Below are 144,179 nucleotides of genomic sequence, written 5' to 3'. Positions count from 1 at the left end.
ATCAGTCTTTGTGTGTTTGATCAAGTGTTATGAAAAAAAAATCTTGATATTTTTTCATTTTCAAGGATTGAAAGGTAGGGTTTCTCAAGAATTCGTGTTTTGATGAGATGTGCTTCTTGTACTGCATTGAAAACAGGAGCCATTTTTATTCCAGTACTTAAGTTTAATCAGAATTACACTTTAAGTGTTGATTTCAAAACATTCATTCAAGCATTTTCATTTTAAGGATTTCATTGGGTGTTTTGAATTTGATTTCCTTTGATCATTTCTCAAAGATTTGCCTCAATTTCTTAACAATTTTTAAATGTTTTTCTTTCATTTTTGCAACAACAACAAAAACCCCCCTCAGTTGTCGGGGGGGCTAAATTGTGTCTGAGTGTTAATCGCCTTTGAGTGTCATTCATTTTTTATCTTTGGAATTTTCACGTGATTTCTTTTAATTACACTTGATTGGTTCTTTAGTTGTATTAGTGAAAAGAAATAGTCTTGTTGTTATTTCGCTGATTTGGAATCATATTGTGTTTGTTTTGAAGAGTTCTCTTGCATATATTACATTTGCATAGTTAGAATTCTCATTTCGTGAATGAAATTGTGCATAGTTTTCAAGCAAATTGTGCATAGATTACATTGTGTGGTTTGCAACTTAGAGCTTTGAATTGCATTGAAAAATTGGAAGTGGTACATTATGGAGTTAATATTTTAAAAAAGAACCTCTTTACTTACTCTAGCTAGAATTCATTGAAATTAAGAGATTACAATTTCATATTTGATCCATCAGAGTTTGAGTCAAGTCATAATACCATCAGTTTCACGTCCATTTACCCTTTGAGTAAATAACAGCGTAATAACATAGCGTTAATAAAATTCATCTAGATTTTTTATTATTTTTAGGGCTCTTTCCACCTACAGTAGATTAGGTTGTAAGGCTTTGTGTTAGGTTGTGTCATATTCTTTCCACGACTAACCTACATTGAAAGGAATATAATGAAAAATCAATATGGTAGTCTCGGTTTTGGGATCGAGGGGAAAATCTTTGTGTATATGTGTTTTATGTGTTATGCTCTCGCATTGTTTATTTTCTGTGTTTTAGAATTCGTATGCAGGTAATTTCTGTAAGGGGCTAAAACCTACAATTTGGAATAGGAAAGTGAGTAAACTTTCCAAAGCGATAGGCAAACAATAGAATCTTGAATTAGGGAGAGATATCCAATTATTTCAATTTTCCTGTAGGAAGTTCTTCTTATACATGAGTTAATCACGAGATCATGTTGGATCTGGTGAAGTGATCGTACCCACTTCATTGGCTATGATAGAGAAATTTGCACGTATTAAAAATGTGACGAAATTTACTTAGGTTCATTTGAAAGTAAACCTAAAATTGACCACATTGAGGAGATTTCAAGTGGATTGAGCTTTGTTACTCTGCCCTTGCGTGTACGTTCGATTTACGACTGTCCCCCCAGGTAATATTGTTGTAGTTGATAAACTTAGTTACCATAATCCTAGGGCTCTACCTAAGGTGACAGCAGAGGGAAGGTCCTGCTGTACTGGAACTGATGTTGGCTAGACTCACTTGGACTTTTTGGAGGGTAATATTTGCTCGAGATGGCATAAGCGAAGTTACTTGCCCCATATCGTTTCATTAAGTAGGTTGTCAGTGTAACGGGTTCCAAATGCTCATATCTATAAATATTTTCACTTTGATCTCTGCGGCGTTGGATTTCATCACCAACTAGTAAGTATTGATCTCTATGAAAGGTGAGTTTGTATGGTTTGAATTCCTAGATTTTTTTGCGTGTGTTACCTTGTTTGTTTTTACTTTTTACAAGACCTTAGTTGTGGATTGTGAATATTATTTAATTTTAATAATAAAAACTTATTTGGATTGAATCTAATGACAACCATGTTGGAAGTTACCGATAGAGACATCCCTTTTAATGGGAACCATAATCCTCTCCCTGATTTTGAAAATGTCGGTCTTCCTTATATGGCTACATTATCACTTCCCAGATTCACGATAGGTTTACCTGTATGGTTGTTGGCAACTTCTTTGATTCCAAATACTCCAATTGTACCATCTCAACTGAGTTTTTCACCTCAACCGAGTTCATCGTCTCAACATCACCAACCTATTGTTGACCCTTTACCTTCTTCATCCAACATGTCCTCCTCCCTTTTTATTCTTCTTCCCTAGGTGAAAGCCTTGATGCTAGTAACCAAGTGACTAAGAAGAAGAACAAAGGGAAGAAGAAGAAGAAATATAAGAAAGTATTCAATCAACCAACCATGGTTGTAAGTATTGGTAATGTTGAGGAAACTTCTAAAATTCATCGTAAGGCCAAATACCCTTGGAAGCTTTGTAAGGGTGACCATTTCCTTATTAATTGTCCTGGTATTCCTAAGGTTTTTGAAGTATGGTCAAATAATTCTTATCAACTTATTGTTGATCCATCAACCAGTGATTCTTATATTCCAGGGAAAAAGATTAAAGTTAGGTTTCCTTGTAGGTTAAGCAAAGGGACTCATCAAAGTCACCTTTGTCCTCACATGGATGAAGCCTAAAATTTGTTGGAAAAACTTATTGTTTCACAGCAACAACTTCCAACTAATTACCGCAAACTTTCTGCCCCCCTATCGTTAGTTGACGAAGTGATTGATCTAAATCCAAGTACAGTCAATCCCACTCTTCCATTGGAGAGTGAAACATGTATCACTCAGGTTGATGGACTATTTTTTGATCAAGTGGTCGAATTGATTCCATTTTCGGTCGATCCCACTCTCCCTTTAGAGAGTGAACTTCATACCGCTCAGATTCTTCATTTTACCTCATATTCTTCTACACGTGGTGGCATTTCTTCTGTTGCTTTTGAACCCCATCCAAGTAATGAAGTTATTTCTTTTGATTGGAGTAGACTAACAGAACCTCATCTTCCTTATTCCACCCCTTTCCAAATCATTGTGAAGGCTTATGGTAAGAATGTGCATCGCACAAATGTAGATGAAATTGCTTCTGTCAGTTTTTTATCCTCAACTACTTGGCAAGATTTGGTTTCTCCTCAGCTTGTTCCCATTACATAGAATCTGTTAGCTTTTAATAGAACTGTTAGTGAACCTTTAGGAATCCTTCCTAAGTTACCTATTACTCTGGAAGGTAAGATTGTTTGTATCGATCTTATGGTAGTCCAAGGTCCCTTAGATTTTAATTTTCTCCTTGGGCGAGATTATGTATATGCCATGAAAGTTGTCGTATTGACACTCTTTCACATGATGTCTTTCCCTCACAATGGAAACATTGTGACGGTTGATCAGCTTTCATACGTTGATCTTGCTTTGACTACCAGTTATACGACACCCCTGAATGTTCCCTATATGGAAGTGGTACCTACCCCACCACAGGTTAATTATGTGGCAACCTGTCCCATGTTTTTAGTTACCGATGCAAGCAAGTCTCTCACATTCTGTTCAACTTCTTTTGCCTTAGATCCGGTAACTGACATGGAAAAAACATCAATGGGAGCATTTGAATATGATTTTCTTATCCCTATTGATCCCCTTGACATGTGTTCGTTCCAGGGAACTGTTCTTCCATCTGATGAAGACCTTTTGGAAGCCATGATCAACGGGTGTCCCTTGACATGTGTTTCTTCCATTTGGAATCCATGAAACAAGGTACCTGAGGATAGTTCTTTGACTGTGTCAACCTCGTTAAAAAATGAAATAAATACTTAGGAGGATAGTTTTGTCACTGTGTCAACCTTGTTAAAAAATTAAACAAATCTTTATGAGGATGGTTCTTTTACTATGTCAACCTCGTTAAAAAATGAAACAGCTCTTTTCAAGGATGACTCTTTTACTGTGTCAACTTCGTTAAAAAATGAAACAAATCTTATGAGGATGGTTCTTTTATTTTGTCAACCTCAGTAAAAAATGAAACAGCTCCTTTTGAGGATGATTCTTTTACTATGTCAACCTTGTTCAAAAATAAAACTCTTTATGAGGATGGTTCTTTTAATGTGTCAACCTTGTTAAAAAATGAAACAAATCCTTATGAGGATGGTTCTTTTATTGTGTCAACCTCGTTAAAAAATGAAACAAATCCTCCCCTAATTGAGTCGAGTTTTTCATCTGATCTCATAAATGAACCTTCATTTCATCCGCCTATTAGTAACCAGTAGTTTACTCAGGTGAATGAAACAAAGTTTGGGGGGCATATTCCCTTGCATTCATTATGTTGGGGGCATGAAAACTTATCTCAAGCACAATTTTCTTTGTTTCAAGATTGTGTAAAAATGAAACCAGTGTCAAGCAAAATTTTCCTATGTTTCAAGCTTGTGTAAAAATGAAACCTATCTCGAGTCCATTTCGATTATTATTTTCAAGACTCCTTAAACTCAAGAAAATCCCGAGTTTCTTTTGCTATCTTTTCATGCTCGTAAATCGTACATGAAAATGTCAAGTTATTTTCGTCTTTCACTGCTCGTTAATTAAATTGAAAGTCGGTAAAATAAGTGTATTTTTATCGCTTTTTATAACTCGTTAAAACTTACGAAAAAAGTGAAACCATAGAGTCATCTTTTAAAGCCCTTTTCAGACTCTCAAAATATGAAAAAATTGTCAAGCACTTGATTGTTCGAACTTGTAAAAGTAAATGAACAACCGTTCACTCAGTACAAGTTTACCCATTTTACGAACTCAACTGGACTATTTATGAAAAAGGTTAAGTTGACTATTTATGGTCAATAAAGTTCTCTCCTACATTATTTTATCCTTTTTTGGGCATGAGGGATTAAATTTACGAAAAAGAACATAACGGAGTTTACTTATGTTTTTCTTCTAACTCACTAAAAGTGAAAAACACCGAGCTTTTCTTTCTTCGGCCTCGTTAAAATTTTATGGTAAAAGAACTGAATGAGTTTCCTTCTTGTGTATTTTTCGAGCTCTTAAAAGAAAACGACATCGATTTACCCCTTTACTAGACTCATAAAAATTAAACAATATAGGACTCATTAAGCATGACGAAACCGAACCACTCCTTCGTAGGGTTTGTTAAAAATACTAAGATAGACTCATCGAAAGGATAAGCTTACAAGACAAGCATATGTTATCCTCCTCAAGCTTGTAAAAAATAAAGAGGTACTTGCCAGTGATGGTGGGGGAAATTGAGAAGAAAAGTTCGTTTCTTATATTTTAGGCAGTATGTCACTCTTCAACATGACACTTCATCACATATCTGTTCGGGTTGGGGAATCCATTTGTTTCATAGTTAATCAAACCTTATTAAAAGTCTTCAGTTGGTTTTGGGTATTATCATTGAGTCAAATGCTTCCAAGACATTTTGTCGTGTTGCCAATATGTTCAAGAGAAGTCTAAACCTTAGTTCAAATTACCTTGCAATTTGTAGCCTTCAGTCGCATCGACCATCCCTACATCAATCCTTGCAACTATTTTCCAAAACTTGACACTGAGTTTTGTGTCGTAGGCCCTCTTGCGACGGATAGCTTCCTATCGACTTCATCTCATTATCTAGGAAGTTGATCTAGAAACCTTCAGTACCTTGAAGCATGCATGCCTTTATGGCAGGTTTCTCGCCTTCGATGATGGGTTCTCATCACTGGTCTTCAATAGAACAATTCTATGAGTTTTCAGCTTCAGATCATCTTTCCACAGTCTACATATTGTACTGGGAGTATCTTGAGAGTCATTGTCATTATTGGTGGTTTCTCTCGCACTTGTTAACGGTTCACATCATTGACTGGTAATCAAGTGGTTTCTGCCATGTTCGACTTCAATATATTTACTCGCATGGTTAGACTCGTACTATGGATTGAGAGATGGAGATCAAGACCCTCGATCTAATTTCATCCATCCAAGTTAAGAGGAGTTTTGTATTCGTAATTATACAGACATTTTTATGTTTGATGGTTGTGTCCATCCTATATCTACTTTGACATGATGTATTTTTGTACTATGTTTTAAGACTTTTATGTTATGAGTATGGGAATGCCTACCTTAGTGATGATTATTATATTGCATTGTAATCCTTGACTGATTGTTGCAGGTTTCCAACCATGATCTCTGATCCAATCCTTGATATGATAAAGTATTGCAGTCATCAAACCTTTCTGACTTTTCACTTTAGGGGGCAATCTGTTACACATCATTTTGTCACATTAGTACAATGATCATCAAAATTGGATCTCTCGCCATCCATCCAAGTGTCATGAAGCACTCCCTTTCAAGTCAAAAACAAAAAATACCTTGAAGAAGGTGAGAAATTTGGGGAAAATGGCTTGTATACTTTGTCAAGTAAGCCCTGTGCTCTTTTACCTAGAAGTTTTTGTGCATTCTCTAAACTTATCCCTGAGAACCGCGTAGAACTGCACTTTGTCCACCACTATGGACCACACAGGTGAATCAAAGAAAGTAAAAATAAAAAGTGAGATCTAGAAGCATTGTTGGATGAATCATTCCCAACAGAAAGCCTCGAACTCGTGTTTATTTAAGCCTAACCTCATTTTTTATGGAACTAATTCCCATTCTTCAAGAAGTCCTCATCCCTCTTTTAGTGGATCTCATCCTTGGACTAAGGATTTCAAACTACTTCCTTTTGGCCCATTAATCAAGCCATAGGTGGGAGAATTTTGGGAGGCTATTGAGAGTAAGTTTATGTCGGGGGAAACATGTTGGAAATCTTATCATTCTTGGAGAGGATTGAGATCAATGAGAGGAGTTTCACAACATCAAGGCACATGTTTTATAGCTCCTTTATGTTTCTGAAATTAATACAAACAAGCATTTCTTCTCACTGCATTGTTTAATGGGTTAATTGATGAATTTAATAGATGGTTTATGTTATTTATATTTGTCCATTGGAATGATGTTTGTTACTAGTCTCTTTGATCACTAGTTTGAATTATTGAATCATTTATGTTGCATATGTCTTTAACCCTTTGTTGTTTTCATGTGTGCAAGTCTAGATTCAAGCATGAAGGAGTTGCATTGAAGCACAAAGGGGGATCTTAATCAAGCATGTCGTAATAAGGTATGAATTTTCATTTCTCACCTTATTAGCTTATGATTCAAGATAAGATAGGTTCAGGGAAGGAATTAGCTTGATTGTTTCTTTGTTTCTAGTTTCCTTTAGGATCTAGGGAGATCGCTCTTGTTAGCAAGAAGGATTTATCCTCCTAAAAGCTCTGCGCAATCTCAGTGATCAAGCTCTCTTCCTACCAACTGGAACTGTGCAATGTGCAGTCATTGAGCCCTGTCTCCCAGCCTGTGACTTGTCCCAAGCTCATTCCATGCATGATAATGCACCATCTTAGAGTAGGGAGTTTTCATATTGATATCGCCCCGTCATACTTGAATTGCAGGAACAGGTACACTATTAGATCATGGCGAGGCGATGAAGAAGGAGAAGGAGTGAACATGCTAACAAACTCACTTACAACTGGACAGAAAAAGAATATTATCAAGTACAAGCAAAGGGAACACACGCATGAAACCACCTCTCAAGACCGAAGATCATTGAAGACCCTGCATCCTCAAGCTATGCGGAGGAGAAGAGAAAGTGCATCCAAGAACATGTCCATCACTCAGCAGCAACACATCTTGGCATTTCCACCTCAGCAAACTAGTATTTGTCAGCAGTGTCATGTCAAGTCATTTCATGAGTTTTCGAAGGCTACATCACCATTATGGGCCATGTCTGTTGTAAATCGAATGTAATGTAAAGTGGAAGTCCAATGGACACACATGAATATAAAGATTCATGTCAGTTAAAAAGTCATAGGAAGTTGAACCGTCATGAGGGTAGTCGAAGAGTCACAAGGGTCAAGCATCACCCCTTGGTTATGTATATACCCCTCATTGTATGAGCAAAGGACTTTTCACCTTAGCTCCTCCCACAAATCATAGAGAGTTTTAGTCAATTTCTTTGAGGAGCAACGAGTGGCTCCAATTTCCCACTATTGGGGCTAGTGATGTATGATGTGAATATGTGTCATGGGACTTTATCTTAATACAGAAGCATGTTCAGGGTAGCACATTTCCATGCATGACTTGTGGCTGTTTGTAAGACTATTCTTTTAGCATTTGTAATTCATGTTTGTTTCACATGTACTAAGATAGTTGAACTATTTCGGTTGTTTTATTGCTTACCTTGTCGAGAATGTGATGTATTGCCTATCATTGTTGTCTCATCCTTGTGGACAACTTTGTGGGATACTAGACAAACCTTCCTCGCTTATTGGTTATAATGACCGTCACATCCATTGTGGACTATCCCACTGGATGGTGGATGGATCTTTCCCAGTACTTTGGTTTTAACGACTACCACATCTGTTGTGGACTATTCCATTGGATGCTGGACATACCTTCCTGGTTCACATGTCTCTTCCTAGGTGGTACTATTACCTCTCACTTAGAGGCTCACTTTTCTCCCCCCTTTTGCAGTAAGAGAACCTTGACACAGTTGCGTTGCACACTCACTAGGCACACTTACCTTGTTGTTTGAAGATACCATTGCATCATTGTCCCGTGCTGACAGCTAGAGCCAAGGCATATCTCTAAGTATATAGAAATCGGGCATTTATAACGAATGGGACTCCTACACCAAATGATGTGAAGTCTAGTTGGGACTTCATATCGGGCAGATCCCCTTAGTTGACATAGTTCCAGCACCGTCAACAAAATGGCGCTAGAAGGAAGGCTAGACGACATCCTGCACCCATAGAGTCTAGTTTGAAACTCTTATTTAAAATGGCTCTTCCCCAAATCATAATCCCAGGATTTTTTTCAAAAGAGCATAATTGTACCATCCCTACGGAAGTTATTCATGACCTGTCCGAGTTGAATTTCGATGGTGAGGGTGAATCAAATTGTCGTGTACATCTGCTTCAAGTTATTTGTTTTTGTTGTTGTACCCAAATAGATTCTGAAGATGTCATGGCTATATTACTCTCTCAAATTCGAAGGTTGTGTTAAACAATGGTGTCATACATTACACATTGCATATATATGTTCATTCAGTTAGCTTTCCAAGATGATGAATAAATCTTTCAATAAGTATAGCACCAAGATGTCTGTGAAAGAATCTGTCGTTTAAGAATGGAGTCTGATGAATCAGTTGAGGACTTTGTTGATCGGTTCCTTCACCTCTGTTGCGAAATTCCTGACAAAAAATTGAACTCGCATTTCTTGAGACAAGAGTTTAAACTCTCGGTTCATGTCTCCCAATACGGTGAGCCTCTTGTTTTCCCTTCCTCCCCAACTCTTGCAGATCATGAGGCACCTCAGATTGTAGAGGAGGAACCTACTACCCCATTTGTTCCTGGTCCTCCTCCTTTTCCGGTCCCGATGTGGGTGCCTCCTGTGGTGATTGTAAAACTGCAAAATTAGTGAATCAAATCTCGAGTCCATCTTCTCACTCTTCTTTCACTTCAATGTAGGAAATTCCATAATGGCTCATGAATCCCACAATGAAGACTTACTCCTCCATTCCACAAGAAGATGTCACTGTTCACAGCTCTAATCTCAAGGTTGATCCAGATTTTTGTTATCTTCTATGTTCTTCATATCATGACTCTTTGTGACCTGCTTGATCAATTTGTTTCACCAACTAGTTCTTCACATTCTCTTGATTCTCAAGATGTTGACTTAAATTGCGATTAGGTACAAGACAGCCACATTACGCAAGTAAAGGAGAAGAAAGGTGAGGACACTTTCAATTTTTCCTCTCTGTTTCGAAATCTTCCGCATCAAAACAATGAGTTTCCATTCTTGAATGATTCTCAATCTTCTAATCTCGGTGGAAAATCCAGTACAATAAATTCTTTCAATCAACGCCCAACCTTGAGCAGTAATCATTCAAATGCTTCCATATGCCATGATGGATGTCCAAGCACATCAAATTAGCTTTCGGTTCCTCGTGAATATTTAATTTGAATCTAGAATATGCTTTGGTCAAAGAAGATGTTCCAATCGAAACTTCCCCTTCACCTCATTTTCCCTTGTGTTCTACCATTCGCAAAACATCCACTTGTGACGGAGATACTCAATGTTCTCTTGCTTCTTAATCCTATGATTTATCTCCTCGATTGACACAAGGCAGGGAGGTTTTCCATGATGAAATTGAAAACAGTCAAATCGTAGAGAACTCTTCCCACCCCTCATCATCTCTTCTTTTGCATGAAGACAACTCTTCAAATCAACTTTCTCATGAGATATCACCAATTCATTTATCTTTGAATGCATTATCAGAAGAGCCTCTTCAATCGAGTAATCTAATTATTGTTGAAGCTAAAACATCTCGTGAAACCTCTGACAAAGATGGCTGCCATCCGGAGAGCAGTTTTGAAATTAGCAACAACATCCACCTTCAAACCATGCATGATCTAGTTCAAGCTTCAAAATGTTATTCTACAATTCTAGAAAGTTCCGAGACCCACCACGGAGTTGAGGCATTTCAACTTCTCTTGATGGTTATGTCAAGATATCGCGACTCTGGTAAGCCCCCTAAACTAAATCAGATATGGTTTCTCTTGCGCAATCCGTCTATCTGCATGGTTTCACTCGATGTGAATTCTAGTATAAAAAAATTAATAAAGAATGAGATTAACTCAAACACATTACAGAAAAACACATATAAAAACCACAAACACAATATTGGCGGAAAAAGGTTGAAGCCTCATGCTTCTCTCTCATTACACATTACCATTACAAAATTGAATATAGTGTTACAAATAAATAGATGAGAGACAGTGTTCTCAAGATAGTGCGTGCTATCTTAGACACATTTGGTTGAGATAATTTCTCCTTTGGTTGAGATAATCTCTCACCAGACACACCAATATAGGAGTTACCTAAACTAACTCCTATCTTAGAGGAACAACCCAAGAGTTAGGCACAAATTCCTAACTTGGAATATTTAATTAATTTATTTATTTTTGGATTTATTATTGTTTTATGAGAGAGTCTAACATTCCCCCCCTCAATGATAAATCCAAAAACGAGAACCATCTTCCAAGTTCTCATGTTGATCCTCAAAAACATTGCCTGAAAAAACCGCCAAAAACTGGATGCTGGAAAAAACTCAAATCTGAAGAGAACATGAATCAGCTGCATGCTTGATTCATCTCTGAAGAACGCTTGACAACTCCATCATGTGCCAAGCCGCAAAAAGATCCAACTGTCCTTTGCTTGAAAACAGCATCCGGTGTCCACTGACACAATTTGATGATGATTGCCCACAGGCTGAAGATGTCGAAAAACAACTCAATGTTGCTTTTGCTATGATGAAAGCTGCTCACTGCTGCTTTGGCTGTCGATCGCCCACTGGCGAATTTTCTGATGCTCACTGCTGATGACAAATGCCCACTGGCTGATGAAGATGCCCACTGGCTGATGTTGTCGAGACTTTCAGTCTGACAACCACTTGTCAATTTCATTAACATTTTCCCCCCTTTGTCAGCTGAAAGGAGAGACAATCGGCTCCAAAATATATTTGAACTCCCCCCTTCAGGTGTAGGAGAGTTTCATTGTTGTACTCCCGCATTCAACTGCATGAGAGTACCATCATCTATTCACTGCTGGCTGCACTATGTAAGATTGTAGTCGGTTGTAGAACTGAGACAACCGTTTGACTGTGGATGACCATTCCCAAGGATCAATCCAGTCATAATGTATCTTCAATCTGTCTTATTTTTGGTGGTTGCGACATTTTGCGGAGGAATGATTGGGCTTGCCACAATGGCAACACGGATGGAGATCAAAACACTGATCTTCCAAATGACCGGCTCTTTGACAATGAGAGCATTTCGGTTGAACATGAACTTCAGGTTGCATGCAATTTCGTTTGTCTACAACTTTCTCAGAACCTGCTGAGGTGAGTGGTTCAAGAAATCCTGCACTCACAAACTTAATTGTCTTGGAATAATCTGGGATTTGTAAGTTGGTGTCATCAGGGACATATCCTAAGCCACGTCTATTCTTGTTATTTTGAATTTCTTCCTAGGACTTGATAATGGGTTTGGAAGAAATTTGAATTTGATCATGAACAACTTCGACACTTGAAGTTGTTGGGATGAATGACTTATCATCTGGATGGTTCAAAGACTTGAAAGTATCACTCTTTTCTTGCAATTCATTCCTTTGAAGTTGGGACTCAAGCTGAAGAAATTCTATGGTTTCATGTGTTTGTTTTAGATGCCGGGAAATATCAGCAAGAGTTTCTTTGCTGATGTGCACCATGTCTTCATCACTGGAGATGATCAAACTGTGAAGAATGTTTAACAACTGAATATGTTGTGCCATCTAAACTTGCTCACTTGAAGTCAAGCTCTCTTGTCGTAGATGTCGTGCTTTGAACTGTGTCACTTTACTTGAATGACAGGCTCGCTTGCTATGGGACTTGACTGTCACACTCGCCTGATTTGTTGATCTCAACTTGCTTGATTTGTTGCTTATTATACTTGCTGAGAACTCTTGTTAGAACTTTCTGGAATTCACGCTCGCTTGATGACGAACTCAACTTGTTAGAGTTGAACTTGTTTTGGTTGTTGTGATGGTTATTTCAAGGAGTTAAAACTCATGGACTCACTTGATTGTGCTTTAAAGGAAGGGTGTCGAACACTGTCGAAAATGCACCCAAAAAAGCTTACAATGGTTTTAATGACTCACATAAAACAAGGAATTCACTTGTCTTAATTTGACTAAGTGCTTGACTTCTGATCAAATCAAAACGTGGGTGTCGGTTTCAACCGAGAATGCACCCGTACAATGCAATGTAATTGGAATTTGATTCACAAGTTCTTAAATTTGTTTGCAAGAATGTCGATGTAGACTTTTGCTTTGAAATGCTTTAACTTGATTAAGTGAATTTGCTTGTTGATGTAGAATGCTGATGTTGACAATCTATGATTATGAATTGTATTTGCACAGATGCAAGTGTTGAGTTCAATTGTCCTTCCTTGACGCTATTCTGTTACAAGTGTTGTGCTTACTTGCATTGAACTTTATGTGTGTGGTAAATGCGATCATTTATGTGTCAAAACTAGACACAAATCAGAAAAGCAAAGGCATGAAGCCATAAAAAATAACTCGCCATCACAAATACACATGGTGTACCTAAGATCCCCTTACTCAATTTCGGGCGGATCTAGGACACAATCACCACAAATAATATGTCTTTATTAAATTTTGAAGTACATAAGCGTTCAGCTTCACAACATCTTCATGGAATCAGAGATTAGAATTTTTGAAAGAAGAAAATGTCTTCAAAAATCTACCTGCACTCACTCACTCTCAAAGTAAAACAATACTTTGAATTACAACAACTTTCCCTTATCACTCCAAATACAAAATCACTTCTTACTTAAAAAATACAAAATATACTCCTTATCTCTCCAAAATTACAAAACACTTATCACTCCAAAATATTACAGAACATAATTCACCTTATCTCTCCATAAAATCACTTCAAACCTCTCCAAATTCAACTTATCACTCCAAAAAACAACAAATTTAAAGTCACACCTTATCACTCCAAAACCATCACTTTAGAAAGTGAATTGTTTTCTAAAACTCAAATTTTGTTTACATTAAAAACACACTTTATCTCTCAATAAAAATCTCATTCTATAAATAACAATCATTGCTTTAATGACTTAAAAGCAATAAAGTATTACCTTATACTTTTCCAAGTCTTTGAAGGTCAACTCAGTGTGAAGGTTTGTGATGGCACAATCTGAGGTAGAGAATGTTGTTACCAACAACACACAGCCAGTGCTTGTCATGCTAGATGCTAAACACGATCATCCTGTTTCTTCCTCATCCAATAAAACCCACTAAAGATGGCAACACCACCAAAAGGAACTGTTGTTTTCTGTCAGGTGGCATGTCGAAGTGGTTGTGCTCTCGACATCGTTCGACTGGTTCTTTGGGTCCGTAGAACATTGGAGGGTGAACTGAGTGTTGATAGTGGGGGACGCATAGGCATTGAAGGCCCTTCAAGGTCTGGTGAGGCACTTTTACTTTTGCAACTTCTTTCTCAACACCATGTGGCTCGACTAGCTCAGAGCTTGGATAGTAACGTGTGACAAAAGCTGGCTCAATTGACGTTTCATCAGTTTGTCTGTTCAGATGAGGGTGACCAGATTGCCACCAAGTTGGTTACTACATTGATGGAGTACTATATAGGGCCGGATGGTAGAGGCACTATGGATGACATCAATGTCAAATTGTAGGAAGGATGCCCAAGTTACTACAACGAATCGGATTACAGATTTTTTCAAGCCTTGGAGTGCCTAGAAAGAGCTGTTGTTACTATGGAAGAAAAATTGGCAAAAGACATTGTCGACCTCTTGGTTAAAGTTCCTGAAACTGCTGACCTGTTGACTGTATGCCAGCGATTTTAAGACTTAAGATTCCAAGAAGCAATTGTGGAGCTTCCCCTCCAAAAGGCCCGCAACCTAATCTGCGCAACGATTCTAGTAATGATGTTGTGATGAACGATATGGCTCTGGCAATCGATATGGCTCTGAAACTTTTCATTTGGCACGGCTCTGCCTAATGTCACCGTTAAACTCCCTCGTTTTCGCTTCTGAATGGATGTTTTATGAATCTTTTGACGAGTTGTTCCAAGGACTTACGTTGGATCATCGTGGACCAATTTATGCTGGCTCTGCTGGCTTCACGTTGGTCTTCATTGATAAATTGGACTCCATCCTTTTTGTTGGATTGACATATCCAGATGAAGCAGCAGATGTTACAGATGAAGCCACAGTTCACGTTTGTGCTTCCTCTGATCAACGCTGATCAATGTCGTGCCTCTCAATGTTGCCACTGCAACGCAGTCAATTCGCACGCCTTTAATCCAATGGTACAGCTGCTGCAAAAACCATTTTTAGTTAACAAATCCTCGCTCCAGGTTCAAAGCCCCGCTCCAAGTGATGTAGCTTTCCTGAATGTTCCAAACCAAACCATGGATTCGATTATCAACAAAACTTTATTGGAGTCATCACCCACAATTCCACACTTTTGCTACTTGAAGCTTTGCGGTGGCGCAGCATTCAACAATAGTTGAACAACGTCTCACATCTCTAATAAATATATATTTGTCACTTCTCTACAGGACGCAACCCATATGGCTCTGATACCACATAATAAAGAATGAGATTAACTCAAACACATTACAGAAAAACACATATAAAAACCAGAAACACAATATTGGCGGAAAAAGGCTGAAGCCTCATGCTTCTCTCTCATTACACATTACCATTACAAAATTGAATATAGTGTTACAAATAAACAGATGAGAGACAGTGTTCTCAAGATAGTGCGTGCTATCTTAGACACCTTTGGTTGAGATAATTTCTCCTTTGGTTGAGATAATCTCTCACCAGACACACCAATATAGGAGTTACCTAAACTAACTCCTATCTTAGAGGAACAACCCAAGAGTTAGGCACAAATTCCTAACTTGGAATATTTAATTAATTTATTTATTTTTGGATTTATTATTGTTTTATGAGAGAGTCTAACATTCCCCCCCTCAATGATAAATCCAAAAACGAGAACCATCTTCCAAGTTCTCATGTTGATCCTCAAAAACATTGCCTGAAAAAACCGCCAAAAACTGGATGCTGGAAAAAACTCAAATCTGAAGAGAACATGAATCAGCTGCATGCTTGATTCATCTCTGAAGAACGCTTGACAACTCCATCATGTGCCAAGCCGCAAAAAGATCCAACTGTCCTTTGCTTGAAAACAGCATCCGGTGTCCACTGACACAATTTGATGATGATTGCCCACAGGCTGAAGATGTCGAAAAACAACTCAATGTTGCTTTTGCTATGATGAAAGCTGCTCACTGCTGCTTTGGCTGTCGATCGCCCACTGGCGAATTTTCTGATGCTCACTGCTGATGACAAATGCCCACTGGCTGATGAAGATGCCCACTGGCTGATGTTGTCGAGACTTTCAGTCTGACAACCACTTGTCAATTTCATTAACATTTTCCCCCCTTTGTCAGCTGAAAGGAGAGACAATCGGCTCCAAAATATATTTGAACTCCCCCCCTTCAGGTGTAGGAGAGTTTCATTGTTGTACTCCCGCATTCAACTGCATGAGAGTACCATCATCTATTCACTGCTGGCTGCACTATGTAAGATTGTAGTCGGTTGTAGAACTGAGACAACCGTTTGACTGTGGATGACCATTCCCAAGGATCAATCCAGTCATAATGTATCTTCAATCTGTCTTATTTTTGGTGGTTGCGACATTTTGCGGAGGAATGATTGGGCTTGCCACAATGGCAACACGGATGGAGATCAAAACACTGATCTTCCAAATGACCGGCTCTTTGACAATGAGAGCATTTCGGTTGAACATGAACTTCAGGTTGCATGCAATTTCGTTTGTCTACAACTTTCTCAGAACCTGCTGAGGTGAGTGGTTCAAGAAATCCTGCACTCACAAACTTAATTGTCTTGGAATAATCTGGGATTTGTAAGTTGGTGTCATCAGGGACATATCCTAAGCCACGTCTATTCTTGTTATTTTGAATTTCTTCCTAGGACTTGATAATGGGTTTGGAAGAAATTTGAATTTGATCATGAACAACTTCGACACTTGAAGTTGTTGGGATGAATGACTTATCATCTGGATGGTTCAAAGACTTGAAAGTATCACTCTTTTCTTGCAATTCATTCCTTTGAAGTTGGGACTCAAGCTGAAGAAATTCTATGGTTTCATGTGTTTGTTTTAGATGCCGGGAAATATCAGCAAGAGTTTCTTTGCTGATGTGCACCATGTCTTCATCACTGGAGATGATCAAACTGTGAAGAATGTTTAACAACTGAATATGTTGTGCCATCTAAACTTGCTCACTTGAAGTCAAGCTCTCTTGTCGTAGATGTCGTGCTTTGAACTGTGTCACTTTACTTGAATGACAGGCTCGCTTGCTATGGGACTTGACTGTCACACTCGCCTGATTTGTTGATCTCAACTTGCTTGATTTGTTGCTTATTATACTTGCTGAGAACTCTTGTTAGAACTTTCTGGAATTCACGCTCGCTTGATGACGAACTCAACTTGTTAGAGTTGAACTTGTTTTGGTTGTTGTGATGGTTATTTCAAGGAGTTAAAACTCATGGACTCACTTGATTGTGCTTTAAAGGAAGGGTGTCGAACACTGTCGAAAATGCACCCAAAAAAGCTTACAATGGTTTTAATGACTCACATAAAACAAGGAATTCACTTGTCTTAATTTGACTAAGTGCTTGACTTCTGATCAAATCAAAACGTGGGTGTCGGTTTCAACCGAGAATGCACCTGTACAATGCAATGTAATTGGAATTTGATTCACAAGTTCTTAAATTTGTTTGCAAGAATGTCGATGTAGACTTTTGCTTTGAAATGCTTTAACTTGATTAAGTGAATTTGCTTGTTGATGTAGAATGCTGATGTTGACAATCTATGATTATGAATTGTATTTGCACAGATGCAAGTGTTGAGTTCAATTGTCCTTCCTTGACGCTATTCTGTTACAAGTGTTGTGCTTACTTGCATTGAACTTTATGTGTGTGGTAAATGCGATCATTTATGTGTCAAAACTAGACACAAATCAGAAAAGCAAAGGCATGAAGCCATAAAAAATAACTCGCCATCACAAATACACATGGTGTACCTAAGATCCCCTTACTCAATTTCGGGCGGATCTAGGACACAATCACCACAAATAATATGTCTTTATTAAATTTTGAAGTACATAAGCGTTCAGCTTCACAACATCTTCATGGAATCAGAGATTAGAATTTTTGAAAGAAGAAAATGTCTTCAAAAATCTACCTGCACTCACTCACTCTCAAAGTAAAACAATACTTTGAATTACAACAACTTTCCCTTATCACTCCAAATACAAAATCACTTCTTACTTAAAAAATACAAAATATACTCCTTATCTCTCCAAAATTACAAAACACTTATCACTCCAAAATATTACAGAACATAATTCACCTTATCTCTCCATAAAATCACTTCAAACCTCTCCAAATTCAACTTATCACTCCAAAAAACAACAAATTTAAAGTCACACCTTATCACTCCAAAACCATCACTTTAGAAAGTGAATTGTTTTCTAAAACTCAAATTTTGTTTACATTAAAAACACACTTTATCTCTCAATAAAAATCTCATTCTATAAATAACAATCATTGCTTTAATGACTTAAAAGCAATAAAGTATTACCTTATACTTTTCCAAGTCTTTGAAGGTCAACTCAGTGTGAAGGTTTGTGATGGCACAATCTGAGGTAGAGAATGTTGTTACCAACAACACACAGCCAGTGCTTGTCATGCTAGATGCTAAACACGATCATCCTGTTTCTTCCTCATCCAATAAAACCCACTAAAGATGGCAACACCACCAAAAGGAACTGTTGTTTTCTGTCAGGTGGCATGTCGAAGTGGTTGTGCTCTCGACATCGTTCGACTGGTTCTTTGGGTCCGTAGAACATTGGAGGGTGAACTGAGCGTTGATAGTGGGGGACGCATAGGCATTGAAGGCCCTTCAAGGTCTGGTGAGGCACTTTTACTTTTGCAACTTCTTTCTCAACACCATGTGGCTCGACTAGCTCAGAGCTTGGATAGTAACGTGTGACAAAAGCTGGCTCAATTGACGTTTCATCAGTTTGTCTGTTCAGATGAGGGTGACCAGATTGCCACCAAGTTGGTTACTACATTGATGGAGTACTATATAGGGCCGGATGGTAGAGGCACTATGGATGACATCAATGTCAAATTGTAGGAAGGATGCCCAAGTTACTACAACGAATCGGATTACAGATTTTTTCAAGCCTTGGAGTGCCTAGAAAGAGCTGTTGTTACTATGGAAGAAAAATTGGCAAAAGACATTGTCGACCTCTTGGTTAAAGTTCCTGAAACTGCTGACCTGTTGACTGTATGCCAGCGATTTTAAGACTTAAGATTCCAAGAAGCAATTGTGGAGCTTCCCCTCCAAAAGGCCCGCAACCTAATCTGCGCAACGATTCTAGTAATGATGTTGTGATGAACGATATGGCTCTGGCAATCGATATGGCTCTGAAACTTTTCATTTGGCACGGCTCTGCCTAATGTCACCGTTAAACTCCCTCGTTTTCGCTTCTGAATGGATGTTTTATGAATCTTTTGACGAGTTGTTCCAAGGACTTACGTTGGATCATCGTGGACCAATTTATGCTGGCTCTGCTGGCTTCACGTTGGTCTTCATTGATAAATTGGACTCCATCCTTTTTGTTGGATTGACATATCCAGATGAAGCAGCAGATGTTACAGATGAAGCCACAGTTCACGTTTGTGCTTCCTCTGATCAACGCTGATCAATGTCGTGCCTCTCAATGTTGCCACTGCAACGCAGTCAATTCGCACGCCTTTAATCCAATGGTACAGCTGCTGCAAAAACCATTTTTAGTTAACAAATCCTCGCTCCAGGTTCAAAGCCCCGCTCCAAGTGATGTAGCTTTCCTGAATGTTCCAAACCAAACCATGGATTCGATTATCAACAAAACTTTATTGGAGTCATCACCCACAATTCCACACTTTTGCTACTTGAAGCTTTGCGGTGGCGCAGCATTCAACAATAGTTGAACAACGTCTCACATCTCTAATAAATATATATTTGTCACTTCTCTACAGGACGCAACCCATATGGCTCTGATACCACATAATAAAGAATGAGATTAACTCAAACACATTACAGAAAAACACATATAAAAACCAGAAACACAATATTGGCGGAAAAAGGCTGAAGCCTCATGCTTCTCTCTCATTACACATTACCATTACAAAATTGAATATAGTGTTACAAATAAACAGATGAGAGACAGTGTTCTCAAGATAGTGCGTGCTATCTTAGACACCTTTGGTTGAGATAATTTCTCCTTTGGTTGAGATAATCTCTCACCAGACACACCAATATAGGAGTTACCTAAACTAACTCCTATCTTAGAGGAACAACCCAAGAGTTAGGCACAAATTCCTAACTTGGAATATTTAATTTATTTATTTATTTTTGGATTTATTATTGTTTTATGAGAGAGTCTAACAAAAATGTTTGGTATTCCGAGTGTGACCTATCAAACTTTCAAGATTTTATTTATGGCCAAATTCACGAATCTGTTACAATACATTCGTATTTATTCAAATCTCTCACATCAAACTCGAGTTGGGAATGTCTATCTCTCATAAAGCCATGGAATTGTGAAGTTGATCATCTCAAGGACTATATTTTCCCGCAAGAATCATACTTATCGAATTTCTCCCTTAATGGTCAGCTCCTCGGTCTTCTTGTGAATCTTGTATTGCAAATTTGTCCTATGGACGCACAAGTTGTCATACGAATCAAGTTCTTCTCCATTCACCATGTCTCAACTGGTTTCATGTATTCACGGTGCTAGCATCCTCTTTAAACTCTTTTGATGACTATGATGCTTGTACAATTTGTCACTAGTTGCAGGAATGTGATCTGTCATATATGGCTCGCAAGGAACTTGGTTCAGTTGTCCAGAGCATTCGTAGGATTGTTCAAATTGACTTTTCTTTGTTCATTGCAGACTCGGAATCTGATGTTTCTGTGAATTTATCTAACCAATTCTTTGTCTTTGGTGACTGTCATTTGGGTTATCATTTAACCATCAGCACATCCAATGACAATTGTTTCACACTCTTTGATCTTCATTGTTTAACATCTCCCTATTCATATTGTTGTCAAGTAGGCAAGGCACTTCAGCCTTCACCAATAATTACGGCAAGTCCTCATTGTCTTGGCATGACTGTCGAGAATGATCATATTTATTTTCCCTTACAAGATTCCCATCATGATCTTGCTTCTTAAATCAAAAATTCATCTTTTCTAAGATCGCGAGGTTTTCAAGAGGGTCGTCATGAATTTTATGATCCAATCGTTGAATGGCTGGACCAATCTTATTTGGAAAGCTTTATTACAGACAACAAGTTTCAATATGTCCTCGCGCTTTCCAGAGAGCTCGGTGTAGATGAAGACATCTCTGCAAGAGGCTTCCAAGGTTTGTTGAAAATGGTATTCATCAAAAAGGTAATCATGTGGATTGGGTGAAAGTAGTGGGTGCGACACATCTATCTTCCCACGGGAAAGACCTTCATTTTCTTGTGCAAGTTTTTCAAGTTTTTATATCTTATGTTGCACACCACTTTTTATATGTTTTAATTGTTCCTATCTTTATGGATGCAGGTCAGGAACAATCACGTTGGCTTCACTGGAAATTTCATTTTACGTGACCTTGACCTTCTAGCTGTTAGGATAAGTTAGGATTAGATGCATCTTAGTTTTCATTCCTTGCACTCATCTTGCACTCATTCCCTGTTGATTGTCCTAATTTTATTATTCTGGTTCTGCATCATGTTTGCTTTAGTCATTTTATTTTCTTGTCTTTTGATTTTGTTTCCTAGTTCTGTGTTTTCTTTCTTTTTGCTTTGTTTTCTTCCTTACTGAGTTTTCCTTTTAGTTTTCAACATGCAAATAAGTGTTGTGTCTTGTTGCTTTGTGGCTTCCGACTATGTATGTGGATGAAGTTCAAAGAGTCTTGTAACACTTCAACATTTGGCCAGTCTTGTCTCTGGCTTCCTTGTAATTGGTTGTATCTTTTGGCCCGTGAAGTTCAGATGGAAAATATGATCCATCCATAAGGAGAACTTTGGTCCAACCATGAACCTGTGTGCCTACACTCAATTTTCTACTTGGGGGTTTTCAAGCTTATCCAACTAGTATAAATACAGAAGGGGAAAATCTAAATGAGAAAACCTAAATCAGAGGTATTTATATGCTTCTCTTAAGGAACAACCTCTCATGCTCTCAATAAGTCGAGATCCCTCTTCCACCCCAAAATAAATAAGTGACGATGCACAGTTCTCTTTCAAAAATAAATAAAGGAAAAAAAAAGAAAGGCTTCCTACGCAGAGAGGTGACGCAAGAAACTCCACCGGGTCACTGTCCAGGCTCGCTAGCAGTGGCGCAGTGCTTATGTTCCTATGTGACTTCGTCAGGGTATTGTCCAAACGTGCTGGCAGTGAAGCAACACTAGAGATGAAAAACTATACTTTGAAAATCTTAAGCTCAGGAGCTAAAATAGTGTTCCCAATTCGAAACATTGTGATTTGATTGAATCTTATGTTGTGTTCAACTGAGAAGGTACAAAGGGGACCATGTCTGCCCATGGGGTAAGTGGAAAAGCCAAACTAATCTACATGATGAATAAATACTCCCTAAAGGACCAAGGCCCTACACTAAAATGAACCAAGACAGAGAAGTTGGTATTCAACCAATGTGTCGCCAAGTGTTGTAGTCGCTACAACACCCTCCAAAATTTTGGCCTACACTTAAATTTCAGAGCCTACTGTGGATCTTGTGATCGATCATTCCTTAGCCACTTATTGGTTATTTGATGATCTCAAGCACCCCTCTTAAATCATAAGAGTCGTTCACGCTTTTATCTTTATATAGTATGTGTCTTCTTTTGGCATGGATATTATCGCTTGTCCTGCAAAGGGAAGTTTGTTTTGCTTCAAGGAAAAATCTTTGTGAGAATGGATTGTTCTCATCACATAGACATGTTTCACACTCATTTCACGCACTCTTGCACAAGTGTTGTCTTTATTCTCGCAAAGTCTATAATCGAAGCCGCACTTGTCGTAAGTTGCCACAAAGGTTGTTGCATTAAACACAGTATGTTTGTATATGTTCTGGATGGTCTATGGTGTATCACTAGGTATTCAAGTGTGTAATTGTGGTCAATTTCTATCATTTTTCACATCGGTTCCACCGATCCCACACTTAACCAAATTGTGGAGTTCCCCGAGCAACCTAGCCTCATCCAACTTTCTTGAACTACGTGCTTCGCATCTGCAACCCTCAAGCTTTTTTCCTTGCCTGTTGCAACTATTCAATGCGCAGAAAGCCCAGCCTCCCTTGGTATCCAAAACTGCGCAGTGGCTTCCTCCAGTGCCCTTCCCTCAACCGGAACCCACTGTCTCCAAAAACTGTGTAGTTTTTTCCCTCGGGCATCTCAGCGACGCAATCCACCTTACCTCTTAAAACTGCACAAATGTGTCCTCCCAAGACCTTATCCCACAATAGTCACTATCCGCTTAAACTTCGCAATCTTGTCTCTCGATGGCCACTAAGAAGGATGACATGCTAAGTGACTCCCAAGGAGCTGAGGAAAAAAGATAAGGAGACCAAGGAACTCGGGGTACAATGGAATATTGGTACCACATGAAGACTTTCTCTAATGCATAACCCTTTGGAAGGTAGGTATGGAAAAAAAAGCACATCTTTTGAAATACATCTCTTAGTGTAGCATGAAGGATTACTTATCGTTGTCGTATCATTATGTCTTCAATGACATGCATGGTTGCAAGCACTAAAAGTCATTCCATGTGTTTCCTATAAGTGTCATTCTCCCTTTCGCTTGTTGGATCAATGGTTGTCTTCTGGCATGTTTAGTTATGTCATTTTTGTGAACCTTTCTGGTGACCTCGAAGGTTGGTATTCATGTATACGAGTTGTCCTATCCATGTAAACACTTGTCGCACTCATACACAAAGTCTTAAGCATTGTCGCACAAGGCTCTATCTCAAGTGTCGCACTTGTCATTTCCTGTTGTGGGATAGTCACTTAGGTAATGCTTTACTTATTGTTCTGATGGTTTTTTGTTGTTACATCGTCGAAGTGTGCTAAGTGTGTGTTCACAGTTCAATTTCATCACAAGCTCCCACACTTAGCCATTTTCAGAAAACAAAAACAAAAAAATCTCGCCCTGGCAATTCAGCTTCACCGAACCGCAACTGAGCTTTGCATTGCATAGTCTCAACCCTCAATGAGGTGACCTTGCCCACCGGAACTGCGCGGTGCGCAGATACTGTCCTCCAGAGCAATTGCACTGCGTAATTCCAGAGTTTAGTGACCTTCATTGACTCCCAGAATTGTGCAGCAATTCCTTCAAGTCTGGCTTGAACTGCGCATTTCGCACTTTCAGTCCTCAAGCTTTTCCCTTGCCTGTTGGAATCTTGCAGTGCACAGAGAGCCCAGTCTCCCTTGGCCTCCAAAACTGCGCAGAGATGTCCCTATTGTCCTCCCTCAGCGAAATCTCATTGTCCTCAAGAACTACGCAGTTCTGTCCTCCATGCCTCTTTGCTGACCAGTACTCCTTGCCTCTGAAAACTACGCAGAACTGACCTCCCTGGACCTCACCTTGCACCAGCCACTGCTGATTTGAACTGCGCAATCCTGCCTCCCTGTGGCCGCTGGGAAATTTTTCTCCTCAGCGAGGATTGTGCTCAAAAGCTCATCAGTCCAGTCTAAGTTGCGCTCTGCGCAATATCAGTGATCAAGTTCTCTCTCTGCCAACTGGAACTGCGCAATGCGCAGTCACTGAGCCCTGTCTCCCAGCCTATGACTTGTCCCAAGCTTAGTCCATGGATGATAATGCACCATCTTAGAGTAGGGAGTTTTCAGATTGATTTCATCCCGTCATGAGTGAATTGCAAGAACAGTTACACTGTTAGATCATGGCGAGACGATGAAGAAGGAGAAGAAGGAGCGAACATGCTAGAAAACTAACTTACAGTTGGACAAACGAAGAATTTTATCAAGTAAAAGCAAAGGGAACACATGCATGAAACCACCTCTCAAGATCGAAGATCATTGAAGACCCTGCATCATCAAGCTATGCGGAGGAGAAGAGAAAGCGCATCCAGGAACATGTCCATCACTCAGCAGCAACACATCTTGGCATTTCCACCTCAACAAGCTATTATTTGTCAACAGTGTCATGTCAAGTTGTGTCATGAGTTTTCAAAGGCCACATCACTATTATGGACCATGTCTATTGTAAATCGAATGTAATGTAAAGTGGAAGTCCAATGGACACACATGAATATGAAGATTCATGTCAGTTGAAAAGTCATAGGAAGTTGAACAGTCATGAGGGTAGTCGAAGAGTCACAAGGGTCAAGCATCACCCCTTGGTTATGTATACCCCCCTCATTGTATGAGCAAAGGACTTTTCACCTTGGCTCCTCCCACAAATCATAGAGAGTTTTAGTCAGTTTCTTTGAGGAGCAAGGAGTGGCTCCAATGTCCCACTACTATCACTACATCATGTGAATATGTGTCATGGGACTTTTTCTTAATAAAAAAGCATGTTCAGGCCAACACGTTTCCTTGCATGACTTGTGGATATTTGTAAGACTATTCTTTCAGCGTTTGTAATTCATGTTTGTTTCACATGTACTAAGATAATTGAACTATTTCGGTTGTTTTAGTGCTTACCTCATTAGGAATGTGTTGTATTGGCTATCACTACTATCTCATCGTGGACTACTCTGTAGGATACTAGACAGACCTTCCTCGCTTATTGGTTATAACGACTGTCATGTCTATTGTGGACTATTTCACTAGATGGTGGACGGATCTTTCCCTGTACTTTGGTTTTAATGATTGTCACATCTGTTGTGGACTATTTTGTTGGATGCTGGACAGACCTTCCTGGTTCGTGTGTGTCTCTTCCTAAGTGGTACTATTACCTCTCACTTAGAGGCTCATTTTTCTCCCTCCTTTTGCAGTAAGAGAACCTTGACACAGTTGCATTGCACACTCACCAGGCACACTTACCTTGATGTTCGAAGATACCATTGCATCACTCTTCCGTGCTGACCACTAGAGCCAAGGCAGATATCTGAGTATATGGCAACTGGGTCTTTATACTGGATGGGACTCCTATACCAAATGGTGTGAGGTCTAGTTGAGACTTCATATCGGGGAGATCCCCTTGGTTGATGGATTTCCAACATCGTTAACAAGTGCACAGGTAAAGTTACATCCAAACCATAAACTAATTCAAAAGGACTTTTACCAATAGCTTTCTTTTTCGTAATCTCATCTGCCCATAAAGCATACTTGATTTTACCGTCTGCTTATTATCTCTTATTATCTTCTTGATAATGGTTAAAAAATTATTATTACTTGATTCAGCAAGTCCATTATCCTCAGGACAGTAATTAGATGAATGAGATAAGACAATGTGATACTTGAAGCAAAAAGATGAAAACTTTGAAGAACTAAAAGCCTTGGCATTATCAGTAGTGATCTTAGCTAGGACACAAAATCTAGTGATGGTATGACTTTCAATCAAGTCCATAAAGATTTTTTCAATGGCATTCTAAGCAGGAATGGCTTCTGCCCATTAGTGAAATAGTTAGTAGTAGTCAAAATCCATGAGTAGCCATTGATATAATTTTCATGAAACTTCCCAATGAAGCCCAAACCACAATGTTGAAAAGGTGTTTCGACAACCATAGGGTGTAAGGGCAAGACAGCTAGCTTTTGTTTCCCAATGAACAGTTGATAGTCTTGACAACTTCTAACAAACTTATGCACATAAAAAAAAATTGAATGCCAATAATAATCATCTCTCAAAATTTTTTGGGCAGTAGTTCTAGCAACATAATGACTACCACAATATCTTGAATGAAACTCAGAAATTAACTTCATGACTCAATTTCACCAACACACCTAAGTATAATACCCTCAAGATTTCTCCATCCAAGGCCATCCTTTATGAGGCAATACTTAGTTTTTTTTAATCTAAGAGCCCTTATTCTATGAGCAACTAAATGGTTAGGACATGTAAGATTTAACAAGTAATAAATAATATCATTGTACCACTCATACTCTCTTAATCTTTGCAGCTCAGACGAAGATGAATCGTTAAGACAAATCAAACCAAGAGCTTTCTCATTACCTCTGGTCATCATTTCAGCCAAGCCTTTACCTTTGACTAACTTGGTGGGTCTAATCTCTATGTCATATTCTTGGATTTTAGTAACCCACCTAGCACAAATCCCTGAGAAAACAGTTTGAGTTAATATATCTTTAACCACAGAATGTGGGACAAAAGCAATGAGTTTTGAGTAACCCACATAAGTCTTGAAATGCTTAAGAGACTTAACCAAGGCATAGGCTCGCTTTTCCATGGTAGTGTAATTTAATTCAAATTTTTGAAGCGCTCTACTCATGAAAGCAATAGGTTGTTTGTGACCTTCCTTATTTTTCTACAATAAGACACCAACAATGGTATCTTCAGAAGCAAAAGAGAAAATCGTGAAATCCTTTGAATAATTGGGACTAACTAAAACAGGTGCTTTGGCAATAACACCCTTGATTTCCTTAAAAGCCCTTTTGCCATCTTTCCAAAAAAACAAATGCAACCTTCTTCAAAAGACTTTGAATAGGTTTAGCTACTTCTGCGTAATTTGGAATAAATCTTCTAAGAAAAATTGTTTTTCCAAAAAAAAATCGAAGGGATTTAAGATTATGAGGGAGAGGAATCTTTTGGATTGCCTCAACTCTTTCAGTTTCAATCTTGATCCCATCTTTGGAAATGATGTGACCAAGTATTTTCCCTTCAATTACACCAAAAACAGAGTTAACCGGATTCAAGGAGATTCCAAACTCTCTACATTTGTCAAAAACTTGTCTAAGATGACCTATATGACTAATACCATCCTTGGAAAAAATTGTAGCATCATCCTGATAAATTTCGATAATTTTCTCGATTAAACTCTTAAAGGTATCATCCATAGCCCTTTGAAAAGTAGCCCTAGCATTGGTTAATCCAAACGGAATTTTAATATATTCGAAAGTACCCCATGGTATAATGAATACAGTTTTGTGACGATTCTCTTTCTTAACCCATACCTTATTATATCGAGAAAAACCATCTAGCAATGACATCATTCCAGAACCAATTACTCTTTGCAACATAATCTTCATGTTTGGCAAAGGGTAATTATCTTTTTTATATGCTAGATTGAGGTTTCGAAAATCGACACAGTCTAGTTGTACCATTCTTTTTCCTGACAATCACGAGGTTGGAACACCATGTTGAATCCCTAGTTTGAGCAATAATTCCTGCTACAAGCATCTTTGAAATCTCTTTTTGAACAAAAGGGGCTAACTTAGGATTTATTTGCCTAAGCTTTTGACGAAAGGGTTTAGCATTTTCATCTTCCAAAGGGATAATGTGCTCCATGACATCTTCCCTATAACATTTTAATTCATCATAAGAAAATGCTAAAACATCATGATATTCACGAAGTAAATTTGTTAACTTTTTCATTTCTTCGTCATTAGTACCCTTAATTTTAACAATTTGGGATCACTAGAAGTACCAATGTTTACTTCGATGAATTCAACTAGATCCATTTTATTTTCCTTTTTCATCCTTGTGGCATCATGTTGATCAAAGTGTTGCTCTAAAAGAACAACATTCCTGGGAGTAGAATTTATAATATCTTCATGATCATTAGATCCATCCTCCCTATAATTTATCCGAAAATTTTCAAACTCATCCAAATTATCAAGAAAACGAATCACTTGTTTTTCATCATCAAAAACTTGTCAATGCTCTAAATTATCTTGAACAGAAGGCCTAAAAACAACTTCCATTTTTATCTTATCTATGGTCAACCCATTAGACAACTACAAAGTAGAAACAACTACGGCAAGCTCATCCGCCAAACTATTATGCTCTCTTGGGATAGCTTCAAGGTCAAGGGCATTGAAGTATTCCATAGTATCCCATACAGCATTTCGATAATTCCTTAACCTTTGATTTTTAAATGTAAAGCTGCATGATAACTAAGTCAGAATCTCCCTTGATACTAAGCAACTTAACTCTTATAGCCTTTGCCAACTCAAGGCCCAACAACAAAGCTTCATATTCGAAAACATTGTTGGTCGCTTCAAATTCCAATCTATAGGCAAATTTGCAAAAATGACCAAGGGGATACTTTAATACTATCCCATCACCTTTACCATGCCTAGATATGCACCATCAAAATACATGTACCATATTTTATGCTTCAAATCCCCAAACTTTTCATCAACCTTATCATTGAAAAGAACTATGGAGTTAGAAAGAATAGCATAATTCCCAATTTCGTATTGTTCTTTAGTTATCTCATTATGGGGTCTCTTAAGATCTTCAACATGGAATCCTCTTTCGGGCTCTATGTTAAGTCTTACAAACCCATTGCCTCTAGGAGAAGGAATTGTAGCATATGACCAATTCATCTGAATACTTCCTCCTGGATAAGAGGCCCATTTTCTAGATAATAGCATACCCCAAACATCAGGGACATCAACAACAACAATGTCCATAACAAACATAATGTCAGGGTAAACATATAAATGAACTTGTAAATCCTTAATTAACCCATGAACTTCAATCTTCTCAGAATCAGGCCTAGAAACTCTTCAATTGAGTTGTTCCATGACCCTCTTGGTCATCACACAGGCTGAGGCACCAGAATCCAACATACAATTATTCAATTTATATCCATTAACCATCAAAGTAATAAAGAATGGTTGATTATCCTTGTTATCTGAATCCAAACTTTGCAAATATATAAAGGCATCCGGATAGACACTCTCAGGCACTTTCTACTGAGAAACATTCGCATGAGAAGCTTCAATAGCTTTTAATAACTTATATTTTTGGGAATGAATCTTCAATATCTCAGTGACAGGAACCCAAATTTTTGCATTATTAAACCAACTTCCCAAGTCAACATCCAATCCAAAGTTTGAACTAGGGTTAAAACTTCGGGGAAATTTGATTTCCACTTTGATCCTTATCGCTTCTTTAATAAGTCAAACCCTTATCTTTCGCAATTTCCAAGACTTGCTCTAAAGAAGGTTTTTCACCAAATAATTCAACCATCACGTCATTTTCATGATCAAAATTATTTATACTAAAGGACGACGTGGAAGGTCTAACATCTTGACTATTTTTTTTAACTTCCATCCAATCTTCCATAAACAAAGAAAATTCTTTACCAACAGCATTTATTTGATCACTCGCCCCAAACATTTCAATATCCCTAATTCTTTAAACATTGGGGCAAGTAGCCTCCTCATGAACAACGTCACAAGCCCTACAATAAGGTAGAGCTTCATCAACCAGATTAGTAGATTCAAGCGGATAAGGCAATCTTTGCGCACTAGATTGGCCTTTTTTCTGCCAAGTATTCCTAGGCTGGAAATTTTGCGCTTGAGCTCTTTCCATTTGGAACAACCTAGACTGCAAAGTACTTATTTCCTTATAGCATGGTTAGAGATTAATTTCGTGTGGTTAAGCTCCATGCTTTCAACTTTTTGCAGTGATTTTTGCATAGGGGCGGACATGGGAAAAAGAATGGAATACGCAGTGAAAACGAGAAGAAAAATGAGGGCATAAAAGAGGATGAGGAGCAGAAAAGACGCAGCAAGAGAGCACTGCAATTTGGCAGCAACAAAGGGAGAAAATGCAGCAAGTAAAAAAAAATGATTTCGAGAAGAGAAAGAAACAACACAAAAACAAAAACAAAAAACACAGAGAGCTTAGCAGCAAAATTTGAAGGGTTTCAAAGCAATGAATGGTAGCCCATGAGCCTTAAAAAAATTCCCATAAATTTATATTTTAACCTGATATACTTCTACTTCAAATTTGTTCTCCAAAAACCTTATGAAATCCTCATAACTAAATTTGAAACCCTTAAAAAAAATTATCTCTACATAATCTTCCTGGATAATTTTTGTTGAGGCCAGATTTTGCCCTCCAGGGTCTAGATATAGCTTCAAATTAACTTTTTCCTTCAGATCCGCACCTGCAAAATAGAAAACAAAAATACCCAAATCACGATATATACAATAAATAAATAAACCCCAAGACCCATATTTAAAAAAAATAATAATAATAAAAATAAAAATAAAACAAAAATAAAAATCTCAGATCTATACGAGATAATTACATATCTATACAAATAAGTTATAGATCTATCAGATATAAAGAGTATGAGTCCAACTCCGCTCCCAGATCTGTAGATTTAAGGCTCTTCCTAACCAGATCTATCAATTTTGCACAAGTTATAAAAGATATTTAAAATTTTTAATGAGATATTAACCCAAAAACACCCTGTAAAAAAATAGATCATTAGATAGTCTCGGAGTTTCAATCCAAAAAACTCTCTAGATCTCAAGTTTCGGGAGTCGGCTGGTCAAACTGAGGACTTCCCTAAACGCCCAAAATCCCTGAATAAAGATGACTTCTGCATACTTAAAATATAAGTCGTCAAATTAATAGAGGTATAAAATAACGATTAAATCTTCAAAGGTTGGAGATATCTGCCAATCGAATAAAAATCTTAATGTTATCTTAAAACCCAACAGTTTAAACAAGATACATGTGCAATAAATTGATCTACAAGCACTATTAATCGACAACTTATAAATAAGATCAACAAAAATTTAAACACATTACGACAAGATACCAGAGAGAAACAATGTCATCAAGTAAGACCCCAAAGACTTTGTATTGTATTATTCCATAAAAGTTCACAAGATCTTCAAAAGCTAGTACATGATTCAATGATCGGATAGAATACACTAACATAAACCTCTAATTTATAGATAAATTCTCCAATGGCTAGTTCGTTTGATCCATATCAAATTAATCTCAACCGTTCATAAAAATTTAATTAACCTGTAATCATCACCAGTGAAATTATTTATTTTTTGAGGAAAACTCGAATTTTTCATTTAAATGATTTGTCAAACCAGGAGTAACTCCAGACTAGGCAAAAAAACTGATGCGTTTATTTCATTAGGTAGCTATTGTTATATACATGAATGTGACTGATCAGTTCATCTTCTTGATGACTGTTCACATTCCACATTCACCCAATCGCAGAGGATTAGGTGTCAACATTCCCCCCCTTAATATGAAGGGATGTTGGTGAGTCCAAGCATCGTTCTGAATCTTTCAAGCTTTTCTCTTCCAAGCGCTTTGGTGAAGATGTTTGCAATTTGCTCATTTGTGGAACAATGACGAAGATGGATTGTTTTGGCCTCAACATGATGTCGGATCAGATGATATTTAGTATTGATGTGCTTTGTACGATCATGGAACTTTGGGTTCTTGGCCAACTTTATTGCAGAGGTGTTGTCAATCATGAGTGGAATTGATTGTACTTGTTTTACCTGCAAATCTTCAAGAATTTTCCTGAGCCACACAATTTCTTTCGTTGCTTCAACTGCTGCCACTTATTCTGCTTCTGTTGTGGAATCTGCTGGAACTGATTGTTTGCGTGATCTCCAAGAGACAGCTCCTGATCCAAGACTCATAGCATATCCTGAAGTAGATACTCCAGTTTCTTTGTCTCCATCGAAGTCTGAATCAGAGTATCCAATCAAGCTGAAGTCGTCCACCTGTGTATACTTGATTCCAAGGTCTTGAGTTCCCTTCAAGTACCTTAGAACTCTTTTTGCAGCAGACCAATGTCCCTCACAAGGCTTTTGCATAAACCTGGAGAGGATTCCAACAGCAAATGAAATGTCTGGTCTGGTAGTAGTGAGGTAGATGAGACTTCCTATAAGTTGTCTATACTTTGTTGCATCCTCAAATTCCTTTCCTTCAATATATGTGAGCTTTAAGTTTTGTTCCATTGGAGTAGAAAGAGGATTGCACTCTGTCATGCCAAATCTGTTTAACAAATCTCCAATGTATTTCTTTTGAGAAAGAAATATGGATTTTGGATGTTGGGTTACTTCAATGCCAAGATAGTAATGAACATAGCCCAAATCAGTCATTTCAAAACTTTTTCCTAATTCTTTCTTTATGGATGCAATATAGCTTTCATTGTTCCCTGTCATTAAAAGATCATCTACATATACCACAAGATATACAACTGTTTTGCCAACTTTCTTGACAAATAAAGTTGCATCATCAAGATCAAAATGATTGAAGTTGAGTTTCAGAAGATGCTCAGTTAGTTTTTCATACCAGACTCGCGGTGTTTGTTTGAGGCCATACAAGGACTTCACAAGTTTGCATACTTTTTGTTCATGTCCTTTCACAACAAATCCTTCAGGCTGGGACATAAAAACATTCTCTTTTAGATCTCCATTCAATAATGCAGTCTTTACATCCATTTGATGGACTTTCCAACCGTTCTGAGCTGCTAATGCAAAGAGTGTCCGGATGGTGGCCCATTTTGCTGTGGGGGCAAAAGTTTCCTCATAATCGACCCCTTCCTTCTGTGCAAAACCTTTTGCCACAAGCCTAGCTTTGTGCTTGTCAAGTGAGCCATCAGCTTTGTACTTGTTCTTGTAGACCCACTTGCAGCGAATTGGTTTGGTTCCAAATGGAGGGTCAACCAGCTTCCAAGTGCCATTCTTTATGAGAGCATCATACTCATTTTGCATCGCTTCTTTCCATTCATCATGAGAAGCAGCTTCTTTGAAGGAAGTTGGTTCAAAATCTGTAGACAAGTTCAATTCACAATCATAAGTAACATCTATATCAACGGGTGAATAATAGTCATCTACATCACCTCCATTTTGTCGGTTTGAATTTCTGGTTCCTGTTTTTCCAATTTCATCAGGATGAACACTTTCAAGTGTCTTTGTCAGCCACTTTGGGGGACCTTTCTGAGATGGCCCAGGGTGCTCTGTTGATTGAGTTGGGACTGAATCAAGATTGAGTCTCCCAATTCTATCAATTACATCACTTAAAGCATCATCTGTTGTTGGAGTTTCATGCAGGGGAGATTGTGCTTCAGAAGAAGATTCCACATGCTGATCTAGTATAGGAATCCCCCCTTCAAGATGTGGAATCTGATTATCAAATTCTTGAAATGATTTCGTTTTTCCGAATCTATCCAAGCGATCAAGTTGCCGCTCAACAACATTGTCAGATTTGGATGATTCAAGAAAAATGACATCTCTAGATACAACAAACTTTTTATTTACTTCATCATAGAGGCGGTATGCTTTAGAGGTGTTTGAATACCCCAGGAAGATACACTTACGACTTCTAGCACCAAGTTTGTTTCTATGTACCTTTGGTATCAAAGCATAACAGGTGGAACCAAAGATCCTGAGATGTTTTACCGAAGGAACATGTCCATACCACAATTCATAAGGAGTCTTGTTTCTTATAGCATTAGATGGACATCTATTCTTTATATATGCAGTACATAGAACAGCATCAGCGCAAAACATTATCTTTACATTTTTTAAGAAAAGCATGGATCATACCATATTCAAGATTGTTCTGTTGGGGATTATAAGGCACAGTTGTTTGATGTTTGATCTCATGTTGGTGAAGATAGTTTTCAAATTCATTTGATGTATATTATTTTCCATTATCAGTACGAATAAACCCAATATGAGATTGTGCATCATTTTCAATCCATTTATGAAAATTCTTGAATGTTTGAAAAGCATCAGATTTGTTCTTCAATAAATAAACCCAACACATTATGGTGTAATCATCAATAAATGTCATGATATATTTATTTCCATTTGCAGAAGGAGCAGGCATTGGACCACATAAATCTGAATGTATAAGTTCAAGCTTCCTATGTGCTCTTGAATGTGAATCATGAAAACAGTGTTTGCTATGCTTTCCTAGAATGCAAGCATCACATTGCTTATGTTTCCTAGGAATTGTAGGCAAACCAGCAACACTATTTTTCTTCAATAAGCGAAGACTGTCATAGTTTAAATGTACAAATCTAGCATGCCATAATAAACTTGATGGAAGTGTACCTTCTTCATGATGAGAAATATATGAGAAGTGTTGTGCATGAGCAAAGGTTCCTTGCAATTTGAGAAGCCTTTCTTCTTCTATTCCCCTCATGACAAGTGAGTGGTCAGATGATTTTCTTACCTCAAGCTTGCCATCAAACATATGAATGGAGTGACCTTGCTGACTGATGTGGACCAAGGACAGCAAGTTTCTCTTGAGCTGTGGGATATATAGAACATAATCCAGAAGAAAGTCTGGAAGACCAGGCAGTTTAAGCCTGATTGTGTCAAGCCCTGATGGCTTGATTTTTGATTGATCTGCAAAGTATACTACTCCATCAACATTGTCAGTGAAATCTTCAAAAAAATATTTCCTATGAGTCATATGACAGGTTGCTCCTGAATCAAGCAACCAATCATTTTTCGAAGAAGCAAGTGAAGCATTAAACAAATTTTCATTTACTCCAATGTTACATTGTGCCTCAATATAGTGAGCAGATTCAGGTGCTTTACCTTTGTCTGTATCATCAGTTTTACCTTTCTGCTGGTTTTTTTTCTGCTCAATTTTGTCCCATGGTAGCTTGCATGTAGAAGCATCATGTGATCCATTTCGTTTGCAACGAATGCAATGCAGATCTGCTTTTTCTCCTTGAGAATGTCTGCCCCCCCTGCCTCTGAAGTATCTTCCTCTTCCTCTTCGTCCACCTCTTCCTCTTGTAGAATCTTGAGCAGGATGTTTTTCTTTATGAGCAAGGCAAACAGTCTCTTCAGAAGATTCAGGGACTGTCTTCTTTCCAAAGGCTTTCTCTCTTTCAGCAAACTTTTTCACAAGAGAGTCAAAGGTTATATCTTTAAGATTTCCATTTGCTTGTAAAGACTCAAGATAATTGGAGTAAGTAGGATAGAGTGCCTTGAGAAAAGCAATAAGAGGGATATCCAGCTCAACCTTAGTGGATTTGATATCATGCATTATGGATTTAACTTCAGATGCAAGAGCAAGAGGATCATTATTTTTCAGTTCAAGAGTGAAGAGTTTAATCATGAGCTGAACAACTTCAAGTGCAGAATGTGAGTCATAGAGTTCTTTGAGCTTTTGTAAAGCTTCAAAGGCAGTTGAATATGATGAAATATGGCGACTTACTTCTTCATTTACAGATGTTGCGATTAATGCATATGATTTGCTATTCTTGTTATCCCAAATGACGAGCTCTTTGTCTGATGTAGGCTGTACTGGGTCATTGTCTCCTTCTCCGACACACGCTCCCTTCCACAACTCATTGAAGATGAGGGTGTGTTTTATCATCCGGGACCATTCAAGATAGTTCTCCTTGCCAGTGAGAACTATCCCTACCATAGAGATGATTGAATGCATTCTGTAAAAATTCTTCTGCTGGAAAAAAATCCTTATGTCACAGCCTTATGCACTTTATTTTCCTTTAACGTTTGATAGAAGCATCAGCATTTCTTTGTACATATCACTTCAATATATCATGCAATACTACTATGTTTTGAAAAAACGCACAAGGGATCACTTCAATATATCACTTCGATATATATCAATATATCAAGCAATACCACTTTGAAAGCAGCGCAATATATCACTATATCACTTCAATGTATCAATATATCACTTCAATATATCATGCAATACTATTTTGAAAGCAGCGCAGTATATGACTATATCATTTCAATGTATTAATATATCACTTCAATATATCATCCAATACTATTTTGAAAGCAGCACAATATATAAACGCTTTAAAAGTTTTGAATGATACTGCACAATACTCAAACGTTGTAAACTCTCAGTCTTCACTGTTTCAGCAGATTGAGTCTCTTCCAAGCGCGGTTATTCGAACTCGATTACCAATCACCAACGAAGTAAAACGTCTGATGCAATATACTTAACAATACTGCGATCGAAATACCAATCACCAACGGATTCTGCAATGGTCTTCGAATTCAATTTTGGAGAATTCGCTGAGTGCCACAGAGCTTGTACGTTTGTTTGACATATTTATCGATTCATGTTATTCACACTGGTCAGATTGAGTCTCCCATGCGCAGAGACATACCATGTCAGATTGGAGTGATATACAGAAAGTTCAAACAGTGGAAATGCACCTCTCCAAGTGTGCAGAAGCTCGGAAGATTGGAGACTGGAAAACCGTATTGAAAGAAAGCAATGCAGCGATTATGGCGGGTGCTGATTCTGGACGGCAGTTCTTCGCATCCAAGGCAGAGGCACTACTGAAGCTCCGAAGATTAGATGAGGCAGCTACAGTTCTGATGACTGCACCGAAGATAGAAATTAATACATCCACCAGATATTTTGGGATCGCAGGAAATTCTTATCTGCTCCTTGTCCAAACACAGGTGGACATGGCATTAGGAAGGGGTCTTCAAAGGCATTTCAGTATCTGTTCTACGCTATGGATGGATAGATCCAACCGAATGATTTACAGAAATTGAGTGGAGAGGCAGCGAATTTGGGTTGCGATGGAATCTAGTCAAGGTATTCATGCGCAGAGAATCAATGAGACGCAGGACAGAGGCAGCGCTCAGGTATTCATGCGCAGAGAATCAATGAGACGCAGGACAGAGGCAGCGCTCAGGTATTCATGCGCAGAGAATCAATGAGACGCAGGACAGAGGCAGCGCTCAGGTATTCATGCGCAGAGAATCAATGAGATGCAGGACAGAGACAGCGCTAAGGTATAGGGAGTTACGACTATTCTCAGGACTGGCTCTGATACCATGTCAGGCCAGGAGTAACTCCAGACTAGGCAGAAAAACTGATGCGTTTATTTCATTGGGTAGTTATTATTATATACATGAATGTGACTGATCAGTTCATCTTCTTGATGACTGTTCACATTCCACATTCAACCAATCGCAGAGGATTAGGTGTCAACATGATTTTTAATTAAGTCAAAATTAATTATTGAGTTAATTTCCTCAAAAAAATGACTTTTACTTAACCACCAAGGCGGGAGGGTCCAAAATTTTGATTTCTTCAATATTCCCTTAGTCGAGGACCTTCAAAAATTAATTTCTTTAAAACCCACTAATTTTACCTTTAGAGAATTTAATTTTACCTAGGACACAAAATTAATTAAATTTATCCCTTAAGATTTTAATCTAATTTTGCCAAAAAAATAATTAATTGATTTGCGAAGGGATTAATAATTTTTCCAACCCTCTAATATTTAGCCATAGTGTCTAATTATGAGGAACCATGCACTTAATATTTTTTACATGAAAATTTTACATTTCAATACATGAAATGAGGGAAACTCGTTCGTTATAAACTCTCAACAGTAACAGATTTTTGAAACTCAAAAAATATAATCTAATAAACCAAGTGACTTGTAATAAAATAATTTAGCCAATTAGCGAAAATTATTTCAGTGACTTTTATAAAGACTCGATCTAAAACACTATGCTCGCCTAAAATCTTGACGACAAAATCCACCCTAGCTTTGGAGTGAGAGTGGAGGGAAAAACTCTGTTGATTATTTTTCTAGAGACAAATGAATCAATGACCTCCTAAAATGGAAATCATCACAAAAACAATAGTTTTACCTAGTGTTTTACATACAAACATGATCATACTAGAATTATTTACATTACACATGCAAAATGGATTGAAATATTTACAACATTGTCGACTAATGATGAAATACGAAAAGCGCGAACACTCGAATACGATAGACCACTTTTACGAAAAAAGGGGTGTAATCCTATGGGTTCGTTGACACAAAGTGATTAGCACTCATAAAATAATTGGAGTAAAATTTTTTATTTTTTGCAAGGAATTTTTCAACTTTTCAAAAAAAAAAATCTGAGATTTGAAGCCCCCTTTGCAAACTCTCTATACCCTCACACTTCCTTAACTCGCTTCTCTGCCTTCTCATCCTATATCCCTTATTTTTCCTTATTAAACACTGCTTTCCTCTATGTTTCCTACTCTTCCTGCAACCTCTTCTTTCTCGGGCTGTGTCCTTTCATCCTTTCTGTGAGCCGCCTTCAAGATCTCGCAGTCTCCAACCTTCTGCGTCCCTGGCATCCCTGCAAGTTTTCTCTACGTCTCCCCTTACCCGCAGCCCTCTTCCTCGGCGCCTCGTTGCTCCCTACGCGTCCCTCCTTCCTCTTCGCAACTCTTCCCTCTGCCTCGCATCCTCCTCCCTCATTATCCCTTATTCCCTTGCATCTCCTCGTGTGTCCTTTCTCCCAGCTCACTCAAACTATGTTCGTCTGAGCCTCCATCTCCCTCGTCTCTCTATCTCCCTCGCTCCTGGTAGCTCCTCGTAAGTCTTTCCCTCTACCTAACTACATTGCTCATCTCCAATTAAATTTCGATTTAATTTTTGTGCGTGGCCTTTCACCCATTAAAAATAAAACATTTTTCTATAAACAATACCCAAGTTAAAATTACGTTTTTCTATAAACAATACCTAAGTTTAAATTTATTTTCAGTTTGGCCCTTTCAAAAATTAAAATTGATTTCCTTTGTAAACTTTATCACATTCAATTTGCAATTTTTTTAAATCTAAGTTCTTTTTGAGTTTTTGTGATAGAGGTTTTGGGGCCTTAAAACTTTAAAATTTGTGGGGAAAAAGTTAAAAATTTTATATATTCAAAGTAATTTTATATATTTCTGAATTAGAGCTATTTAAAAAACTCGTTTAATTCCAGAATTTCTTGAAGAAGTATTTATTTGATTAGCATTTAAATTTCATGGTTTTTCTTGAGTGCTTAAGCATTTTGCATGCTTTAAGTTTTCTTCATTGGATTTTAAATATTTTAGCGTTCGATATATATTGAGATCATGATCATTGGCATTGGATTTTAAGCATTTTGCATGCTTCAGCTAAGTTTCAAGATCTTAGGCATTGGATTTTAAATATTTTAGCGTTCGATATATATTGAGATCATGATCATTGGCATTGGATTTTAAATATTTTTGTGTTCGATATATATCGAGATCTATATTGAGATCTCTCATTATTTAATTAACAGTAAGTGCGAGTTTATTTACTTGAATTATTGGAATTTTTTTGCATAATCAGTATAGAACTTTTCAAGTAATTGTGATCAGCGTTTTTGTTGAATACTCTATCATGGACTTGTGGAAAATTGTGTATCTTTTGGTTCTTAAAATTTGAGTATTTTGAGCATTTGCATATTTGGGATTTTCATTGAAATTTTCGTTTAAGTACTTGGTGTTTAACTCAGAGTAAATCGTTACCTAAGTGCTTAAGTCTTTAACATCTCATCTTGCATTTCATACAAGTTAGTCGATCATCCATCTAAAGTAGCATTTGTCATCTTGTTAATTGGTGAATCATTTATCTTGCAAGTCTTTTCTTTATGAGCATTGTATTTAAAGGCATAGGTCTCATAACTTTAAATATTGAATATCTTAAACATTGCTCAATTAATCTTGCTCGCTTGTAATTTAAGTCAAATTAATAAAATAGCTCTCAATGCATCTCCTAGAACTTGTTGGTTCCCAACAAGTTTTCCTTCATCATCCATCTTTCACCTCTTAGGGACTACCCCCTTAGCTTGCCTAGGAGATTGCTAGAACAGAGTGGACAAAGCTTACAGTGATAGCCTTTGTCCTGAGCGTTGTAGCTGCAAAGTGTTGGTTGATGTGCAGATAGAACTGAATATCCCTATCAGTCGTTTAGGCAATTAAATAAAAAATTGAGTGCAGTAAACATAAAATAAAGTACAACAGCCAAGAAAATGAATAACCAAGAAAACTGCGTCAAAAATTAAGGTAAATGATTGCTTACTTTGTTGTTCTTTACGAGCATTCATTGCAACCAAATGACCATTTTCAGTTCACTGGTCGAAAATGCAGGGCTGTCTAGAACCAGATATTAGTCCCACTAGGACTTCATCAAATTGATGTAGAATAGATGGTGCTTGGAACAAAACACTGGTTAAACAAAAACACTTGCTATAATTTGTATTCCTTTGTTACACAATCTTCATTAAACCCTAACTACTCAACAGGATATTAAAACGTCGTATATTGAAAAAAGAAATCTTAAAATTTGTTAGGGTGGCCACCATAATGTCGTTTTTTTCACGAGTAATAACAACATTCAAGGATAGATCTCCCCACATGCCAGCCAGTATCCAACTAAAAACAAAGAATATAAGTTCTAGAGATGCTGCATCTTGTATGGTTACAAGTTGAACTACCATTTGTACCACACAAATGAGTTGTTGAAAACCAAGGACATGAGTGTTTATGCAAATGCTAAAAAAAAGGCAAAAGAGCTTGTTTTGCAGTGAGGGAGTTACAGATTAAACATGAAAACACAGAAGCCATCGTTGCATATTAGTCTTTGCAGAAACGAACTACATTTGGCAGAGAGAATATTTATGTTTCTTAATCAGCCTTTCGAGCACAACCAAGCTATAATATAGAAAAAGGGTAAATATTTAAAAGGAAAACTAGAGTTTATCCATACAGATGCCTAAGGGACTGGCACCCATTAACACAAGCCCTAAAATTGAAACTGCCACCCCTCGTCAAAAAAGACTGAATGATTTAATTTCCAAAAACATACTTTTCTCAAGTACGAGTTAAAGCCTCATACTTTCAAGTATAAGTGTGATATCGGTGTGCCAAAAATCACAGTAGTTCCACACATCTGCTGAAGAGCTAATAGCAAGATAACAATAAAGCAGCATAAGCAATATCTTTAGACTCTAAACAATAAAACGATTAAAAAAAATAAACCCTGTAAAGGCTGCAATAACATCTTAGTAAAAGAAACTACCCACCCAATAATTATGCATTTCAATTCGCGGATAATGCTATAGATACCCATGCAATCAAGAGTACGACTCCAACTTTGTGTACTTCTGGTTCATGTATAAATAAAAATAAAAGTTTTGATGAAAATAAAGTCGACCTGCCAGTACATCAAAGGATTAATCCCCTGGGTATTTAAAGCAAACCAATCTCAGATACAGGCAGGTGTGAAACTAAAATTACGCACAATACCATCCTCTTAGAACTAAAAGCCTGCCCAAGGATGCTATAAAGAATGACACCAATTTGCATTTGCCTCTTAGAACTAAAAGCCTGCCCAAAGGATGCTATAAAGAATGACACCAATTTGCATTTGCAGTTTTGATCATGCTTAAAAAATTTGAGAAAAAAGAATGCTTCTTTCCTCAAAGAGTAGAAGTCAGGATGCAACTGCTTCCTGAAATATAACAATCAAAAATTAAATTGACCTTTTTCACTGCAGTTAAGGCTTGTGTTCATTTCCATTCTAGTCAATACTCTGACTCCCCATCAACGAGGAGCATTGAAGATTGCACGGCTAATAATCTGAGTTGCCTCAATATATCGCTCCACACACCTAGAAATGCAACTGCTTTCACTTCCGCTCAAACTTGTACCGGGCTTTGTAACACACCTGGCAAAGCATTTAGTACGCACCGTCTGCAGATTTAACATAACAAGAAAATAAATACTCGATGCAGGTTATGATCTGGGAAAAAAAAATGCAAGTTACTTCCCAACAAAATGCTGCATCGGAAGCATGTAACATGGGAAAAATAAAGCATGCTTTCCAATACATGTCAAGGAGAAGGCTAATAGTATATCTAAGGTGCAATGCAGTACCTAATCACATATATGACCTCAATCCATGTCAATGATGAATCCAAACAACCATTATGAATAAAAAAATCATTGTAAAGTGGGATGTCAAATATAACAGAAAATTATACGTTTATAAAGATGAGACTCTAAACAATATAATCAAAACCTTATCTTGCCCACTATTTTTTGGAGGACCAATACATCCCAATTCCTAAGAATACATCTTACACTTTGGTTTACTAAACCAGACACCTCCATCATGCAACAGCACACAGCTTTTCAGTTTAGTGGTTTTTTAGCACAAATACGTTTAATGATAGGGTGCATTGCAATTATGGTGTAGACTGCCAACCATGTGACACGGAAGAAGGGATTTCAATTGCCCCAATGCTATTCTTCGAAAAAAAAAAATTATGTATATCTACATGCAGGGTATGAAATGCTGGTAATGTTAAGGTCATTCCCATTAATTAACTAGCAAAAGGCCCATCCAAGTTAAGCCATGATGTGTTTTAAACTCCACACAGTGTTTGACCACTCTAAAACTACGAGATTTAACCTGCAACAGCGTTTGTTACATGTCTATTAGCTTCTTTCATGCATACAACGCTAAATCTATGACCTATAGGAGCTATATTCACACTACTGATGGTTCTTGATTCATTTTAATGATACTCTTTCCAAATTCACATATACACATAATCAGGCCCACTATTCTAACACGCAATAATTACACCCACAATATACAAGGAAATCATTCCTATCGATTAAAGATTTCTATTCACATCCCTCCTAACCCCAGATTTAATAAACTCTAAGGAATCTAAAAAAGCTCACATGCAAACCTCTCGCTGCTCAAGAAGTTCAGGGTTAGGATGGCACTACGCTAGTTTATTTTATAGTTTTAGCTTTTTATGCTGGCCCTTTAATTTCCTTTTTTCGTTTTTCATGACATTAGACATCACATTTTTTCTTCTTTTAGTTTATCAGCATTATTAACGTAGGCGTCAGAGGGCACTCCTACGCAAATTCTGAAATCTTCAAATGATCTTGAATAACAAAACACTTCTAAAGAAACCCAAGGTCCATACCTTGAATGATTGCATCCAAGTTTGTCAATAATGGTGATGAAAAAGATGCAGACTCCATTGCCACTGATCTCCAATGAATGTAGCTTTTCTTAATCTCAATAAGGCTTACAAGCCCCTATAGAAATCAATGGTTCAAAGGATGGGAACTTCGATTCTTGGATTAGATATTTTGTGTTTACAGTAAGTTAAAAATTATGTTTTTTCTTAAAACAACCCTAAACGTTATTCAGCAAACATTTATTTTGACACCTCTGTTATTATGAAATGTGGAACAAACAAGACACAAACTCAGATCATAGATCATAATTTCAAACTCGGAATGGGTTGACATGGCCTTGATCAAGTCAATTGAGTCAACGCTTGTCTGTATCAACTTGACCTCTGAATCAGCTCGACTGACCAGTTTGGTACCAAACAGGCCGAGTCAAGACTTGACTCGGCTGGTTCAGTACCAAACTAATACAACTTGACCAAGCCCATCATTACTAGGCCGAGTCAATCCCTGGACCCCATTGTCACAACCTATCGGTGATTAAAATAATTTTTTTTAACCACCTAAAACCAATGTTGCACTAATTGTTATAAGGATTAAATCGGCGCAGGGAAATAATCGGAAAAAAATCAGTAAAAACCGGGAAAAAATCATAACATACAAAAATACTCATTTTTTTCAATTTTTTTAATATCTAAAGCATCTACAACATAAAATAAATGGGGAAATAATCGGAAAAAAAAATTGGTAAACACCAGGAAAAAATCATCAACATACAAAAAATTTCAACTTTTTTCAATTTTTTTAATATCTAAAGCATCTACAACATAAAACAAATACATTAACACATAAATATGATAAAAGAACTAATATATAAGATGTTTAATATCATTTGTAGTGCCACATCACACATAACAGTGAATCATGTCCTGAATAGTAAGTCCTGACTCATGACTCCCAACTCAGCCTCAAAATATCAACAAAAAATATAATAATGTATCTCATATCATGAGTCATAATGTCATATACAATGAAATGAACCAAATAACTAAAGTCTAATACCACTGATTTCCTTTGCCCCTCTAGATGTAAGATGTCGGTGGAGTTGGCAGTAGACTCTCTTGTGCTCTAGACGCTGAAGAACTAGGAGCTACAGGAGGTAGACCACGTCCTCCACTGGTGACAGGGGTAGCTTGGGTCACCTCCTCCTCCTCATAATAACCAAACAAAAACAAAACAAAAAACAAAAAAATTCCCAAAAAATCGCGATTTTTTCATAAAAATCAGAGAAAAAAATAAAAATCATTTTTATCGCGCGATTTTATTGTTTTTTTTTAATCGTGATAAAATGATTTTATCACGATATTTTCGCGATTAGTGATTAGTGCAACACTGCCTAAAACTTGCTTTCAAACATCCTAAACCCTAGAAAAAACCTATAAGAGAACGCCCCCCCTCCCCCCCCCCCCCCCCCAATCCTATTTGCCTTACACCTCTCTCATTGGGCATTTGGAGTTTTGGAGTGCCAGCCAGGTATATTGAATGTTAGATGATAAATATGTCCTTATGTTTTCCTCATTAAAATGCAGATCTGAAATCAATCTTTAAAGCGTTGTTTCATCATTCAACTAGTTTAAACTGAGGCTTGAAGTATGAACTCTCCAAATATAAGAATTTAATATGGGGTTTGCTTCTTGCAGTGTTTCATAGTTGAATTTGCTGTTTGGAATTTTACCATGGTTGCCACCCCAAGAGTGTCAGATCCGCATGGATCCATGCTGATATGGTTGACAAGGAGATTTATTTCATATAATGCACAAGGGCCAGAGAAGAATTCGAAGGTTGTATGGCCCCATTAGAGGATATTAGACAGATTAGATTGGGGTTGCAAAATTTGAAACAAGACAAGGCTAGCCAAAAGGAGATGGCTGTAATATATTTCCAGGCTCTAAAGCCTAGAGGCCACTTTACTTTTCTACTACAGTCTCAAATACTTTCAACATTTAAAGCATCATTGATTATATAATTCGTTGCAAATATGCATTGCTCTCAGTGCCATTTTAAAACTTTTTTATATATTCGCCTTTACATCGTATATGTGTGTGCAGAGTTTGCATATTTTGTCTCTAATGCTATGGATACATGGTTTGGAATCTTTAGAATATATTTTTCAAATTTAAATTGAACATTTTATGTATTTTTAGTAAAACAAGCCATTGAAATCAGATCAGTCTAAGTCGATCCAAGTCCAAGTCTGAGTCTGCGTTGACCCTCAACCGATTTCAAATCCGAGTCCGAGTTCTAACTTGTTTTGGCATGATGAACATGGATGGTCCAATCCTAGGTCTTGCCAAGCTCTATACAATGATGCAAACGAAATGCCCTTTTGGAACTAGTTAGCCAATGCAATTTCAACCAATTGATTGATTAGTGGTAACTTCAATAAGGCACAAGATGATGAGTAGTACACGTTGTTTGTCAAAATTCCACAGGGGCACGAGATTGCCTAGAAAACCCTCAAGACCAAGATTGGCCTCTACAACCCCAATAAAGTCAAGAGGGAGAATACTTGGAACATTTGTTAACATGTTCAAAGTTCAAAAAAAGGCAATGAAAGCGTTAGAGAAAGATTGGATAAATCCATGCTATTTGAACAAAATACCTTCTAAACTGAATGTAGCAAAGGAAAGCTTGTTCAAGCCCTGATCCTAAAAAGGTTGGCATTTTCGAACTTCCAAAAGGGCAATGAAAGAACCCTAAAAGGTTGGATAAATATATGTTATTTGAATTAAATACTTTCTAAATTGATTGCAGCAAAAGAAATTTAGTTCAGAAGCTAGGAGAATTAATACTCTCAGACCACTAACATATCTACTTTTAAATACTGGTGAGGGGGCAAACAAATGCGAATTTATAGGACTTTCTTTGTGCTTAATGTTGTTTTATAGGAACCCTAACTACCTTATCTCTATCAAGAGAATTTAGAACACCCTCGCTGGCCTAAGAAGTGAGAATGTTTACATAGCCTAAAGGTGGTTATTGCTAAGATCACTCTATTCCTAACATGATATGGGAGGCAACTTGTGCCTTTAACACTTGAGCATCATAAAAGTATTGAAGAATAATTTAGAGCAACTTTACCAAAGAAATGAAATGCAACACGTTTTACGAGGACTTGAAAGCAGCTTGAGTTGCTAGGCTCCAACATTTCTTCAACATTGACCACTTACAAAGAGTTCTACAGATTAAACTAACAAACATGCTCCACTAAATCAAGCCCAATGAATGGTCGCCAAATGCTTTTTTATGGCCCTTGCCAACAAAGATGCAATTGGGAAGATTCTTGTGCTCAAAATGACAAATAAAACTATAACCAAGTTAGAGAATATTGAGAAAGAATTTTGAGCCATTATTGGCTAGTATTCCAATCTCAAGGTATTACAAGTGAACATAAAATCGTGATGCAAACGTGTTTGGGAGTGGTCCCCAATCATTTTTATGTTGAGAAAACAACGTGCAAGCAATGGCCAACATTGGATGAGTTGACATCCAACCTGATGGAGATGGAGAATGACAAGTCATTAGTACTAGAATGCTTCCCATGCAAATTTTACAAAGCCAAATGAGATTTTATCAAGCCAGTCCTTTTGGAGGTGTACAAGCCATTGTGAAACAATCATTGGGTGAATAAATCAAGGCATTGGATGAGCTGGCATGCAACCTGATGGAGACGGGGAATGACAAGTTACTAGTACTAGAATGCTTCCCATGCAAATTTTGCAAAGCCAAATGAGATTTTATCAAGCCAAACCTTTCAAAGGTGTACAAGCCATCGTGAAACAATCATTGGGTGACTAAACCAATAAAGACTTGACCAAATTCATTCCCATACATAATGACCGTATGTTCATAAGAAGTTAGATGCCTATCCCACTACTTAATGTTTATCATAAAGTTGTAGCCAAGGTTTTACTTATAAAATCTGTCCAAGGTGTTATGTTTCTTATAAAATCTTAACCAAGGTATTAATATTGTGTATTATACATATATTTCCCAAAATCATTTAGTTGATGCATATGAGTAGCCATTTATCTTGGCCATACTTAAGGCCTTTGGCTTTGTCCAACATTGATGTTGCTTGTTTATCCATCAACAAAAGTATAATTCAAGCAAATTGGCCTTTTCAAGTCTATTCACTAACAGTGTCTTCTCACCCTATCTCTTTATGGCATGGCCATTAAAGACACTTAACTACATTGTTCACAACAAAATATCATAATACCTTCAAACGCATCTCCCTCCCTAACCTAAAAACATAAGGTCAAATAGTTGATGGGTGATATGTTGCTGACTCCTTTATCACAGGCCTTAAAGCCTAAAACTCAAAGAGCAAGATTTGATGGGCTAAAACTCATTCTGATTGGTAAAACCAAAGTGTTATTCCATTCTAGTTGGCCAACCAAAGGTGGCCTTGGATGCAACCCAGTGCCATCATTTAGAAGTTTTGGGGTTGAATTCTCTTATGGATTATCTAGCCTACAAAGGCCTTCAAAGGCACCTTGAGCCATCCGCTCTTTGACCTAGCTACTTCATTTCACCTAGAGCCAGAAAACTATTCTAGGGTGTAAAATTTGAAAGCTCCTTAAAGAGCCATTTGGCTAAGATCCATTGGTCATCATCTAACCTAAGTCTTGTTGAAGAATTCTACCTTAATGGAATATGATCCACCCACAAAACAACAAGGAGATTTCGCTACTAAGGTGACAATGGCAGTGGATCTCGGCGTTGTCAGGGCTCTAGTGTGGCTTAGCATGCACTAGGGTGCTAGATTTTGCAGTAATATATACCAAAACTCAAAATAGAAACAAGTAACATTATGCGAGTAGTCAAGGTAAAACCCAAATAATTCCACTCTTTGGAATAAAGAGCACCATTATGACTAAAGATCATTTTAACCAAAAACTACCTCATTTCTTACAATGATGAACCCTTACAAAAACAAAAAGCAAAAACAATTACCATCATGGGGATAGCTAGGGTAAAACCCAAAATATTCCACTCTAAAATAATGGGCACCATGATTGGTTAAGTGTTAATTTTCCTAACCCCGACAACCTAGATAAATATTACCTAGTAGTTTTCCTTGCAATAAAATATTTACTACGTGGATCTATTGAATAAAATCATCGTTAAGATTTTAATACGTAAATAAAATAAAGAACAGAAAAACAATAAATAAATAAATTGAATCACACACCAATCTCACACATGCACACAAATATTTTATGCCCTTCAAATCAATTTTTAATTCAAAAAACTTCAGAAATTACAAGGGCTCCCTTTCTGGGATAATGGGCTTGTGAGGAAAAATACATACAACAAAAAGCTTGAAATTTGATCCAACAAATCAAACCCTTGATCTATCCTTCAATCCCTCCCTTGCTCCCCATTGCACTCTTCCTCAAACCCTACATATATTTTCCAAAATCATTTAGTTGATGCATATGAGTAGCCATTTATCTTGGCCATACTTAAGGCCTTTGGCTTTGTCCAACATTGATGTTGCTTGTTTATCTATCAACAAAAGTATAATTCAAGCAAATTGGCCTTTTCAAGTCTATTCACTAACAGTGTCTCCTCACCCTATCTCTTTATTGCATGGCCACTAAAGACACTTAACTACATTGCTCACAACAAAATATCATAATGCCTTCAAACACATCTCCCTCCCTAACCTAAAAACATAAGGTCAAATAGTTGATGGGTGATTTGTTGATGACTCCTTTATCACAGGCATTAAAGCCTAAACCTCAAAGAGCAAGATTTGATGGGCTAAAACTCATTCTGATTGGTAAAACCAAAGTGTTATTCCATTCTAGTTGGCCAACCAAAGGTGGCCTTGGATGCAACCCAATCCATCATTTGGAAGTTTTGGGGTTGAATTCTCTTATGGCTTATCTAGCCTACAAAGGCCTTCAAAGGCACCTTGAGCCATCCGCTCTTTGACCTAGCTACTTCGTTTCACCTAGAGCCAGAAAACTATTCTAGGGTGTAAAATTTGAAAGCTCCTTAAAAAGCCATTTGGCTAAGATCCATTGGTCATCATCTAACCTAAGTCTTGTTGAAGAAGTCTACCTTAATGGAATATGATCCACCCACAAAACAACAAGGAGATTTCGCTACTAAGGTGACAATGGCAGTGGATATTGGCGTTGTCTGGGCTCTAGCGTGGCTTAGCATGCACTAGGGTGCTAGATTTTGCGGTAATAGTAACCAAAACTCAAAATAGAAACAAGTAACATTATGCGAGTAGTCGAGGTAAAACCCAAAATATTCCACTCTTTGGAATAAAGAGCACCATTATGACTAAAGATCATTTTAACCAAAAACTACCTCATTTCTTGCAATGATGAACCCTTACAAAAACAAAAAGCAAAAACAATTACCATCATGGGGGTAGTTAGGGTAAAACCCAAAATATTCCACTCTAAAATAATGGGCACCATGATAGTTGAAGTGTTAATTTTCCTAATCCTAACAACCTAGATAGATATTACCCAGTAGTTTTCCTTGCAATAAAATATTTACTACATGGATCTACTGAATAAAATCATCGTAAAATCATCGTTAAGATTTTAATATGTAAATAAAATAAAGAACAGAAAAAACAATAAAATAAATAAATAAATTGAATCACATACCAATCTCACACATGCACACAAATATTTTATGCCCTTCAAATCAATTTTTAATTCAAAAAACTTCAGAAATTACAAGGGCTCCCTTTTTGGGATAATGGGCCTCTGCGGAAAAATACATACAACAAAAACCTTGAAATTTGATCCAACGAATCAAACCCTTGATCTATCCTTCAATCCTTCCTTTTCTCCCCCTTGCACTCTTTCTCAAATCCTACACACTTGAATGGAACTCCTTCTCCACCCAATCTCTAAAATCTCACTTTCACTATGTCTTGTACTCAAGATGTGTCCTCCCTTAGCCTGGCCTTTTATAAATTTGAGTTATTAATTGAATCCACAACCCTAATCTCCAAAGTGAATGACAGTTGAGATTAGATCTCAACATCACTTGAGTTCAATAATTGAGGTTCGTCTAATTCTCTAATGCAAATACACTTTGCATTTCATTAGATCAACTCAATTATCTTATAAGAGATGTTTACTTATAAGTAATTCTTAAGTTTAAGAGTCAATTAGCAAATTTCCACACACCTAGACACTTAAGTTTGTGCAGAAGTAGTTGCCCAAGGTACAAACAACAACACTCTATTAGCAAGGAATGTACTTCCTGAAGAGCCCACTTGAAACTAGTTGTCCTTCCAATCCTGGCAGAATGTCCCATGCATCAACCTTCACCATGGCTTTCCTCCAAACCTCTTGGTATGTTGCCTTTTTGATGAAGCTACTCATCAATTCCATATAATTCAATAATTATTCGCAAGCCTACTCTCCCTTAATGTGCTCCTAAGAGCATCCACAAGATGATGAGCGTCCCTCAATGTCTTCTCACACCACCTGGGTTTCCTAACAATACTGGAAGGAGCTAACTGACTCCTCCCCACCTGAAGATTGAGTCCCTGAACTAGAAGCCTCTTCATGTTGCTTTCCTTCGGAGCCTCCTACTCGTTGTCCTTTATCACTGCTGGAAGCAACTCATGAGACTTCCTAGGTGCCAAATTTTCCTCGAACCTAACATCCCTGCTCACAATTGTCTTCAACTACGTTGGTATGAAGACCCTGTAAGCTTTTCAAATCTTACTATACTCAACAATTATTCCATTTTGTCCTAAAGGCTCTCCAACTTCATCCTCTTCACCACAGGAACATGGATGTATACTAGACAACCAAAGATCCTCAATTGTCGTATCTCTACCTAAAATTTGACTCCCTGAATTGGAAGCCTCTGGATGTTGCTTTACATTCGGATCCACCTACCCCTTGTCCTCTATCATTGTCGGTGGCAACTCATGAGACTTCTTGAGTGACATATTGTCTTCCATTGCGCCAATATGAAGAAGATCATGTAAGCTTTTTAAATCTCACTATACTCGACAAACATCCCATTTTGTCCTTAAGGCTCCAACTTCTTCCTCTTCTCCATAGGACCATGGATGTATACTGGACAACCAAAGATCCTCAAGTGCCTTGTCTTTGGCTTCACCCCTATGAATGCTTCCGCAGAAGTCTTGTCCCCCAATATCCTATGAGGACTCTTGTTTTTCCCATATGCTACAGTGTTATATGCCTCTCCCCAAAGAAACATAGGAAGCTCCTTGCCATGTAGGCATAAGCCTTGGCAAAACCGATGATGGATCATTTTTTCTCTCTACAATGCCATTATGTTAAGGGTTGTACGACACTAATATCTCCTTCTTGATCCCTACCTCCTTGCTGAAATAAATGAAATCATTGGAGGTGTACTCACCCCCATTGTCTGACCTTAGGAACCAATTGAAGACTTCATCCTTGGTCTTCATGAAAAGATTCAGGTTTTCTTAGAAGAGTCATCAACGAATGTGACATAGTATTGTGCTCTTTCTATTAATGTCACTGACATCATCCTACATAAATCTAAGTGAACGATATCTAAGACCCCCTTGGACCTACTCTTGTTGCTCAAAAAAGTATATTGGCATGTTTGCCAAGTGAAAACCCTCTGCACACACCTTTTTGCTCAATCCTGAGCTCTGGGAGACCATTAACGATCTCCCTCATAATTGAAAATGCCTTGTAGTGAAAGTGTCTCGTCTTCCTATGTCTTAGCCCATACATGTTATCATCGCAGTGTACCAATACCTAAACAGGTTTACCCATCAACCTGTTTAAGTTGCTCCCTCTAAGCCTGATAACCATTATTGAGTTTGGCTTGGATTCCTACAGACAAATGAGCACATGCCCATTCCTAAACATAACTACATCCTTTGTCCTTAATCATTGAGATTGAAACCAAGTTCTTCCTTAGTCTTGGTACAAATAGCATGCCCTTGGTCTCTGACGTCCCTTCAAACTCTAGCTAGAACCTAATGGTTTCAACCCCCTTTGTATTGCATACATAGTATCATTACCAAGCTACACAAATAAATCTGAGTCATTCTCCATCACAATGTTAAATGGCCCTTGGGTCACTAGCGTATGACATGATGCACTACCATCCAAGCACCAAGCACTCCTTTTGATCGTGTTGGTAAATAGATAGGAGACAAATGAGAAATCCTTCTCAAACTTTGTTGCAAACTCATCAAGTTGATCCTTTGTTGATGCTGCTATACACTGCAACTTCCCATTCCCTTCTCCCAACACTGTGATGCATAGTGCCCATTCTTATGGAAAATAAAGCACTTAATCATGCTCAAGTACTCTCCTAGATGAGAGGTTGCCCCCTCATTGTCACCCTTGAAACCCTTCCCTTTGCCCTTCTTAGGCATACTAACTAAGGCCAGGTTCTCTCCTCCATCTCCCTATTTGTTGGCTTCAGATTCCCTTACAGTATCCTTAAATGCAGTGATCCCAAAGCCTTTCCAATTGGGAAAGTGTTCCCAACTTGGTGATCCCCTTGAAAAATGGTTCCTATGACTTGGGAAAATCATCCAGTGCCACATTTTGCAAGTTGATCCTTTGTCAAGGTGATCCTCATGAAGCAACTAGTAATGTTATAAGACCCTAACATATGGACGGATATGAGCTTGTTTCTCAAGATTAGTTTGTTGTTCATGTTGTCACTCTAGAATATGTCCACTAGAGCGTTGAACATCTCCCTGGCCGACAAGTGCAAAGATCAAATTCTTTTGACATACATGATAATCCTCAGGACTTTGATGTCCACCTTCTCATGAGTCGCCTTATCTGCTAGATCTTTCAATTTAGGAACAACATTTTCCGCAAACTCCCAAAGGTCATGCTCCTTCAACAGTAATGTGACCCTTTCCTTTTAGGGTAGTTAGTTAGATGCTCCATCCAAACTATCCTCAAATATCAAACTAGTTGTTGCCCTTCTTACCCGTACTGACCAAGGCCAAGTTCTCTTCTCCATCTCCCTGCTTGTTATCTTTAGAGTCCACCCCCCCCCCCCCCGACTCTCCCTAGATGCAGTGATCCCAAATCCTTTTCCAATTAGGAAGGTGTTCCCAGCTTGGTGATCCCCTTGACAAATGGTTCTTGTGACTTGGGAAAAGCATTCAATGCCATATTTGCGAGCTCTGCGCCCTCTGCTTTCTCACTAATGGTTGCAATTCGATCCTTTGTTAAGGTGATCCTCATGAAGAAACTAATAATGTTATCACACCTTGACATCTCAACAGATCTGAGCTTGTTTCACATGATCAATGTGTTGTTCATGTTCTCACTCTGGAATAGTCCCACTAGAATTTTGAACATCTCCCTAGCCAACTTTTCTGCCAAGTGCGGGATCAAAGGATCCTTTACAGCATACATGATAATCCTCTAGGCTCTGATGTCCAACTTCTCATGAGTTGCCTTATTAGCTAGATCTCTCAATTTAGGAACAACATTTTTTGCAAACTCCCAAAGGTCATGCTCCTTCAACAGCAATGTGACCCTTTCCTTACACGATAGGATGTTAGATGCTCCATTTGACCTATCCTCAAATCTCAAACTGGTTGTTGCCCTTCTTAGCCATACAAACCAAGGCCAAGTTCTCTTCTCCATCTCTCCCTGATTGTTGACTTTAGACTCCCCCCAAAGCTTTTCCCAATTGGGAAGGTGTTCCCAACTTGGTGATCCCCTTGAAAAATTGTTCCTTTGACTTGGGAAAACCATTCAGTGACACATTTGCTAGCTCTACATCCTTTGCTTTCTCCCTAATCGCTGAAGTCGATCCTTTGTCTAGGTAATCATCATGAAGCAACTAGTAATGTTATCAAACCTTGACATTTGGATAGATTTGAGCTTGTTTCTCAAGATCAACTTCTTGTTCATGTTGTCACTCTAGAATAGGTCCACTAGAGCTTTGAACATCTCCCTAGCCAACTTCTTTTCTACCACGTGCAAGATCAAATGATCCTTTCTAGGCTCACCTTCTCATGAGTCACCTTATCCACCAATCTTTCGATTCAGGAACAACATGTTTTGCAAACTCCCAAAGGTCATGCACCTTCAACAACGTGACAGTTGCTTTCTAAGGTAGGAAGTGAAATGCTCCATCCAACCTATCCTCAAATCTCAAATTGGTTGTTGTCGTCTCTAGATCTTATAATTACGCCTTGTGCTAAGTCGTAGCACCCACAAGGACCACGAAAATTGGATCTTTGTTTCATTCCTTTGAAACACTCACGAAAAGTGGATTTTGTTTCATTCCTTTGAAACACCCACGAAAATTGATTTGTTGATCAATACAATCTAGCTCTCTCCCTCTAAGGTTGACCTCCACCAATCATTGTTGGTTGTAATCTGCAAACTATTGACATTGTCCTTTGTACGCTTGGCTGCTACAACTGTTGCACAACCACTTTGTGTGATTGCTTTTGTACAACCTACGTGCATTGCTTTCTATGCAGTTGTATGTTTCCATATGTAGCACACAATTGCATCAATTGTTATCTTGTACACATGTGCTATTTCATACAACGCCTAATTTCTATTGATGATAACTCCTGCATGTCTTTTCTTAGATGTGCTTCCATAGGCGACTACAATTTGAATTTTGGTCGGAATGACTACTCTTGTTGGTTGTGTCCTCTGTATAGCCAATTGTTCCCTTCTCTTCCACCCGTGAACCTATGCTTTGTCAGTTGTCTCGGCTGCAAACCCTGTGATGGTGGTTCCTTTCCTATCCCCCACAACACCCATTGTAGTGGCTTACTTCTCAAGGAGCATTGGATCTTCACATGTTGTGGTGTTTTTCCTTGGCCCCACAGTTATTCCCTCATTGTCGACCCTATTCCCCCATTGGCACACCTCAAATGTGTTAATTGTACCTTTATTCAACAGTTCAACCTATCTTTTCTAATAGCTCTATTGATGGGCTTTCCTCCTTGATTGATGGTATTGGTAAGTTTCCTGTCTATATGCTCTTTGTCTCTTTCGTGTCAGTGAGATTGCTAGGCCTACCTAGGGTTTAGCAATAAAAGGCTAACATGGAAGAGTGTTGCATATTTAGAAGACTTTCTAATCTTAAAGAAGACCTAACCATTAAAGGAATTGGCAATTTCATGATTGCATTTATTGTGCCCGAAGGATTGTCAAAGGAATAGTCAGTGGGTTGCGTATATAAGCCTTAAGGACTATGATTTGATGTGTTAACATATTATTGTGAGGGATATCTTATGTGTGCCCTAAAGTACAATACTAGACATGACAAATCAAAGTTGAGTAGGTTGGTCATTAAGCCCTAAATTTGTAGACTGTCAAGGAATGGTTTGATATCCTTGTTCAATGAAGTCTGTGAGAAGAGGGCTTTGTATACTACTTCATGAATTGACTTTTAGAGTAGCAAAAGTGCAGATCTATGGGCTATTAATGCACCCTAGGAAGAGCGTTATGGAGCAGTGAAAGTGTTGACAAGATGAGCAGCTCTGAAAGTGTTAAAAATGGCAACTAGGGCCAAATTCCACCTTGGACAACTCATATGATGGAGATGATTATTGCATTGGATTCCTCTCTTTCAGAGGTCCAATTTTGATATAAAGATCATCTCATTCGGGCGAGCAAAAGTGGAAATTTGAATTTATTCTATCTCATGCACAAATTGTCAAGGTCGGCCTCAGTCAAATGTAGGCTCAAGAAGCCCAATGGATGTGTCTCCTCACCCTCAACGAATTGTATAATATGAGTGACCTCTCTCCTCATTTGGACATCACTCACTCGTACATCCTTCTCTCTCTCCACATCAGAATGGTTCGTACAGCTTGGGATTTTCTCTCTCTCTCACACGTGTGGCAAGAAGACCGGAAATTTCAGAGACAAAGAGCAGGCCGAAATTCCAGATTGCAGAGCAGCGTTGACCAAGGCTCGTTTGACCTGTTTTGACTGTGTTTTCTTGGGTAAAATTATGGTTTCTTGAGGCCGTACTTGTTGGCACAAAAATCAAGGCATTTGGCGCAGTTTGACCTATGTCGACCGCAGGCATGTTTGACCACAACATTCACTAAAGTTTGACCGAGTTTGATTGAGTTTCGATGGGTTGTTTTGGTTTGACTTTAACCCTTCTTGGAGGGCCAAGTTGACTACCTTTGACCAAGTTGCAAAGGAGAAGTTTTGGTTGTTGATTTGACAAGCGTTGCCTTTCTAGTTAGGGAAGAAGTCCATTGTTTTTTGACTGTTGTTTTTGACAAGGTTTGTTTTGACTGTGTATTGGGCAAGTGAATTTGATCTACGTACTCTCTCTTTGTTGAAATATTGAATAATAATTAAGAAGATTTGATCAAAGGGTTCTCTCCACATTGAGGTTTTTCACTGGCAAGCATCCACCAAATCTAGTGTTCTCTTGCCTTGGCTTGTTTTTTGCATATGTTTTTATGTTCTATCTGCATTTACTGTCAATGTGATTGAGTTAATGTAATTGCTACTAAAAATAATTGGAAATTGTCATTGGGCTGCTAAGAGAACATTGAAGTAAATTGTGTTAAGCGTAGAACATACCATTGTTATCTAAAATTAACATAGTATCAGAGCTTAGGTGAAGACAAAGCCCAAGCAAGAGTGAGGAAAAGCAATCACTAAGGGAAGTTGTTGGACAAGGACTTGGAACTAGTCCCAATGACGACTACATCTTAATTCAAATCCGAGGACAAGCTTACGGACAAATCCGACTATCATGCATGGAATATGTCTCTAGATTTGACTTTGGAAGAAAATGATGCTATGGACTACAATGTCAAAGGAAGAGTAATGGAGCCTCCTTCAAATGCATCTGCAAATGCACAAACAAAGTACAAGAATGGTGAGGTTAAAGCAAATAATGCAAATCAAGTTCTCTTTGGGATGTTCAAACTAGTTGGGATGTTCAAAGTAAATAATGCAAATCAAGTTCTCTTTCTCAAGAACAAGTTGAAAGACATCAAGATGGATAGAGGAGAATCCATTATCCTACTTCATGAGGATTACTGAAATCAAGAATTATCTCCTATCTATTGGAGAAGTTATTGGTAACAGAGAGTTCACTCTTATTGCACTTGGAGGCCTTAAAAGAGAATGGGATGCATTTAACACTACCATCCTCAACAATGACAACATTCCGAGATTTGATGAATTATTGTCTAGATGCACTAAAGAAGAAATAAGGATGATGGAAAGAGACAAGCCTTCAAATGGAAACAATTCTACCGCCTTCTCCGCTCATGCTAAAAGGAAGAACAATGTTGGTCCAAGAAGACAAGGTCAAGGGTTCAAGTCGGGTTTCAAATAAGGAAGAAAAGGAAGATGCTTCAACTGCAACAGGTTTAGCCACTTCGCTAAGAGAGTGTCCTCACAAGAAGGATACTCCAAGAGATGATGACAACAATAAAAACAACTACAAAGGCAATGGCAATCAAAGGAACAACAGGTTCAACAACAAAGGAAAGAGGAATGCTCCCGTTGCTCGATATGGAAATGGTTGTCCTCCCAAGAAGTCGAGAAACTCCAGGTATGAAGAAGTTAATGTTGTAGAAAAGCAAAAAGAATTTTATCTTATTTTTGCCCTCACCACTGCCTCTCCTCCGGATGCATTGGATTATTGGTTGATTCATAATGGTGCCTCAAGGCACTTCACTGGGTACAAGGAGGCCCTCTCAAACTTGATTGAAAAAAAGACTAATATGGAGATTATACTTGGGGATAATGCCACTTATCCCGTGGAAGGAATTGGGACAGTTACTCTTCACTTAAATCAAGGTCAAACCCTTCATCTACAAGAAGTATTGTATGTACCTGATCTGAAAAAGAACTTGGTCTCTATTTCTACAATGGAAGATGAAGGTTTCAAGGTGACATTCGTTGATGGGAAGGTTCATGTTTGGAAAAGGAACCCGAGAGATGCATTCACTCATGGATTCAGGGATGAAGGTCCCTATCAAGTTGGAGGAAGTCCGTTGGGAGCTATGACTTGCGATACTTCTCTTCAATTTGAATTATGGCACTGAAGATTTGCTCACCTTCATTACGAAGCCTTACTTGATGTAAGGAAGATGGTCACAGGTATGCCCGAATTCAACTTAGATCATGAAGGTGTTTGTCAGGTTTGTGCAACTAGAAAACATAAAAGGGGACCATTCCCCTCAAGTCAAAGTCAAACTACTGATATTCTTCAATGGGTCCATTCTGATCTATCAGGTATGTTGCCCGTATCATCTTTGGGTGGATATTTGTACTATGCAATTTTTGTGGATGACTTCTCTCGCAAAACATGGATCTATTTCTTAAAGAAGAAGGACAAAGTGTTCAAATGGTTCTGCTCTTTCAAAGCCTTGGTCGAGAATCAAACAGGGAAGAAGATCAAAATATTGAGGACCAATAATGGAACCAAATATGAGTCAAATGAATTCAGTGACCATTATAGAGAAGTTGGCATTAAGAGGGAGACCACTACTATATATACTCTTGAACAAAATGGAGTTGCCGAAAGGAAGAATCGAACTATCATAAAAGCCACCCGTGCCATGCTTCATGACCAAGGCCTACCGAAGTTCTTATGGGGAGAAGCTGCCAACACTGTTGTGTATGTTCAAAATAGATGTCCACATCAAGCATTGGACTTCAAGACACCCGAAGAAGTTTTCACCGGTAAGAAACCTGATGTTTCTCATTTTAGAATTTTTGGTTATCACATATATTTTCATGTGCCGAAAGAGAAAAGAAACAGGCTAGATGCATCTAGGAAGAAAGGAATGTTTGTGGGCTACAGTGAAACTTCGGAGGCATATATAATTTATGTGCCTGGTCAAAGAGAAGTGGAAATAAGTCATGATGTCACTTTCGATGAAGATTTTGCCCTTGGGAAAGACCGAGATCTTACTATCCCTAGGAAGGGCAATGATGATGATGTAGGAAAGCAAGATGAACCCCCGCTTGATGACTCGATGCTCGATGTTGAAGGTCTAATGGATCCCATTGATCCACCTCCTAGCAAGCCTTCTACTTCAAGAAAAAGACCAATTGTGGCTCAAAGATACTCTTGAAGATGCTGAGAGACATATTACACCGAGGGGGACATTTCATGAAAGCAAGAAGTCGAACAGGTAGTAAGGGTACTTAGCTACCATGAGTACCATTGTACAATCTGAGCCATGTACATATGAAGAAGTCGTGAAACAACAAGTCTAGTTGGATGCGATGAACGAGGAATATGAATCAATCATGAAGAATGATGTCGGTGATGTGGCTCCCAGACCCAAGGACAACTCTGTGGCCACTTCAAAATGGCTTTTACAAAATCAAACATGGAGTTGATGGGAGAGCTGAAAAGTTCAAGGCCAAGTTCGGTGCTTGAGGCTTCTCTCAAAAGGAAGGAGTAGACTATGATGAGATATTTGCACCGGTAAACCAATATACCACCATCTGCTCGATCATAGCCCTTGTTGCCTTGCAAGGTTAGAGCGGAGTAGACTATGATGAGATATTTGCACTGGTTACCCAATATACCACCATCTGCTCGATCATAGCCCTTGTTGCCTTGCAAGGTTAGAGCCTACACCAGATGGATGTCAAAATTGTTTTCTTGCATGGCTCGCTTAAAGAGGAAGTCTATGTAGAACAACCCTTGGGTTCAAAGTTCAAGATCACAAGACACATGTATGCAAGTTAAAGAAAGCCCTCTATGGGTTGAAGAAAACCCCTAGGGCTTGGTATGAAAGGATTCACAGCTATCTTATGAAGTTGGGATTTACAAGGAGCAATGTTGACCCGAACCTATACTTCAAGGTTGAAAAGGATAGGCCTCTCTTTTTGGTCCTTTATGTGGACGATCTCTTTCTGACAGGGGATGACTCTCTCATTCATCAATGCAAGAGGGAGTTGACTTTCGAATTCAAGATGAAGGACCTAGGACTGATGCACTCCTTCCTAAGATTGGAGGTCTGGCAAAAGCCAGGTGAGATTTTCCTTTCTCAAGGAAAATACATTGTGAAGTTGCTTGAGAGATGTGGTATGGTGGATTGCAAGTCCGTGTCTACTCCGATGGAACTCAACTTCAAGAAGCTATGTGGAAGTGTTGTTGGGCTCGGATTAGCAAATCCTTTCGAATATCCAATTAGTGGGGGCCCTAATGTTCTTGGTAAACTCTCGTCCTGACATATGCTTCGTTGTGAACACGTTGATTCAATTTATCGTTGAGCCTCATCACATTCATTGGATCGCTGCTAAGAATCTCTTGAGATATCTTTGGGGCACAATCCACTATGGTCTAAGATACATTGTCGAGAATTTGAGGCTACATGGATATACATGTTGATTGGGCTGGCAATGTGGTGGATCGTAAGAGCGCGTCTAGGTGTTGCTTCTCATTAGGATCTGCTTCAATATCTTGGATGAACAAGAAGCAGAATCGGTTGCTTTAAGCACTGTCGAGGCCGAATACATTGCTGCGAGTATGGCCTGTTGTGAAGTTGTTTGGTTGAGGAATCTCTTTAGTGAACTATTTTAGCACATGCTCGATACCACCGTGATCTTCTACGATAACCAAAGTGGGATTCACCTTTCAGAGAATCCCTCATTCCACGACTGCTCCAAGCACATTAATGTCAGGTACCACTTTATCCGGGATATGGTACAACGGGGAGCAATAAGGCCCCAACACATCAGGGTGGATAAGTAGGTCGCAAAGATTCTCACGAAGCCCTTGGGGAAGGTCAAATTCTTAACCTTCCGAGAGAGACTTGGAGTCGTGGAAAGACCCTCTTATGAGGGTCTTGTATGAGTTGGACACTGAGCTCTAGGAGCTCCTGGGTGCTTAGGGTCCTTCTTGGAGCTATGAGCGACCATAGGGTGAGTGGTTCACCTTCCCCTAGTGGTGCACTATGTACAGGGTGAGTGGTTCACCTTCCCCTGTGATACCCCATGATGGTTGACATGTGTGTAGGGTGAGTGGTTCACCTTCCCCTAAGATTGACATATGCATAGGATGAGTGGTTCACCTTCTCTTATCCATGCTCCAGCACACATCCTACCCATGGAGCCCGGGACTCATGGGAAATACCTCTCATCTGGCGAATGAGTTGGGAAAAGTGGTTAGGGGCCATAGCACTACCCATGGACGCACCGTGTATTGTCGTACTCCCTGTGACTAGGATGCATGGTCTTCAACAACTTGATCTGGGATCAAGGACCAACTTTTGTCAGTGGAGAGTGACAAGGTCTTGTGACTCACTCTCGATCACTTCTTCATTATTACTTCATGGTTCAGCAGAGCAAAGCAATGATGACTAAGATGGTACATGATGACAAGATGGCATGATGATGACAGATGGATTGGCACGATGATGACAAATGGATTGGCAACTAGGGCAAAATTCCATCTTGGGACAGCTCATATGATGGAGATGATTATTGCATTGGATTCCTCTTTCCGAGAGGTCCAATTTTGATGTAAAGATCATCTCATTCGAAGAAGCAGAAGTAATTTTGAATAAATTCTCTCTCATGCACAAATTGCCAAGGTCAGCATCAGTCAAATGTAGGCTCGAGAAGCCCAGTGGATGAGTCTCCTCACCCTCAACGAATTGTATAACTAGGAGTGACCTCTCTCCTCATTTGGACATCACTCACTCACACCTCCCCTCTCTCCACATCATATTGATTCGTACAACTTGGGATCTTCTCTCACTCTCACACATGTGGCAAGGAGCCGAAAATTTCAGAGTCAAAGAGCAGGCCGAAATTCTAGATTGCAGACCAGCATTGACTAGCATTGACCAAGGCTCGTTTGACCTGTTATCACTGTGTTTTCTTGTGAAGAATTCTGATTCCTTGAGGCCGTACTTACTAGCACAAAAATCGAGGCATTTGGGGCAATTTGACCGCAAGCTTGTTTGACCATAGCATTGACTGAATTTTGACCGAGTTTGACTGAGGTTGGGTGGATTGTTTTGGGTTGATTTTGACCCTTCTTGGAGGGTCGAGTTGACTACCTTTGACCGAGCTGCAAAAGAGAAGTTTTGGTCACTGATTTGACAAGCGTTGACTTTTTGGTTAGGGTTGAAGTTGACTACTTTTGACTAATATCTTTAACAAGGTTGTTTTGACTATGTATTGGGCAAGTGAATTTGATCTATGTACTCTCTCTCTCTGTTGAGCCATTGAATAATAATAAGAAGATTTAATCAACCCCTGGCATCCTCCAAATCTAGTGTCCTCTTGTCTTGGCTTGTTTTCTGCATATATTTTTATGTTTTATCTGTGATTAAGTTAATGTGATTGCTACTGGAAATAAATGGAAATTGCTCTGAAACCATGTGTTAAAATTGGAAACTAGGGCCAAACTCCATGTGGATCATCTTACTAATGGCAGCTGATATTTTTCTTGGATCCCTCTCATCGAGAGGAGTAGGATTGATCTAAAGATCATTCGATTCCGATAAGTATTCATGGAAATATAAATTTATTTGTTTTATGGGACAATTCGTCAAGGTCGGCCACCAGCAACCAAATAAACCCCACTTGTGCTCAACGTTTTAGTATAAATAGAGGTGCCTTGAAAGTCATTTAGACACAAATCCTCTTGGTGATCTCTTCCTCTCCACTTGTCTTTGGGGGTTTTGGTGGGAGGAGAGATCTAAAGAGGACACACTGCCCTAGAGGATGCCCTAGATCTAACGTTATCATGGAGGAGATTTTAACACAGTGAAGGAAGCCTACCTATACACAGCTCTATGGAGAGCCCTACACTGCCCTATATGCAGCTCTATGGAGAGCCCTATGCTGCCATATACACAGCTTTGTGGAGAGCCCTACACTGCCCTATACACAGCTCTAAGGAAAGCCCTATGTAGCCCTATGGAGAGCCCTACGCTGCCCTATACGCAACTCTATGGAGAGGCCTACGCAACCCTATGGAGAGCCCAACACTACCCTATACACAGCTTTATGGAAAGCCCTACGTTGCCCTATACGCAGCCCTATGGAGAGCACTACGCTGCCCTATATACACAGCCCTTGTTGGGCTGTGTTATATTCTTTCCACGTAGTTAACAGGGGGTTTGAAGGGCACCGTAACCCCACTTTATGGGGTTTGGGGCAGCGCCCCGGAAAATTTTGGTTTTGGACCTTATGTTAGGTTGGGCGGACCCGCCTATGGTTTTGTGCATGATTTTCGCACATGTTTTTTTGGACGCGATGGTTTTCGGTCCATGGTATTGGACGCGATGGTTTTCGATCCATGGTATTGGACGCGACAGTTTTCGATCCATGGTATTGGATGCTTCAGCGTGTATAAATATGTATTGTAACATTGAAAGGAACATAATGAAAAATCAAGCTGGTAGTCTCGGTTTTGGGATCCAGGGGAAAATCTCTGTGTGTATGTGTTTTTTGTGTTATGATCTCGCATTGTTTATTTTCTGTGTTTCAGAATTCGTATGCAGGTAATTTCTGTATGGGGTTAAAACCTACATTTGGTATCAAAGTTGTTTTGGCTTCAAGGAGAAACCTTTGTTGCTGAGGGGTTTCACTCAGGGCTATGGTAGACCCTGTTCAGTGGGAGATCTGCGAGATCGATTCTAGTGGTGAAAGAAGATGGAGAGCAGTGGAAAGATAGATATCGAGAAATTTAATGGTGAGAGTTTTGAGTTGTGGAAATTCAAGATGGAGGATCCGTTGGTGGATAAAGACCAATGGATCGCGGTAGATCCGGATACTAAACCAATGGAAGTGTTCGATGAAGAACGAAAGAAGTTGGATCGGAAGGCAAAGAGCACAATACGATTGTGTGTCAGATTCAATATTGTTGAATGTATCAGGGGAAGCTACGATGAAGGCTTTGTGGGACAAGTTAGGGACTTTGTACCAATCTAAGTCTCTTGTGAATAAATTGTTCTTGCGGAAAAAGCTGTATAACCTGAGGATGAAAGATGGAGACTCGGTGACGAAGCATCTGAATGCATTTAATACTATGGTAAGTCAATTAGCATTTGTTGATATTAAAATTTCAAATGAAGATAAGTGCATCAGTTTGTTGTGTTCTCTACTAGATTCATGGGATAGTCTGGTTATTGCAATAGGTAGCATTGCAACTGCCTTGCATTTTGATGAAATAGAAATAGTCTCATCCTTGTTGATGGAGGATATGAGACGGAAAAATATGGAGAGCCAAAATGGTGATGTCTTGTCTATACGAGGGCGAACCCAGAACAGAAATAAAAATAAGTCATCGAGTGGGAGACCTAAATCTAAAGGAAGATCTAAATCTCCAGGAAAACCTGTAAAGGTGGTGTGGTGGAAATGTGGAAAGGAAGGGCACTACAAAAAGAACTGTAAATCTAAAGCCCTTGACAAAGGAAAGGGGTCTGATGAGGCTCCTTCTGCAGAGGCGAAAACCACCTCAGATGAAGGCAGGGATGTGTACTTGGCTTCTTCAAGTACACATGTAGATCATGAGGCATGGTTGATTGATTCAGGTGCATCCTTTCAGTTCACTCCCCATAGAGAGTGGTTCTGCGAGTATGAAAAATATGATGGTGGTGATGTCTTCTTGGGGGATGACAGGAAGGCTAGAATCGTTGGTCGCAGAAAAATAAAATTGAAGTTGCAAAGGTGGAAGGGTTAGAACGCTTCAAGGTGTTCTACATATTCCTGCATTAGCCAGAAATCTTATTTCTGTTAGCAAGCTGGATGATGCAGGTTTAAAAACAGTGTTCGAGAAGGATACCTGCAAGATGGTTCGAGGAGCACTGGTATTGATGCGGGGAGTTCGGATTGGAACTCTGTACAAGCTGCAAAGTAGCACTGTTATTGATGGGTGCAATAGTTCTGTGGTTCTTAAAAGTGGAGCAGAAAATATGTGGTTCCTGAAAGTGGAGCGGAAAATCTAGTGGTATCTAGATAGAAGACCATGTTGTGGCATCAAAGGCTTAGACATATTGGGGAAAAGGGCCTTCGAATACTTCATGGTAAAGGGATGGTAGAAGGTATGAGTAATAGCTCTCTGGATTTTGATTTCTATGAAAATTGTGTATATGAGAAGCAAAATCGGGTGAGTTTCCCCTCTGGGAGTAAGAGGGCGAAACAGATATTAGAACTTGTGCACAGTGATGTGTTTGGACCTATGAAAGTTCCATCACTGGGTAAGTCTGTGTACTATGTATCATTTATAGATGACTTCTCAAGGAATATATCGATATATTTCCTTTAGAAGAAATCTGAAGTCTTTGACAAGTTTAAAGAATTTAAGGCTCCAGTGGAAAACAAGGCTCCAGTGGAAAACCAAACAGAGAAAAAGATAAAGATGCTGAGGACAGATAACGATTGAGAGTTTTGCAGTAAGGAATTTGAAGAATTTTGTAAGAAGTGTGGTATAGCATGGCAGAAGACTACTCCATATACACGTCAGCAAAATGGAGTTGCAGAAAGAATGAATAAGATGTTGATGGAAAGAGTAAGAAGCATGCTCAGTGGTGCCGAGTTAGGACAAGAATTTTGGGCAGAGGCAGTGGATACTACATGTTACCTGGTCAACAGGTCACCTTCATCATCATTGGAGGATAAGACTCCACAAGAGGTATGGACTGGTAAGAAACCTTCTCTTTCACATCTGAGGGTATTTGGATGTGATGCATATGTACATGTTCCAAAGGAAAAACGAACCAAGTTGAATAGTAAATCTGAAAAGTGCATCTTTATTGGGTACAAGGATGGTTTAAACGGTTATAAGCTTTGGAACCCAGTCACACGGAAGGTTGTGTACAGCCTTGAAAAGTGCATCTTTATTAGGTGCAAGGATGGTTTAAAGGGTTATAAGCTTTGGAACCCAGTCACACGGAAGGTTGTGTACAGCCGAGATGAGGTGTTCAGATAGGTGAAAGATGTTATTAAACATGAAGTCCAACGAAAGGAACCTGAGAAGACTGAGTTTGAGCTAAAGGGGGAAGAATCAAACTCTACAACAGAGGAGAAATCAAAAGATGAAGAGCCACAAACTCCAGTTGTAAGAATATCAGTTCGAGAAAGAAGGCAGCCTGAAAGGTATAGTCCATCTGCTTTTTGTTCAAATTTTGCTTTATCTATTACTGACGATGATCCCAGAACTGTGAAGGAAGCAGTAGATTCAGAGGATGGAAAACTCTGGAAAGAGGCCATGGTTGATGAAATGGCATCTTTGCACAAAAATGAGGCTTGGGATCTGGTGGAGTTGCCGCTGGAAGGAAACCCATTGGCAGCAAATGGGTGTTCAAAAAGAAGACAAATGCAGAAGGAAAAGTGGAGAAATACAAAGCTCGGTTGGTAACAAAAGGTTATTCCCAGGTGCTGGGAATTGATTTTGGTGATATTTTTTCTCCTATTGCCAAGGTAACTTCTATTAGATTACTTTTATCTGTTGCTGCTGCTTTTGATTTTGAAGTAGAACATATGGATGTGAAGACAGCATTTCTTCACGGGGATCTGAAAGAGGAAATCTACATGAAGCAACTTGAAGGCTTTGCAGCGAAGGGTAAGAAAGAACTGGTATGCAAGTTAAAGAAGTCTCTGTATGGGTTAAAACAGTCACCAAGGATGTGGTATCATAAATTTGATACATTTATACGGGGGCTTAGCTTCACCAGAAGCAAAGCAGATCACTGTGTGTATTTTAAATTAATCGGTGACCGTGTTATTTATCTAGTCTTGTATGTGGATGATATGTTGTTGGTTGGAAATGACAAAGAAATTATCCAGGATTTCAAGACCCAATTGTCCTCCAAATTCGACATGAAAGATCTTGGTGCTGCAAACTATTTTTTGTGCATGGAAATTAAAAGAAATCGGGCAAAGAGGAAGCTCTGGTTAAACCAGAGGAAGTATGTCAAGACATTACCGCAGAGGTTTACTATAGTAAACCGGTGAAGGTTCTTATTCCTGTAGGTGTGAGGTTATCTGTTGAACAATGTCCCAAGACACAAGAAGAGGAAGAGGACATGTCCCGTGTTCCATATGCAAGTGCAGTCGGAGTATTGAGCAGGTTTATGTCCGTACTAGACCAGACATTGCACATGCAGTGGGAGTATTGAGCAGGTTTATGTCAAAACCAGGAAAGGAGCATTGGACAACAGTGAAGCAGGTTCTCAGGTATTTGCGTGGCACTAGTGATTATGGTCTGTGCTACCAAGGAAGACCAGGATTGGACATTGTGTTGGATATTCATGGCTTTGTTGATGCAGACTAGGCTGGAGATCTGAATCAGAGAAGATCTACAAGTGGGTATGTGTTTAACCTATTTGGAGGTGCAGTCAGTTGGATGAGTAAGAAACAATCTGTAGTGGCACTATCAACTACAGAGGCAGAATACATGGCAGCCACTCATGCAAGCAAGGAAGCAGTTTGGTTGCAGAGATTGTGTTCAAGTATGGGGTTAATACAGGAAACTATAAGGATAGACTGTTACAGCCAAAGTGCAATTTTCTTGGAAAAGAACCCTGCATATCATTCAAAGACAAAGCACATTGATGTTCAGTATCACTTTGTGAGGGATATGACAGAAAACAAAAAGGTGTTGCTGGTAAAGGTGAACACTTTGAAGAATACTGCAGATGCATTGACAAAATCTGTGAGCTCTAAGAAGTTCTCTTGGTGTAGAGAGACAATGGGCATTTCAAGGCTCAGAAAATGACTAAGCTCTCTTGTGGCCCCCTGTGGAAAGAAAATAAAAAATGGGATAATGTTGGGTTGTGTTATATTCTTTCCACATAGTTAACAAGGGGTTTGAAGGGCACCCATAATCCCACTTTATGGGGTTTGGACCCTATGTTAGGTTGGGCGGACCCACCTATGGTTTTGTGCATGATTTTCGCACATGTTTTATGGACGCAATGGTTTTCGGTCCATGGTATTGGACGCAATGGTTTTCGATCCATGGTATTGGAAGCTTCGGCATGTATAAATATGTATTGTAACATTGAAAGGAACATAATGAAAAATCAAGTTGGTAGTCCCGGTTTTGGGATCCAGGGGAAAATATTTGTGTATATGTGTTTTACGTGTTATGATCTCGCATTGTTTATTTTATGTGTTTCAAAATTCGTATGCAGGCTATTTATGTACGGGGTTAAAACCTACAGCCCTATGGAGAAGCTTTATGCTGCCCTAACCGCAGTCCTCCAGGTGATATAAAGGAAGATTATTCAAGCATGCCCCAGTCACAGCCATGGAAGAAGGAAGGTCTAAAAGCGGCTTGTATGACATGGAGAAGAGTGTTGAAGGGTATATGTTGAAGTCTGTCCAGCAAGGCAGCGTATGTTACGACTGTGTTGATAATAGTATAGTCACTTGGATGGAGAAAACAGTGATGATACATTGAAGCAACAGATATATTGCAGTAGCATGTTGATGAATGTTGTAGCATGATGGGTACAGCGATGAAGTGTATCATAGCATAATGAGGGGCAGCGCAATGGTGAGGTACAGCAGTATGATATAGCAAGTTCATAGTGCTGCTAGTATAACACACTGGGACAGCAGCATGATACTTAGCGCAGCTAGTACAGCTAGCATGCAAGGGACATCAAGTATGCTAGGGACAACAAGCATGCTCGAGACAACAAGCAAGCAAGGGACAGCAAGCTAGCTAGGTGTAGCAAACACATAGGTCAGTATGGCAACATGGTGTAGCAATGGCACATGATGCAATACAATGATGGGTACCGTCATGATTGATAAAGCATGATGAGATGCAGCATTGTGATGATGGGTGCAGCACAGTGAGGCGCAGCATGATGACGAGATGCAGCACGATGATAGGTGAAGGAGTCACCTTGGAGAATCAGTTCAAGTAGCATGTCTTCAACTGATCTCATGTATCATCTTCTTAGAGATGATCAGTGCTCTCATCTAGATAAGTCAAAGTGTTGACTTCAGTTGTAAATGTACTCTCTCTCTCTCTCTCTCTCTCTCTCTCTCTCTCTCTGTTGAACTATTGAAGAACATATAAGAAGAATTGATTAAGGGTTTCCCCACATTGGGGTTTGTCCCTGGCTAGCGCCACATCTTGTGTCCTCTTGTCTTCTGCGATTTATGTTTATGTTCTATCTGCAGTTTAGTTTAATGCTAATACCCTATGTACAGGGTGAAAGGTTCAACCTTCCTCTGTGATACCCTGTCGTGACTTTGGGACAGGATGATTAGTTCTCCTATGGGCCAAGATGATTAGTTCTCCTGTGGCAACTATTGGACAGGATGATTCGCTCTCCTGCTGGACAGGATGATTAGTTCCCCTGTCGAGGCATCCTACCCATGCAGTCTAGGACTCATGGGAAGTACCTCTCATCTGATCAATGAGCAGGGGAAATGGGGTTAGGGACCATAGTAGTACTATCGATGGATGCATCGTTGTATCTAACGTATTCCCTATGCTAGGATGGCCTCCATTGATCTGGGATCAATGAAACTGATCTGCGATTAATATGAGTGGTTTGAGACACTCTCTTGTGATATTGATCTAGGATCAATAACACTGACTTCAGGTCAGTAAGAGTGATATGACACACTCTATTCCGATGAAACTGACTTCGGGTCAGTAGAGAATGGTATGAGACATTCTCGATCAATTCTTATTCTGCATGGTTCAGCAGAGCTCAATAGAGCAGAGCAAAGAAGAGCAATGCAGGGCACTGATGGCAGAGATAGTACAATTGGACATATGGATCAGCGGATGGAGTTCTCCCTAGTTGAGAGGGAGTGTTAAAATTGGCAACTAGGGCCAAAATCCATGTGGGTCATCTTATTAATGGCAGTTGATATTTTTCTTGGATCCCTCTCATCGAGAGGTGTAAAATTGATCTAAAGATCATCCGATTCCGATAAGTATTTATAAAGATATGAATTTATTTGTGTTATGGGACAATTCGTCAAGGTCGGCCAGCAACCAAATAAACCCCACTTGTGCTCAACGTTTTATAGTATAAATAGAGGTGCCATGAAAGTCATTTGGACACACATCCTCTTGGTGATCTCTTTCTCTCCACTTGTCTTTGGGTTTTGGTGGGAGGAGAGATCTAAAGAGGATACGTTGCCCTAGATCCTAACGCTATCATGGAGGAGATTTTAACGCAATGAAGGAAGCCTACCTATACACAGCTCTATGGAGAGCCCTACGTTGCCCTATACGCAGCTCTATGGAGAGCCCTACGTTGCCCTATACGCAGCTCTATGGAGAGCCCTATGCTGCCATATACGCAGCTCTATGGAGAGCCCCACGCTGCCCTATACACAACTCTATGGAAAGCCCTATGGAGAGCCCTACGATACCCTATACACAGCTCTATGGAAAGCCCTATGGAGAGCCCTACGTTGCCCTATACACAGCTCTATGGAGAGCCCTATGCTGCCCTATACGCAGCCCTATGGAAAGCCCTACGCTGCCCTATACACATCTCTATGGAGAGCCCTATGTTGCCCTATACGTAGCCCTATGGAGACCCCTACGCAACTCTATGGAGAAGCTCTATGTTGCCCTAACCGCAATCCTCCAGGTGATACAAAGGAAGATTATTCAAGCATGCCCTAGCCACAGCCATGGAGGAAGGAAGATCTTAAAGCAGCTTGTATGACATGGAGAAGAGTGCTGAAGGGTATACGTTGAAGTCTGTCCAGCAAGACATCATATGTTACGACTTTGTTGATAATAGTACAGTCACTTGGATGGAGAAAACAGTGATGATACATTGAAGCAGCATGATGTTGCAAGCAGCAAATATATTACAGCAGCATGTTGATGAAGGTTGCAGCATGAAGGGTACAGCGATGAAGTGTATCATAGCATAATGAGGGGCGGCACAATGGTGAGGTACAACAGTATAATATAGCAAGTTCATAGTGCTGCTAGTATAACACATTGGGACATTAGCATGATACTTAGTGCAGCAAGTATAGCTAGCATGCAAGGGACAGCAAGCATGCTAGGGACAACAAGCATGCTCGGGACAACAAGCAAGCAAGGGACAGCAAGCTAGCTAGGTGCAGCAAACACATAGGTCAGTATGGCAACATGGTGCAGCAATGGCACATGATGCAGTACAGTGATGGGTATCGTCATGATTGATGAAGTGTGATGATGGGTGCAACATGGTGCAGCACAGTGAGGCGCAACATGATGACGAGATGCAACACGATGATAGGTGAAGGAGCCACCTTTCAAGCAACATGACTTCAACTGATCTCATGTATCATCTTCTTAGAGATGATCAATGCTCTCATCTAGATAAGTCAAAGTGTTGACTTCGGTTGTAAATATACTCTCTCTCTCTCTCTCTCTCTCTCTCTCTCTCTCTGTTGAACTATTGAAGAACATATAAGAAGAATTGATTAAGGGTTTCCCCACATTGGGGTTTGTCCCTGGGCTAGCGCCACATTTTGTGTCCTCTTGTCTTGGCTTGTCTTCTGCGACTTATGTTTATGTTCTATCTGCAGTTTACTTTAATGTTGATGTGATTGCTAATCTAGAAAAGGTATTGAGCTAACTATGAAAATTGAAATAAATTGCTCTAAGCATAGAACATACCTAAACTTAACATCTGTGTATTGGGCAAGTGAATTTGATCTATGTACTCTCTCTCTGTTGAACCATTGAATAATAATAAGAAGATTTAATCAAAGGGTTTTCCCCTGGCATCCGCAAAATCTAGTGTCCTCTTGTCTTGGCTTGTTTTCTGCATATATTTTTATGTTTTATCTACATTTACTGTCAATGTGATTAAGTTAATGTGATTGCTACTAGAAATAATTGGAAATTGTCATTGCGTTGTTAAAGAAACATTGAAGTAAATTGTGCTAAGCATAGAACATACCATTGTTATCTAAAATTAACAAAAGGCCCCAAGCAGAGTGACAAAAACAATTGATTTGTCACAAAATTAGAGTAATTTCAATAGCCCTAGGAGCAATCTTTTGAAGACCCTGATAGTTTACGATAACAGCTAGAGGGTAGAATTATTTGACTTTATGGAGTTGTGTTGACTGATAGAGATTGAATGTTGATTGAACACTAGAGAGGCTAACCTTGTACTGTGATAATCAGTCAGTTGAAGAAACTATGTGATGGACTATCTTCAAGGCAGGAAGCAGTGCAAGAAGTAGTGTTGGACAAAAGTTAGGGTTGAAGTTGACTGCTTTTGACTAATATTTTTGACAAGGTTGTTTTGACTGTGTATTGGGCAAGTGAACTTGATCTATGTACTCTTTCTCTATTGAACCACTGAATAATAATAAGAAGATTTGATCATAGGGTTTTCCCCACATTAGGTTTTTCCATGGCATCTGCCAAATCTAGTGTCCTCTTGCCTTGGTTTGTTTTCCGCATATATTTTTATGTTTTATCTACATTTATTGTCAATGTGATTAAGTTAATGAGATTGCTATTGGAAATAATTGGAAATTGTCATTAGGTTGCTAAAGGGTTTTCCCCACATTGGGGTTTTTCCCTGGCCGCCAAATCTATTTCCTCTTGTCTTGGTTTGTTTTCTGCATATATTTTTATGTTTTCGCTGCATTCACTGTCAATGTGATTAAGTTAATGTGATTTCTACTGGAAATAATTGGAAATTGACATTGGGTTGCAAGAGGAACATTGAAATAAATTGTGCTAAGCATAGAACATACCATTGTTATCTAAAATTAACAAAAAGCCCGAAGCAGAGTGACAAGAACAATTGTTTTCATAAAATTAGAGCAGTTTCAATAGCCCTAGGAGCAATCTTTTGAAATGGCCAAAAGAATGACAAGTCAACATATTTGTGAAAACCCCAAGGACAATCATCTAAAAGGCAGTGAGAGGACTGACAAGTAAGTTTGAAAACCCTGAGAGTTTACTATAGCAGCTAGAGGGTAGAATTATTTGAGTTTATGGAGTTGTGTTGACTAATAGAGACTGATTGAAAAGGTCAACCAAGTTGTGTTCAAGGTTGATTGAACACTAGATTGGCTAACCTTGTACTGTGATAATCAGACAATTGAAGGAATTGAGTGATGGACTATCTTCAAGGCAGGGAGTAGTGCAAGAAGCAGTGTTGGACATAGTTTAGGTTGTAGTTAGTGAAGACCTCAAGTACATAATCATGGATTGTTAGGAGGCAGATTTGGAGCCCTAGTTCAAGAAGTTGTAGGATGAGCGAACTCAGTGATAAGGTGGTTGGTTGAGGAAGCTACAACAATAACAAGTAGTTGATGTAAGGGAAGTATGAGTACCTCTGACACAAGTTGAGGCTTGTTGATGCACTCCATGTTTAAGAGGAAATGAGCATGGATTTCTCCTCTCAAGTTGAGAGGGAGTACGGTTGAACACTAGTTTTCCCTGTGTCATGTACTAGGTCAAGACTAGTCGCCGTAAGTCTAGTGCATGCATCACGGATAGGGAGAATGGATTGAATAAGTAGGGTTCTCCTTATGTCAAGTGTTGTGACGAATGAGGATTAATGTCCTAAGTGAAGTACATGGACAAAAATAAGGAGAATGGTGGATTGGATAAGCATCTTGGACAGCCATTCTTGAGTCATGTACTGTGATAGATTAGGATGGAGATCCTAAGACAAGTAAATGGACTTGGATAAAGAATGGTCCAATGGATGGACGTTTCCTTGAGGGAAATGGTCCAGTGGAGGACATACTCCAGGTGTCCTAGGTGGAGTATGAACCTTGGTGAGGCAATGTGGTGTCAGGAATGCCTCCCAGCATTGAGCTCTGATCTTGTGAGAGATAGAGTGCACCTGTCAAGGCCTTGCTAGTGTGACAATGTTGGTTATGATGATGTTATCATCATTGATGCTTATCAATCTAGATCCTTTCTTATGGATGAGAATATTAGGATGAGTCATTATGAATACCTCCCTAGTTAACAGGAAGTGTTGGAAATTGTAACTAGGTTTCGGTCTTCATAATTACTTGAAGAAATTATTTACTTGTTGTAAAGAAAAAATTAAATTGTATTGTCCCATATGGACAATTGGAAAAAAAAAAAAAAAAAAAAAATATATATATATATATATATATATATATATATATATATATATTTTAAAGTGATATTTAGCCTCCCAATTGCTAAGTCGAATGTGCCCATTCATTTGTCAAAACAAGTATATTGGCAATGCAATTAGGCAGTGTTGTAAGGTAATAAAATTTGGGCTTCTGAAGTGACACACTTCAGGCTTCTAAGATGACACAGTTCAGACTTCTAAGTTTCTGTTGATAAGGAAAAGAACTATGGTTTTATCTCTTAGTAGGTCAAAACAATGGAAAAAATTCAAGCTTATGAAGACATATTTGGAGGACAGTTTGATGGCATCTAATAAGCAAAATGGAGAGCCGACTTGGCAATGGAAGGAACTAGTTACTGAATTGTATTTGACTTGGATTTCTCTTAACTATATAAGGAAATCATTGATGGGTTTTCCCCTGAGTGGGGCTTTTCCCTGACTTAGAGCCTAACTTCTTGTGTCTCGTCTCTTGTACACTATGCTCTTTAATATATTGCAAGATAAACTAACTAATGGAAAAGAACTATAATAATGTACACAAGTAATTATCATGTTTAAGAATTCACATTTTCACTGGAATTCCAACATGGTCCAAGTGTCTGATTCTCAACAGACATAGGAACATGATTTAGGAATTAGGGGGAAAGACATTGATGGTTCAAGGAACTCCAGGAGTGTTGTTGGGCATCACCATTTATGCAATTAGAAAACCCACTAAGAGAGCCCATGTTTCCTTAAGGTCAAAAAGTAGTTTAAGTAGGTCACTAAGTAAGGCAGTCAAGAAGGAAACTAGACCTAGAATGTTTGCAAGGGGAACTCATAAAAATCAAGCCACCTGCAAGGATTGCCATCTATCACTTGAAGGGTAAAGAAAATTTATGGTGGAAGCAGCTCAAGGAAGTAAAACAACTAGAGAATAACTAGTTAGTTCAGTTATAGCTACATGAGCTAAAAGGGGAATAATTAAACTAATGAAGTGTTACAATATGCAACTGCAATCAAATTCCATTTTGGACAACTCACCTGATGGAGATAATGATTGCATTAAATTCCTCTTTTCAAGAGGACCAAAATCAACCTAAGTATCACTCAAAACAGATAAGGGAAAGTGTACTTGTGAATAAAAGCCCACATGCACATTTGACAAGGTCAGACCTAAAGAAAAGTGGACACCCTTGGAAGGCTATAAATACAAGTGACCTCTACCTCATTTGGACACCATCATGAGACACTCTTCTTCTATCTTAGTTTTTGGCTTGAATAGGTCTGAGGCTCGTCCACGGAGGCACAAGTTCGCTCTGAGGTGAAATTGCAAGGTCTAAAGCTCACATCTTAGTTTTAGGGTTTTGGGCCACAGTTGCAGTGACAGCACAAGACGAAGTCAACCACAGTCGCTCGCACAAAATCTCCTCCGTGCGACTGGAGCCTTCCAGTCGCACAAGCAACTCTCCATCCATGTGACTGGGAGTTAGGGTTTTAGAATCACAATGGCTCGCTTTCCTCAAACCATATTTTACCCCAGTCGCTCGCATGTCACACTTAAGGGTGCAACTGAGCTGCTATAGTCGCTCGCTTGACTCCTTCATGCGACCGAGACTTAAATAATGGAAAAGATTTCGCCCACTTACCACAGGGTTCGACAGTTGACTGCAATTCATTACAGACTTCAGAGGCAGATTTTTGAGTATAAGCTTTGTTGGGTTCATTTATTGAAGTTGTAGTTGTTTTTGTTGGTTAGTTACATAGATGAATATATGGATCATTGTACTCTCTTTTGCTAAATCATTTGATGACAATCTAGGAAGAAGAAAAAATTGAAAGGGTTTTCCCCATAGTGGGTTTTTCCCTGGTTTTCGACCAGCGCTGATGTTTCTATGTGTAAATGTTTTTCTTTTATTGTTCCTTTGTGTTCCGCTGCATTGAAGATGATGATATTGTTCTTTTTGCATAATTACATATGTTGTTAAATTATGATGTAAATCTTAATAATGTTATGATGTTATGGGGTGAACTTAATGTGTTAATGAAGAAATGCAATTATCAATGCAAAGAACATTACAGTCCTATGAAAAATTAACATGGAATCAGAGTTGGGTTGAAGAAAAGTCATGGAGATCACCACCATGGAGACACCTTTGATGGAAGCAAGAAAAGATGGAGGAGACTTAAAAGAATTCTAGGGTTTGAAGATAACCTTAGGCAATTTGTATATTAGGGTTCGATGGATATTATGAAGTTAGAGCTTGAGAGAAACCTTGGTTTATGGCAGAGATTTGAGATATGAAACCTAGCATGGTCAATGTGAAGATCCTCAAGCACTTGTGACAAATTTGATGAAGCCCTAGATGGGATAGTCTCTATTAGACCTGGTCACTGATAAAGTTGATTGAAATAGTGAGGGCAACATTTTCATATAGACAATAGATAATGATGGCTCTTGAAGGTTGGTTCAAGAGGAAGAGGATCACCTCTCATTGAAGATAAGTTCTTTTCGATTTATGATGCTCCTTTATGTCCTTATTTTATAGATTTGATTATTACTTATGTTTCATGTCTATAAATTTGAGTATTTGCATGCTTCTAACTTCTTGATGAGATATGACAAGTGAATCCTTGTTGAGGATCATGGCTAGTGCAGGAAGAAGCATCTGATGAAAAGATGACAAAGTGCTACAAGTTGTCTATGTCAAATGAAAAGATGCACAGGTATTTGAATACTACAAGGTATGCATGGTATATTGTTTCAATGTTATGTTTCAACTGTAATATTGGATGGCAAGGTAAGCCCTAAGGTATGATGAGAATGTCTCCTTCTCAAATGGTTCATGCATGCATATGAAAGTGATTTGAATTCATGGTTCTTATGATGAAATGGTGCACTTGATATTGAACAAGTATCTTACACAATGAATTTCTTGATTCTATGAAGCTACTTGAAAATATTGATTTTTGATATAGCTGTATACTTTATATCTTGATCCCATGAAGAAGCTTGTCACCTTGATTCTAGTAGATGGCAACTTGATACTATTGATATCGTTTGTAAAAAGCATGGTAGCCATGACAATAGAAGTGTAACAATAGATTTATATTCAGGCTCCTTTGTTGACCATGGTTATGCTTTGATGTGATTAGTAATTATGGCATATGGTAAAATTGAATGCCCTGACTTGATGGACTGAAGAAGTAATGTTGTGATCATGATTCTTGAAGTATCGAGATTAGCTATTTGACACTAACCCTTGATGAATGATTGATGTAATGATGTCATAATGAAGTAGTTGATGCTAACATATATGACCATGAGGAATATGTGATATAGTCTTACCTTATGATCTAGCATATCTGCTAATGCATGACAATATTATAGTCAGGTTGATGACTTGAATGAAGATGACTGAAGTTGCTTCCCATTGAGAAGAAGAATCTCTCCATAAGATCCTTACTCTTATTACCATTGGCATTATTTGTATATTCTTTACTGTTGAAGTATGATTTATGGGCATGAATAGACAAATATCTAACATTGTTGATCTGCAGCAAAGTTCTGACTTGAGAAGAGAGAGTTTTTCCTTACTCTAAGCCTTAGTCGCACATAAGTAGGCTTACAAGGTGCCACTGTAGCCTCCCAACTGCTTCCAGGGAAGGCCTATGGGTGCAACTATGCCTGCAGGTCATAAGAATGAAGTTTTGTGTATAAAATCAAAAGTACACCTGAAAGATGTCAGTCTTACAGATGTTGAGCAGACAACAAAAAGATCTGTGAGCAAGAAAGTTTGAATGCTTACTATAATATGAATATGTAGACTGAAATTGTGGTTGTGGGTGACTAGGATACGCATGTAGATGTGTCATTATGATTGAAGTTTGTGCTACAAGAGTTTGACATGCTTTGGCTAATTGATATAGATGAGTAGCGTTTGGAGTTTTGACATGATGCTTACTTAGAACATTGACTTTATGTTGAGATATATTTTGGACTATAGATCTTTCTATGATAGCAAATTTGGGATTCGACCTGATGACTAATAATTTGATTTGAAGACTAATGATTTGCCTTGATAACAATATGGGCATAGTAACTTTCAGTGACTAATATTGGTATTTGATAATGGTTTTGTATTGGCCTCCTTGTTCTTAGCACAATAGTTGAAGTATGGACAGTTGTGATTTAGTGTGAAGTTATCACTCAATGAATGGATGGAACCTGCATAACTTATCCTTGGTGCATGCATTTGCATTTAGTGACTTATATTGCGATCATGAGAATGACTTGATTTGATAATTAAATGACAACTTGTTGCCATGATAATAGATGAAGTCATGACATGATGAGAGCTCTACCTACCACCTGGTCTAAAGAATGTGAAACAAATGATATTGATGAGTTTGATATCAGTTTTGATCTGACAGCAATGATTCGTGTAAGGCTAAGCATATTGTTTTGGTAAAGTGTTATGTTTGCAGAACGTTGTGTGTAAAGCAAGTTCCCCGATCCAGACATGTCCACATTTGATAGTTATCTAGTGAAGCTAAGAAGACATTTTAACGAGGCCACAATTTCCCCTGTAATCTGGCCAGAGTTGGCCAAATTCCGTCCGCCGAAAAAATTCCAAATTGTGTCTCCATTAATCTTGCCCAGTCAGCAAAAGTCAACCCAACTTTGACTACCTCTATCTTCCTCATCCGGACTCGGATTAGAGTGTCATTCGCACCGTTGGAATCAGGGCGACGAGCACTTCGATCTGATGTCAAGTTAATCGTCTTTCCACCACTTTGAATTTTGAGCCTTTTCCATGCCACTGGTGTCTAGAGATCCACCTGGATCAATCCTCCCCATTGAGGAGCTTTTGGACGCCAAAAGCTTTATCAGTCAATTGGCAAGTGAGGGAATTGTTCCCTCACTCTTTCTTTTTCCAGCCATTTTGCCTTGCTAGGGTGCATCCCCTTGAAACCAACTCGAAGGTATTCCACATCTCCTCGTCGTGAAGTCCTGGTTCTTCTGTCAAGGATGATATCTTCAGGTAACTCATCGAGGTACTCTAGTGCAAAGTCATCAACTGTAGGAACTGTGCCCACCTCTTCGGTGTCCATAATCAATGGTGGCTCATACAACTTTAAGTTTTCCACATTCACTATGGAGTACATTTTCATATATGTCGGCAAATCGAAACGAAAGGCATTGTTTCCAATCTTCTCCAAGATGGTGAACGGACCATACTGGATTGGTCGCAACTTCTTTCCTTCTCCCTTCATCCTTTCCTTGCTGATATGGAACCACACTTTGTCGCCCACTTGAAATTGATGGTCGACTCGGCGTTTGTCATGTCGAGCCTTGTACCGGGCTTGACTTTTCTCCCACTGCTCCTGTACTACTTGGTGAATCAACTGGATCCGCTAAATGAACCGTTGCACTTTGTCCCTGTCATCACGTCCACCGGAGTCATCTTCCCTTCTAAAGACCATATCAAAAGGATCTTTTGGTAGATAGCCAAAACATGTCTCAAATGGTGAACGATGCGTAGATGAGTGCACTGCTCGATTGTAGGAATGTTGCACATATGGAAGATGCTCATCCCACAACTTAGGATGTTTCCCACAATAGCCTTGCAACAAGTATACCACGGTGTGGTTGACAACCTCTGTCTGTCCGTTAGTCTGTGGATGAATATCGTGCTTCTTTTCAACTTGGTGTCCATCATCTTCCATAAGCTGGTCCAAAACTCTCAGAGAAAGCGAGAGTCCCGATCTGACACAATCGATATGGGCAACCCAAAATGGACCCAAACATGTTGAAAGAAAAGATAAGCAGTCTGCTCTGCAGTGATCTGCTTTTTACAAGGCATTAAAATACACATCTTACTAAAACAGTCAACGACGACATACAAATAGTCGTGACTTTTCCTAGACAAAGGCAAACCTCCTACAAAATCCATCGACACACTTTCCCATGGACGACTCGGAATAGGGAGTGGTGTGTAGAGCCCGAGTTTTCTATTAGAGGGCTTTGAAACAGAACACATCACACATCCCTTTACATAGCGAGTCACAATGTTCTTCATATGAGGCCAAAAACAAAATATTTGTACATGACACAGTGTTTTCAACACCAAAATGACCAGACACAAGGGAGGTGTGGGCCTCCCGGATTACATGTACCCTTTCTCCTATGGGTATGCACAATTTGCCAAGGTGATACAACAGTTTCCCCTGCAAGTGATAGTTGTCCACCTGTGAACCATGGGTTAGTTTTGCATAAATCTCCTTAAAGTCATCATTGTTAGCATATTGTTCAGCATAACTTTCAAAAGATAACGAAGCATTATGCAAAATAACAGAAGCAGAAATAGGAGGGCGAGATAGCATACCGGCCACTTTGTTGCTCATGCCCTTCTTATACTTTCTTACCATATGAATTGCTGAAGAAAACCCATCCACCTGAAATGACGAGATTGTTGCAACTTGGTTTGTGATTGAAGAAACTGCAAGGGCTGATGATCCGTATGGATGATGGTCTCCTTACCAATCAGGTAGTGTTTCCACTTTTTCACACTCTAGACCAAGGCATATAACTCCTTGTCATAAGTGGGATAGTTTATCACGGCTTGAGAGAACTTCTCTAAATGGTAACATATCGGCTTCTTTTGCTGCATCAATACAGCTCCCATGGCATATCCACTGGCGTATGTCTCAATCTCGAATGGCTGTTGGAGATCTGGTAAGGCCAAGACCGGTGCGGTGATGATCTTTTCTTTCAATGTTTCGAAGGACTTTTGCTGCTTTCCTCCCCATTGAAAGACTTGCTTTACACTTGTCAATGCGTGTAAAGGTGCTACAATAACAGAGAAATTGGCAATAAATCTCCTCCAATACTGTACTACACCCAAAAAGCTGCGAACCTCGGTTACACTAGTAGGCTTATAGGCCAATTTACAATTGCTTCAACTTTAGAAGGACCAATTTTTAGCTGACCATGACCAACAATATGACCTAGGTAAACCAAAGAGGTTTTTCCAAACTCACACTATGACAATTTTACATAGAGTTTTTCTTTTTTCAATACATCTAGCACTTTCTTCACATGGCATACATGTTCATTCCAACTTTTACTAAAGATAAGAATATCATCTAGATATACAAGAACAAATTCATCAATGAAAGGCATAAAGAGATCATTCATGACACTCATGAAAGTGGTTGGAGCGTTGCAAAGTCTGAATGGCATCACCATCCATTCGAACAACCCTTGTTTGATCTTGAAGGCGGTTTTCCACACATGCTGCTCTGCCATTCGGACCTGGTGATAACCACTACGCAAATCCAATTTGGTGAAATAGATAGCATTCTTTAATTGATCTAGTAAGTCATTAATACGAGGAAGAGGGTAATGATTTTTCACGGTGATTTTGTTTAGTGCTCGATAATCCACGCACATCCTCCTTGTGCCATTTTTCTTTAGCACTAAGACAATCGGTGAGTCACATGGAGAAGTGTTTGGTCTGATGACCCCTTGGTTCAATAGTTCTTGCACCTGCTTTTTGATCTCCTCCATCTCAATGGTCAACATCTTGTACATGCCAATATTTGGTAAAGGAGCGTCATGCTGCAAATGGATCTCATGTTGGATTTCCCTCTTCGGAGGTAATCCCCTTGGTTCCTGGAACATCTCATCATAGTTAGAAATTAATTCACATAATTCCTTTTTATGCACATGATCACAACCCTAGAAAGCATCGGATAATTCTGCATCTTTTCCCCTTACAACCATAAGCATGCAACCCTTACTGGAATTCACCAACCTCTTCATTTGTCATGCACTTACAAGGTTGGCATTGATTTTAGTTTGATGAGCCCTTACAATATATTCTACCCTATCTTTTGTGATTTGGTATTTGTTTTCATAACGGCAGAAGATTGCCTTTCTATCATATAGATATGGACTCCCTAACACCATGCCACAAATATCCAATGGTATCACATCAAGTTTTACCTCATCCACTAACTTAGAAGCGATCACAAATTTAACCTTGCATTGCTTAGTTACATTCAGTTTTGCTTTATCATGTAGCCATCCAAGTGGGTAAGGTTTTGGATGTGGTTTGGTTTCCAAGCCTAGCTTCTTTACCAAGGACTCTGAGATTAAGTTTGCTTGGGATCCAGTATCAAATAGAGTTTCCACTTTTGTCTGATTTATGATAACTCTAATATGAAATAGCCCAATTCTCTTTCGTTCATTAGGAAGAGAGTCATCTATTGAACTAGTGCCTTCATGTGATTCAGAATTAACATGAGGAGTAAGAGTACCTTTTGTTCCTGCTGCTGTGATGAATGCTTCAGAATCGGATCCAACGTCTTGCTGCACATTTGCCACTGTCTTCTGCTTGCCTTTTCTTCCATACTTCTTTAGTTTCTTTTCTGGGTATAGTTTCCAATAATGATCGTCGTCATGACCTTCCTTTTTGCAGTGAGTGCAATAAGGCCTTTCTCCTTCATCTTTCTTGGTTGATGTCGTCCTCTTCTCCTTTCCTTTTCCTTTCACTTTAGGTTTGCCATTTGGAGGTTTGAAAGGTGGTTTCTTGAAATGATCATCTCTTTCATTTTTGCCCATGTTCTCAAGATGGATGGCCTTTACACTGGCCAAGTCAATAGTAGTTGGTTCAAATAATAATAATAAATGTCTAAGGTAACTATGTAATGATCCAATATACTTAGTTACTACTTCAGGTGAGGCAAGTGCAATGCCCAAATTAAGTGCTTGTTTTCTAAATTCCTCGGTAAAGCTTTGAACATCCTGACCTCTGCCTTGCCTTAAGTATTGCCAATCCATTAAGGCTTTTCGTTTATAACCCAAGGGATAAAATTATTCCTTTAATAGAGAAATCAAACTAGGCCATGAGGAAAGAAGATTACCCACACTCTTACTGCTTCGCAATTTGCTCTCCAGCCGGACGAGAGCGGTGCTACTCAGCCGAAGAGAGGCCAGCTGAATCTTTGCCTCGTCCTCTTCGATCTATTGAATCCTGCACTAGATTTCAATCTACCTAATCCAGTTGTTAAGCTTTTCTGCATTACTTTCACCATTAAACATGGGAAGATCAAATTTGACATCTAATTTAAAGAAAGGTTTCTTAGATGCATCCCTTGAATTTCTATGATGATGGTGATGAGAGGAAGAAAAACTTTCACTCGTGGAAGGAGAAGGAGGGGGTTCTTCTCCACCATTTCCATGCACTGAACCTTGTTCTTCTAGATTTCTCTCTTCTACTTTCTCCAACCTTAGAAGCAACTGACCAACATTTTCTGCCATTATATAGAAGGTTTTACAGAAATTGCGCTCATCTTCATGACGAGCCTCTTCATCTGCCATGTTTCTCCTTCGATGTGCAAGCCCCGCTTCGAGATTGAAAGACTTTAGTTTCCCTTCGCCTCTTCGGAGCTTGTTTCTTGTTAGCATACAAACATGCAATTCACATCTACAAAGACCTGCTCTGATACCACTTGATCCAAGATCTTTTGCTTATAGATGTATTAAATAATTACATGCATAAATTGTAACTTAAACATAGAAATTTAATGTGCACATGAGAGAAGAGGAGAAACACATCAAAAGCATGAAAGAAGACAACAAAACTTGATAACGGAGTTCGTCCAATTTGGACTACGTCTCCGAGCCCTGCTCGATCAATGGGGAGGCCTTCATTAAGTGGCATGAAAAAGAAGAGTACAAGCATCAGTTACAAAAAGAAGTTTTATACCTCCATACTGAAAAATGGCCGAAAAATGCAAAACTCTGATGTAGAAACGGACAACACCATTGCATTTGTGGCGTTGAGAAATGCTGAAACCATATAAAATTTGTCAAAATCTGACAAAGTAAAAATCTGATTCACCTGCAAAATAACCTACCTCGAACTACATGCGCTCTCCTCTCTGCCTCGGCGCACTGATGAACTAAGTTTAAATAAAAAATGGGCTGGCGAACTTCTCAAGGACTCCGTTAGGCGGAGTGATTACTAATCCATTTATTACAGAGGAGGTCAGGCTGTCAAACCCCGCCCCCTCCCTTTTTTTACATAACAGAATTATTAAGTGGGAAGGGAGGTCGGGCTAGGCCCGCCTTGGGCGGCCCGCCCACCTCACCTGTCCCTTCTCCTTCTGTGTTGTATCCTTTAATTGGGCGGTGGTTGGATGTTGGGTCCACGCCCCAAGGGGCGGCCCACGCATGTATGGTAATGACCCCGCACAATGGTTCCGTGGTATGGGGGGAGAGGTCGGGGGTAGTGGCCTAATACATTATTTTGATAAGGTTTTTTTTTAATCATTTTTTTGTTATTAAAACAATATGGCGGATTTTAAAAATCTTGATTTTTGACTGAAGGAGACATTTTAACGAGGCGACAATTTCGCCCGGAATCTCGCTGGATTCCGTTTGCGAGAAAAAGTCTAAATTGTGTCTCCATTAATCCTGCCCAGTCAGCAAAAGTCAACCCAACTTTGACTACCTCTATCTTCCTCATCCGGACTCGGATTGGAGTGTCGTTCACACCATTGGATCAAGGCGACAAGCACTTCAATCTGATGTCAAGTTAATCGTTTTTCCGCCACTTTGAATTTTGAGGCCTTTTCATGCCACTCATGTCTGGAGATCCACCTGGATCATGCTCGCATGTCAGGCTTAAGGGTGCGACTAAGTTGCTATAATCGCTCGCATGAATCCTTCTTGCAACCAGGACTTAAATGATGGAATCTCAGTTGATCGAAGATTTTTCTCAGTGACCATAGGGTTCGACAGTTGACTACAAATAGTAACAATTCATTAGACTTCAGAATCAATTTTTTTAGTATAAGCTTTGTTGGGTCCAATTATGGATATTGTAGTTGTTTTTTCTAGTTAGTTACATAGATGAAGATATGGATCATTGTACTCTCTTTTGCTGAATCATCTGATGACAATCTAAGAAAAAGAAGAATTTGAAAGGGTGTTCCCCATAGTGGGTTTTGCCCTAGTCTCCATGTGTGAATGCTTTTCTTCTATTGTTCCTTTATGTTTCGTTGCATTGTTGATGATGATATTGTTCTTTCTATATAGTTGCATATGTTGTTGAATAATGATGTAAATCTGAATGATGTTATGGGGTGAACTTAATGTGTTAATGAAGAAATGCAATTATCAAAGCAAAGAACAATATAGCCCTATGAAAAATTAACATGAAGGAATGTCCCATCAGTATAAATGGGCTAGATACATATACATATTTAAACATAATACCACAAGGATCATATGATTGCCTAATTGACATGGATTGGATGGAAAAGCATCATGCAATACTAGACGGTTACAACAAAACATTTACTTGCCTCAATGAAGGGCAACAAAGGCAATTGCAAGGAATACCAAGGCCAATTTCTATTGAGGAAATATTAGCTATGCAAATGAAGAAGGATTTACGAAAAAAGGTGTTAAATTTATGCAGCGCACATGAAGGAGATGGCTAAGGATCAAGCACCAAGCTTGGGTAACCATCCAATATTTAAGGAATTTGAAGATGTGTTTTCAGAAATTCCAAGGTTACCACCTAAAAGAGACATTGATTTTCTCTATAGACTTGATCCCTGGAGCTGCACCGATGTACAAAACACCATATAGGATGAGCACAACAGAACTGAAAGAGTTGCAAAAATGTAGCTAAAAGAGCTCTTAAGAAAAGGGTATATACACCCAAGTGTATCACCATGGGGTGCCTCGGTCTTAGTTGTTAAAAAGAAGAATGGTACACTAAGATTGTGCATTGACTTTCGTCAGTTGAACAAGGTCACAGTCAAGAATAAGTACCTATTGCCCAAAATGGATGATTTGTTTGACTAGCTCAACGAAGCTAAGGTATTTTCTAAAATTGATCTAAGATTAGGGTACCATCAGGGAAGGATTAAGGAAGAGGACATCAGTGAAACAACATTTCAAACTCGATATGGGTATTACAAGTTCATAGTGGTACCATTCGGGCTACTATCTAATGCAATAGGTGGTTTTAAGTGCCTCACAAATGGTATCTTCCGAAATTATTTAGATAGGTTATTATTGTGTTTTTGGATGATATCCTCATATATCCCAAAACCGAGGAAGAGCATGAACAGCGTTTAAGGATGGTGCTTTAGGTACTTCGAGAGGATTAGTTATATGCCAAACTCAGCAAGGGCTCATTTTATCATAAAAAAATTCATTATTTGGGTCATATTATTTCAGAAGAAGGGATAACAGTGGACCCAACAAAAATTAAAGCAATTAAAGAGTGGCCAACACCCAAAAATGTGGCATAGGTAAGGTCTTTAATGGGTTTAGCAAGTTATTACAGAAGATTCACTGGAAGGTTCTCGAGGATAACCTATCATATTACTTCCTTACAAAGGAAACGTGCACAATTTGACTAGTCTCATAAATGTGAAGATGCCTTTCGACGTTTAAACCAGTTGTTAACAAGTGCACCACTATTGAAGATAGTTGATCCAGATGAAGACTTTCTTGTGTGCACAAATGCATGTAAAGGACTTGGAGGAGTTTTCATGCAGAACGTGCACGTGATATGTTATGAGTCCAAAAAGCTCATGAAGCATGAAAAGAATTATGCCACTAATGATCTGAAGTTGGCATCCATTAAACATGCCTTGAAGATGTGGAGGCATTACCTCATGGGAAAGAGTTTTTAGTTAAGAATTGACCACATTGGGTTAAAGCATTTGTTTGGATAACCAAATTTAAATGCCAGACAAATCAAAAGGTTGGAATTTTCGGTTGATTGGGATTTTAAAATTAAGAACATAAAGGGGAAGGAAAATAGAGTGTTTGATGCACTCAACAAGAAGGTGCAGGGAATGCATGCAACAACCATAACCAATGCAAAATATTTAAAAAACAGAATTTGAGGTTGGGAATTCAGATCAACAATACATGGAAATAAAAAGCAACCTACAGCAAGGTGAATGCAGCGCAAATACAAGGATTATGAAACGAAAGAAGATGGAGTTCTTTTATATAAAGGCAAGATCTGTATCAAATTCTCATAAGCTAAAAAATTTAGTGTTGAGTTAGATGCATAGAGTGCCTTATGTTGGGCACCCAAGGTATCAAAAGATAATCTCAGCAATCAGAAAACAATACTTTTGGCCAGGTATGAAAAAAGAAGTGACTAATTATATAGCCAAGTGCGTGGAATGCTAAAAGGTTAAAGTTGAGCATAGGCACCCAGTAGGGTTGCTACAACCAATACCCATTCTTGAGTGGAAATGGGAAATTGTTTCCAAAGATTTCATTACAAATCTGCCCAAGACAGAAAAGCAACATGATTCCATCATGGTTGTGGTAGATAAACTCACCGAGGTTGCTCATTTCATTCCAAAAAAAGTCAACACATAAGGTAGCCAATGTTGTTGATATTTACATGAGGAAAATTACCAGGCTGCATGGTGTGCCCAAGGCAATCATTTCAAATAGAGACCCCAACTTTATGTCTAATTTTTGGGTAAACTTATTTAAGGGATTTGGGACTAATTTAAATTTTAAAACGGCATACCATCCAAAGTTGGATGGTGAAACAAAAAGAGTTAAACAAGTTATTGAAGACATGTCAAGGATTTATGTGATGGACAAACCATCAAAATGGGAAGAATATTTTCACCTAGTGGAGTTTGTTTATAATAATGAGTATCAAGTATCTTTGAAGATGAGGCCGTTTGAAGCCTTGTATGGTAGGAAATGTTGGCAATTTTGTGTTGGCATTGATGTCAACAATGATCTACTAATGCATTGTTTGGCAGAGCTTTAATATGACTATCTAATAGATTTCTTATGCAAGACAGTGTAAGTATGAAGACTCTAATGTTGAATGTATAACAACTGATGATGCAGGGCATCATTTACGTTAGCGTGTCCTATCAAGTTTGTGTAATTACACTAAGAAGTATTGTACAAATTGCATAAAATATGCTAGGTGGTAGCTTGTAGCCCACGTAGATGTTGCCAAGGAGTGAAAACAAAAAAATTACATTGTCTAATGCCTCAAAAAACATGGTCTCCACTGGTGTTATTCTCTTGTGGTTTTGCATCAACTTGATTCCCATCAAGTTTTCCATAGTAAATCCCCCCGGTATTGAGGAGTCGACTTGACTCAGTCAAGAAGATCGTTCGCTATATAATCAAATGATGCTTGGCACTCGTGAGGTACGTGTGCAATTCAGGATCAAGTATTCCATGGTGTTTCTCCTCTAATTTGATGCGGGCATGGAAGGAAGATTTGTTTTGATGTGTTCATATGATTAATGGTGGTGTCTTCTTTGATCTGGAGCAATCAAGCACAACACATCATGTGATCCAAAAGATTTTGGAGTGGTTTGAATGGTGTCTTTCCTTTGTTCTAGTACAAGTATGAATAATCAATTTGGTGCAAGAATGAGTTATTAAAGCAAGGTCGTAATCCAATGCGTTGATGAAAATAAAGGTACCAAAACATTATAAAGTACTAGGAGGCTCATTAATTGAGGGGGACCACATGAGGGAGGGGCTCAAGTGGGGGACTTGATCTCATCCATTAGTCTCATGGGCTGAGATTTAATGCTAACCCTTGATTTCAAGGGTTAGCATTCTCCTCACTTTAGATGACAAAAAGGGAAAGAGGAGAAAGAGAGGCTCATTTTATTCCCATGAGACTTGAGGAGAGGAAAGCGGGAGCAAGGAGGAAGTTCTAATTGCAAAGAAAGAAGGGCAACGTACAACTTTAAGAAGAACGTGAGTTTTCTCCCTTTTATCGACATGCATCCCGAGAGTTTTGGGCTAGGATTTTGGGCAGAGTCTCCAAGGATTTTTGGCTGAGATTTAAGCCAGAAGTCATTGCAAATTTGTGGAGGAGCTGAGTGTGATACTCAATGTATTTCTTGTGTAATTAGGAGTTGTTCAAACCTCTGATTCTTCAACCACAGTTCAGTCAACAGGGTCAAGAATCTAGGAGAGAATCAGCGCAAATTTTGGGGGATCTAGAAGCATGTTTTTTGAGGCAGTGTAGAGGAAAAAAATTATGAAATAGTTCTATTGTGCCTGGCACAAAATTCTAGGCACTATCAGTGGTTTTTGTGCACAAAATTCAAGGCATATTACAACCGTGTTTATAAAGGTGTGGGGGCTCAAATTTCTATGTAACTTGGCAGTGACTTCATCAAGCAAAAAGGGAGATAAGTTTGATTTTATCTCTGTTGTATAAATTTTCCTTAAGAGCAATTAAATCCTCCTTTAGAACTGGTTTTCCCCTTATGGGCTTTTCCAAGGTCATTAGACCAAAATCCCTATGTAAAAATTGTGTGTGTGTGCTTGCATTTAATTCTTGTATCAATTGTGAAAAGTCAAAAGAGTAGTCTTATGTTTCACACTGAATGCATGTTTAACATTTATATCAGCTACATGTAATGTTGGGTTTGGGCATTAAACTTCATGCAAAAAACTTGAAACTAGGTTGGGTCTACAGTAAACAAAAAAAAATTACATGGTATCAGAGCCTAAGGGGGTTCAAGTCTGAAGTTTTCATCAACTGATAAATGAGACCAGCAAGCAAATTTCTGCCATATTAGTGAACGGCAATCATATAAAACCTCATTCGAAAACCCAGAGATTTGTTGGTTGAGAGGGAGGAAGATTGCCTAGTAACATATTTGCTCCTTTGTGTTGGTTGTGAGGGTCATGGCCACTGGTTTGAGGGTGGAGGACAGATTGAGTGGGTTGGGCCCTGAAAAGAGGATTTTACTTGAATTAGTTGAAGAGTGGGACATGGTGGAGAGTCTTGTGCAACCTCATACTGATCCAACTCAATTGGTGGACTTCAACAAGAAGAATGTGAAGGCAAGGAGAATCATCCTTGATGCCATCAAAGACCACCTATTCCCTCATGTGACAGGAATGAAGTTTGCCTATGAGATGTGGGATTCCCTTGTCACATTACACCAGAGTTCCAATGAGAACAAGAAGATGGTGTTGAGGCAAAAGCTAAGAAACACCAAGATGACCAAGATCGACAGTGTGACCTCATACCTCACCAAGATCTCACAGGTGAAAGATGAGTTGGCTACCGTGGGAGAGGCTATCCCTGAGGACCAGTTGGTCAGGATTGCACTAGATGGTTTCACCCAGAAATGGGATGGATTCATACATGGCATTGTGGCGAGACAACATTTTCTATACTGGAGGATGATGTGGGATGATTTCATCCAAGAGGAGTGCCAAGGCTAGTGGTCAGTGTGGTGGGAGAGGCTATCCCTGAGGACCATTTGGTCAAGATTGCACTAGATGGTTTCACCCAGAAATGGGATGGATTCATACATGGCATTGTGGCGAGAGAGCATTTTCCATACTGGAGGAGGATGTGGGATGATCATCCAAGAGGAGACCAAGAGGAATGCCAAGGCGGGCAGTCAGTGTGGTGGAGGAGATAAGGAGGACAATGTTGTCCTTGCAACTGAGGGAAGAAGGCCAAGAAGAGGTTTTCTAGTGGAGCTAAGCAGAAGAAGGGGAAGCAAAAGGTGAAGGAGAAGGACATAAGCAAAGTGGAATGCTTTGCTTGTGGGAAGATCGGTCACTCTAGTTTTAGTGTCCCAACAAGAAGGGCAAGAAGAAGAAGGGAGTTGTAGCTTCAGCAGAGGACGAGTTCACTTCCAAATTTAACACAAAGTTTGCCTTAGTGGTGAGTCTAGCCACTCATGTCACATCTTTCAGTGTGTGGTTGGTAGACAATGGAGAATCTTGCCATATGATTGGAGTGAGAGAGCACATCACGAGTCTTTGAGAGGATGATATTGACTTGGAGGTTGTGCTTAGAGATAACTTCAAGGTCAGAGCAGCAGGAGTGGGGACAATATCATTTGAGAGGGAGTCATTACCTCCTCTAAAAGTGATAGATGTTCTTTAAGTTACCAGGCTAAAGAAAACTTGATATCAGTCTCCGATATTGAGGACAGGGGGTATGAGGTGGTGTTCCAAGGAGAACACCTTAAAGGATCTAGTATCGAGTATACTCGTGCAATTGGAGTCTGCAACGGGAGGCTATATAGGTTTATGTTTCAGCCTACTAGAGCCTTGGTGGCACAGACCAACAGCAATGGGTTGTGCGAGATATGGCACAAGAGGATAGCCCATTTGCACCATGGAGCTGCATTCAAGATGTTGAGGGCGAGGGTTACTAGTTTACATGAGTTCAATATTGAGCATCTGTTATGCATATAATTCATAACAAGTGAATAAATAAAACAAATATAAATATTAAATAATCAAATATTAATTACGTTAAATAGTCATTAAGTTAAGTGAAAAGGCATGTCTAAAAAGACATGCCCATTCACGAAAGGACACCTACTTAGGTATATAAATGCGGGTCCTCATTGTAACATTCATCACTTATACATACATACATACATATATATATATATATATATATATGTTATTAAATACCTCTTGTGTAATTTTACGACATCAAGTCAACAAGCTATCAGTTTTTATGCTTCAGTGTCATGAAGTATGTAGGGGGTATGCTTTGGGAAAGTACACCAAGACACCTTTCCCGAGCAGTGACAGCATAGCTGCAGATATCCCAGACATGGTACACTCTGATGTTTATGGTCCTATGTCTCATGTATCATTGAGTGGGTGCGACTACTATGTGATTGTCATTGATGACCACTCCAAGGAGACCTGGATTTTCCTTCTGAAGACCAAGGATGAGGTCTTGAAGATGTTCCAAGAGTTTAAGGCTCTTGAGGAGAACCAAACGGGGAAGATGATCAAGGTGTTGAGATCAAATAATGGGGGTGAGTATACTACCAAGGAGATGAGGGAGTTTCATAGTAGCATGGACATCAAGAGGGAGTACATGGTGCCTTATAACCCCCAGCGGAATGGGGAAACAGAGAGGAAGTACAAGGCCATATTGGGTGTAGCTAGAGCTATTTTGCATGATTAGAGATTACCTTTCTTCTTGTGGGCCAAGGCGTGTAACATTGCAGTGTATTTGCAAAACAAGAACCCACATAGAGTCTTGGGGAGCAAGACTCCTAAGGAGGCTTTTTCTGGGAAGAAGCCTGAGACTGGGCACATCGGGATTTTTTTGGTAACCCACTGCAGAGAAGTGTATCCTAGTGGGTTACAGTGAGACTAGCAAAGCCTACCATATATACATTCTTTCACTCAGGAAAGTTGTCATAAGGCAGGATGTGAGATTTGAGAAGAGGGCCTTGAGGAGGTCTCGGGAGGTTGAATGAGTAGAGCAGTAGGCTCCTCAGCAGGGGGCCACACCATAGATATCAGGATCTTCAAGTGGTACACCAGGATCAAGAAGATCACGTTCTTCAGGGGTGACAATTTTACAGAGTATGATATCACCGAGTGCATGATCTCATAGTCCAGGATCACCACAGACCACAGGAGGGCCTTCCTCGTCAAGAGGAGAGGCTCCAGATGAGGACTTTCCCATTCCAGTTGAGGAGGCTACTATAGGGAAGAGGGAGCCAAGATGGCTTCGCGAGACCCTAAAGGAAGCACAGGAGGCAGTGGGGAAACCCAAGTGATCAGTGAGGGAGAGCAGACCACCAGAGAGGTTGAGTGGTTATGTGGCGGATGTCATGTCAAACTTTGAAGCTTTAGATCCCAAGTTCATGTTCATCTATGGCGGATGGAAGAAGTTGCTTTAGATCCCAAGTTGGTGAACCCCACCTTGTATCGTCAATTGATTGGTTCCTCGATGTGTCTGGTCAACACTAGACCACATATTTGTTTCACAGTCAACATATCGAGTCTTTTTATGATGGACTAGACTATGTCAGGGCATAGTGGACTATGGTCTAGACTATGTCAGGGTGATGGAGTTGGATTGATTGGTTGCACAGACTCGAATTGGGTTGGCAATGCTAGTGATAAGAAGAGTACTTTTGGGTGTTGTTTCTTGTAGGGCTCAGCAGTTGTGTCTTGGTTCAGCAGGAAACAAAGGTCAGTGGCACTGTGCAGCACAGAGACAGAGTATATGGCAACGAGTCAGGCAAGTTGCGAGGAACTTTGGCTTCGTAAGATGCTACATGGGTTATTTGTTCAAAAGCTGAGACCATAGTTTTAAAAATTGAAACCAACGACTGGACAGGTCCACCTATCAAACCGAGTTTCAAATTGGGACTGGTCAAATCTCAATGAACCAGTCTTTAAAAAAATACATGAAAATAATAAGTTTTAATGAAAAAACTATTTTTAAGATTTAAAACCATGATTCCAAATCAATAGAGATAAAATATGCAAAGTTTGCTCATCTATATACAAAGAAAGGTGAATATATCACATTGGCACCGACTGCAATACATATCAGCAACATAATACATAATCAATGAGGCTATAAATGGCCTCTAGAGTCCAAAAACAACATTATAAGCTATGGGGTCATTGGCCTACTACAAGTCTACATATCAGTGATCAAAACGATCACTCCTCATCATGATCAAACTCATCACCACTACTAGACAAGGGATCATGAACATGAGATTCATAAATAATCTGGCTAAGTGTTTGAGGACTCCTAAAACTCCTCTGCAACCTTAGCATAGTGGTAGTAGTAGTAGCAAAAATAGACATCAAAACTACAAATCACTGATGAATGATCACTCATGAAACTCATCACTTCATCACTGATTCAGCGCTACTAAAAATGGGATCATAGGCAAGAGATACATAAACATTATCTCACTCAAAGTCTTCAGACTTGGATTTCTCAACCTTATAATATGATAGAAATTGAAGTTTAGCATTCGTAACTAGTGATTTTGGTTTGAGTGAAGGGTTCATCTCCTTAGCCTTATAATGTGATAGAAAAAGCTTAACATCCCTAACTAATTATTTTCCTTTGAGTGAAGGGTACATTATTGTTAAGGCCATGGTAGAGGAGTTCAACAATCAATACCACCAACATCAACAAAGTTCAAAAATCAATGCCACCAATATCAATGTTCCTAAAGGGCTTTATGCTCTTGATCAAACGCCAATCTCATACCCTCGTGCATGATAGAATCAAATGAAAACATTGAAAACCCCCAAACCATGAAATCCTGCAAACCATTAAGTCTGTTGAATTTTGAGTGGACTCTAAAATTCTAGTTTTTCCATATGAAATCCAACGAGGTTGAAACCACTCTCAAACATCCCCAGTCATTTCATGGTAATGTTAAAAAATTAAGTAAAAGGATGAAAATGAAAAATAAAGGAAATGTCACTTTTACTTTAAGAATTTAACATTACCATTTGGCATTGATTGCTTGCTAGGGTTGATATGTGTGAAGCAAATGAGAGGGGAAGCATGCTTTTCTTAGACAGGTTGTTTTTGGAGGGAAACAACCCCAAATTTCCCTCAAAACAACATCAAAACTTACAAAACTGCAGTCTGTAGGGTTTGTAGCTGTCATGGCAATTAACCAGCCGGTTTGGGCTGGTTTTTGTGGTTTTTTGGCGAAATAGGCCCATAAAACAGGTTTTTTGTCCGGTTTGACCCGGTCGTCCAATGAATCGGGCAATTTGACTGGTTTCCAATTCAAGCCAACTAGTTTTTAAAACTATGGCTGAGACCAACTATGATATACTGTGACAATTAGTGTTATATCAAACTCTCTAAGAATCTAGTATTTCATGATTGGTACCACTTCATAAGATACTAGGTTCAGAGGGTAGTTGTGAAGCTTGATTATATATCCATTAATGAATAGGTAGCAAATATTCTCACATATTTTTCAGAGACAGAATGGGAGTGGTGAGAAACACCCTCCACAATAAGAGGGAGTGTTGAAAATAAGGGTACCAAGGAGGTCTTCCTAAGTGCATTTGTCCTTTTGGCCTAGGAAGACACTTTAATGACTTTTAGTCTAGGGGCATTGTCATGGAGTAGAGTTACTTTTTATGGGTGATGTACTATGTACTTTAATATATTAAAGTCACAAGTGTTATAAAGTGACTTTATGAGAAAAGTACAAAGTACACTTTATAGTATTAGATGATGAAGGCAAGTTCATTTTAGAACCAAAAGGAATTGTTACCACCAGGGAAAAGAAATTACTATCTCAAGTAATTAAAGAGTACCTTATCCAGTGGAAGAATCGACCAGAAGAAGAAGCCTCTTGGGAGACAAAAGCATTTCGTCAACAACACCCGTCGTTACGTATGATTTGAGGACAAAGCATCTTTTCAAGAGGAAGGCAATGTTATGTAAAAATTTAAGAAGTTGTAATTATAGGTTAATTAGGCAAAAGGGCATGATCAAAAGATCATGACCTTGCACCAAGAGGCACCCAAGGCAATATATAAGACACAATAAAAATATATATTTATGTCTATTATTGAGCTGTATGCTCCAAAGAGTACATAGAAGGCTCGTGAGGGCGATGGAACTCCTCGAATCCATAATTTTGTTGGTTGGAGGCTACCGGGTTTAGTAACTTGATTGTGTGAAGACCTGGAAGAGAACCTGGTAGACCCGTGAGGGTAATGGAACTACTAGAACCCATGGGACTACTGGTTGGAGGCTGTCAGGCTTGGTACCTTGGTTGGCGGTTGTTGGTACTGAGCTTGTACTAGGATTTGGGCGAGTTGATGCCCATGGAGTCAAAGCCCTAGATGAGGGGTGACTCGTTGAAAGAAAACGAATAGCATGGTTTGGTGGAACGTCGAAGACCTGCAACCAATTGGACAATTAAAAGATAAGTATTATCTTCTATATTTATTCCCGCTGCAAATGTTATATATGTTAATGAAACGTATCTATACGTTAACTGAAAGAAGATAATTATGATATTAGTATGCATTGCATTATGTAAATTATCAAGTAAGAATTTCCCAAAAAGGGGGAATAAATCGACAAGAGGTCGAGGTATGTTACAAGATGTCCCAAATAACTCATGATGTGGTCTCTATTGATTTTTGCCCATGTTGTTGCCTTGGAGGACAACGAAATTTGGCATGTTGCTTCTATTCCATAGAGAGATTCCTTTATATTCACAGGTGTTCATCATTCATTATAAATCAAGATGGTGTGATAACATGGATGATAAGTTCTTTATAGATGATAATGGTTGATTAAAAGATTGTGGCAAGTAGACATTTGGTAATTGCATAGGGAGTCAACAAGTAACAATCTAAACACTTTCCTAGTAAAGAGGGAATGTTAACTTTTGAGGTTACTCTAAAAGTGTTTACACCATGCTTGGAGTGCTTCATAATATTTGGGGTAAATGGTGTATGGTCAACCCCTAGTTGTCCAAGAATGATTAGCACATGATAGATAGTTGTTGATGGATTTGCAAAATTGATAGCTTGCTCCATGGATGCTTGACCTCAAATGGTCGCTAGCTTAATGTTCTTCCCTTAGGAATTAGAGTTCTCAACAGTTTGGTGGATGCCCTTCTTGGGACCCCAAGAAAGATACACTTGCTTAGAGAACACCCCACATGGGATGAGGAGCATTGTGCAACTTTGAGGAGGGCATCAAGGCCTATATGGCATGTGGTAGATTGGATTCCTATTCAAAGGAATGGAGATGGGGACATAAGGAGCTTCAACAATTTTCACACAAGGATTGTTGACCTAGTGGAGTATATTACTTAGAAGGTCAACGAACTCTGTGAAGGCTTGATATGGAGGGGATGTGAACTTACCTTGCATAACTACATCACCTTGTAACCATTATTTTGCATAACATTTCCTTTGACACATGTACTTTACAATGTACCATATCCCTTATGTTGGCCTACAAGTGCTCATTGTCTAATGCCCACATTGTATTGTTTGTCTCCCTTACTTCTCATATAAATAGAGCAATGAGAGAGTCGCTAACTTAGTGTTCTTCCCTTGGGAATTAGAGTTCTCAAGAGTTTGGTGGACACCCTTCTTTGGGGCCCCAAGAAAGATAACCTTGCTTAGAGAACACCCTACATGGGATGAGGAGCATTGCGCAACTTTGAGGAGGGCATCAAGGCCTATATGGCATGTGGCAGCTTGGATTCCTATTCAAAGGATTGGAGATGGGGACATAAGGAGCTTCAACAATTTTCACACAAGGGTTGTTGACCTAGTGGAGTACATTGTTTATAAGGTCAACGAACTCTTTGAAGGCTTGATATGGTGGGATGTGGACTTGCCTTGCATAGCTACATCACCTTGTAGCCATTATTCTGCACGACATCTCCTTTGACACATGTACTTTACAATGTACCATCTCCCTTATGTTGGCCTACAAGTGCTCATTGTCTAATGCCCACACTGTATTGTTGGTCTCCCTTACTTCTCATATAAATAGAGCAATGAGAGAGTCTTTCCATCAATATATATTCATTCACTCACTTATATTCACTCTTGTGACTAGATGTGACCTAGGGGAGAGTGCACAATAGCCTCTCTCTCTCAATAGCCTCTCTCTTTGTCTCTCGCGTCATTATGGTTTCTTAGTTTTCAAGCATTTTTAAGGTTTACAGTTAGGGTTTATACTTTAGTTATTGGAGATTTTGTGATAATACTCTAAGGTGGAATAGTAAAGAAAAGGACGTGAGGACATCTTGCCTTGGAAGGTATGTTGGTATAGTTATGGACCATTAGATCTTCATGCTTCCTTGTTCTTTGTTGATTTGCCTTAGGTTTTGCAAAGCTGGAAGGATTTGTGCTAGCCTTCAAAGAAGGCTATGGTATGCACATGTACTTCATCTTGAGCATATTAATGAAGGTTCCAGCACTCCAAAACTTTTGCAACTTCCAAATTTGATTTTCAACTATATATCAGTGTTGCACACATCGCGATCGGGATTTAATCGACGCCGGGAAAAAAGCGGAAAAAATCGTTAAAATCAGGAAAAAATCGGAAAAAAGCGGGAAAAAATCGTTTGGCACAAAAATATTCATTTTTTTTCAATTTTTTTCAATTTTTTTAATATCTAAACCATCTACAACATAAAATAACTACATTGACACATAAATATGATAAAAAAACTAATATATAAGATGTTTAATATCATTTCTAGCGCTAAAATCACACATAACATTGAATCATGTCCTGAATAGTAAGTCCTGAGTCCCAAGTCCAACTCAGCCTCAAAATATCAACAAAAAATATGATAATGTATCTCATCATGTCATAATGTCATATACAATAAAATGAAAGTCTAATCCTATTGATTTCCTCTGCCCCTCTTGCGAGAAAATGGCACAACTTTCTCTTTCCCTCTAGATGTAGAAGCTGGTGCCTGTGGTGGTGGAAATGGCAGTGGAGTCTGACGTGCTCTAGAAGCTGAAGAACTAGTAGTAGCAGCTACAGGAGGCTGAGGTGGACGGAGACCACGTCCTCTACTGGTGGTAGTGGTAGCCCGGGTAGCCCGGGTAGGCGGTGTCACCTCCTCCTCCTGCTCCTCCAACTCCTCCTCCTACTCCTGCTCCTGCTCCTCCTCCTCCTCCTCCTCCTCCTCCTCCTCCCCCTCCTCCTCCCCCTCATCCTGCACTAACCAATCCTCAGTGGGATCCATGAGAGGCCTCTCGGTCTCAACCCTCCATTCAGCAGTGGTGTCAATCCCATCCAATGAGATGGCTTCCGTATCAGGTGTCTTCTCTAGTTGTTTCACCCACAATCGAAGATTGTAGTAGACATAGACCATGTCATTAAGTCTATGGGACTCCAACCTGTACAAAGTTCATGAAATAATAAATTAATAATTAATATTATAAAAAAAATATTGTTTAAAACTTTAATGAATTCAAAAATTTATTTGGAAATTTGCAATATTTTAAATGTTTAAGTGTTAACCTATTGCGCTTCTTGTTGTGTATTTTTTCAAATACACTCCAATTGCGCTCACATCCCGAGGAGCTGCATGTTTGGCTGAGGATGCGTACGGCAAGATTTTGCAAAAGGGGTACTCTGCCACCATACATCTTCCACCATGCGTCTACAACAAAATTACAAAGAAAATTTTAAATAAACATAAGAAAAAAATGGAATTTGAAGAAACAATGAAATTTGAAACAAAGTTACAAAGTACATACTACAAACTAAAAAATACCTGGCATTTTAACCGTCCTATCAATGACAGCCATCTCAAAGCCAAATGTGCCAGCTGACAACTTATATTGCTCAATTTGTCTAGAGACCTCCATACGTTCTTCTGGAGTTCTCACCATCTTCTGGACACAGGTTAATAATCCTTCCACGACCTCAACATCAAAATTAAACCCACATGCATAAGAAAATGCAGGGTTCAGGAAAAGGCCAGCAGCATGAATGGGACGATGGAGTGTGTTGTTCCATCGCTCATCAATGACGTTCCATAGAAGGAGTTGTCTTTGGAACCCATCATCTCCCTTGTCATCATAGTAGGACCGAATGGCTTCTTTGGCCCTGTCCATGGCTTCATACAAATAGCCCATTGCGGGCTTCTCAGCATCAACCAACCGAAGAACCTTTACCAAAGGTTCTGTAACAGCGCACACCTCCTGCACTCCCGCCCAGAAGTCTTCCTGGTATGAAACTAGTCTGCAGACGGCCTCTCCTTCTGGTTTGCGGCTCATTGACGAAGCACGCCACTCCTCTGAAAGAAACATTCTCTTCAAATCCCACATAGAATTCAAGAGGGATTGAAGAGATATGAAACTCGTCGCAAACCGTGTAATGGCGGGGCGCACCAACTCTTTGTTGTTGGTGCATTTTCTCATCAAGCTAAGCACAGATGTGTGATTGTAAATAAATTTTGTGATGCTTTTTGATGAGTCAACAACCTCTTTGACAAAGGGAATTTTCCCAATGTCCTCTAACATCAAATCAATACAATGGGCAGCACAAGGTGTCCAAAATAAAGCAGGATGCCTGTCCATAAGCATTCTACCAGCAGCAACATAATTTGCAGCATTGTCCGTTATGACTTGGACAACATTTTCTGCACCCACCTCCAAAATAAACACATCCAGCAAATCACATAAAGTTTTTGCATCTTTGATTTGATGAGTTGCATCAACAGATTTGATAAACATAGTCCCCAAGGGACAACTAACCAAGAAGTTTATAAGGGTTCTCCCCTTTTGGTCAGTCCAACCATCTGACATAACAGTGCATCCTGTTTGTGCCCATGATGCCCTAAAATCCTCCAATCTTTGGGTGCAGTCACGCTTTTCATCTTGAAGAAGCCGGCCTCTGAAATCATGAAGAGAAGGGAGTTTGTACCCCGGGCCAACACTGGCAATAGCATCAACAGTAGGTTGGAAAAATGGATTATTCCTTATAATGCTGAAAGGAATATCACTCCAGAGGAGAAATTTTGTCATCAACTTGTCAGCTTTTTCTTTTTCAGTTCTTTTTAGCATTGAACCAATAGTTGGTTGTGAACCAGGTGTGGTTCGAGGAACAAAATATGATGATGCAGCTACCGGATTGACTAACGCTGCAGTAGAACCTGTGCCACTTGGCCCATTTCCTTCAGCTGACCTTTTTAGTTGCCTTTTGAGTTCTTCTTTGGCGTCTCTAGTGTGCTCTAATTCTCCCAATGCTCTCATGGCTTTTTGGATAATTTCAGCATTTGTCTTTAGACAGGGCCCCACATCACGTCCAGGGATTTGTGCAAGGTGGAACTTCAACCTGTACACCCCCCCGAATATTTCCTTTCCACACAACTTGCAATACAAGTTTTGTCTATCATTCGGAGTTTTAGGGTCACCATATTCCCAGAAAGGATCCAATTTCCTTGGCATGTTTGTTTTTGAATTTTGAATTTGCAAACCTATGGAAAAATAAGGATTAGGAAATAGGAATTTAGGATTACATAAATGATAATAGTAAATACAAATTACAATTTAGCATTTGCAAAATTACAAGCTAATTATTTCCAAAATCCCAATTTCTAAACCCAAGTTACCCAACCAAATGCCAAAAAACAATGAAAAATCAAAAAAAATAAACAATGTTTAAAGAAAATGAGAAAATAAAAATAAAAAATTGGTTCTCATAGTCATAACAAACAACCCATCCCAAATCAATGAAAAATTTCCAAAAATTCTTTAAAAACAATGAAAAACAAGGTTTTTATAGAACCAAAACAAAAAAAAATTAATCTACATACCTGGTTTATGGACAAATTGGTGATCTTGGCTTGGATTCCTCCTAAAATCGCTTGGATTCGCTCCCAAATCCGACGGCAACCCTCTCCCTCACTTCTTCTCCTCCTCCTCCGCGCGGACTGCTGAATGAAATAAAAGAAAAATCGATTTTCTATATAAAACGCCCGCTGCCCGCGCCTCTGGCGATTTTAACATAAAAAATCGTGATTTTTTCGAAAAAATCGCGATTTTTTCGATAAAAATCGCTATAAAAAAAAGTGGCGATTTTTATACATAAAAATCGCGATTTGAATCGGCTAAATGAAAAAATCGCGCTTTTACGATAAAATCGCGATTTTATCGCGCTTTTAACAACACTGCTATATATGTTCTTTATGGATTATTATTTACAATCATATAAGTCTTGTTGATTTGACATTAGTAAAAGGGAAATTGTTTAGTGATTTGATATCTAGGATAGAATACAAGGGGTTGATTTTACTAATGTCATACTTTTGTTGCACCACTATTATTACTGCTGCAAAAGAATATTTTTCAGATCTGCTTATTGACTGATATGTTGCCCTGATAGGGCTTAAACTTGTCACTTTGGTTTGGTTATCTTTTCTCTTAGAAATGCTCGGAAGTTTGGAACTTTGGGCTATTTGGAAGTGAAATGTTGTCCACTTTTCACTAATGTTTTGCACTTTGTTTTACAACAGCCCTAAGGCTGAATATTCGCACTACTAAGATTCAAGAAACCTTCTATGCTGAAGGTGAAATTTTTGTTTTAGATTGAACTTTGAATTCTAAGAAATTTCCACCAAATCAAGCCAACATTCATAAAATCAATATGGCAAATATTGCCAAGGAATATATTTTCGAAAACTTGACCAAATAAATGGTATAATTTTCAATGAAAGAGAATAGTCGTTACACACTTATAATATGATGGGATGGACAGGATGGACTTTGAAGTAGGAGAATTCGATCTCACCTACTAGAATCTTCGTTGTAGTAGCTCAAAAGGTTCCTATTTGAATCCTTCGGTAAGCATGATTTCAACTCCAAGTTTGTTTTCAATATATTCATCAATCTCTTGATAAGTACATACATTAATCTAGGACACATTATTCTCAAGTGTTATTGCATTTAGTCATGCCAAGAATGAAAACCCTAAGGCCTATTAAAGATGCTTTGATGTGGAGATTGTTGGGAAATTTGTTGGCCATGTTATTATTGGACCTTTCAAAAGTTATTTTTGAGAAACTACAGAGATTTCCTGTGCACTTTGTGCAGATGAGTTGAAAAGCGCAAAGACACTCCATTTCAAGGAAAGTCAATTTCTTAAGATCGTTACTAGTTTCGTAGATAACATTTCCATGCTAGTATATCTTCACTTTATGGCAGTTTGATGGTAGTATTACCAATCAAGTACTTGAAAATATGCAGTTTCTAATCTTTACAAGTATGTTGTCCAAAAGCTCGACATATGGTTTTTATTGCTTAAACTTGTTCAAAGGTACAATGGTGGGAATCCTCAAATTCTTCAGGAACCTTTTCAAACAACTCAATCAAAGAAAGCTTATATTAACATTTTTGATAAAGTGGATGTCGTAGGAAATACTTGCTTTGATAACAGTTTAGATGGTGATAATAAAGCAAAGAGAAATCATGCTTGAACCATAGTTTTAAAACTCAAACTCGGATTCGAACCGGCCAAGGATTGACTCCGACTCTAACTCCGCCTAATTGATTTCAATGAGTAGGTCTATGTAAAAAATACATTAAGTATTTATTTTTTTATGAAAACATATTTTTTAAAGATTTTCATTCATGTTTCCAAACTAAAAGCAATAGAATATAGAGAAAAGACAACATATGATCAAAGTATGCTCTTGAATATATCTATTATATCAAAATGGCACCTAGTACATTGTCCAATACATGTATAATATATAGATCAAAACAAAAACACATAACCAAGGAGGCTCTAAATGGCCTCTACAACAAAACATCACTAGTCACTACTACTACAGAAGCCAACATCATCTGGCTCAAGCTCTGAATCGAAGTCAGACGGGGAAACCCATGGTTCCTCATCTTCATCAACATCTCCAACTGCATAGTTGAAGATGTTGCTTGGCCATATGATGAGATGATTGATAATCAAATGTATTGCAAATTTTGTCATAAAAGAATTAATGGAGGTGGAGGGGGCATTCACATGTTGAAACAACACTTGGCTAGTATTAGAGGCCAAATTGTTCCATGTGCAGCACCAGCAAAAACAGATTGGAGAAATTAGGAAGGAGTTGCCAAAAAAATTTGAGAAGTTTGACGAAGAAAAAGCTAAGCAAAAAGAAATAGAGGTTGAAATAGGGAGGAAGAGGAGTATAAAACACATGATGGCTGCCAAGCACAAGTTTGATTATGAGTGCTCTTCTTCTATCCCTTACACTGATGCATCCAACCCCTTTCGCTATGTTCCTCCCTTTTTTAAGTCTATTCAAGAAAAGGGTAAGGGTAAAATTAAAAAGAAGGAAGTTATTTCACAGTCACACCCTCCTCTCCTCTGATAGTGCACATGGTCTTCAAGCTAATATAGAGGTCAAATGCAACCTACTTTAGATGACCATTGGAAGAAAGAATTGAGATAAATTGCATGTGATTACATTGTTAGATGGTGGTATGATGTTGAGATCCCCTCCAATGCTTCCCGTTCACCATATTATGAACCTATGTTTGATGCCATATTTGTTGTTGGAAAGGGCTTCAAAGGCCCTACTATGCATGAATTAAGGGGGCCTCTTTTGCGAAAAGAGGTTATGTCCATTGATGAATATTTGAAAGATTTCAAAAGCTCATGGGTGAAAACAAGATGCACCATCATGTCAGATGGATGGACTGATCAAAGGAACTATACCATCATATATTTTCTTATCTTTTGCCCACAGGGAACCATGTTTCTAAAATCAATTGATGCATTTGATAAGGTGAAAGATGCACGCTTGTTTTAGCATTTGGATGAGGTTGTTAAACAAGTGGGGGTGGCTAATGTTGTTCAGATCATCACAAATAATGCCTCTTGCTGGTAAAATGTTATAAGAAAACACAAAACCATCTTTTGGACCCCAAGTGTTGCACATTGCATAGACCTCATGCTTGAGGATATTGCCAAAAGCATAACAAAGTATATCTACAATCACTCATGGATTTTGAACCTGACAAGGAAAAACTCAGGGGGCAAGGATCTTCTTATGCCTACCATCATTAGATTTGCAACTCATTTTTTGACATTGCAATCTATGCTTTCCCAACATAAAAACTTACAGAGGATGTTTTCTAGTCATGAATGGAAACAGGATGGCAAAGATATAAGAAAGAAAGTTAATGAAGACATTTTTGGAAAAAGGCAGCAAAGTTTGTGAAGGTTGTTGAGCCACTCGTTAAGGTGTTGCAGTTGGTGGATGGGGAAAGATTGGCTATGGATTTCATTTATGAGGCTATGGATCAAGCAAAGGAGCAAATAAAGGCAGCATACAAGGATAAAGTGGCTAAGTATGGGCCCATTTGGGAAATCATTGATCAAATATGGAACAATCAACTCCATCGCCCTATACATGTAGCTGGGTTTTTTCTAAACCCAAGGTATCATTATAAAGCTCTAGAGGCAAAAGCTTTGACTGGGGAGGTTAGAGATGGATTGATTGAGTGCCTTGAGCGCATGGTCCCTAATGAGAGTGAGCAGTTGGAGATACACCAACAGATCACTTCTTTCAATAGAGCCACAGGTACCTTTGGCAAGAACCTAGCAAGGATTGCAAGGGAAGCAGATGATCCAGGTAAACAATTTCAATTTTCAAATTCTTATTTTGTTAAATTGTTTATAATTTGAAAGTTGGATATAATTTGTTGAGCTAACTCATTACTCAACTATGTTTTTTTGCAGCACAATGGTCGGAGGCATTTGGTAGCCATTGTCCTCAATTGCATAAGTTTGCAATCCATATTTCGAGTCAAATTTGAAGTGCTTCTAGGTGTGAGTGCAATTGGTCTGTCTTTGAGAGGATTCATACAAAGAAGAGAAACGTTTAGAACAAAAACGATTAAATGATCTAGTCTAAATGTCTAATAAAACCTTTAGCTAAGGCACAACCAATTGTTGAACAAAAGACCTAATAGAGATCCCATTGTGTTGGAAAATATTGATCCATCCTCAGATTGTGTAGCGGAGAGTCAACCAACAGAGTTTGACCCTAATGAGGATATTGATGTTGATTTGGATTTATAGATGGAGGCAATATAGACTGTTCAATTAAATGCAGATCCACTAGTACCAGCCCCAAGTCCTCGAGCTGCAGGCACTTCCTCTACTCAGCCACGACGCAGGCGCATAGCTCGTTTATCTCAGCGTTCAGTTATTGCGCCTGCAAGTGCTACTACTTCTACAATTCTGTGTTGCAAGGGTACCCACACCCAGGGGTGGGGTTCTCGAACCCGTCCCTAGTTCCCGCACCCAAGTACTGAATTCGGGTACTGGTTCTTCCCAGACGAACCCAGAAGAACCGGGTTCTTCCATGAAGAACCGGGTACTTCAAAAAAAAAAATTGGGTTCTTTTCCTTTAACGGGTTCTTGGGTTCTTGGGTTCTTCAGGTGCTTGGGTTCTTGGGTTCTTCGAGTTCTTTGGGTTGGGTTCTTCGGGTTGGGTTCTTCCGGTTCTTCCGGTTCTTCATAAAAAAACTATATTAAAAATATAATTAATAATATACAGTTGGATTAAGGTTAAGAACAAAGTGCATACATTTGTTGTAGGAGATAGATCACACCCACAGACAGAGGAGATCTATGCAGAATTGCAGTGACTGACAGGGTTGATGAAGGAAGCAGGGGATGTACCTGATGTGCACTTGATGCTGCATGATAAGAAACAGGAGCAGCTGGTAGTGATCATCACATGATGTGCAACAGGAGTGGTGGGAATCTGCATTGTTTTACAAAAGGAAGAAGCTTATATTTTGTTTGTGCTTTTCAGCAAGTTGTAAAGACCACTGAAGTCTCATCAAAAGCGCAAGAAGTGCATATGTCGTAATTGCCACTATTCTGCTAAGTTCATAAATGAGGTCACCATGCAGGAAACCGTCCTGAGTGATTTAATCCACTTCATTATTTCCTCAACTCTGTTTTTTTGGGATTTATATTGAGGCTTAAATAAAATAAGTTAGCTGGAAGTGCTATATTATTCTGTTGGTGTCTCTACAAAGGGAGTGGAGGTTTGAGGACTGTTTACTGTTTTCATGTATCATGCCAAAGGCTATATCTCCCTAGGGCATTTCTCAAGGACAAGAGCCCATACAACAAGTTTGAAGTAGCATGGGTATTTTCAAAAATTTTAGGTTGAAGTTACATCAAGATATTCAAGTGAACAAAAGATGTGAGTGGATTGTCGACCTCCTTGGATATATGATTGCAGAGAGCTTGTCTGGGCAGAATAGGGATCGGGCTTCAGTTAGAGACCCTTTTTCTTCCTTGGAGCTTCAAGTAATGACTTATAAATAGCAGTAAAGGCATTTTCAGAGACACTCTTGTTCTATTTTTGCTCATGATGAGATGTGTTGAAATTCAAATCTCACATAAATACATATAAGATGTAGATGTATGCACACAAATCGATGCATACACATAGACAGACATTAATGGACATAGAGAGAACAGACATTAATGGACATAGAGAGATGCACGCAAGAATTATAGTTTATAGTTGTAATGTAATATTCCAGACGCTTGCCAGCAAGCTGTATAATTGACTTTGTACTGATTTCATGTGTTTCATTTTTGGATGAAAATATGGTGCAGCTCTAAATTGAATAAGTTAATTGCATCAAGCAACAAACGTTATGCTTGTCTGTATAAAACAATAGTTAATATCTTCACTCTTTTTTATGGTAGCTAATACTGGGGACTTGTGTTTGAGGGTCAAACAGGTAACATAACAATTGAGAAAGGTCTGAAATTCTGTTGGATTTGGAAAATAAAATGAAAGATAAGCATAGGAAGAGAAATTGGAAGCATGGAAAAGGATGGACATTATAGCAGTGTGATCAGACAAACAATGATGCCTGCAATGTTAATATGGCAATATAGAGTTAGGGAACAAGTTTGACCTGCAAAACTGTATTTGATAGGATGCTTGCGTGGTATGCGGTTTCGTGGAACTCAATGACAGCAAGATATGCTGACCACAACTGTTGCATGGATGCTTTCCAATTTGTGGCAGAATGCTTTGGTTTGGCATAAATCCAAACCAGGTGATCTTCACTATTATTCTGAAGGCATGTGCCAGACTGCCATCAGATGAAAATGGTAAGCAGGTCCATTTATGCATTATCAGAATGGGTTTGGAAAAAATATACAAATTCAAATTTCATATATATTATTAATTATATTTTTTCAACTTTAATATATTTCATATATATTATTAATTATATATATATGAAATATTAATTAATAATATGCATGTTTAAATGATTATCATTAAAGTTCTTGTTTAAAATTTAAAGTTGAAAAAATATACAAATTCAAATTTCATATATATTATTAATTATAAATTTATAAAATATAATTATTAAAATTTAATATTATTATATTACCCGACGAACCCACGCACCCTGTTTCCAAAAATGCCGTCCCCGTCCCCGTCCCCGTCCCCACGTTTCCTGGCAACATAGCTACAATTGCAGTTGGAGATCTTGATGAAGAGGAGGAGCCATGGGTTTCCCTGTCTGACTCTGATTCAAAATTTGAGCCAGATGATGTTGGCTTCTCTAGCAATAGTGACTAGTGATGTTTTGTTGTAGAGGCCATTTACGGCCTCCTTGGTTATGTGTTTTTGTTCTAATCTCTATATATGACATGTATTGGACAGTGCACTGGGTGCCATTTTGATATAATAGATATATTCATGTACATACTTTGATCATATGTTGTCTTCTCTCTATGTTATAAAGCTTTTAGTTTGGAAACATGAACGAAAATCTTTAAAAATATATTTTTTCATAATAATAAAAAATTATTTAATGTATTTTTTAGAAAGACGAAGTCATTGAAATCAACTAGGTAGAGTTGATACCGAGTCGGAATCGGAGTCAGAGTCGACCCTCGATTGGTTCTGAATCTGAGTCCGAGTTTTAAAACTATGATCAAAAGAATCAACCAAGGATGCAAGATCTTACTAGAAACATTGAAAACTATGGGTGCAAATATGTTTTAGGGAAATACAACACAATGACAAACAATTTGACCAATTGGGCCATCGCCCTGCCAAAACAAACTTTGAAGCTAAAAGCAAAGGATGGCTCAAAGACCATCTCGCTATCTTATTTGTAAAAATGGCATATGATTCAAAAATCCAAATTCCAGTCATATTTATGTCCTTCATAACAAAGTTTGAAAAAAATAGCAAAGATTCAATCTCTTTAAAAACAGATCAATACTAGAAAATTCATATCTTGCAATCTTTTGAAGGGCTTGATACCATGATGGGCAGCAAAGAATAGCAAAGAATGGTTCAGAAACAATCTCACTCCATCCTCATCCATAAATTACTAAATTGTAAAATGATTCAAAGACATGAGAATTCCAGTCAAATACATGTTCTTCAGGACAGAGATCCAAAACTCAGCAATGATTCAAGCTCTTCGACAGCAGTCAATACTAGGAAATTCAGATCTTGCAATCTTTCAATAAACTACCATGACAGAATGAGGAAATGTAATGCAAAAGGAGAACCAGAGCTGGCAAGGACCAAGAGAGAGAAATGATGGCCCCTTTGCCAGTGGCAGTGTTCCTAGCCCCCAATAGATACATGCAGAACTTGGCAGACAAGAATGTACAAAGCGCAACTGACATTCCAAGTGACAAAATAGGGGTTTGTCTCCTGTACCATGTAATTTTTCACTCTACCGTGTATATTTTAGTTTTCTGGTCTAAATAGGCACAACTGAGTAATTGAGGAAGGATGACAAACAATGTAGAACAATGTAAACTATCCACCTAATAAACGGATGGGATGTATTCAACAAAAGATAGCAATACGTAAGGCTTCGGAGTTCAATTAAAGCTTGATAAAAGAGGAGTTATCAATGGCATGTCAATGACTACCACAAAGTTCACATCATTACAAAAAATAAAGTAGCAGAGCTAATGGGGCCAAGATTTTAGTTTCTTTGCAGAGGATCAGAGCAACATGTGAAAAAATAAATATTCGAAGAAGGGATGCCAAAAACTAAAGTGCTCATCGGGTGTGTGATTGTTTGCAGAAATTAGGGTTTTAGCAGAGCGGCGCGAAGGGAAAAAGAGCAATACATCAAACGCCAAAAAAAGGGCTGTAAAACGGAAGAACTAAAAAATTTGCATTAATAGAAAGTTAATAGTAAAAACGTAAAAGTTCTACCTATCATAATGTACTCACTGATTAGCCCTTGCTAGGTGCACGTCAGGGTGATTTTGATAGAACGGCACCTCTGCTGCAATGACCCATTGCTAGGCGCAAGTCCAGGTTTTGATAGAACGGAATCTCTGTCGCAGCAGCTCAACCAAAAGGGCCGCATTGATAGTGAAACGAACCGCTTCGAGCGCCTCACACATTTGTGCAAATTTTAATGCTTTAAAAAATAAAAAGGATATAGAGAAACAACTACTCTGTACTCCCCGGGACTCCCAGTTAATATGCTATAAGCTTTTGCAACCAAACCCTAACCCGCTTCCTAAGAGAATGCCCAAAAACTTATTTAACTGAAGGCAGCTGAGATACATTATGCAATGGAATTGTTAAACCAAGCTCATAACATAGGTACTAGGAGGCAGTCACTAAAAATACAATCAGGATACATAAAGGCAAGAACAGAGGAGAAAACGGCATTTGAATAGGTTTTGAATTTTGTAAGGAATACCTCCAGAAATTCCTCGGCATACGCCTGAGCAATCTGGTTCTTCAATTGGTCCATGATTTGCTCACTTGAAGGTGTTGAAGACGAACCCGGTGATGGTGAAGAGAACGGATCCATCCCTCTGTATGTATTTGGACCTCCACCTCTCTCGACTGCTTCACTCGTGTAGCGCCCTTACGAATCCCCTTCCAACTTGAAAAATGTTGCCGTCCGTTGCTCACCAATGTCTTCACTGCTTCCGGCTTCCTCTGGACATATATATAGTAGCAAGTTCAACCCTAGAAAGGAGCAAATCCCACCATGCTCGATTGGCATAGACTCACGGTCTCACCCTTTGTGCCACGTTAGGGTTGTGTGCTTGTTTTCTTATTTAGAGGGCTCAACTCGTCAAGCTCATGCTGGTATGATATCTTTCCCTATGCCTTTGTTAGGATTTGTATAAATGGAGTGTAGCTTTAAACGGCTAGATTATTAATCTTCAATGATGGAGCATTTAGCTTTGGATGGCTAGATTATTTATCTTCAATGATGGAGCATTTAGCTTTGAAGGGCTATGGAGTATTTAATTAGATAGTTGTTTAGTGTAATGTTGAGTTGGATTGGATCAAAGATGTTAGTTCCGGGAGAGGCTAAGTTATATTGAGTTTTTTAATACACATTCCTGAGTTGTTTTTAGAGTGATTTTTTGGATTTTTAGTGGAAAAAATTGAGGTGAAATTTTAATTTGTGCTATTTAACTAGTTTTTTCATTGTATATATAGATTCAGCACTCTGAAAAACTCTTAGGGCACTTTGATTATGTGAAGGTTACCCATCGAGCTTCTGATTTCAATAAATTCTTACGGGATTTTAGAGAAATTAGACCAAGGAAAAAAAACCAACTGAAAAACTTCCAAAAAATTACACTAAAAACAACTCGCATTTAAAATATGATTTAATGTTCATAGAATAAAGAAGTAAGAAGAACATTAATTTTAAAGTAAACAATTTTTTTATTTTGAGCCAATTATAAATATGATAAAAAAAAATAAACAAAGTTGTCTATTAGTTATTTCATGATTTAATAGAGATTGTTCAAACTTTTACTAGCAACTAAGTCATGTACATCATGGAATGATGTTTTAAGGGGTTTTACTTAATTTTGAATTAAGTTAGATAGTAAATTATTTATGTTTTGGATCAATATGAACTCTAGTGTCTTTTATTATCAAATTTTAGTGGCCAAAGAAAAGTTTGTCACAAATTAAAGAAGTTACGCAAAGTAGGATGGAGAAAGGCATAACCATGAAACATTAGCACATGGAGACCATTGCTTATGTGATGCATTAATAAGCAGCCACGTGGTGCAACGGCATATGAGGTAATTTGGCCATGTAAAATATTGTTGTTTTTTATTAACGAAATGTGCAGAGATCAAACTTGGTGATTTGTGTGTCTTGTGCGATTGGTTCTTTTATATTTAAGAGCATATAGCGTTTGAGGGTATTTTAAGAACCAAACTCAAGACCTCCTCTAATAGAATAGAGAATCATATCTATGGTAAGCTGGTTTTTACTTTTATAATGTATTGGATCATATTATGTATAAATGGTAAATATGTGGTTACTATCATGGTATTTAAGTGTTACTCGAGCTTAAATAAATAATTTAATTTGTAAATTACTTAAATATGTTAGTATGATTCATGATGTGAAGTTAAGGCTAAAGTTTAACTAGTGAATGGATAGGGAAGTAGATGATCTAAATATGCTTATATATATTTGTTGTAGCGGCTACAACACTCTCCAAAATTTTGCCTTAGTTTCGTTTTGGAGCTTCCCTACCAACCATTTTTAGCAGCATGTCTTGCACTATGAAGTACATAGGCTTCAGCTGAGTTTCAGTGGCCTGTCGGCCTGTGTATGTCAGCTTGTTTGTCTCCCTCCCACAGGCCGGCATTCTGGACTTAGACTATTTACTGACTAAGACACTCCCCCATAAAATTGAGGAATTCTAGAGGGGAACCAGTGTTCCCTCCAGAAATCGCGCAAATCAATTGGGCAGCCTGCTGGGCTCCAGAATTGCGTAGAACAGTCAGGCAATCCTCCTTCAAAAAACTGCACAATCTGACCCAGCGCTGCAGCTCAGCCTAGAAATTGCACAATTTTGAGAGACAGTCACCTGCTGACTCCAGAAATTGCGCAATCCCTCAGGGACAGCCAGCCCAAAAACTTTGCAAAGTTTCATTCCAGGCTCGCAGACTGATGCATGTGCCTTCAGGTTGGCTGGTTCGCTCCAGGACCGAACAAAATTGATTTGCATGCATGGGTTGCTTTTCCTGAATTAGCAAACAACAGCATGCAAAAGGCATCCCTAGATTTAGGGATCTATTTTTAGCAACTGGAGGTTACATGCAAAGATCGTTCTAGAAACCTCCCTCCAAGTGTCGCTTTTTCCTAGATTTGTGACATGCGCATCATAACCTCGATCTTATCAAAACTTGTGAACTGGACGTTGTAGAGCTCATTCCTCACATCGATCTTACAACTCTGACATCCCACATCGCATCCACGAGTCTTCGACACTTTCAGCTTAGTTGTTTCAGGGTGAGTCGACTTCTCATGTCTTGCGCTACGTTTCTATCGCTTTTTGTGTTTCGCTTCGTGTAAGTGTTGTCTGTTTGATTTTAATGAGCGCTTGATGTTATTTTAATATATGTTAGCTTGTAGAAGCATCATTTCAGTTTTCGTTTGCATCTCACTGTTGTCACATGCATGACACTATTTTTGCACCGACGGTCGCCGTTGCGGCGACCCGCTTCACACACATGCATGCTTTCCCATTTTCTAAATCCTGCACTTACTGTTTGCATGCATGATCATTCACTCTTGTTTACACTCAGTTTAAGCATGCATTTAGACTTATCATGTTTTCAGTCATCCGTCAGCGGGTTTGGGCTGCCTTAGCCCGGACCTTGCCTTGCTCGGCTAAGCATTGCACATTTCTAGAAGTGAAGGCTCTGCCTTCCCTCCAGAAATTGTGCAAGTCTAGCCCAACACTGACCTCAAGCTTGCATTGCGCAATTCTGGGCGGCAGTGCCTTGCTGTCCCCGGAAACTACATAATACAATTTGTTGGCTTGCATGTCACTGCTAACTGGAATTGTGCATTACGCAATTTCAGTCCTCAGTGGGCCAGGCTGGACTATGCATAGCGCAGTTCCAGCAGTCAATCAGCCTCCCGGCAGCCCAGGTTGTGCCTTGCGCAGTTTCGACAAACAGTCTCCCAGCCTCCCAGTGAAAATTGTGCAATCTTCATCCAATTTGTTTTAGTTTTCAACTGACAGATTGCTTGTCATGAATGTTTGTAACAGCCCTGGTGAAAATTCCATGTAAAAACATATAAAATACCATGGATGATGGGACATGTATTCCAAGCTGAATGGTGGGCAGGACATCCTAGTGGGTGTTCATTTGGTTGTTTATGATTAAGTAAATTGGCAAAGGCAATGGCTAAAGAATTAAAGAGACAAAAAGGTATTTTGGCTCATTTATTTATGAAACTAATGAAAATTAGGAGAAAAAGGAGGTGAAAGGTCATAGGTTGCATGTGAGGAGGAAAATGAAGGAAAATAATGGAAATTATGAGAAAATGAAGGTGAAAGGTCGCAGGTTGCATGTGAGGAGGAAATTGAAGGAAAATAATGGAAAATGAAGAAAATAGAGGCCTCATTAATAAAAAGGCTTCTAAGGATCGGTTGGCAAGCTTCTTCCTTTCAGTGTGAAATTTTGTCAATTCGGTTTTGGAGCTCTCTCATTATTCTCTCTCTCTCTCATACTCTTGGATACTTAGAGTTTTCTTGGAGCACTCATGGAGGGTGTAGCATACCTGGATTCTTGGAGCAAGAAGGAAAAGGAAGAGAAGGAAAGCACAAGAGGGCATCGACATCAGCGACTACGTCAGATTGCTTGCAGATACTGACTTGCATGTACGATTTTTTCAATAGTTTTGGCATGCATGGCACATGCATGTGGTTTCTTGGTTATGATATATCATTGACATGGAGGATGGTCGGGATTGATAGTGGATTTCCTAGCCTTGCCATTTCCTGGATAGCCATGGTGATTGTCGTTTTACTTTCATTGCTTTGTTTTGGTTGGTTCTCATGTTTCCTTAGCTTGGGTTGAGTTATTAGTCCTGGAAGCCCAGGTTGAACAAACGCTTTGGAAGCCCTGTAACAACTTGGGTTGAGTTACTAGTCCTGGAAGCCCTGGTTAGACAAACGCTCTGGAAGCCCTATAACAACTTGGGTTGAGTTACTAGTCCTGGAAGCCCTGGTTGGAAAAATGTTCTAGAAGCCCTTGGTGGGTTGAGTTACTAGTCCTGGAAGCCTTGGTTGGACAAATGCTCTAGAAGCCCTGTATAAGTTGTGGGTTGAGTTACTAGTTCTAGAAGCCTTGGTTGGACAAACACTCTAGAAGCCCTGTATAAGTTGTGGGTTGAGTTACTAGTTTTGGAAGCCTTGGTTGGAAAAACACTCTAGAAGCCCTGGAAGGCTTGGATGGAGACCAATCTGATGATGGTTTTTGGTGATGTCCGACCGTGAGGTGGAATCACTATTTGATGGGTTGAGGTGGGTGGCCTCTGGAAGCCCTGGATGAGTTTTGATTGATGTGTTCTCTAAGATCCCACATTCATGCTTGGAATATGGCACGAGGGTGATTGGCTGAAGAGAGACTTGGCTCAGCCAATCTATGGTTGGGTGGAACGTGGTAGTCCCATCACTGGTTGGTTCATTGCATTTATTAATGAAAAAATTCATTCCCTTGATTTTCATGTGCAAATGTACTGCTATATATATGGATTTTGATGGCTGATATGTTTATTGTATTTATGTTCCTATTATGTTGTTTATATGCACATTTACCCTGGAAGGTGTTACATAGTGGTATCAGAGCATGGTTCAAACACTTGGACTGGATGGGCTCTATCATAGGTGAAATGAAGAACAAAGGTTAAATTTTAGACATTTCTGTCATATCTGTTATAAATTTTCTTGTGTGGTATATTAGAAGTTGAAAATTTGTCCATATTGAAGGTAAAACCCACTGATAATGTGGTAAAAAAACCAGATATTGGTTCACAATACTTTAGGAATTATGATCTAAGGATGATGACCTTCTTGAATACACCTTTAAACAGGTCATGTTGGAATTTTTGCAATAACTCATCTTTTGTAGGCTTTCAAAAGCTGAAAAATTGTCCACATTGAGGGGACATACCAATTATTATGTGGTATAAATTTCAGATATTGGGTCGCAATATTTTAGGAGATATGAGTAGAGGGAGTCGAGCCTTCTAAATGCTCCTAAAATCAGGCCTCAAACAGGTCACGCTGACATTTTTGTTATAACTTTTATTCTGGGCACTCTCAGGAGCTGAAATTTTTTCCACAATGAGGGGAAATCCCATTGATATTGTGATAAAAAATTTAGACATTTATTCGCTATATTTTAGGATATATGACCAGTGGAAGTCGAGATTTTTGGATACTCCTAGAATTGTGCACCAAATATGATTGTGTTGGTATTTTTGTTATAACTTTTCATCTATGAAATCTCAAAAGTTGAAACTTGAACCATAGTGAGGGAAAATACCACTGATCATATGGTTCAGTTTCCATAACTTGTACTACTACAATTTAGGATATATGCATTGAATCATTCGCTATATTAGTTTGCATGCAAAGTGTTTGATGAAATGCTTAAATGGTTCAATGATTAATTGCATACAAACTGTTTGATAAAATGCCCCAATGAGTATGTTGTTTGTGGTTGGGGATAGTATTGATGTGTAATAGTATTGTTGTAGTTGATATATGCTTACTTGTATGCAAATAATTTGCTATATTAGTTTGCATGTAAAGTGTTTGAAGAAATGCTTACATGCAAATGTAATAGTATAGTAGTTGTTTGAAGAAAATGTAAAAGTATGGTAATTGTTTGAAGAAAATGTTATTCTTTTTTATCGGATAGTATTGTAGTATGATAATATGGATGTAGCTAATCTATGCCTATTTGCATGCAAATAATTTGAAGAGTTTCATGTAAGGAATTTGAAAAGTTGCATGTAAGGAAATGGAAAAGTGGCATGTTTTTAGTTATTATGTTACAAGTGAAATAAGTGCAATGTTTTGACTTAATCTCATACAAAATGTATGAGAAATGAAAATCAATTTATTTTGAAGTGTGGTTAAATTTAGTAGAGCTTTGGAGATCCCATTTCCATAATTGGACATTGGAGATCGGGCCATTATAGTAGCTTCCTCCTTCTACTTTAGTGTGGACCATGGATAGTAAGGGGGTATGCTTATAAGTTGTTAGTATTGGTGAATGCTGATTTCAAATTAATAGACACGATGTCTTGATTTTTGGAAGATGTGACTGATTGTGTATGAATTATATGTTGCTTAGATGTTGATTTCATGAGAACTACTGACATCCTTGTATGTTAGGTTACATTTTTAAATATTTTGATTACATGTATCAATCTTGTAGGTTGATTACAAGAATTGATCACTTATGTTCGACTACATGCGTTTATGTGTAGGTGTAGTTGATTTAGCATTGCTTATGCATAATGTTGGTTGCATGTGGAAATGTGTACAATGGAGTAATGGTTGTTGTTATGCATATAGGGTCGTGGCTATAACTATGCATGTATAGTAAGTCAAACATGCCTTGTGAAGTCATTGTATGCAATTTAGGTCATCGTGATGCTATTGGTTGTTATGATGTTAATGAGATAGTTGAGATAGAGCAAGGGATGCAAATCATCATAATGAGGTTGTAGCATTAGACTTTGGGATAAGAGCAGATCGTCATACAGGTAGTGTATGTTTGGCATGCATGTATGTAAGTTAAGGATTATTATATGCATTAGGGTTATATACATTACGTTTATGAACATGTATGCGATGTTATGGTTACATTCATGATAGATGTTAGATGATTAGTCTGGTTATATGCACATGTGTCAGATAGTCAAGAATGATAGTAACATGTAGTTGTATGCATTGCTATTGTTGTTTTATATTAGATAACCTGATGATTATGTTGTATGTTGTTGATGAGTATTATATATAGCTTATTGTTGTTATATACTATTAACTTGATGATTAGGGTCATTTCATTGAGATATTGATGTTATAATGTGGATTAGTCATATGCGTGATGGTTATGTTCATTGCCTTGAAGATCTTGATGTTATATGTAGGTTTGACCTATGCAAATGGTTATGGTTGCGATATTCAGGTACGAACCGACATATTTATGAGATGGTGTCATACTAATCTAGATTGACTTTGCATATGTGTATGAGTTTACGATATGAACATGTTAGTTAGATATTGTTATGGATATAATGATCTTATGAGTGCTTGAGCTGATGTGTTGTAAAGTTATATCGTGCTAACTAGACTGATTGTGCAGACAAGATCACCTCCCTTGAGATACATTAAGGTATCAGTTGCTTATGTCATATATTTGGTGCTTGACTGTTGATTATGTCATCTAGTTGATTTATTTAACATGGTATGAATGTTTGATGAATTGCATAATATGAGTATGTGTTCAAATGATCTTGTTTTAAGATGATTGTACTAAAATATATGTGTTGAGACAATTGATATGTACTTGAGTATAGTAGGTGATAGTTGTATTATTATGACTGATGACTATGAGTTGACTATGGATTATGACATGATTGTTAGTCTTGGTAACAGTTGATTTCAAATTAATAGATATGATTGTCTTAATATTTGGAACATGTGGTTGACATGTGTGAGCAATTGCAGGGTAACATGCTTGGTATTAGCATGACAAAGTAATAGTTGATGTGTCTATATAACTAATAGTTGGGTGGTATGACAGCATATAGTAAGCCTCGATTCCAACAAGGTAAAAAGGTAAAGAAAGGAATCGGGCAAGAGTTCCTTTGGCTATGTTTGGAACCCTAACTTCAAACGAATGAGTGCTTTTCACACATGAAGTCTTCTTAACTTTGATTTTGTCTAACATTATGTGGATATGTGCTATATTCATGAACATGCACTTGACAGGTATATTAGCTAGTCTTTAACTACAGGTGGATCTGTTAAAGGATTGGAGTCCCTTGAGAGATGGCGTGGATGTGTTCAGTTACAAGCAGCGTGCTTGGCACAATTAGATGAGGTAACTGGTGTATTATTATGCTTAATTATACATTGACAGTTATGTGTTTATGGCAGCATGATGCAGGGAGTTGCATGGCAAGACAGGTTGCCATGAAATCTTGAAGATGGCTCAAGTTGAGATTTCCTTAGGAACCACGGGGATTAAGTCATGGTGTCAGTGTTGTGATTTTGGCCTTTTGAGCTTGATTTGCGGTTTTGTTTATGTCTGGTGCAAGGCCTTGCCACTTTGTTGTAGTGTCATATCGTTATGAGTTTTCGTGGTCTTCTTCTTGGTTTTTTCTTGTCTTCTCTTATATTGTTTCAAGTCTTGGGAATTGGTTGGGAAATAGGAAAGTTAATGGAGCTCAGGGAGAAATGTGTGGTACCCGACAGATAATACAAGTAATGCAAGGCCCGGATGAAGCTCAATGTATGAGTAAGCGTAGTGGAAGGTAAGACTATGACAATCATATTAGATTGGTTTGGTCCATTGGTGTAAATGGACAATGGCAGTATAGTCATGAGAAAGGTAACCATAAAAGGTAAAATAAATGGATCTGAGGCATCAGATGCCTTGGCTATGTTGGGAATTATTGTTCTCAATATCGTGGATGTTGTGCATGAATAAAGGAAGTTCTATTAACTTGACCTTGATATCTCGTAATTATTTTATGATCAAGATTATGTTGTTGTTTATATATGTATGTATGTATGTCATATTTGGTAGGGTGATAATGAATCATGATTATTTTATGTTAATGTTTATATGTACATATGTATCTATGTATGACGTTGACTGATGAGATCATTATTCTTTTATGGTGTATGTATGTGTACATGTATCTATGTCATTGTTTGACAGGGTCATCAAGAATCATTCTTGTGGAGAAATGATTGCTTATGTAAGTGAATGGCATGAAGAGGATCCTGGTCTCTCGAGGAATCAAGTGGAAGAGTAGTCATGACAAATATATGAGACCAATGTAATGTGAATATGAATTTATATGCTTGTATCATGCCTATGTTTATGTTATGACAAGTAACACTGAAGGTTACACCAACGGAATGAAAGCAGCATGGTCCACGACATGTTAAGACAAGCATGGATAAGACATGGGAAGCAAGGTTTCTTGGTAAGGACAATGTGGTTTTGGATGTGTGGTACTACTATTGTGCATATACTATATATGTTGTACATGTTTCATATATGATGTGTGCACATGCGTTGTTGTGTATATATAGTGTGTGTACATGTTGCTTATGCAGTGTTATGTGCAGGATGGTACAAATAATGTTGTATGAATGTTACATATTCAATATTGGGTATAGATGGTGCTATGTACATGTTGGATATGCGGTATTGTGTACATATTGTACTATCTTCATGACGTATATGTGGTGTGTGTGCATACGGTGCTCTGTGCATGTTGGATATGTAGTGATGTGTACAGGTAATGCTATGTACATGTTGGGAATGCAATGTTATGTACAAGTGGTGTTGCGTGCATGTTGTACATGTGGTGCTCTGTACATATGGTGTGGTGTGCATGATTGTACGAGTGGTGTTATGTGCATGTGGTGTTGTGTACATGTTGTACAAGTGGTGATGCGTGCATGTGGTGCTATGTACATGGCGTGCATGTGGCGTTGTGTACATGTGTTGTTGCGTACATGTCATGCGTGTGGTACTGTATACATGTGGTATTGTGTACGCATTGTATAATGGTGTAGTGTACATGTGGTATTGTGTACACGTTATGCAGGAGGTGCCATGTACATGTGATGTTGTGCACACATTGTGCAGGTGGTGCCATGTACATGTGATTCTATGCACACGTTGTGCAAGTGGTGCGGTGTATCAGTGGTACTATGTACATGTTGTACATATGGTACTGGTGTACGTGTGGTATTGTGTGTATGTCATCCATGATGTGTTATGGGCATGCAATATTATGTGTGTGCATCATGTAGTCGTGGTATTGCGGCGTGTGTACTCATTGTGTTGTACTCTGTGTAGGTACATGTATTGGATGGTATCGCACATCGGGTATAGATGGATGCACTATGTTGTACACTGGTTGTAGGTGTATGCATTGTACGTCAGGTGTAGGTGCATGTATTGCATGGTGTTGTGTGTTAGGTGTAGGTGCATGTATTGCATAGTGTTGTGTGTCAGGTGTGGTTGTATGTGTGTGATGCACACTATGTGTATGTGCAGTTGGTAGAGGAGAAGGCATCGAGTGTTTGTTGGGTATGGTAACCGATCAAATGTCTATACAAAAGAACTAAGGCAGAAGTAAGGATCGATGAAGGATAAGTATCAGTATTATATTTCAGTTTTATTATGCATGTGACTTATGATTCCGGTATATGATGATTACATGTGAATTATGATTCTGGTTTATGATCTATGATTTTGGTTTATGATTTATGATTCTGATTTATGATATATGATTCTGGTTTATGATCTATGATTATGGTTTATGATGGTTACATGTGTTTTATGATTTTGATCTATGATGGTTGTGTTTTGAGCTAACCTGATGTGATATTTTTATACATGTTGATTTAGTCCAAGATGATAGTTTGACTTCTTGTGACAGGAAGCGAACAAGATTGCAACTGTACCTTATTAACGAGCTACCAATGAGGTATGATTTGAAGTTATTTCAATTTATTTTGGATCTAATGGAAGTTATGTTCTTGGTGTCGGCCGGATAAATCGTTCTTGCGGACAAGACCGATCTCCCTAGTATCTACAGATATCTAGCGACAAGCAAGACAAGCAAATCTATCTCTCTCTAAATATTGCGATTTATAAATAAAAACCAAGAGGTGTTTTTAGACCCTACCTTAAGTCCAACGATAGTTTGTGGCAGCCACGCTTCGACCGTCCGAATGAGGTTCCTTTTAAAGAACCTGCAAACACAAACAAGCACACATCAAATAACACCTGCATAGCCAATATAATAAATCATATTCATCATGGTGATCAAGGAATCCATGAAATAAACCATAAGAGACAACTTATTGAGAAAAATAAACTTGATTGTATTAACTTTAAACAAAGAAGAACTTTACAACCTTGGTGCTTTGATGTTGTACAAGCTCCTCCCAGGGTCCAAGCAAGAATCTCCTCTGCTTTGACAAGCTTCACACTCTTCCCAATGAGATCAAAAGGTATGTAATCTCTCCTCTCAAGCTCAATTATGAAGTCTAAATTCCAACAGCATTTACCTTCAAAATATTCAGCTTTCAACCTCCCTAGTAACTAGCCCAATGCCTCATTTTATAGTGCAGAGGAAGGAAGTTACCAGGTCCACCTATGAAGGGATAGAGTCCTCCTTCAAAGGGATAAGCTCCTCACATCAATGGGTTAGCTCCTTTAGTTATGGGATGCATGAACGTCAAAGGAGCGAACTTGCCACCTCAAGATTCCTTCTAGAAGCGTCCAGAATTAATTCAAAGTGAGTTTTTAAGAATAAACTTGCGCCTTTTTTACTTTTACAGGGGTCCGCACCCTTTCCTTTAGAGATAGAGCGGGCAGGTCCACAATGAACATGACCAGGGAGTGTGGGACCGCAGGTAATGCTAAGGGAAAGTGCGGAACCAGAGTTTTAGAGATTTTTAAGGACTTTCTCTCATTTTTCAAGGCTTGACATGAAGAGCTGAGGTTTAAGACTTGCATAGGAGGACAATATGAGTGGTGATAGACTCACACCGACTGTAGAATGTCATGGTGACAATATTTGTGTAACAGATTGCCCCCTAAAGTGCGAAGTCTGTAATAGTTAGTATTTGTCATCTAAGAAGAGTGAAGCACTTTATCATTTCGAGGATCGTCTTGTGGAGAGCCTGGTTGGAACCTGTAAAAACATTCAATACAAATATATATATGTGATCATATCATTGCTGAGGTAGGCATTCCCATACTCAGATCAAAACTGACTAGAAAACTAACTAAACTGCTATGATATAGGAATGATCTTGTAATGCATCACAAGTATAGACATGTAGACAGTATGGGCGCAGCCATCTGTTTATGAATAGTCCACTGTATAATGAATAACAAAATTCCTCGCAGCCTAGATGGTGGAAACTAGATCCAGGGTCTTGATTTCTACTTCCCGAAATAGTACGATTCTATCCATCTGAATGAATGTGTCGAAGTCGAACATGGTAGAAACCACTTGATTACCAGTCATTGATGTAAACTGTTAACAAGTGTGAGAGAAACCACCAGTAATGTCAATGGCTCTTAAAGTACTCAGTACAATCCATGAAATGTGAATAGATGAGTTGTGTTGAACATGCCACGGAATCCTTTGATCGAAGGTCAATGTTGCAACCTGTCATCGAAGGCGAGAAACCTACCATTGAGGCATGCAAATTCCAAGGTACTGACGATTTCTAGACCATCTTTCTAGATAATGAGCTGAAGTCGATAGAAAGCGATCTGTCGTAGGCAAGCCCACAACACGAAATCATAGATCAAGTTTGAAGAAATATGTTTGCAAGGACTAACTCAGGGATGGTCAAGATGGATGACAGATATTTTGCAGATGAATGGTTTATTTGAACTGACCTCTTGAACACATAACGACACTGCGGATGGTTTGGTGACAATTGACCCAAAGCTAATACCCAGAAACCGGCTGAAGACTTTCAATATGGTTTGATTAACTGTTAGGCAAAGGATTTCCCAACTCAGGTGAACAAAAAGTGTCGTGTTCAAGAGTGGTTGAATTCTTTTCTAAGACACAAAGTATAACAAACAGGTTCATTTTTCTCTCTTTTCCCCCACCATTTATGGCTAGTACCTCTTTATTTTTGACAAGCTTGAGGAGGATAACATTTGCTTGATTATAAGCTCATCCTTTGGATGAGTCCAACTTAGTTTAAATTCAAACCCTAAGAAGGAGTGGTCCGTTCCTGTTTGTAATTGAACAGGTCCTTTACTGTTAAATTTTAACGAGTCCAGTATAGGATAAACTCAGCGTTTTTCAATTTTAAGGAGTCGGAAGAAAAACTTAAGAAAACTCCATGGTTGTCCTTTTTCGTAAATTTGTGTCTCCCAAGCCCGAAAAAGTATAAAATAATACTTGAGAGAACCGCTTGACCATTACGATCAAGGAGTACTTTTCATAATTAGTGTCTCTGATCCGAAAAAGTAAAAAAGCGATCAACGACACGTCGTTTTATAACCAATATCGAATTTGAAACAACAAAAATCCGACAATCTTTTCATGTTTATACGGTTAGAAAAGAGTTGTAAGTGGACCGTCTTTTTAATTCCGTTTTAACGAGCTTAAAAAGAAAAACTCAGCAATCTTTTCATATTTTAGGAGTCAAAAAAGAGCTTAAAGATGACTCTAATGTTTTTTGTTGAAAATGATCAATTTTGCCTGAAAAATCCAATATTCTGCACAAAAACTCAAACATTACTCATACCTGTTTAAAATAAATAAAAATGCATCAAAAAGTTACATTTTTAAAGTGAAAAATAAACAAATTAAAAATTCATTTATTAAAAAAAACTTATAAAAAGGGTTTTTGTAAATTCATTTTTACCGTTTGACTTCAGAGTGAGAAAAGAGAGCTTTTGGGTAAGAAACTTCCCGTGAAGATTGCGGAAAATCCGTCCGCTGGAATCGAAAATCATCACCTCCAGGTAATCCACATCACTTTAATCTTGCATTTCAACCGTTTGAATTTTGTTTTTAGGTTTCTATTTTGATTTTAAGGAAAAATTTAGTTTAAATGACTGCTCGCGAGGGTCCGCAGGCGCAGCATGCGAAACCTGCGGACCCTGACTTTTTCCTACACAAGAAAGAGCCAGGGGTCCGCACCTGCTGTTTGGGCAGAGTGCGAACCTACGCACTGTCCTTAACTGGAGGGTATGGTCCCCGCGACATAGGTTTTACAATTCCAAATTTTTCAATTTCCGCCCAAAAACTTTGATTTAAAATGTTCTAATCCGCCTTTTCTTTCAATGTAGGATATACACCATGCTTAATTGGCCGGAACGGGAGCATGTAGATGTGGACCTTGCCGCAATTAATCATCAACCTTCAATAGATGCATTGAAGGCATGCGGGCTATTTAAATTCTGGGCTATACCTGGCATGAGGGCCCAAGTAGACTTTTTGCAGTGGCTGGTGGACAGATGGAATATACAGGACCAGTGTTTCATTATTGGTGGCCACCAGCTCAAAATGGAGCTCGAGGACATTTACTTCTTGACTGGTTTGCCTAGGAGAGGTGAACATTTGACTCTATTCGAGACTAGGCCAGGTGGCTAGTCTGTCGATAGTCTCCGGCTAGAGTTTTGTAACGACCAAACCAAGGACAAAGGGATTGATATCAAAACCATTTCCCGTCCTGAACTCAAAGTGATTGCATTTACTGTCACCAGACTCTGTGGAAGCACAGCACTGCATGTAGCCATTGGATCCCAAATGTGTATGGCAGTGGACTACTATCGAGGCACCATCTTCAACTGGTGCGAAGCTGTGTTGGCTAATCTAAAAGGCCAACAAACTAGAGCAAAGAACGAACAACTGAAAAACTTTGGATATGGTTTCTTAGTTGTGAGCTTTGGTCTAGAGAGGGTCCTGATGTTGGTCCCATAGCATCTTTCCGTTGGAGCTGGACTTCCCCGAGAGCCCAAACTGATGCGTTGGGTTGCAGTTATGGCCCGTCATCATGAGGAGGGTTCCAAGGTTGTTCGATTTCCTCCTAAGTATTTTCATTGGTTGGAGAACCAAGTTTTCACGATTCAGGATTTTCCTTATGCTGGGATGGATTATTGTGGTGACCCAGACATGGCTCTTCCACCAGGAGAGCAATGGGATGACTCAGGTAAAATCATTCTCAACATTTTCTAAGTTTTAATTAATTAATTAATTTTTATTTTTATTTTTATTTACTTATTTATTTATTTTTTTAAATCGTCCCAAAACTGATAGTAAAAAGTTTCAAATGCAAATGTGGGTCCACGGCGACCAGCCACTCTCCGGCCCTATGAGAGGAAACACCCAGCTGCAGCAGCACCAGCCCTAGGGGACGAATCTACAGAGACCCTGGCCGAATTGGAAAATCATCTAGAGCGTTTAACAACAGACATTCCAGGGACTAGCATAGATGACATTCCTCTTAGGTTACAGCGCTATGTGATTGGGGTCCCAGGACCTTTCAGGAGGTTCCTTTGTAGGGTGGCCCGAGTAGTGGTTTCTTATCGTGATCATCACCAGTGATAGGATGATCGCCTGTTGTAGACTCATATGACATTTTTGCTTTTTGTACTATCATTTTTGCCGATCATAAGGTGTTTTTCAACCTATGATCGAAGACGATGTATATTTGACACACTTCTATGCTATGCTATATCACTATTACTGGCTATCTTGTAAAACATGTTATGGAATGTTTTTAAATTCACTGTTTGATTATTGCAAATGTATATTTAATATTCGAGAAGCAATTACATCTGCTAATGTATTTAAATATCTTGGAATGTGCTGATATTCAATATACTCAAATTCACGTTCCAAGAGACGAACTCTAAAAAATAATCTTAATAACACTGGATTTCTAATGGCATAAACTCTATTAAGCTGCAATACAACGAGTTCAGAATCTAACCTCACAATCAAACTCCGAATCCCAAATGAAATGGATTCAGATAATAACTCAATCACTGCACTATACTCTGCAATGTTGTTCGTTGTTTGACCGAGGCTTACCCCATGCATAGATACCAACTCATCAGAGGGTGAATAGATAACCCAAGCTGCGGAAGAGATGTTCCATGTATTACGATAAGCACCATCAGCAAAACCAATGTATGTTTGAAGAGACGTCGACATCTGCAATATCAAGAGTAAAATCAAGATAAGCAGGAATAATGACCAAAACACTCTCTAAACTAAGCACACTTTTCTAATCTAAAACACACCAGCTAGAAAGAAAAATAATCTAACTAAAATCTCCACACCCAAATTTAAGCATAATATCTCTTCAGATAAAGACCATTTTTGGGCTTACCTAAAGAGACACCGTCAAAATCTACCAATTCATAGGCCCCTTTCGCCAGCTTTCGCTTAACAACATAAGGACCATGCCACATGGGTACGAATTTTCCAGCCCCTAGCTTATCGTTTTCTTGATCGTAAAGTAAGACTAGATCTCCTTCCGAAAAATTACGAGGTGTAACATTTCGATCGTACTGAGCTTTAATACGTTTGGCATGAGTTTCGATTGCTAGTGTAGCATCACGTCGATTCTCATCTAGCTGAGCCAAGTACAGCAAACGTTTCTCCTCTTCGGAAGTGGCTGGGAGTAATTCTATGGCTATTTGAAATGATGGGATTTCACATTCAATGGGTAACACAGCTTCCAAACCGTAAACCAGTTGGAAATGAGTGAAACCAGTTGATGTTTTTACTGAGGTTCGATACGCCCAAAGCGCTGAAAATAACATGTTATGCCAATTCGACCTATGAATCCCAATGATTCGTTGGATCATAATGACTAGAATTTTGTTGATGGCTTCAACCAGACCATTAGCCTGTGGGTAATATGGAGTAGAACCATCGTGACGCAGGCCAAGTTGATCTGTTAGTTCAGTCATCATGATGTTTCGAAAATGACGCCCATGGTCAGTGATAATCGCTTGTGGAACACCGAATCTAGTAATTATATGATTGAAAACGAAAGTCGCAACAGTTTTGCCGTCTGCCGAAAATGTAGGCATCGCCTTGGCCCACTTGGTAAAATAATCTACCGCAAGGATGATATACGCATGCCCCCCGGCTGAGTGAGGGTTACATGTAATAAAGTCGATACCCCATTTTGCAAAAGGACAGACGACAACTATAGGGTGGAGAGGAGCAGGTGGAGCACGCATCTTTCGATCAAAAATTTGACAATTGTGGCATTTTCGGACTGCGTCAGTACAATCTTTAAACAAAGACGGTCAGAAATAGCCAGTGCGCAATATCTTTTGGGCTGTGGCATACCCAGGCATATGACCGCCACACACTCCAGAGTGACAGTCATTTAGAACCTTTTCAGCTTCCTCATGAGTTAAACAATGTCGGAAAATAGAATCCGCCCCACGACGATAGAGTGTATCTCCAATAATCTTGTATTATTGGGATTGGAAACATATTTTTCGTCATTGAGATCGTGAAATTTCAAGCCGAAAAGATTGGGTTTGGAGATAAACTATGATATCCCCATACCATGGATCAAGAGTGTTGATAAGAAACAAGGATTCGTCCGCAATGGCCTCTTTTGCCACAATTTCAGTATCAGCACGCGGGAAGTCACACATCAGTTCCGCAAAAACTAAAGATTTTTTTGACTTAGATTTTTCAAATTCCAAGTCAAATTCCTACAGGATAACAATCCATTTGTAATACTTGCCCCCTAGCAATTGTTTGGTCAAAATATAGATCATAGGGTTACAGTCAGAAATTACGGTAGTTTTGCATAGTAAGATGTAATGACGAAATCGTTGGACAGCTTGAACAGCCGCCAAGGCCAATTTCTCCACATGTGAATATTTTAGCTCGATTGGGAGGATGCAATAACGGTGCATGGGTCAACGCGTGTTTAAGTGCATCAAAAGATTTTTCAGCTATCTCATCCCAAAAGAATGGAGTATTATGTTTCAACAACCTGGTAAAACCCTTTGTTATCTCGGCGTAGTTAGGAATGAAACAACGTAAAAAGTTTGCTTTCCCTTGCAAACTTTGGAGTTGGCGAAGAGACGAAGGAGGAGGCAATTTGACAATAGCTTCAACCTTCGAGGGATCGACACAAATGACGGCTTTCGAAACAACAAATCCCAGTAAACGACCCGTTTCTATACAAAAAACACATTTGTGTGGATTCAACCTAATTCGATAATTCCTACATCTCATAAAGATTGCTCGTAAATGAGTGACATGATCGACTCTACGTAATGAATGGGCAGGTGAATCATCGAGAGAAGGTTGCACAATGTGCTTGATGTCATGAAACGCGTAAGACATAGCTCTTTGAAAAGTTGCTCCGGCGTTTTTCAACCCAAAAGGTAATTTGCAATAAGCAAATGTCCCCCATGGACAAATAAAAGCCGTTTTTGGTTGATCAGCAGGTAGAATGTTGATTTGATTGTAACCGAAAAAACCATCCATAAAGGAGAATATTTCACTGCCGACACAATCATCAATGATTTGATCAATATAGGGAGTTGGGTAATTGTCTTTGGGACAAGCTCGATTAATATCCCTATAATCGATACATATTCTTATCGTTCCTTGCTTTTTGTTAACAGGAACAATATTCGATACCCAATCCGTTAAAGGAATTGGATAAATGAAACCTGCGTTAAGTAATTTCTCAATTTCTGCTTTAATAGCAACAACTTTTCGCGGGTGGATTTGACGCAAACGTTGCCGGACGGGTTTAGCATCCGGGTAAGTTTTGATTTCATGAACAACAATTGTTGGATCAATTCCTGGCATTTCTTCATATGACTAGGCAAATATGTTGCAGAATTCTTGAAATAAGGCCTTATAAGTTTGGAGTTCAGTTTCCATGCAGGAGGCACCTACATGAATGTTTTCAACAATTCCAGGTTTAACTGAGATGTCAATAGGAACCGTTCGAGAAATATTTCCCAAATTTAACTCAGAATCAGGATTTTGCAATGGATTATGTGGTTCCTTGACATAATCAGTAGTAAAAATAGATGAAAAATCATTTTCAAAATGATCAATCTCAGGTAAGAATGAAGATCTATGATGAAGATCTTCCCATGGTAAATCATCAACAGACAAAATTTCACTAATCTACTCATCAGTATGAACAAGTTAAGAAAAAGTTGTTGAATCTGAGTTTGATGTTGAAAGTGATTCTTCATGGACCACATTCATTAGATCAATTTCGGTTGAAGAAGCGTCGGAATACGACTGTACGGCCTGATACGCAATTTCATAGGGACTCAAAGGCATATCATCACCAAATGAATCCATCTCAGATTCGGAAGGTACGATCCAAGGATCATCATAAGCAATAGTGTTTGATGAAATCATATGAATAGTTGCACTAGAAGGCGATACGTTAGGAGGAGGAAAGGAAAAAGTTCCTAGTAAACCAGAATCTTTAACTAATCCTACTCCAACATCCTTGCAGGGGATAGTTGTTTTACCGACATGCTGGATCCTTTCAGAAGAGGCTGGGTCGGATGAAAAGTAAGTTAGCTGGTCTATAGTTACGATCTTTCCATTATGAGGAAACTTTATAAGCCGAAAGACCGATGAAACAATAGCAATCATAGCGTAAGACCAACTACGACCCAAGAGAAGGTCGTAATCTAGAGGGGCATCAACCACTTCCACATCTAGATTAACAGTTTTGCCTTCTACCCCTATAGGTAAATCCTGTAGAATGCCAAAAGGATGGAACCCACGGCCACCAAAAGCCTTTAGAATCATCGGGGATTGATTAAGTGAAGGAGAACCAAGCGATCTCCAACACTGGATCGACATAATACACGTTGAAGCTCCCTCATCAATCACAGTCCTAAAACAAGGTCTGTTTTTTACTAACACTGGAATTTTGAAAGCCATTTGATGAGGTAAGCGAGGTGTACTATTTTCTAAATCGAAGATTATAAGGTTCGAGTCTTGAATATCAATAGCTCCTATAGCCGACAATAGCAATTTACGTTGTGCTGGACATGATTGCAACACCTCCAAAGCTGACATTGATGAAGGGGAAATAGCTAAATCTTCAACAATGTTATAGTTCTGAGCATCTCTCGCATGCGGATTGAAAGCTGACTTTCGAAGTATACCTTTTGCAGGCGGTTTGATTACTAAGTCTGGGTTAGGTTTCTCGATCTGTAGCGGATCAGAACTAGGAGTTGAAGTTGATGGGTTCGAATTAGAAGATTCTGCTTCCTTACCACCAACAGGACTTTTACTTCCATAATCTTGCGATCGTGTCGCAATCCTAACATGGGACATCATCATTATGGGTTCTTCTGAGGCATTTGAGGAAGAACCGATCATCTTACTATCTTGACTAGGAAAAGGATCCTTCAAGACAGCAGGCATTTGAGAACCTTTGACAATTTTCGCAACCTCAGCGCGATGAGGGCAGTCTCTTGTAAAATGCTCTTCGTCACAAATGAGACAAGGATAACGAGGTTTACGTTTCTCGTCAGTAGATTCCGTTTTATCTGATTTCTCTTTCGAATTTTTATCTGATTTATTTTTCTTTTTCCCTTTCTTTTTACCGTCGGATTTTGATTTGGCTGTAGATGATTCTACGACATGAATATCGGCAGGAATTTCACTAAAATTTGATCCGGAATATAAACTTTCACTAAACGTCGTCGACGTCTCCATTCATGAATGTGATTTGAAATGTATGTGGAGGTTGACTGTTTTAATGAAGTTAATAATTCCGTGCCATTGTCATATCTGATAAGCAACTAAAAATGAGTTAAGAATGAAGTAGCTAGCTGACTAAAGTTATAAAAGGAGGCTCGCGGTAACTCAATGTACCACTTGGCCGCAAGACCAATCAAAGTGCGTTTAAAGAGACGTAAACGAATTGAATAATCTATGATGGAGTTAGATGCACACCAGAGGTGATAAGTCATCACATGGCTTGACGGATCCTCTCCTGGTTTACCTTCAAACTTTGGGATATCACTGGGCAACTTATTTGGCATTGGCGGCCAAAACGGAAGATAATTAATCGGATCGTTCGTAAGGCGTGACAAATCAGGCAAGTCTGAAGTTGCAATGAACGATAACTGACGATTAGGGTCTCGAAAACCCTAGGTCATAAGACCAGCCCCAGGAGGAGGATATCCAGGATAACTTGGAATTAGAATTGCATTTGGGATATTATATCCTCCCGGAAAACCAGGATTAACCGGATCGTACTGGGGTTGTTGAGGTTGCTGATAAGTATATCCAGGGTACGGTTGATACTGATAGACTAGGTTTTGCACAGCAGGACTGAATTGGTACTGTCCCTGGTACGGTTGATAAGTAAATTGAGGTTGACTTGTGACAACCGTACTTGGACCAGATTGTCTTGTAGGCATCTGAACCGAAGTTTGAATTGTGGGTCCAGAGTTAGGCAAAGATGCTTGAGGAGTTGATGCAGGAACAATAGAAACCGAAGCTACAATACTCCAGAAGTAGGTGGGGTAGACTGAACAGATGCTGCAGTAGTTGCAGCAGTCGTTTGAGGCAGAGTACGAGGTGTACTAGGCCCAGGCTAAGAAACTACACCAGGTGCAGAAGTTTGAATAGTAGGCTGGACAGGTTGCTAGGTTGAACCAGAAACCAAAGGTTGTTTAGATTGAGATGACAGCTGCACATTCGGTTGCAAGATCTGTTGAGATTGAGATGGATCCCACACCATGTTCATTCTGGGGTATGGACCCATAGAAGGTTGAGCATATTGAGGACCATAACCGGGTTGAGGGTAGGGTTGATAATTCAAAGGTACATTTCCAGCTCCTTGGACAAATGATTGACCTGAAGATGGTTGGAAACCTTGGATTGGGTACTGACCTTGAGGTTGATAACCTTGAGGCACGTACTGAAACTGAGGTTGACCTTGAGGTATATATTGATACTGGGGTTGACCTTGAGATACGTATGAGTCTGAGGTTGACCTTGAGGAATGTACTTTCCCGAAGGTATGTATTGTCCTTGAGGTTGCCCCCCAGGCGGTAACTGGGTACCTTGAGGTTGCCCCCCAGACGGTAACTGGGTACCTTGAGGTTGCCCCCCAGGCAATAATTGAGTACCCCGAGGTTGCCCCCCAGGCGGTAACTGACTACCTTGAGGTTGCAGATTTGGAATGGTACCTGACATCATAAGAATATCTTCTACACTCAACGGCTTAGTTTCGTTATTACCAGTTAATAACCCATGTTCAACAGGTTGAGGAGATGCTCCTAAAAACGTACCAGTGAGTGACTGATACCCAGAAGGAACAGAAGGACAGCCATACAAAAATGTTTCTGGTGATTGGGAAAACATGGATGACTGTCTCGAAATATTCAAAGGAGGATAATAACCTCTAGGTGTTGGATGATAAGGAACTCGAGGTGGTGAGAAACTGAGACCCAGATTTTCTAAAAAGTTGGTCAATGAAAGATACCAAGCATCCCTCCTAGGTGGACTGTAAAAGATCAATTCACGCTCCCTAAGTTCTATAGTTGGTTGATTTTCAGGGATAGATATACCTTCTTCTGGATTAACAAGTTCTTCAATAGAAATAAGTCAAGAAGGAAGATTTTGGGTAATGATTCTTCCTACCCTGGGTGAACCAGGACCACTGGAAGTTGGAGAAGCAAATCCTGACGATGGAGTAGGAGCAGGTTCAGTTTCAGGCTCAGAAATTTCAGGTTCTTCAGCTAATTCACTAGTAGAAGAAACACTACCAGTAACTTCGGAAAATGAAATTGGTTCAGAAATATACTATGTTGCTTGAACTTGATAATTAGGATGAACAACTAAAGAAGATTCTCCTTCTTCCGATGACCCAAATCTTCTGTCACTAGGAGTTACAAGAGCTCGTAGCCCTTCAAGCTGGCTTGGTGAATACTCGGGAGGTTGCCCCCGAATTCTACGGGATTGTCTCGGTAATTCAGCCACGATTAAAAATTTTAATTACTTCACATGAAAAAAAGAAAAATATCAATAAAACCACCTAAAGTCTCTAAAGAACCAAACAATTTGAATCATACGCCTAAAAAATCTAGGAGTTCAAACCACCCACAAATAGTAACTTTCCGTACCGAAAACACTAGTTGGTGATGAAATCCAACGTCGCAGAATTCAATACAGAAATGGCGGTTGGAACAGTTACCTCGACAACCTGCTTAATGAAATAGACTGGCACAAGTTTCTCCACTAAACCGTCTCGAGTGAAGAGAACCCCCCAGAGAGTCCAAGTGAGTCTAGTTGACGTCTGCTCCAGGTACAGTGGGATCTTCCCTCCACCGTCACCTTAGGAAAGAATCCTATAGATTATGGTCACTATGGTTACCAACAGAAACAAATATACCTGGGGGAACAGTCTGTGATCCGATACACACGCAAGGGCAGAGTAGCAAATCTCAATCCCCTTAAGTCTCCTTGACATAATCCAAGGTTTACCAACAAGTGACCCTAGGCTCCTCGACAATGGTCAATCCGAGGTTTACCGTTTTTAATACGTGTATATCTTCTATCGTTCCCAATGAGGAAGGATTGATTACCCCACTGGTTCGGATATGATCTCGTGCTTGACTCCTATAAGAGGAGCTTCCCAGAGCATAGATGTAACAATTGGAATTTATCTCCTACTGCAAGATATAGCTACTTGTTTGTTTTAACTATCTTGGAGAGTTAATTACTCCCTACTCCAAGATACTAGCCTAAGCTATGTTGGTGATAAAGAGCCCTAGAAATAAAAAGATTGCTAGATAAATTTTACTTTAAACGTTATTTTTATGGTTGTTTCTTAAGTCAAAAGTGATGGAGATGAAACTTTATGGTGTGAAGACTCGACTCCAAAACACTAAAAATGCACCTAAGATGATAAATAATCATTTTTCTTCAATGAATTTCTAGCTAAAGAAAGAGTTGAGAATGCAAATGCTTGAAAAACAAATCTTTCCTTAACAAATAAATGAAAAGAAAAACTTTTTTGTCTTTTTCAATAAACACACAAACGAGACTACTAATTATGCTCACGAAAAATATCCCTTTCTTTTCAACATTCAAAAACTACAAAAACAAATTCTTTTCAAAAGAGATTTTAAAATTTCTAGAAAACACTCAAAACTATGAAAAAATTAATCTTGAGATCTACAAATTCTAAAAACCTAATTGAAGCAAAAGCTTAAAAAAATTGTTTTTGAGGATGTTTTACTTAGTTATCAACAAACTAAGGACTAATTCGTTTAGAATAACAAATTAATAAAAAAACAACCAGCTTATGTTTTCTTTTTAAAAATGAAATTCAAAACTTTCAAAACAAGTTCTTTGAAAGCTTTGTAAAGAGAAAAACGAGATCTATTTCTCCCCAAAGGCAGATTTCACAAATTGGTCAGACTCATTAAGAAGACCAGCAAAAACCAGGGTAATCTGAGGTTTCTTAGCTTCTAAACACTGAGTTACTACAAAGACCAAACGAAAATCAAGCCAGGCACACAAAACTTCTAGAAAATCACCTAAAACCAAAATGCCAATGGAATTCACCTACAAGAAGTTTCTGACAAGACACATGCAGATCTGGGCAGAGGCTAACAAACACAAACAAATCCTAAGTTAAACTGGATGAAAATATTTTAGGTTTTTCAAAAATTTGACAGGGTCCGTAGGCCCCCGGTATAACCAGGTGCGGTACCGCTCTGTGTAGTAAAGCAACAGTGCGGGGAGGTCCGCACTGTGTTACAAGCAAATCGTGTGGTCCTCTTCCAAAAGCGTGAAAAACAAAAAACAATTCAGGATCTAAGAAAACTACCCAATCCCACACACATCAAGCAAAAACCAGAAACAGAGAAAAGTTTCTCAAGTCAAAGTAAAAGTAAAGGCAAAAAACCAAAATTCAAGTCCCCAGTGGAGTCGCCATTTTGTCGGCCGGATAAATCGTTCTTGCGGACAAGACCGATCTCCCTAGTATCTACAGATATCTATTGACAAGCAAGACAAGCAAATCTATCTTTCTCTAAATATTGCGATTTATAAATAAAAACCAAGAGGTGTTTTTAGACCCTACCTTAAGTCCAACGCTAGTTTGTGGCAGCCACGCTTCGACCGTCCGAATGAGTTTCGTTTTAAAGAACCTGCAAACACAAACAAGCACACATCAAATAACACCTGCATAGCCAATATAATAAATCATATTCATCATGGTGATCAAGGAATCCATGAAATAAACCATAAGAGACAGCTTATTGAGAAAGATAAACTTGATTGTATTAACTTTAAACAAAGAAGAACTTTACAACCTTGGTGCTTTGATGTTGTACAAGCTCCTCCCAGGGTCCAAGCAAGAATCTCCTCTACTTTAACAAGCTTCACACTCTTCCTAATGAGATCAAAAGGTATGTAATCTCTCCTCTCAAGCTCAATTACGAAGTCTAAATTCCAACAGCATTTACCCTAAAAAATATTCAGCTTTCAACCTCCCTAGTAACCAGCCCAATGCCTCATTTTATAGTGCAGAGGAAGGAAGTTACCAGGTCCACCTATGAAGGGATAGAGTCCTCCTTCAAAGGGATAAGCTCCTCACGTCAAGGGGTTAGCTCATCTAGTTATGGGATGCATGAACATCAAAGGAGCGAAGTTGCCACCTCAAGATTCCTTCTAGAAGCGTCCAGAATTAATCCAAAGTGAGTTTTTAAGAATAAACTTGCGCCTTTTTTACTTTTATAGGGGTCCGCACCCTTTCCTTTAGAGATAGAGTGGGCAGGTCTGCAGGGAACATGACCAGGGAGTGTGGGACCGTAGGTAATGCTAAGAGAAAGTGCGGAACCAGAGTTTTAGAGATTTTTAAGGACTTTCTCTCATTTTTCAAGGCTTGACATGAAGAGCTGAGGTTTAAGACTTGCATAGGAGGACAGTATGAGTGGTGATAGACTCACACCGACTACAGAATGTCATGGTGACAATATTTTGTGTAACACTTGCTACAGGAAGCATGAACATGCCTAGTTGGGTGGTTGAAATCGACTACAAGAATTAGAAACAACAGTGAAAGAAATTAGAAATGCAACAATATGCTGGTGGAGCATCAGAAGCAGGGCCATCATGGGACATTGGTAACCAATTGTGTCCATTGATTTCCATGAGCATGCTATTACCAGTATGATGTGTTGAGATTGGTATATGCCTTGGTTTTTGTATCTTCCAATGCCAGCAAGCCTTGCCAAGGGATGGACTACCCAAGATGGGGGTACCAGTGGAACTTGGAAGGTGAGTGATTGCATGGAAGGGGTGATCGGATTCCCGAGGGACTGTGTAGCAGAGAAGGGAAGGTCACGAATGGACTTTTTTTGGTCATTATCACTGCCAGACGGAATCAGATGCACATTGGGAGTGCGCCCTAGAATAATGAGCCAGTAATTGTTCGCTAAGAGGACAAGTGGTGCAAGATTATAGTGCTAAACATTGGATGCAGATTTGACTTTGCAGTGGATTATGGACTTCCCGGGAAGGAGGTGAATCCTAGTATTACTTTGAGGGTGGAGGTGTGAGCCTCTGGAATCCCTTGTTGATTGATACAGGCATCGTATCCTTTATTTGTTGGTTAAGAAAATGTGTATATGTGTATATCATTGTAACTATTGTAATGAGTTGTGTTATAAAGATCTAATATACGATATGGTTTTTATCTTGTCATGTTGTCATGATGTTTTGCTTTTGAGTGGGTCATTCATTATAAATATTGCAATGAGCTGTGTTATAAAGCTCCATGGGTAGTTTGTTTTGTTTTTAGCAGTCGTGTTGGTTATAGGTGTCATTGAACATCGAGTACGGTGTTCCCCCAAGGGGTAGGGTTTTGTAACAGCCCTGGTGAAAATTCCATGTAAAAATATATAAATACCACGGATGATGGGACACATATTCCAAGCTGAATGGTGGGTATGACATCCTAGTGGGTGTTCATTTAGTTGTTTATGGTTAAGGAAATTGGCAAAGGCAATGGTTAAGGAATTAAAGAGGCAAAAAGGTATTTTGGCACATTTATTTATGAAACTAATGGAAATTAGGAGAAAAGGGAGGTGAAAGGTCACAGGTTGCATGTGAGGAGGAAAATGAAGGAAAATAATGGAAATTATGAGAAAAGGAAGGGAAAGTTCACAAGTTGCATGTGAGGAGGAAATTGAAAGAAAATAATGGAAAATGAAGAAAATAGAGGCCTCATTAATAAAAAGGTTTATGAATATCGGTTGGCAAACTCGTTCCTTTCGATGTGAACCTTTTGTTAGTTCAGTTTTGGAGCCCTCTCATTATTCTCTCTCTCTCATACTCTTGGATACTTAGAGTTTTCTTGGAGCACTCATGGAGGGTGTAGCATACCTGGATTCTTGGAGCAAGAAGGAAAAGGAAGAGAAGGAAAGCACAAGAGGGCATTGACATTAGCAGCTACATCAGATTGTTTGCAGGTACCGAGTTGCATGTATGATTTCTTCACTAGTTTTGGCATGCATGGCACATACATGTGGTTTCTTAGTTATGATTTGTCATTGACATGGAGGATGGTCGGGATTGATAGTGGATTGCCTAGCCTTGTCATTTCCTAGATAACCATGGTGATTTTGAGTTTACTTTCATTGCTTTGTTTTGGTTGGTTCTCATGTTTCCATAGCTTGGGTTGAGTTATTAGTCCTGGAAGCCTTGGTTGAACAAATGCTCTGGAAGCCTTGTAATAGCTTGGGTAGAGTTACTAGTCCTGGAAGCCCTGGTTGGACAAACGCTCTGGAAGCCATGTAACAACTTGGGTTGAGTTACTAGTCTTGGAAGCCCTAGTTGGACAAACACTCTAGAAGCCCTGTAACAGCTTGGGTTGAGTTACTAGTCCTGGAAGCCTTGGCTGGACAAATGCTCTAGAAGCCCTGTATAAGCTGTGGGTTGAGTTACTAGTTCTGGAAGCCTTGGTTGGATAAACGCTCTAGAAGCCCTGTATAAGTTGTGGGTTGAGTTACTAGTTCTGGAAGCCTTGGTTGGACAAACACTCTGGAAGGCCTAGAAGTCTTGGATGGAGACCAATATGATGATGGTTTTTGGTGATGTTCGACTGTGAGGTGGAATCACTATTTGATGGGTTGAGGTGGGTGGCCTCTGGAAGCCATGGATGAGTTTTGATTGATGTGTTCTATGATATCCCACATTCATGCTTAGAATATGGCATGAGGGTGATTGGCTGAAAAAAGACTTGGCTCAACCAATCTATAGTTGGGTGGAATGTGGTAGTCCCATCACTGGTTGGTTCATTACATTTATTAACGAAAAAATTCATTCCCTTGATTTTCATGTGCAAATGTACTGATATATATATGGATTTTGATGGCTGATGTGTTTATTGTATTTATGTTCCTATTATGTTGTTTATATGCACTTTTACCCTAGAAGGTGTTACAGTGTTGCTATGTCTCCAAGTATCACAGGTGTTCATCTACCTCTCAGCAGCACGGGTACAATGGCTTCTGGGAGAGTAGAGTTAAAGACACCATTGAGAGCTCAGCTGGGGGAGTAGTCGATCAACTATCTATGAACTGACCTATCTATGAAGACATCAAGTTGTTCTTAGACAAGGATATCAAGATGAAATGGCAACGACATCACAATAAGTAGCAGCAGAAGGTAGTAGACCTGCGTGCGACAAGTGCAAGAGGAAGGTTGTTGACAACACAAAGGTGGAGCAAAGTTTCAAGTTCAAGCAGATCCACCTATGATGAAAGCAGCTTTGGAGATTGAGGCTATGAGGTGACAATGTGACAATAGGATCGCGTGAAGGTAGAGAGATAAACAGATAAGGAGTTGCAGATGTTGAAGCGACAACTCAAGGAAGAACAAGAGCTGCATAGATGAGAGGAGTTGCAGTAGGAATAGGTACAACAGGAGGCGTAACATGCACAGACTGATGAAATTGTGCCCATACATGTTATAGACCCCGTCTAGCAACTGGCACATAGCAGACAGGGTGAACAGTGTCAGCGATCGCATGCAAGGGTGTTCAAGAGCATGGATGTCATTATGCGCATGCTTGCGATCCCACCCATTTCCACACTCACCGAGGTGAAGACAAGGAGCAAGTCTAACTGGAGATGAACATGTATTTCGACAAGTTGATGCGCATGGTCACCAACACACACTTGGAGATTAGCTTAGACACTATGCATCAGTTTGTTGCTAGTCCAACTGCACTCAAGACAATGATGCGCATGTTATTAGACGAGTTGGACAGAGGAGCCATACCGGTGTGCCCAGATGCAATGAAGGCAAGAGTTCGCTTTCAGTAGGATGTCACCATTGAGCACATGGACACCATCATGAACAACCAAGCTTGGCATCAATTCACCACTGTCGGTCATCCCAAGGATGTCGAAGAGTTGGTCTTCCCACAACTGTCCGAGTCTTAGTGATGTCTTGCATGGCTTGCTCAAACCTATTTTGTCTCACATGGGTACATGTGTAGATTGTATGTAACATCTTGTAAAGTGAAACTCCAAGTGTCCATATGAATAGTGAGTGACTCCGTCCCTTATCCCGAATCATATTGACCCAGCCACAAGGTCAAGAAGAGTTGGTGATTGAGCCATCTTCCTGAAGAGGTAACCCCTTTCAAAGATATCCCGTTCGTCGAGATCTCTTATTTTCGGGTAGATAACCTATATGAGAGGTCAATGCATAAATGTGTAAACCTATCTCCAAGATCAGTGCTTCAATGACGGGCACTTACGAAAGAGAGGGAGGTCGAGATCTCTACAACCCGATGGAATGGCTCTGCCCATTTCCCATCCATCTATCTATCTATCTTTTCAACCTTTCCAATCGGAGCCGCTTCAAACTACTGAATTCCGAACCCCCAAATCCTTGAGTTCAGATAGCGTTAGTCCTTCTTGAACAACGAACAAAAGGTGCGTTCTGACTCGCATGTAGCATTATGCGCGCAGCATCCACTGTGTTCAAAGAAGGGACCTATTTCACTGCACTTCGTTCCCTACTCAATAGTCTAGATCCCTGGCCTTTTGCCTTTGGAAGCGGCCGGAATAGAAATGGTCGGGTCAACCTATGGTGTATCAGTTGTTTCTATCCATAGCGCAGCACCGGGCATCTAGGTCATTCGTCAATAGGAAATAACCGCTAGAACATCTTCGTGCGAAAGCTTCCCATTTGCCAGTTGTTCCTGTTCCTGGGTGTTGATTGAAGCGACTCCAGCCCGTGTTTCGTTGCTTCGTTCTTCCCCCGAAATCGAGTTGAGGCTATTCTCTCTCTCCGGTTCCGACTTTGGAAAGGTTGGAAGATCTGGTCAAAGAAGGTGCTAGCTTCGTAGACGTAGATTGGTTTCTCCCATGGTTCGATTCGCTCCGAAAGAAGGTGATAGCCCTGTAGATCGCTCCCTTCCCATTGCTCTCGTTCGTCATGGTCCTTCCCATGGTTCGATTCTTCCTATGGTCCTTCCCATTGTTGGAAGAAGCGGTCTGCCCGCCCCACCTATACACGATCGATTAGCCATGAGCAGGTCGAAGAGAGCTACAACATCCGAAGGGGGGCCGGTTCAAAAGGTAAGGGATTAGGGATGGGAATAGAGAAAAAGAAGATTGGGAGGTGATAACACTTTTATATTATATACGTATGAAAAACCCCGTCACATTGATTTATCAATTCAACATTTATAAGGGGATGCCCTTCTGGGCAAAGAGCTAGTTCCGCTGGTGAAGATCAATTGCATATAGAGCATGCATATCTATAGGTGCTAAGGCATGCGGTACGTGGGCATTCGAAATGTAGAATGGGTCCCGTGATGAATCCCAACCGAGTAAGCTAGGTGATAGAACTAAGCGATGACTAGCGGAGGGATTATAGGTATGGATGACTACGCGGGTTAACTACAGAAGGGGAGGTTGGGGTGCAGATGCGGGGTGCGTGGGCTGAGCATCTCAACTAAGCCAGGTATGGGTGGGCATAAGTGAAGTAGAAGGTGGGATGCTCCCGAATGGGAAAAGGTTGAATGCGGCGGGGGATGGGAAATACCATGCACGTGCTAAGGACAGCCCAATCCATCACCAGGCATACATACATATTTCTCCCACCCCAGCTGGGGTAGTGTTGTGGCCAGCAACAACCCCCCCCCCCCCCCCCCCCTTTTTCATTTAAGGGTTGTCCAAAATACTAAATGAATGGGGACCCTTAGTTAAAATTTAGGAAAAGCAAGAGTTTCCTTTCTTCAAAATAAGGTTACCATCGTAAGCTTAGGAAGATCTTTTGAATACTTTAAAACTTAAGTTTATGATAAGAAAAATATTTAAAAAGTCGCATCATAAAATGATAGAAAAACACCTCCATTTGGGTATAATCCTGGTATGTGCAAGATTCTCGTGCTAAGCGATATATCGCATCGCAATAAGGTAATGCCAATGAGAAAGACTTCAAGATTTTTTCGATTTGCGATAACCCCGATCGCAAGATCGCATATCGCAGGGAATGGGCTAACAAAATATGGCAAGCATAAAACTTCTGCGATCTGCGATGTTGCGATATCGCGATAAAGCGATGGTTGCGATGTTAAGCCAAATCAACTCTGCGATGTTATATTTGTGAGTCGGTGCGAGAGCGCGATGGTGCGATAATGCGATGTTGCGATCTGCGACGATTGCGAACCAAATCGCAAAATCACTCCATCACGAATCTTTCGGGCGCACTATTCAAGAAAAGCCACTTGCCATAATTTGACTCAAGATCATGCGCTTTTAATGATAATAAAGGAATTAGTTGTCATCTATTAAATGTAGACGCGTGCTTTTGCAAAGAATTACTTCACGTAAGGTGGCATATTTGATATATCTGCTGCATTTAAGACTCTCCCATCACCTTTCTTGATCAAATCATTTCCATTTGTGAGCTGCAGGAACAAAGAACAAAGGGCAATACCAAGCCATACGCATGAAGAAATGGGAAAGAAAAGTAAGGCTCAGGGCTCTGAGGTGAAGGAGATGGCACCTTTATATATAGACACAACTTGTAGTAGAGACGCAGGGATATCGACGTGGGAAAGCATGTACAGATTGCTTGAAGAAGAAAACCCCAGAATAATGAAGGTTACTGTTGTCGCAGATTCACAGGGCTCTTCTGAAGCATCCTTAGAAGAACTAGCGTGCTCATTCCTTCATCGGATAGCAGCAAGGCCTAAAATTCTCCCACATACGGATATGATCAAGTGGATACTTGACAATGCAAAAATGAACGACAAACAGTTCAAAATTCAAGGACATGGGCTCATCGGGTCATTCGCTGCACAAGACTTAAAGCTCATGTATCATCTTCCTGAACCGCAGGCGACTTACAATGCACAACTCATTAAAAAATTTGTGGCGGAGAACACAAACCTATCAGAGACCACTAAAGATTGGTCCAGAAAAGATGAACCGCTCAAAAAAAATAAAAACGGTATGTACAACATTGGTTCCCTCACCTCTCCGTATTGTTTTGCTGCGGCCATGCTTTGTAGATTATTTGGGATGCCAAATATCAATAAATTTTCGTCTGAATGGTTACCATTGATTGATGCTGCCACAAATGCCGTTATTATAGATTGGGCCAAGATCTTTTCTGATAACCTATTCACGGCTATTATCAATTACCGGTCTAAAAGATCCATGTCTCAAAGGATCTATCCTCCTTTTTACCTATTCACATATGTTACGGGTTCTATTAGTTATGTGTCTAAATTTCCATCTATGGGTTGGAAATGGACAACTCAGGACCCATTACCCATCCATGTTTATCATAAGATATTATGGGATTCTCAGTTCATTCCACATTTCTACCAAATTTGTCATGGGCTTATCTTACCCATGTATAGAATGATGTATGATAAAGAACCCCCGAGGTGCTCACCTGAGGCACAGATAGATATCATCCCCATCGCAAGATGGTTCGGAGAAGAATGGTTCACCTATATTAGAGTATTTGGAAGCACCGTCCCTCCTCATGTCCTACCTTTGTATATTCCTGACAAACTGCTAGCTCGAGAAATTGCATATCAAACCTGCTAAGAAGGCGGCCTAACCAAAGACCTAAAAGACAAAAAGAAGGCCATATGGCCCCAGTTTCCTGTAGCTTGTGGGGCCTTTTCATTGTTCGATGTAGGTCACGCGTTCACCGAAGTGGAGAATGTGACGTGTCTACAATTATTTAAATTCCCGGCAAGGCCATTTGACCCAAATGAAGTTGCCCAAGACTTCACAACGAACGTCAAGATAAAAGTATTCGTTGGAAAGAAGGATTTATTTGATGATTTATTTCAGAATAAAAGCTCACTCTAGGAAATTTTGCGGGAAGCTCAATCATGATTGTCTCCATATGACCTCCAAAGATTCATGGTATACAGGGAAAGAAGACTAGCCAGTGTTCCTCTAGAAAAGCTGCAACTACCTGCCAGAGAACCTACTCCAAGCATTAGCCTTAGTGGGAATTCAAGCGCTTCTGGATCTAAATCTAAGACTGGACAAGAGATGCCTGAGCATTCTAAAAAATCCGAAAACGACCAAGATAGAGGCGAAGAGTCAGCTAAGGACACCGCTCAGTCAATGGAATTTCCACAGCAGCAAGTTATCGCTTCCCTGTCAAGAGATGTCCCTCCTCTCGTCATTGAAGCACCACCCGTCACAACAGAATTAGATAAAGAATGGGAAACCTTCA

At 39.1% G+C, this 144,179-nt stretch overlaps 2 protein-coding genes across 2 annotated transcripts; both read right to left on the bottom strand.

Moving 5' to 3' along the window:
• Nucleotides 1-41,562: 41,562 nt before the first annotated feature.
• On the bottom strand, nucleotides 41,563-110,906 carry TIM13 (translocase of the inner mitochondrial membrane 13). The gene is made up of 2 exons (XM_089384151.1): nucleotides 110,551-110,906; nucleotides 41,563-42,139 (listed from the first exon to the last, which is right to left on the bottom strand). Exons 1-2 carry the CDS (start codon nucleotides 110,662-110,664, stop codon nucleotides 41,990-41,992), a joined length of 264 nt encoding a protein of 87 aa, XP_089240277.1. The 5' UTR covers nucleotides 110,665-110,906; the 3' UTR covers nucleotides 41,563-41,989.
• Nucleotides 99,018-101,434, bottom strand: LOC149218821 (uncharacterized). Its single transcript, XM_089382478.1, has 2 exons — nucleotides 99,320-101,434; nucleotides 99,018-99,195 (listed from the first exon to the last, which is right to left on the bottom strand). Exon 1 carries the CDS (start codon nucleotides 101,251-101,253, stop codon nucleotides 99,565-99,567), a length of 1,689 nt encoding a protein of 562 aa, XP_089238604.1. The 5' UTR covers nucleotides 101,254-101,434; the 3' UTR covers nucleotides 99,018-99,195; nucleotides 99,320-99,564.
• Nucleotides 110,907-144,179: the final 33,273 nt, after the last annotated feature.

This window comes from Pinus tabuliformis, chromosome Q (assembly GCF_031772625.1).
Source record: "Pinus tabuliformis cultivar Carrire ecotype Pingquan chromosome Q, CPIR1, whole genome shotgun sequence".
Lineage (NCBI taxonomy): Eukaryota > Viridiplantae > Streptophyta > Pinopsida > Pinales > Pinaceae > Pinus > Pinus tabuliformis.
This window is presented reverse-complemented; position numbering and strand designations above follow the sequence as displayed.

Excerpts from the sequence above, each read along its gene's own strand:
- LOC149218821 (XM_089382478.1), bottom strand. The coding sequence starts at position 101,253 with ATGCCAAGGAAATTGGATCCTTTCTGGGAATATGGTGACCCTAAAACT.
- TIM13 (XM_089384151.1), bottom strand. The coding sequence starts at position 110,664 with ATGGATCCGTTCTCTTCACCATCACCGGGTTCGTCTTCAACACCTTCA. Across the intron at positions 42,140-110,550 it reads ATGCCGAGGAATTTCTGGAG|ACGGTGCGTACTAAATGCTT; the intron begins GTATTCCTTACA and ends TTAAATCTGCAG.